The 137,214-nt window shown below is 41.3% G+C and overlaps 2 protein-coding genes across 2 annotated transcripts; one reads left to right on the forward strand and one right to left on the reverse strand.

Annotated features, from left to right (window-relative positions):
• Positions 1-25,468: 25,468 nt before the first annotated feature.
• Positions 25,469-46,130, reverse strand: LOC117429812 (secretory carrier-associated membrane protein 5-like). The gene is made up of 7 exons (XM_058998439.1): positions 45,872-46,130; positions 44,064-44,132; positions 39,795-39,920; positions 31,439-31,595; positions 28,142-28,243; positions 26,158-26,275; positions 25,469-25,776 (listed from the first exon to the last, which is right to left on the reverse strand). The coding sequence occupies exons 2-7, from the start codon at positions 44,068-44,070 to the stop codon at positions 25,576-25,578; spliced, it is 711 nt and encodes a 236-aa protein (XP_058854422.1). The 5' UTR covers positions 44,071-44,132; positions 45,872-46,130; the 3' UTR covers positions 25,469-25,575.
• A 9,238-nt stretch (positions 46,131-55,368) lies between these two features.
• On the forward strand, positions 55,369-117,382 carry LOC117429764 (phosphopantothenoylcysteine decarboxylase-like). Its single transcript, XM_058999169.1, has 6 exons — positions 55,369-55,375; positions 55,574-55,620; positions 67,947-68,042; positions 68,782-68,910; positions 71,363-71,530; positions 116,348-117,382. Exons 1-6 carry the CDS (start codon positions 55,369-55,371, stop codon positions 116,429-116,431), a joined length of 531 nt encoding a protein of 176 aa, XP_058855152.1. The 3' UTR covers positions 116,432-117,382.
• The last annotated feature ends 19,832 nt before the right edge of the window (positions 117,383-137,214 follow it).

Below are 137,214 nucleotides of genomic sequence, written 5' to 3' on the forward strand. Positions count from 1 at the left end.
TTATTAATCCAGACACCTTTTTCACATAAGTACTGTCCAGGGGGCCATTCTTCTGTTGTTGTTAGCCAGAAAAATGATCCTGCTCATTATACAAGAAAAGTTAATTACCACTGAACTGTGTTTAATAGGCACAGGTAATGAGTAATTGTATGTCTCTCTGATGTAGTTTGCTGGGATTGTGATACACATTATGAATATCTTTAGTAGTGTGGGGAGGCATTGAGCAGTGATTAAAGTTCTGCTGGGGAAGCTCTGGTTAATATAGATGCTACAAGAAATATTGTAACTCCTAAAGGTATGCACAGGTTGGAGAATAACTGGAAACATCTCGTAATATAATTGCTAAGAACCACTCTGAGCACAAGCTTTTCCGAAATAAGTTTAAGGATATGATGAAAAATGAAAATATACAAAAAGTAAATAAGAAACTCTTTAATTACCATTACTTTAGGTGGAGGAGAGATGTATGGGACTGTCACAAAGACGGCCGGAGTGGGTGGCGTCAGACCAGAAACAGGAAATAAATAAACAGAGAGATGTGGTTTGGTATAAGCTGGGCGCGTGATCGCGCTCAGCATTTAATAAACAGAAAATAAAAGGTTTTAAACACAAAAACACGGGACACGGCACTACACGCCAAAATAAACAGGTAGACAAAACGGACAGACACTAACAAACAGGGACGAACAAACACGGTGAGTGAAAACACTTATCTTTACGCTTTTGCTTTCTTTTACTTTCTCCTTCTCTCTCTCCCGTTCTCCACTCACCGAACACCTAACTACGAGTGACTAAACGTGCATCTATTTATACTGTTTGTGCTGGGATTCAATTACTAATTAATTATTCACTTGAATCCCAGCACGTGAATTAATTCTGTGCAACCCCGTGCTCACATATTACATTTAACCAGCACGTGAAGTGATTTGTGCTCTCCTCGTGCCTAAATACAAATCTACACTTTAAACACACGTGAAACACAGACCCGTTTATATCCCGTGTACCAATCTATACACCAACATTAACATACGCACGCATATATACAACACAGAACACACAAATGCACACAGGGGCGGGGCACATTGCCACATATACCCCCCCTTGTGCGCAGCACACATGGCCTCAACGGCCACCTCCCCCCTTAAAAATCCAGCAGTCCAGGACAAAGTCTCGGGCTGGGAAGGGAGGCTTCAGTGGGCCCTTGGCTGGTAATGCTGGTAGTGGCACGGCTGACAGCCTGCTGGTCCATGCTTGCAGCGAACTTGCTGCAGGGGATGCTGGTCTCCTGACCTCACCCCCTTCCTTCGTAGCCGGTAGCTCCCCTTGGTGGGGCTCCGACCACAGTACTGCCGGCAGCGAAGAAGCTGCAGTGGGAGCAGGTCTCCGGACCTCCCCCACGATCTCTGGCAGCGAAACTGCTGCTGGGGTTGGTGGTCTCCAGACCTCCTCCCCCTTCTTTGTGGCCGACAGCTCCCCTTTCTGGGGCTCCGGCCACCGTACTCCCCGTGGTGGAAGTACGGGAAGCAGAGACAGCTCCTGCTGTTCTGCTTCTGGCGGTGGTGGAGGCAGAGGCAGCTCCTGCTCCTCTGCTCCTGGAAGTGGCAGAGGCAGCTCCTGCTCCTCTGCTCCTTCCGGTGGTGGTGGCGGAGGCAGAGGCAGCTCCTGCTCCTCTGCTCCTGGAGGTGGTGGAGGCAGAGGCAGCTCCAGCTCCTCTGCTCCTGGCGGTGGTGGAGGCAGAGGCAGCTCCAGCTCCTCTGCTCCTGGTGGAGGTGGAACCAGCAGGTATTCACCCTCTGCTGGTGGAGGTGGGAGGGGCAAGCAGTCCTCCCACTGCGGTGGAGGTGGAACCAGCAGGCATTCACCCTCTGCTGGTGGAGGTGGGACCAGCAGGTATTCACCCTCTGCTGGTGGAGGTGGGAGGGGCAAGCAGTCCTCCCACTGCGGTGGAGGTGGAACCAGCAGGGATTCTCCCTCTGCTGGCAGCTTGGGTCCTAGGGCTGTGGAAGCCCCGACTTCCCTCTCTTCGGGCTGTGGACGCACCGACTCCTCCCTTTTGGGCTGTGGACGCCCCGACTCCTCCCTGTTGGGCTGTGGACGCACCGACTCCTCCCTGTTGGGCTGTGGACGCACCGACTCCTCCCTGTTGGGCTGTGGACGCACCGACTCCTCCCTTTTGGGCTGTGGACGTTCGGGCTCCCCCCACTCAGGCGTAGGACGTTCGGGCTCCTCCCACTCAGGCGTAGGACGTTCGGGCTCCTCCCACTCAGGCGTAGGACGTTCGGGCTCCTCCCGCTTGGGCTGTGGACGCTCGGGCTCCTCCCGCTTGGGCTGTGGACGCTCAGGCTCCTCCCGCTTGGGCTGTGGAGGCAAAACCAGCAGGCATTCTTCCTCTGCTGGTGGAGACGGGGACAGCAGGCATTCTTCCTCTGCTGGTGGACCTGCTACCTGGGCTGCTGTTCCACTTATAACTGCCTCCAGGTAGCTGAGGACCAACCCCACACCTTCCTCCCAGGTGCTTACGGTCTGTTCCCTCGCATATGCCTCCCATCGCTCCCTATCCATAAATCGCAGGAACTGGACGACTACTGGGATAGACTGGGCCTCCAGCCCAGCATTTTCCAGCATCCAGTCCCGCACTTTGATGGCGTCTTCTGCCATTTTTTTTTTTTTTTTTTTTTAAATCCAAACTGCGGTTCCTGCTCTGGCCTGAGTCCTGGAGGCGCTGTCGATCCCACGCAGGACACCACGTGTCACAAAGACGGCCGGAGTGGGTGGCGTCAGACCAGAAACAGGAAATAAATAAACAGAGAGATGTGGTTTGGTATAAGCTGGGCGCGTGATCGCGCTCAGCATTTAATAAACAGAAAATAAAAGGTTTTAAACACAAAAACACGGGACACGGCACTACACGCCAAAATAAACAGGTAGACAAAACGGACAGACACTAACAAACAGGGACGAACAAACACGGTGAGTGAAAACACTTATCTTTACGCTTTTGCTTTCTTTTACTTTCTCCTTCTCTCTCTCCCGTTCTCCACTCACCGAACACCTAACCACGAGTGACTAAACGTGCATCTATTTATACTGTTTGTGCTGGGATTCAATTACTAATTAATTATTCACTTGAATCCCAGCACGTGAATTAATTCTGTGCAACCCCGTGCTCACATATTACATTTAACCAGCACGTGAAGTGATTTGTGCTCTCCTCGTGCCTAAATACAAATCTACACTTTAAACACACGTGAAACACAGACCCGTTTATATCCCGTGTACCAATCTATACACCAACATTAACATACGCACGCATATATACAACACAGAACACACAAATGCACACAGGGGCGGGGCACATTGCCACAGGGACCTTCAATAGTCTTCTCTCATCATACTGACAACTTCCGCTTTGAATAAAAATGCCCTGATAGTGAGACTGGCAGTGCATCAAATACTGTCTAAAATGATTTCCCACACATTTCACACAAAACCCATTTTACAGTCTGCTGAACTAATATGAATTACATCTGCACACAGGTAGTGTGATACTGAATTTTGTCCTGTGAACAATCATAAATATTACACTACGGCACAGTACTGTAGGAGATGACATTCTGCATAAAGTATTAATTATGTATTTGATTATAAGTTTACTTCTGTGTTATTTTCATATTTTGATATAGCTTAAAGCATGTGTAACTAGCTAAGCAAGACATTTGCAGTCTCTCGTATCTTGGCATCTGGGCAGAGAGCCAAAGTTAGCAGGTGTCTAATCTAAGATGTGTGGACACAGTGTGAAAACAGAACACCACAAACAAAGAACAGATTAGGTTAAGACAGTCTGTAAAATGCTTAAATGTGACACACTATAGAATGTTATAGATTTGGGCGAGTTCCCCCCCCCCCCTGCCAGGAGATGTTTTGAAGGTGTGTGATAGTAGGGGTGGAGCCATACTGATTGGAAGAAATGGGGGTGGAAATGCTAATATTCAAAATATTTAATGTAATGTTTTTGCTTGAATCGGCAATCACTTCCTTGAATTGGCTCCACATGGCGTCTGTGTTGTGATACAAGAGTATCCATTGGTTCATGCTGTGACCTGCACATCTTTGCTTTGTTGTATCCAATGTTTATGCGATGGTATTAACAATATTTCTTTTATGCATATAAAGTATTTTTTATCAAAAATCATTTGTTGATTCATCCTCCCTACAGTACTTAACTGGCCTCACTGAAACTGCACTGCTATATGTTGACCTGCCTTTCACTGTTTGTTAAAATATTAAACCAACTCTTGCTTTTGTTTAACATTATGGACATTTGGCCTGATTTGATCAATTTCAAAAGGAAAATATGCTTTTCTTTTTTACATCAACTTTAAGTGGACTTTAGAAACCTGGCAATTCATGCATACCACAGTTAAGCTGGACAAACGTTTAAGGTTCTAGAGTTTGCATATAGGACTGAGCCTGAAATCGAATATTTCTTTTTTTGTATTCATAATGAATATTGCCTTAGGTTTGGCCTTATTTATTATAGTTGCAGAGCTTTGTTATGTGAGATTTACTCAACAAAATGTGAAAATCAGGCCTGTGTCAGGGACAGGTTCCATCGCTGGCTTCTCAGGACTATGCATGGCACAGCAGGAGGGAGTCCGGACGCTCGGTGGGAGACAGGACGCCAGCCAGATGGTTGGACAGGGAGGCTTGGCCGGGGACTGCCTCACTGCTGCAACCCACACACCAATTAAGAAGAATAAGTGACAACAGGCTTCCTCCTTTCCAGCTGTCAAGACATGTGTCTCATTTTACCTGTTCAACCTGTGCAAAATGATTCTGAAATTGCAATATGCGGCCATTTGGTGGTACTATGTTCTATATCAGAGGTTCTCAAACTTTTTTGTTCGTGGATCACTTGAATGTTTTTTTTTTTTTAGCTCGGCGAACCACATAATAAGCAGTTTAGATCACTGAAAAAAATCACTATAATAGTAAGAATAACCGTAGACTTTCTTTGTTTTAATGCGATGGGCGGGCCTGTTTCTGTGAGCAAAGTTATTTTAAAATTGGAGTTTTAAAGAACGGTTCTAGTTTTCATTAACACAAATTTACAGAGAGGGATAAAAAAATGGACTGTTTTAAATTGATAATTACAGCAGAAATTGATTTCATGTGAATTAATAATCTGTGAAGTTACATCCATAAGGTACCAGCACAGTCGGAGCTACAAATCTCCAGCTATAAATGTTAGCTTGCGTGGTTCAGGGGGCGTGGAGCGGGGGTTCTAATCTTCTAATTTTCTAATTCTGTCAATTAGTGTTAATTAGTATCTTTTTCTATTTAAGCCCTGATCACCTGCACCCTTTCTGTCGAGTGTTTCGTTTTCCTCCTCCACCTTCATACATGCCTTCGCATCGGTAGTCTCTGGGGGGCAAGTGAGTCTCACTTCCCCGAACTCAGGGTTAGGCATCCGCCTCCCTTACCTTCAGGGGGGTTCTCACCATGTGAGTCAGAGCGGACCACCGGCCATACCCTGTCGTCGCAGCTCCTGCGCTTATCTTGCCTCACTCGAGGCTCTGTTCAATTCTGTCTTTCTTTTGGGACGTGGCCCTCGTGCTCGAGTCCCATACTAACCTCTATTCTTTGTCCTTATTTCAGGTCCCAGGCAGCGTGATGTCTCGATCAATCAGGGGTTTAACGAGCGCCTCTTACAGAAGTCTCAGATGCTGGGTACCCCTCTCTCTCATCTCCTTTCGTGTCCCGGTCATCTGGGAACAACATCCTCTCGAGGGGCGGCTCTCCGAGTCATAACCCTTGTATATGTTTTCGGTATGCTGGGTCCTCTGCCCCTGGGATGCGTCGGCATCGCCGCCCTCAGTCAGCGACCACTTTTCTATCCTGTCTCCGGTATGCTGGGCCTCAGCCCCTGGGAAGTGTCGGCATCGCCGCCCTCAGTCAGCGACCACCTTTCTATCCTGTCTTCGGTATGCTGGGTCCTCTGCCCCTGGGAAGTGTCGGCATCGCCGCCCTCAGTCAGCGACCACCTTTCTATCCTGTCTTCGATATGCTGGGTCCTCTGCCCCTGGGATGTATCGGCATCGCCGCCCTCAGTCAGCGACCATCTTTCTATCCTACTAACTGCCAAGTGTTTAACCTGTAGTACTTTGTATTTAATCACATCCTGACGTAACTATCACTATTTAATCATATCCTGATGTAACTATCACTTATCTGCTGTATTATTGAATTGTGGTTTGTCACACTTGAACAAAAGTTATTGTATTTCTTGCTCTCATTGTATTACTTGTATTGTAACACTTGAAATGTACAGTGCCTTGCGAAAGTATTCGGCCCCCTTGAACTTTGCGACCTTTTGCCACATTTCAGGCTTCAAACATAAAGATATGAAACTGTAATTTTTTGTGAAGAATCAACAACAAGTGGGACACAATCATGAAGTGGAACGAAATTTATTGGATATTTCAAACTTTTTTAACAAATAAAAAACTGAAAAATTGGGCGTGCAAAATTATTCAGCCCCTTTACTTTCAGTGCAGCAAACTCTCTCCAGAAGTTCAGTGAGGATCTCTGAATGATCCAATGTTGACCTAAATGACTAATGATGATAAATAGAATCCTCCTGTGTGTAATCAAGTCTCCGTATAAATGCACCTGCACTGTGATAGTCTCAGAGGTCCGTTTAAAGCGCAGAGAGCATCATGAAGAACAAGGAACACACCAGGCAGGTCCGAGATACTGTTGTGGAGAATTTTAAAGCCGGATTTGAATACAAAAAGATTTCCCAAGCTTTAAACATCCCAAGGAGCACTGTGCAAGCGATAATATTGAAATGGAAGGAGTATCAGACCACTGCAAATCTACCAAGACCTGGCCGTCCCTCTAAACTTTCAGCTCATACAAGGAGAAGACTGATCAGAGATGCAGCCAAGAGGCCCATGATCACTCTGGATGAACTGCAGAGATCTACAGCTGAGGTGGGAGACTCTGTCCATAGGACAACAATCAGTCGTATACTGCACAAATCTGGCCTTTATGGAAGAGTGGCAAGAAGAAAGCCATCTCTTAAAGATATCCATAAAAAGTGTCGTTTACAGTTTGCCACAAGCCACCTGGGAGACACACCAAACATGTGGAAGAAGGTGCTCTGGTCAGATGAAACCAAAATCGAACTTTTTGGCAACAATGCAAAACGTTATGTTTGGTGTAAAAGCAACACAGCTCATCACCCTGAACACACCATCCCCACTGTCAAACATGGTGGTGGCAGCATCATGGTTTGGGCCTGCTTTTCTTCAGCAGGGACAGGGAAGATGGTTAAAATTGATGGGAAGATGGATGGAGCCAAATACAGGACCATTCTGGAAGAAAACCTGATGGAGTCTGCAAAAGACCTGAGACTGGGACGGAGATTTGTCTTCCAACAAGACAATGATCCAAAACATAAAGCAAAATCTACAATGGAATGGTTCACAAATAAACATATCCAGGTGTTAGAATGGCCAAGTCAAAGTCCAGACCTGAATCCAATCGAGAATCTGTGGAAAGAACTGAAAACTGCTGTTCACAAATGCTCTCCATCCAACCTCACTGAGCTCGAGCTGTTTTGCAAGGAGGAATGGGCAAAAATTTCAGTCTCTCGATGTGCAAAACTGATAGAGACATACCCCAAGCGACTTACAGCTGTAATCGCAGCAAAAGGTGGCGCTACAAAGTATTAACTTAAGGGGGCTGAATAATTTTGCACGCCCAATTTTTCAGTTTTTTATTTGTTAAAAAAGTTTGAAATATCCAATAAATTTCGTTCCACTTCATGATTGTGTCCCACTTGTTGTTGATTCTTCACAAAAAATTACAGTTTCATATCTTTATGTTTGAAGCCTGAAATGTGGCAAAAGGTCGCAAAGTTCAAGGGGGCCGAATACTTTCGCAAGGCACTGTATTTGCTTACGATTGTAAGTCGCCCTGGATAAGGGCGTCTGCTAAGAAATAAATAATAATAATAATAATAATACAGGCATCGAGTTGCTGTAGCTGAAAAGGCACTGCAGATATAAGGCCACGAATAGACTTACATTTTCAGGGGCATATTTGCTGGTATTTCTGTGACATTCGCTAGTTTTTATAATATCATCAATGTGCTTTTAAATATAACAGTATATTATTAATCATTTGCATAATATAGTGTATTGTATCTATTTTCTCAACTCACTGCCGTGTTTTACACAATAAAAACTCACTCAATCACTCGGGTCCCAACGCACTCCACACACACAAAGCCAGGTTCAGTGTGTGTAAATACACGCATCACTAGCTTGATTTCAAGAAAACAAGCAGCACAATAACTGATACAAAATAGTTTGGGCAAAGACTGAAACAGGGGGTAAACTTTCACACACTTTTAAACAAATATTCTGCTAAGAACAACTGATTTGTGTCCATATGTGTTCCTAAAGCGGAGCAATGACTATACAAGTCCAAATACTGTAACTCCCCGTGATGCGGATGAAGACCTGCCGTGGCTCCGATCTCTGAAGAATGTGTTGATTCACTGACACTGTTTAGGGTGTGTCCCTGATGCCACCAGCCAAATTAACCTATTGACTAACACTGCTATTATCACTGATATATAGAGGTAGAGCACCCGATACGCATGCCATCGTCAGTGACACACTGTCGCTGGAAGTGAAAAGCGCTCACTGCCTACTGGCGCTGGTGTATAACACCTGTAACATGTTAAACCAGCGCTCAGTGCCGCACCGCCACGGACCAGCAGCCCATTGCAAGCCAATATAGAAAGTGTCACATGACAATTATTCATGTGGTGTTTTAGCTTGCTGAAATCATTTTATTTAGAAACTTTATTTTTATTTTTGATGGTGCACATTGTAAGTGATATTCTGGAAAACGAGACTCCCTTTTCAAAGCGCGTAGAAACAAGCAATCAGCAGCGGCAGTGCTTCCCGGCAGCTTTTGTCGAAATTCTCTTTTTATATGTATTTTCTGTTAACACTAGTTTATGGATAATCTGGTTTGCTTTTAAACCAATTAAATTGTTACAAAAAGACTATTCTATAGTGCATTCATTTTAATGCCGTACATGGTCTTGTTTATGGTCTTCTTGTTGCTCAAATATACACTCCCTTTTTTTCAAAATGCTCCGTGCGTGTCTGTACAGTTTGAAATTTGAATGTGCCGCCCCTGCTACCTCTGCGACGCTCAGCCAATATAGGCAGGGACGGGACGTTGAAAAGAATTGTGGGAAATGTCGTTTTAAGACCTTGAAATATCCCTTTGTTTCTATTGTTGAGGATAGTGGTTAATAAAACATAATAATAATAATAATAATAATAATAATAATAATAATAATAATAATAATAATAATAATAATAATAATAACAACAACAACACACATAAATATAATAATAATAATCAGAGTTGAAACTCAGCTGGTACGCCCCGGAACTGCGTACCGGCAAAACATCTTGTCAAGGTACTTCAGTATTTCATCTTATCACAATGATAGGCTGCATCATTTTTTCTTTGTATTTTCCGTCCTTTTCGATTCTTCTTCTTCGTTGTTTGGTTATTATTGATGTTTAAGCAAAATAACTCGACGTCACGCAGGTTCCGGTCATGTGACTTATGATGTCAGAGTTTGCTGACTGCCAAAGGGAGGTATGACACAAGCCCGGTTTTTGGGATGGAACCGCATAACAGTCTCGCGTTTTGATTGGTCCATGTCTGTCACATGAATATGTCGTCACACAAGTGGAAAATGCACAGACGAGTGGTCTGTGCATGTAGGGGTTGCATGGTGGTGTGTGCGTGCAGGGGTTGCATGTTGGTGTGCATGCAGGTGTTGCATATTGGTGTGTGCATGCAGGGGTTGCATATTGGTGTGTGCATGCAGGGGTTGCATGGCGGTGTGTGCGTGCAGGGGTTGCATGGTGGTGTGTGCGTGCAGGTGTTGCATGGTGGGTGTATGCGTGCAGGGGTTGCATGGTGGGTGTATGTGCGCAGGGGTTGCATGGTGGGTGTATGTGCGCAGGGGTTGCATGGCGGTGTGTGCGTGCAGGGGTTGCATGGTGGTGTGTGCGTGCAGGTGTTGCATGGTGGGTGTATGCGTGCAGGGGTTGCATGGTGGGTGTATGCGTGCAGGGGTTGCATGGTGGTGTGTGCGTGTCGGGGTTGCATGGTGGTACACGTGTGTGGAGGGGAATTGGAGTTCAGGTTTTGCGCAAAAGAGGGGCGGGGAAAAGACTGGGTAAGGTAGGGTAAAAGAAAAATTACTACAATCATTTAGTTTTTTGGGATGGACCAGCTCATGCCCCGTGAATCTTTATTTATAAAAGGGAATATTTGGATGCTGCACGCTGATTGGCTGTTGGTGATTCTTTACAGTGCAGTATAGTATAATGCACGGCAGAATTATTTTTTGCCGAAGCAGTTCAATTAATAAATTATCAATACACAAGACATAAAACTCACTATAAATATATACATTGTTGTGAGAGGTGTTTTGAAGTTTTTAAAAATGAGTGACTTCCTTTCGTCACATTTGCTCTTTTTGGAGGCATTTCAGTGTACAAGTGCAGAGAATTACAAGAAGCAAAACCTCTGTTGGGAAAAAAGCAAGAGACAAAGATTTAACAAGCCAGCAACTTAATGAAATCGAAGAAAACAAAAATGCTTGTGCAAGTGGAGTTTTTATTGATTTGATGAAACATAAAGACATGGTAATTGACTTAGTTTGTCTTGAAAATCTAAACGGTCTGCTACGATAATGCTGTGCTTCAGTAAGTAATTCTGTTGCTCAAGCGTAGCCTACTCAATTTTGTTATGTTAAGTCCGTCCTGGTCTCAATCGCTCCTGAAACAGTGCTGACATAAACCGCAATGATAGCCTGTTCGTGACCAAGCCAATAATGTATTTTTATATTAGCTTCTCCAGGTCAGCAGTAGTAATGCGTGGATAGTGAACTTTGTCTTTGCCTCCTTTTCTGTATCTTTTCATTATCAACAAAAATACATGATTTAGAATTTTTAAATGCTTGGTCACTAACAAGGATAACATTGCAGGTTATGTCAGCTCTGTTTATGGATTAATTCATTTGAATTACAATAAATGGACACGTTGAAAAGTTCCAGTTTAATGTTTTCAACAAATAATGGGATATATCATTGTTATTGTATCCGTTTTATAAGCGGGATAACACTCCAGGGCTTGTGCGTTGTGTTGCATTAACATACAGCTGTATGTTAATGCAACACAATGCACGCCCTGTTGTGTGTTATCCCTTACTTTACAAGCTGTTGTGCTGAATGCACGTGAGTGCAATACACGAAAACTCCCCAGTAACGAATACATCTTAAACACTCCAAAACAATATATGATGGAGAGTTTAGACATTTTTTAACTTGGAGATATTCTCCATGTATGCATTGTCTTCCTGCATCTGTAGCTGAGTTTTTAAGGTCTCACATTTTGGGTTTGCAATGGGATCTATGCTGCCACTTCCTTTCCATAATAATTATGTAACCTTTCCACGGACCACCTGAAAGGAGATGGCGGCCCACCAGTGGTCTACAGATCACAGATTGAGAACCACGGTTTTATATTAAATACCCATTTATTAAAAACACATTTTATAACCTTGTTTATAATACCAAGTCACCCTGGCAGAAACCCAATGTCCCAATCTAATATGTCTTAGTAAAAAAATGGATACAGTTTGGAGTACCACTGTACTTGTGGAACCTTTATAAGAGAGTGTATGTTAAAAGAAGATTTAGGCAGTTATCGTGTTCACCATGCAGAGTGTGACAGATGGACAGACATGACCAGCTCCTGCTTACTCTTTAAATGGTCATGACATAGGGAGTGTGCCTCTCAGGGTCTGCTTGCAATCTCATTGATATTGAAATCTCTGGATGAGAAAGAGTTCGACTTTTCTTTAAAACAGAAGTAGTTTAGGATGCTCATCTCCCAGCTTCTTTTGTTTAATGTTTGTCCGTAGAGGGGTTCTTGCATACGATTAAGATATAATTAACCTAATGTCTGCTGCTCATAAAAGTTACTATTCTCTGCAATGAATACTAATAGGGAGGCTCTGTAGGGAGTTCAAATAAAGTGAATGACATGCTTTGGAAATGGAACTAAACACCTACAGCAATGGTAATGAAAGAGTTTCTTATTTATGTGTTGTATATGATATTTTAAAGAGCTATACAAGAGAGTTGATTGAAGTCCTGCACAGACCTCTCTCTCTCTCTCTCTCTCTCTCTCTCTCTCTCTCTCTCTCTCTCACTGGTTGAAGTCCTGCACAGACCTCTCTCTCTCTCACACTGATTGAAGTCCTGCACAGAATATCTCTCACTGACTGATGCGCCGTGTGCTGAAAATGGCTCACCCAGCAAGCCCACTCAGTTGAAAGCATGATAATGTGTGCCCAGGGAGTTTCCATCTGTACTATTTTGAAAATCCCAGAAACTTCACCGAAGTTGTAGGAACTTCTCATTTCTCTTGTACTTCTCATTCCGGTGTAACATCCTGTAACGGGGTGGGGGGGGGGGGGGGGGATCTGTGCTGACTATCTGGCGCATCCGTGGTTCTGCAGGAAGGGGGCAGCAGCCTCGCAAGATCTGCCTGTCAATCATTGCAATGACATGGAGAGGTTGGGTGTTGGCTTTCCCTCTCTCTGAGTGGTTGAGAGGCGGGCCTTGGGGGGGTTGAGAGGCCCATAAGAACTGCGCTTGGTTGTGCATTCGGGTGTCTATGACCGGGGGAAACCCAGTGACGCTAGCTGAGGAAGCGAGCGTAAACAAACACCAGACAGGAACACCAGTGGTAGGAGCGAGAGAATAAAATCAGGCAGGCACGGCTGAGGAAGACAGCCAGCCTTAAATAAACTATTTATTTAAATATATGGTTACGTACCCGAGGGGAAGTGTGTAGTGATAGGGGAACCTTGGTCACCCCAGTGTATAGTGCACAGCGAAGCATAGGACGAGACTCGACCTGACCGGCATAGTGGCAGTGGGAGCACTGCGTAAGCAGCACTTCTGTTTCCTAGTTTTATTACTGTGTTTTATTTTCCCTTTTCTTTATTTATTATTTCAGAGCACCTGTGAGTGCGTCAGCATTTAACTATTTACCAGTATTGGTATTTCTGTGGTCCTGTTTACTGTTGCAGGTATTCAGGCCACAGACAACAGCGCCCTCTGCGGGCTAAAAGAATATATATATAATAATAAAACTGGGCACCAGTGCAGTGTTTTCAAGTAAACCTTCAGTCTCCTGTGTGTGTCAGTGAATTGCCCACCACCCTTCCACACATCCCTTGACCCATCAGTGAAGTATAACACAGACTGGATGGTAAATTAGATGAATGACATAGAGCACTGTAATATTATAACACTGGTGGCCTCATTCAGATACATTGTCTTTTCACAGCAGTTCAAAGCACTGTCCCAGGTCTGGCTTTTCAGAGCAGTTCAAAGCACTGTCCCTGGTCGTACAGCAACACATCAATAGAAAGAACGACTGCAAACATCATAAAACTGTTAATATGACTTTAAAGCTCCTCGCTAATTAATAAAGTTAGCACTGCTTCAAAATCCACTTCTTACCTCTCATATGAACTACCAACAGTATAACATTGTTGTGACAGGATGGTGCAAGGGATGAGGCCCAGACAGACTGCAGTTCAAACCAAAATACTTTTATTAAATAAAAAAAACTAAATAAACAGGCACAAGTGCCAAACAAAAGGTTTCTAAAACACAGACAATAAACACAAATTAAACTTACAAAAATAAGGCTTCCAGGCTGAGCATTACCTTCACTGGATTGCAAAAAATGAACAAAAACCAGCACACAAAGAAAAACACCCTTGTTTCCTCAGCTACTTCCCCCTACTGAGGCGCTGAGGCCTTTTATGTCAGGTGGCTGGGTGCTAATTGATTAATTGATTGCTCCCACCTGACGCAATAAACCTGGGCAGGGAGGAGAATTTAACCCCATCCCTGCCAATATTTACAAGGGCAGAGCAGGGCTCCTCCCCCCACATACACACCTCCCCCCACATACAAAGTACGCAGGCCGCAATCAGCCAAACTCCACCCCCCCCTTTTGAACCCAAGCCCTCCCCCCAAGAGTCCCCTTATGTCCCTTGGGTGGGCTATTTCAGCGGACGGTGGTGGGCGGGGTTGTTGTCGGATCCCCCAAGCTTTCTTCAATGGCGGGGCCACCGGACCTTCCAAGCACACGTACACTGGCAGGGAACCTTGACCCTCCAGCAGGAGCAGCGCTGGTTGCGCCTCTCGTGGCTGAGGCGGGAACGGCAGCCCGTCTCTCTCTGGTGACGGAGGCAGGAACGGCAGCCCTTCTCCCTCTGGTGGCGGAGGTGGGAACGACAGCCCATCTTCCTCTGGTGGCAGAGGCGGGAACGGCAGCCCGTCTCTCTCTGGTGACGGAGGCAGGAACGGCAGCCCTTCTCCCTCTGGTGGCGGAGGTGGGAACGACAGCCCATCTTCCTCTGGTGGCGGAGGTGGGAACGACAGCCCCTCAGGAACAGCAGGCGGAGATGGCGGGCCCTCAGGAACAGCAGGCGGACCCTCAGGAACAGCAGGCTGAGACGGCAGACCCTCGGGAACAGCAGACTGAGACGACGGACCCTCAGGAACAGCAGACAGACCATCTGGCACAGCAGGTGGAGACGGCGGACCCTCGGGAACAGCAGGTGGAGATGGTGGACCCTCAGGAACAGCAGGCGGAGATGGCGGCCACTCCGGCAACGGCAGTTCCAGCTCCTCCAGTGGCAACGGTTCCAGACACTCCGGCATTGGCGGTGGTGGCCATTCTAGCGGCCTCTGAAGTCGGGCTGGCACCTCCTGCCGTCGCAGTCGGGTGCGCATCCACTGAGCTCCTCTTAGCATCATGTGCAAGGGCTGCTGAGGGGCGTCAGCCTTCTCCCCTTCTGGCTCTTGGGTCCATGGCTCCTCCCCTTCTGGCTCTCGGGTCCCTGGCTCCTCCCCTTCTGGCTCTCGGGTCCCTGGCTCCTCCCCTTCTGGCTCTCGGGCTGGCAGCTCCACCTCTTCTGGCTCTCGGGACGGCAGCTCCACCCCCTCTGGCTCTCGGGACGGCAGCTCCACCTCTTCTGGCTCTCGGGACGGCAACTCCACCCCCTCTGGCTCTCGGGACGGCAACTCCACCCCCTCTGGCTCTCGGGACGGCAGCTCCACCCCCTCTGGCTTTCGGGACGGCAGCTCCACCCCCTCTGGCTCTCGGGACGGCAGCTCCACCCCCTCTGGCTCTCGGGACGGCAGCAGCAGGGGAACCAGCAGGCATGCTCCCTCTGCTGGTGGCGGCGATGGAGGCGAAACCAGCAGGTACTCTCCCCCTGCTGGCAGAGGTGGGAGCAACACACAGTCCTCCCACAGCGGTGGAGGCAGAACCAGCAGGAACTCTCTGCCTGGACTGTGGACGTTCGGCCTTCCCCCTCTTGGGCTCTGGACGCACCGACTCCCCCCTCTTGGGCTCTGGACGCACCGACTCCCCCCTCTTGGGCTCTGGACGCACCGACTCCCCCCTCTTGGGCTCTGGACATTTGGGCTCCTCTCACTCAGGCACAGGACGTTCAGGCTCCTCCCACTAAGGCACAGGACGTTCAGGCTCCTCCCACTCCAGGTCTGGTCCTGTAAGTCCTCCAGGCAGTGGTGCTCCTCATGTCCGTACTGCATGCATTGGGTGCACCACTCATCTTCCTCCCATGTCTTCCTTTCTCTCTGCCTCCTTCTCCTCACTTCTGTTTGGGTGGGACAGATGGCCACTGTGTGTCCAAATGCCCCACAACCAGGGCACCACTCATCTACTATGTAGATTTGGCCAATGTCCTCCAGTGGCAGCTGTTGCTGCTGCCTCTTGCAGCTCTTCCTCCTTTTTCCTCCCATCCCCTCTGGGTGTACCAACCAAATTTCCTGGGATAATGGTGAACACGGTGGCAGTGGAGGTAGAGGGGTGGACACTGGTACCTGGGGTGGCAGTTGCTCCTCTTCCTGGGTCTGGGCGTAGGATGATCCTGCTGCTCTGAACCTCCTGGCGGCGCTATATCCCACTTCTTACACCACATGTGACAGGATGGCGCAAAGGATGAGGCCCAGATAGAATGCAGTTCAAACCAAAATACTTTTATTAAATAAAAAACACAAAATAAACAGGCACAAGGGCCAAACAAAAGGTTCTAAAACCAGACAATAAACACAAAATGAAACTTACAAAAATAAGGCTTCCAGGCTGAGCGTTACCTTCACTGGATTGCAAAAAATGACCAAAACCCAGCACACAAAGAAAAACACCCTTGCTTCCTCAGCTACTTCCCCCTACTGAGGCCTCCTTTTATGTCAGGTGGCTGGGTGCTAATTGATTAACTGATTGCTCCCACCTGACACAATAAACATGGGCAGGGAGGAGAATTTAACCCCATCCCTGCCAATATTTACAAGGGCAGAGAACTGCTCTGCCACAATTGTCCTCTTTTCTTGTGCTGATGATCCATTGGTTATTTGCTGAGTTTTCTTTGGGACATTTGATCAAAGACAATATTACACATTAAAGGTTGCTTCCACTTCATAGTCACTCCCTGTGCTTCAGGTCAATTTTACTGCAGAGGGCTGGCTGCAACAATTAAAACAGTGAAGTATTGCATTCTGAAAAGAGGGACGACCTCCTGAAAAGGTGATTCAGTAAATATGTGGGTAATTACAGGAGCTCCCGCAACCTAAACAGTCTGTTATTTAGGAGTTGTTCTTTCTTTAACAACAAGTGGCATTCTTCAGTTACTGGGGTAAACTGTTCTGTTCTGCAGAGGGCCTAGTTAGGAATAAAAAGTTAGTTAGAATCACTCTCATTTATGACATTTATCACAGTTTCAGAAACAGAGGCAACAAGTACCATGGATGGGGGAGAAGCCTGAGAGCGATCGTTGGAGAATGTAAACCAATGGGATTGCCCTCCAGTTGTTCTTTCTGATACCGCTGAGGACTGAGAAATCTAAAGTATCGCAGGACAGAGTACACTGAGCATGATCCCACTCACTGCAACATGAAGTCACATGGACAGTCATGGTCCTTTGAATTGATTAGTACGTTTTTCTGCCCAGGTTAAAGGGTACTGCAGTAATGCCAATACAGTGTGGAATGGAAAGCCTAGTTCCAAAAATCCCACAGCCGCTTTTAAAGGGGAAAGGTCAGAGGGGGGGTTGAAGGCTGCATTGGAACAGAGGCTTCACTCTCAGGACCCCAGCGCTTCCGGTGTGTCAATAAGACAGCTGTGAGAATCACAAGGAAGAGGGAACACATTTATGATCAAATACACCAAACAGGGCTGTGGCTTTGGTACTGACCTGTGGATTTCCAGTTCTCCAGGACATAAAATCCTGATATTTCTATCCCACTATGTTGTGTTAATGGTCCAAATGTTTCTGCATTGCCTGATATGACTGGCACTTTGTTGATACCGCAGTTACTTTGCTGCTATTATATCCCCATTTGAATAGAATGTGGTGTGTGCTGTCAGAGTTGTACTGTGCCTGGCAGCTGTGCTGACAAGAGCAGCTCATCTCCTCAGGACTGCACTGTAAGCATAAAGACATGACAGCACATCTGCACACTTTAACTCAGGAATCTAAAGATGTATTCGTGAGTCGGCTATACTTGAACTCTCCGTCTGTTTTCTCTGAGCAGGCCTTGCTTATGTGGGCAAGGTGTGTTTATGAGTACAGTAATGATCGCTATGGCAACGCCAACAGAAGACAGGGGAAACCCAGGCAAGGCCAAGAGTTTAGAGCAACATGTCCGGGTTGTTCATTCTATGTTACAAAAAGTAAAGATAGATAGATAGATAGATAGATAGATAGATAGATAGATAGATAGATAGATAGATAGATAGATAGATAGATAGACAGACAGACAGACAGACAGACAGACAGACAGATATGTATATATTTATACGGCTCCACATCACACATGTGCAGACTGACTTAGTGCATTGTTCCATGATAAAAACCTAGCAAAGTGTACTAAAGCACAGTGGAGCATGGTATAATAAACTACAGTAAATGCATTGCATAAATTGTTCAGATTATCATGGCAAACTTTAAAACAGAACAAAAACTAAAAGGGTTATTTTTAAATCACCATTATAATCACTTCTAATATGTGTGAGAGTTCTTCTACTCATTCATACACAACTGTCTCCATGACAACGGGTCAGAAGCACAAGGCAGACAAAACAACAGGGTACCAGGGGGCTGCTTGGAAAACGGGAGGTGCTGCTGGCTCACAGGCCAGCACAGCCACTTCTGGACAGTGAAGTATTTCATGTACAGTATGTATTTCTGCACACATAACTAATGGGTATTATTTTTTTATAGGATGCCACTATTGCCTTTTCTCAATATTGTTTTATGTATTTGATTGGATTGTTTCTTGTGATTTTAGTATATTGGGTTTTATTCTAAAAACCCCAATACACATATTAGAGAGGCTGTTTAATGGTGTTTTCATTATGTTATCTACTACTAAACATGAGGCAGAGTTGCTTTAAGATAAACCCCACAGTGCCATCTAGTGGATAGCAGGAAATATGTTTGTCAACATCCCTACAACTCAATTTCAGAGTTGTCTGCCTCCTAGTGGGAATACAGCAGAATGACTCAGTAACAGCACTTATAAATGTATAACCTCCAGGCAAAACACTGACCAGGGCTCTATACTTTATGAACACCGTCCCATATAACAGTATTCAGCTTATTTATGTGTGTGTGATCTCTGTGATGAAACAAAAAAGAAAAAAAAGCATCTTCATTTTTATATTTTAATACAAGGAGGTTCAAAATAATTACTTTACAAAAAAAATCTGTCTGGACAATTCTACACATGAAGCAGATACTGGAACAATAACTAAAAGAATAAATACAAATATACAGCTACAACAGTTTCACATTTGTGTACAGAGTATCCATTTACAGATCTTTTTTTATTAATAATGCATATCCACTTTCTGAGTTTAGCACAGACCCTAAGTTAAGACCAGACTGAGTCTAAATATTTGCTACTGAAATGGATTGGATGCTCAGGGCAGGGGCTAGGGTCATTCCATGAGAAATCACTGAAGAAAACGACTTAACACCCTACCACAGTGTTTCTCAACCCTGATCCTGGGAGCCCACTGTGTCTGCTGGTTTTCATTCCAACCGAGCTCTCAATTACTTAACTAGACCCTTAATTGAACTGATCATTTGCTTAGACCTTTTTAATTGCTTTAAGCTCTTAAACAGTTGCAGATTTCAAGTTAGCTATAGCATTTTATAAGTAACTTGAACTCTGCAACTTCCAACACAGACTACATCAGTACTCATACAATATGCAGTGTATCACTGTCAATAATGCAGTTCATTTCTGTATGCATTAACTACTGTCTTTCTCTTGAGCCAGGCGCCCTATTGTGGATGTTCATAATAATTTCAAAAGATTAGAGATTACAGAGGGAAGTCATCTGTGGTCAATTGCAATGAATGTAAGAAATGTATTCAAGGGGCAGTCATTATAGAGACCGTGGTCTGAATGCGGAGCGCCAAGCCTTATGCCAATCTGTGTTTTTACTTGCATTCACTTTGGAAATGCTGTGAACTTTTGAGAAAACATAGTTCTTATAAGAGTGTGGTAAGGAAGGGTACAGTAGGGTTAGGGTTAGGGTTAGTTCTTATAAGAGTGTGGTATGGAAGGGTACAGTAGGGTTAGGGTTAGGGTTAGTTCTTATAAGAGTGTGGTACGGAAGGGTACAGTAGGGTTAGGGTTAGGGTTAGTTCTTATAAGAGTGTGGTACGGAAGGGTACAGTAGGTGTCGCTTTGATAGTAAGCAGCAGTGTGAAATGTGTTTGCGCATAAGGAGATAGGAGTCAGTGTGAAATGTGTTTGTGGATATGGGGATAGGAGTCAGTGTGAAATGTGTTTGTGGATATGGGGATAGGAGTCAGTGTGAAATGTGTTTGTGGATATGGGGATAGGAGTCAGTGTGAAATGTGTTTGCACATAAGGAGATAGGAGTCAGTGTGAAATGTGTTTGTGGATATGGGGATAGGAGTCAGTGTGAAATGTGTTTGTGGATATGGAGATAGGAGTCAGTGTGAAATGTGTTTGCACATAAGGAGATAGGAGTCAGTGTGAAATGTGTTTGCACATAAGGAGATAGGAGTCAGTGTGAAATGTGTTTGTGGATATGGGGATAGGAGTCAGTGTGAAATGTGTTTGCGCATAAGGAGATAGGAGTCAGTGTGAAATGTGTTTGCACATAAGGAGATAGGAGTCAGTGTGAAATGTGTTTGTGGATATGGGGATAGGAGTCAGTGTGAAATGTGTTTGCACATAAGGAGATAGGAGTCAGTGTGAAATGTGTTTGTGGATATGGGGATAGGAGTCAGTGTGAAATGTGTTTGTGGATATGGAGATAGGAGTCAGTGTGAAATGTGTTTGCACATAAGGAGATAGGAGTCAGTGTGAAATGTGTTTGCACATAAGGAGATAGGAGTCAGTGTGAAATGTGTTTGCACATAAGGAGATAGGAGTCAGTGTGAAATGTGTTTGTGGATATGGGGATAGGAGTCAGTGTGAAATGTGTTTGTGGATATGGAGATAGGAGTCAGTGTGAAATGTGTTTGCACATAAGGAGATAGGAGTCAGTGTGAAATGTGTTTGTGGATATGGGGATAGGAGTCAGTGTGAAATGTGTTTGTGGATATGGAGATAGGAGTCAGTGTGAAATGTGTGTGCACATAAGGAGATAGGAGTCAGTGTGAAATGTGTTTGTGGATATGGAGATAGGAGTCAGTGTGAAATGTGTTTGCACATAAGGAGATAGGAGTCAGTGTGAAATGTGTTTGCACATAAGGAGATAGGAGTCAGTGTGAAATGTGTTTGTGGATATGGGGATAGGAGTCAGTGTGAAATGTGTTTGTGGATATGGGGATAGGAGTCAGTGTGAAATGTGTTTGTGGATATGGGGATAGGAGTCAGTGTGAAATGTGTTTGTGGATATGGGGATAGGAGTCAGTGTGAAAATGTTCTTCTGGGCCTTGACCATGCTGCAACCAAGAATGTTAGACCTTCACATAAAATAATGGACTACCCCTGATTTAGCCCTTAGTTCTGTACTAAGTTGAATACTAGCTAGTATTATCTTGGTACCAATTGCAATGAAAGAACACAGGGAACAAAGTTTTTGATCAGTTGATCCCCAACTTTAGTACAGAGGAGAGTAAGAGGAGTGGAGGAAGGGACAGGAGAGTAAGGAGTGGGGGAAGGGACAGGAGAGTAAGAGGAGTGGAGGAAGGGACAGGAGAGTAAGAGGAGTGGAGGGAGGGACAGGAGAGTAAGGGGAGGACTGTGTTCTTGTACTGCATAGTTCAACTATAACTTTGAAACTATTATTTTAGCCGTTATTAAATGTCTCTTTATTCTATATTTGTTTATAATTATAATAGTACAACATGTGGAAATTAATAGGTACATTTTAGAGTACATTTTCAAATAAAACATTTTAAAAGATATATGTACGTTTCTATTTACACGTTCAGAATTCTGTTAACTCAACACTTAATTAAAAAAAATATCGCTTTGTTTAATACTTTGAAAATACACATCAAATGGTTCTATTCATGACTAAAACATTAGTACAGCTCTTGGTCTAAATAATCAATGGACTAACTTGTTTTACAGTCCTCTAGGTGAAGATGACTGATACATTGTGTTTGTTGCAATTGAGAACATCCTAAAACCTATCTGAGTCTATCTGGAAGCACTTGATTCATTGCAACTGAAACTATCTGCAGACTATCATTAATACTGTCCTCTTTACTAACCACAGGATCAGCTACAGTTAATAGGCTACTTTCAGTTTGTTGCAATTCACCCACAATGTCTGACTGGCTGTACAACACGCGGAAATTAGTGGGAGCAACATTTTTCAGGTAAGGAGTGTCTGATTTAGTGGGATGAATGCCTGCAGTGGGATTGTGAGTGTATGGGTAAGAGCAATGGCTTTGACACCCAGGTTAAGTAAAATGGGTATTGAAATGACTGTATGTAATTGAATATGAGATAGCTTGGGATTGGAGTAGAGGTAAAATCATCACACTTCTGCCAAGGCCCTGTGTCACCGAGCAACTCAGAGATAGAGCAGAGCACAGTTTCACATACACACTAACAACACACCACATCTTCAACAGAGGCACAGACACGCTAACAATGCACATCTTCAAAGGGGGCAAATATTTCTTACCTTTTAATAGGACAGAAAGGACCTCCCTGGGACAGGAAGGAGATGCTGCTCTGAGCCGCCTGACACCTCATTGACATGCAATGAATTCCAGGTACTGTATGGGGCTCTCTCTCGCTCTCTCTCTCTCTCTCTCTCTCTCTCTCTCTAACACGCAATATTGCAGTTGCTTCTTTGGGGTTTTTTTGTGCGCTCCAACAAGATTTAATGCTACCTCCAATTAGCAAAACAACCTTCTCGTAAGTCCCTTGTCAATTTCCTGTTTTCCAGGCTTTATTCTCCTTGGTGAAATCCATTAACTCTGCCACCACACTATAGAGTCTGTGCAGCAGATATTAGAACCTCACACTCACTTTGATATGTATGGGGTTAGGGTGGCATCAGGAGGGATCCTAATACGCGCTGCACAGGAAGCTAGTCTATGGTGTGGTGGCTGGATAAACTTGGTAAATAGACTTGAGAAAGTTGTTGTGCTTAAGGTTTTGAAAGCCTTGGTTATCAGTACATGGAATATAACTGAACAGCGATCACTGCAAGCAAGATGCTTACGGAAGCTTACGGTTGGTAGATTATAAAAAAAAAAAGAAGTCAGTTTTGTAATAGAAGTGAAACACCCTCCATTAAACTTTAATGGCAATTAAAAACATAAAGTTAAACAGCAAGTAGCTTCAAATGTCATTTTCATTTTACATTTCTCTAACAGTTTTATGGCTTTTGCAATCATTCAGAGAGTTCTGGGTTCTGTTCTGTTGCTCCAACATTGATTTCTGATAATTTTTCTTTATATCTGCCTTGACCTGGCTTTGCTCTTGGGGGGGAGGGAGGAGGGGGTTGGGAGGGGGGGGGGGGGGGGGCTTGTAGTTAAGATAAAAGATCACAATGTCTCCTGTTTGGATGGAGTGAGGACAACTGTTCCAAACCAGCAGATTTAGAGAATGGTTATAATACTCGGAATAATTACAAACGCCATAAAACCATAAAACAGTAAAGAAGCAATTCAAATATAAAGCAGCTCTTTAAAATGCAGCCCATGAGAGGCTAGCAGGCGGTTTTTCCTTCCTGCCCCAGTGACAGCACTCTCAAATACTCAGGTAGTGCATCTATACTGTATACACAGAAATGTAGGTACACTGTTCTCCAGCGACACCTCATAAAACCGCAGTATCCCCTCCTGCATGGAAGGATTTAGGCCACAGCAGAAGGAAACAGAGAGTTCACCCTCTTCTAGACCCTGCAGAAAGAGTGTATGAACAATACCCTACAGGAATGTCTAATACTGGTTGAGACCTGCATATGTCAAACATGTTATCTCCTGAAATTCAGTTAAGGTTGAGTTTATATTATAAACCATTTAGTACAATATACAGTAATATAATGCATTGAGTGCTATATATTTTTAAGGATTAAATAAAGTTTGTTCATGATTCTAGCCTCAGAGTGTACGTGTGCAAGTATTTATCACTGTTGTAAAAACTACAGTATATACAAAGCTGTGTGCAATTTTTGAGTTTGGTCACCAGAGGGCCTCCTGGTAATGGATACAGCTCAGTACAGAAGGGGAATGACATCATGGAACAATTAATTAACCGCTCCACTTCGGACCTACCCAAGGGATCAACCATTCTCCACCTTTCTAGGGGGATACTGCTGACTATACATTAAAAAACAACAGAAAGGTAAAGTAAACCTTACATTTACAGCAACATTAAGTTTGCCACCTATATGAACAAAGATCTCACTATCACCAAACTGTCCAAACGACTGAGAGCTATTCTGTTTTTTTTTATATATATAGTTTGTTTGGTTTGTTTATACATAATTCCTGATTGTTTTTAACATAATGGAAATGTAGGTGTCTTCAACAAACAGAGTTTACAAGTCTACTGTATATAACAGATTAATTAGGGGTGCTACTGCAAATATGTTCCCATATAGGTAATTATTGAAAAAGTAACTGCCTTGAACTCAAAGTGCAACATCTTTAACACAGATTAATAAAAGTGGTGATTTTTTTGCGTTTTAACGCCCACCCTGTGGCTTCTTTATTACAGTCGGTTCACAGAGTAAAATACCACTTTTCCTGAGGATTAAAATAAAATGAAAAAGCTGCCTCAAATTCTCATTAAAAGGGCAGAAGATTCCTTTTCCAGGACAGGAATAAGCTCACACTCTTTCTATACATCTACATGTTTATATCACATCTTACTATTACATAATAGTTTACATACATCATAGTAACAGAATTAAAAAAGGACAAGCCCAGTTTTCACAAACACCTTGCACAAGAACACAAACTCAGTCCCGGCGGGACATGGTCCTACGGCCGCAGTCACTGCTGCACATCACAACCTGGAGAGGATTTGATTTGAAAATTAAAATATCAAAAAGTAAACAAAATAAATAAAATCAAATAATAATTCCAGTATGGGTTTCCAATCAGATAATTCAAAACAGCAGGACAAACAGCGAGTTGGGAGACAAAGATCTGAACCTACCAAAAACCAGCAAATCACAAAGCAGACACTGCCCAATACATGGAAGCATGCTGATATATTGAATTGAATTCTAGAAACTGCTGGCCAGCATTTCCTTTTAGAGGCATGTTCTCTTTTAATAGCTTTTAGCTGCTGCAGCTGAAAGGCCATGGTGTACAGGATTCAGGTTCCTGTTATGCTGGAACTGCTGAACACGGTCATGGTCTCTGTGACAGTACCCCATGGTGGACAGCATCTTTCAAATCGTTCAGAACCAAGGGGCCAACTGACTTAAAACACCAGCACTAGCCCTGCTTCAGAAATTGTTTTAATGACAAAGGGCTAGATCTCTTTTCAATCTTCAGCTTGTTTAATAAACTGCCCCCCCCCCCCCCCCCACGCAGACACTAGTCGAAACATTTGTCATTTCACTTAACTATCTTTTAGTTTTTTTTTTAATTCTGCGCACTTACATGGCCATTTAAACAATATTCCTAAATGGTGGTAGTTCTGCGAACCAGGACTAGATGCCACCTGGGATACTGATACTAGCCTAAACCAGGAGAAGGCGCAGGTGAGAAGCCGCTGCTCCCGCCCGGCCCCTCCCGCCCGGCCCCTCCCACCAGGCAGTGCGGCACGAAATTAAATTGTTAGTTGTGGGTAGGTTCTGGACTCTGTCTAGACTCTGTACAAGCTTGCCCTGTGCTGTGCTTTCTCACCCCTCCCTCCCTCCCTCCCTCTTCAGAGCCTACATCTGGTTCTCGTAGGAGTAGTTGGGGGTGGAGGAGTACTGAGCCTCCCCGGGTGGTGGTACCATGGCTCCCTGTGCCGCCCCCATGGCTGCGTTCTGTGCTGCCTGCTGCACGTGTGGGTTCTTCCAGGCCCCCGTGGTCCACTCATCCTGGGCCTTGCTCATGCTGCCCCCGGAGCCGCGGTAGAAGTTGTGCACCTGGGGGAAGGACAAGGAGGAGGAGGAGGAGGAAGGCAGGAATGCGTCACAGACCATCAGTAGTGTTAAAGTCATTCCATACATCCATTCACTATATAAGCCTCAAAGGTAGCGTCTTTAGATTACAATAAGCAGGCCAGTTGTTTACAGTACAGATTACATTTGCTCTGATAAATGTAAACAATAAGCAGATGTGTTTTTTGCATGTAAAAAGCCAAATGTGTTATCGCCACATGATCTGCTTCAATTTATTTGTATAATTCCTGTGTGCTGAACTGAAAAAAAGTAAGGCATTTAAATACACATTTCTCAAGAATATACAGTTGGATTCACTCAGGTACGAAACACATACATTTGTGAAGGAAACGTTTGGTTCCTTACCTTAGTGAGAGCTATAAAAGAGATGACAGCAACAGCTGTGAACATTATAGTTGGGATCAACATGAACACTGCAGAGACAGCATTAGTGCCGAAAAATGAGATTGTCGCTATCCATCCGCTACAGAGGAAACAAGACAACAAGGATCAGACCAGGGCAAGAACTCTTTAAAGGGAAAGTTACTATTTAAAATCCAGCAGCTTTAGTATCATCATCACTGCCACCCTCATTATCATTTAGTTCAACTCTTCACTGGAACTGTGAAACACTCAGCTTCAGTACTTGCGTGTGTCAGGTCTGTGTATTGTCCCTGCGACGAGAGGGAGGTGGGAAGCAGAGCTTTACAAATCGTTTGTCTTTTTTATCATGAAAGAAAGATACGTAGAGAACACCAGGTCTTCCATGCATGGTGGGAGCTTGTTTTTGTTTAAACTGAGGTATGCCCCAATGCCTTGTATCTCCATGTCGGGGCAGTGCCAATGGAACCACAAGGTTCACTCTGAGTGAATGGCAATATACCAAAATATGAAGAAAAAAAAACATTAAACTAGAGTCAGTGCTAGTCCTTTCTACCAGAACACTCAAATAAGGAGGTGCCAAGCCTTTAAAAACCTTAAACACAAAACAATGCCAATGAAAAAGCGGTTCATAAGGGAGAGCCAGCCTAGTTTGAAGTACTATAGAGGCTTAAAGGTGGAAATAACGCCATCAGCTCTTATTGCTTGTGTTCAATCTTCTAGGTAATCATTGAACCAATCCACAGCCCTCTCACTTAATCCCTTTTTACACAGAACTATATGATACACAGAATCAAAGGCTTTGGATAAATCCGGTAATAAAGCACCAACACATTTACCAGCATCCAGAGCAGGTGATATTCATCACCTTCAGGACTACAGGTTGAGTGCTACGTTTTAAACAAAATCCAGACTGATGATCTGCTAGGATACGGTTCTGTTCTAAGAAGCTCTTCAGTTGTTCATTTACTAAACTCTCAAATACTTTGGCAATAGCTATATAGGTCTGTAGTTGTTCAGGTTTGAATGACCACCTCCTTTAAATTATAGGGACAACATATGCAAATTGCCAAACTAAATTTGAAATAAGAGAGAGATATTAACTAGATTGGCTGGTCGTTGAGTAATAATCAGTGCAGCTGCCTTGGTGAGCAAATCCATCACTTCATACGGGACATGTTGCCTCCTCAAGCGCCGCAGCTCAAAATGAAATGAAAGCTCCTTCGGTCATACAACCAATCACTTCATACGGGACATGTTGCCTCCTCAAGCGCTGCAGCTCAAAATTAAATGAAAGCTCCTTCGGTCATACAACCAATCACTTCATACGGGACATGTTGCCTCCTCAAGCGCTGCAGCTCAAAATTAAATGAAAGCTCCTTCGGTCATACAACCAATCACTTCATACGGGACATGTTGCCTCCTCAAGCGCCGCAGCTCAAAATGAAATGAAAGCTCCTTCAGTCATACAACCAATCACTTCATACAGGACATGTTGCCTCCTCAAGCGCCACAGCTCAAAATGAAATGAAAGCTCCTTCGGTCATACAACCATTAGTAATACACTGACGTACCAAGACTGCTGAAGGATACAATATAGTCCCAATTTAAACTGAAGAAATAACCACAAAAAAGGAAAATAAGAAATACATAAAGAAACTCAATAGAAGCATTGTACAAATCTACTAATAGTATACCATGGCACAAATGAAAATATCGAATGCATTTGTACTTGTTACTCTGACCTCTTTGACCTCAGGTGAAGAGGCCAAGGCTAACGCATAAAATAAATTTGATAGAATGGTATAATTATGATGAAATTATTAATAAATCTGTAATACATGAATCCCATAAATGGATCTTAAATATTGCACTCAAGTAGTTCATGCAGGCCAGGTCTTGTTGTCCATTGTTGGGCGCCCCCCTTCCCAAGGCAGTGCAATGGTTTGATCATGAAGAGTGCTCTTACCAGACCCCCCAGCCCGGGATACCAACAGCCTGGATGATGCTGATTACCGTCTGAGCCATGAAAACGAAGAAAAAGGCCATGAAATTAAAGGAACTGTCTGACCTAGAAAGAGAGAGAAATACAAATCATTTGACTTCCTGGTAGGGGTAAACCAATGCCAGCATGTATCCCTGAATTGTGATACACTGTATTATATCAGGATTGAGGTGTGTATCATGATACACTACATTATATCAGGATTGAGGTGTGTATCGTGATACACTGTATTATATCAGGATTGAGGTGTGTATCGCGTTATACGTTGTATTATATCACGATTGAGGTGTGTATCATGATACACTTTATTATATCAATATTGAGGTGTGTATCGTGACACACTGTCTTATATCAGGATTGAGGTGTGTATCGTGACACATTGTATTACATCAGGATTAAGGTGTATATCGTGACACACTGTATTATATCACGATTGAGGTGTGTATAATGATACACTTTATTATATCAATATTGAGGTGTGTATCGTGACACACTGTCTTATATCAGGATTGAGGTGTGTATCGTGACACATTGTATTACATCAGGATTAAGGTGTATATCGTGACACACTGTATTATATCAGGATTGAGGTGTGTATCGTGACACATGTCCACATGCACTACACAGCTACATGCAGGCCACTGAATGTGTCAAGATAGGCGGGGGTCGCAATCCTGAAACTTGTATTGTTACTTCATTCTTTTATTTAAAGAAGAGTCACTCTTGAGTTGTACAGGTATGCATAAAGCAGGGAATCCTGTAGTCGTTTTGTATACATTAACATTTAAATAAATACTAAGATTATTTCAAATGTTTATTTTTCAGAATGTAAAGTTTCTATTGGATCTCTTGTATATTTGTAAAATCTAGCAGTCTCACTAATCACAGCCAGTTGGGACCGATCCCTGTTCAGATTAGTGACTGATTGGAGTCTGTACTATATTAATATGTACTGTACCATGTGACTGGTCTAGTTTTTGTTTTATGTTTCATCAGTAATAAACATTGAATAAAAAATATAGACACTGCTCATGGAGATTTAAATTTGAAGTTTGGTTTCCACAGCTGTTATCAGCGTGCATTTCATTATAATGGCATGGTTCACATTATAGGTCTGTTTGAATCTGTGGGGCTTGGATTATAATTGTTGAAATTTCAATCAGTATGGTAATTAATTATTATTATTATTTTGTGGTTAAAAGTTGGGTAAATATAACAGACTGATGAAGCTTCTACAAGCTTGCAGATAAGCTCTATAGTTATGTTTTGTACACTGATTTTATGAAGTGAAATGAAGCCACACCTCCGTGAATGTAGAGCTGTAGACTTAAACCAAAAACTGTGAGCTAAAAAAAACATTTTTCTTTTTAAACTGGGAATAGATGCAGTACTACAAATATGGTGTGATATGTGCATTTTCAGATTTTCTCGACAGTATACATGCTTCCCATATGCAATCTCATCTTTGCCTCTCAATAAAATAAAACCTCATTAATTATTATTTTATCTTACTGCATGCCATTCAAAGTGATCCATCAGGAGCATCCTTTGTGTCATTTATTGATATGTATTTATTATACACCACTCAAAAAATGAAAGGACCAAACCTAAAAAATATGGCAACAAGATACAGTAAAAATGTTGTGAAAGCATCAGCCAGGCAGACCTTCTCGTGTTCTTCAATAAACTGTGACAGCTGTTGAGATGCATCCTGTACCGAAAGCAGGTACCCCATTTACACTTCATATCTGATTGTTAGTCGAGTGGTGCTCAGGTGATAACATTGTTTGTGGTTGTTGGTTTAGGAATCAAGGCTTCTAATGATTACAGGAGATTTTGATTTTGACTGAAATCCAGACTGGCAGAGCTGTTCAAATGCTGGAATCTGTGGATATGTAGCTGGTGAATTTGGTGTGACCTCTTCTGTTGCAGCTCTGTCATTGGGCACCTGTTCCATTCACTGAATAATCAAGATTGAATCTGTCCACTGATGATCGACGTGTTTGAGTATAAAGAGCCCAAGCAGAACGATTTGCTCAATTCAATATCACTGAATATGATCGTTTTGGAGGAGACTCACTTACACCGTGGGGAGGCATCTGCATTGGAGGTCGCACAGATATTACTGTGCTTCCCAGTGGTGAATTTACAGCTCTGCGGTACATAGACACAGTCTTGGACCCTGTAGAAAGACCATTTGCTGGTGCGATTGGCCCCGATTTGTTCTGATGTAAGACAATGCCCATTGTCACACTGTCAGGATTCTCATGGATTACCTTGAGCAGGAGACTACAGAGGTTATGGACTGGCCAGAAAGAAGTCTGGGCCTTTCCGATCTTCTAGAGTGTTGCGTTTGTTAACGTTGTAACCATCCACGTGACATCAGAGCTTGTTGCACTGACTGAAGAATGGGGCTGAATCCTCCCAGACGTCACCCGTCACCTAATTAGAATCATGCAGCGTCAATGCAGAGATTGCATCAATGCCAGAGGAGCCTGTACTCCATACTGTTTTTAAAATGTCTGAAAACTGATATCCGAAAACCAAGCCTCTAGGCATTTCCATGGGACTTGTGTTCAGATAAGTGTCATTGGTGCTACACATTCAACACAATTCATTTCCATGGGTCTTGTGTTCAGTAAGTGTCACTGATGCTATGCACATGAAACAATTCATTTCTCTGATAATTCCAGTTTGTAATGAGTGGCCCATGAAATACTTTCTTTTTTCTGAGTTGTGTATAAGTATTACATCATAGTATAGAACAGGCTACGGGGAACACAATGATAAAACAAAAAACCATGACACATTTGGGGCAGACTGGTCTCATTTTATTGCAGTAAGACCTATATAGCAACATGAATAAAAAAGTGGAGGCCAAGTTGGGTCTTGTTAAATGCAGCCAATTTAACATTATATCTTCACAGGGCTGATAGATAAAAATGTTATACGGCTGTTCTCCATTTTTTTTTTTTTTTTTTTAATAGTTTTTAGGTGTATTTATGAACAGATACCACTTTTTGTTTCAACCACATTGCTGTAGACCTCTAGCCATGCTGACTTTTCACATTTCTGTTTTATTTTATTCCAAACTTGAGTCACATACTTGGATCTGGTGGTCACAGGAGATCATTAAATATGACAATTTAATTAAAACACATGCAATGAAATCCACCACCATTCAAATCTTTCAGAAGTAAATGAAAATGCTTTTAGAGCAGTTTCTTTATTTTTGAGATGCATTAGTGGTGTCCTACTTACTTGAAGGCTTTGTAAATAGGCCTAAACCAGCACACATAGGAGCAGGGAGTGAAGAGGATGAGCCACAGAATAGCCATTCCGAAATTGACAGCTCCTCCTCCGCCACACATCCATGCCAGGCAGCCAATCAGATTCATTGCCAGAGTGATGCTGTTCACTGCAAACACACGGAGAACACATGCAGTAGCACACACAAAGACAGCCAGACAGGCAGGCAGGCAGACAAGAGGCAGGAAGGCCCAGGCCAACCCACACAGACTGTCAGAACACCAGTGGTAATTCTTTCAGCACAGAGAGAACTGAGTCTGCTCAAAATGTCTACTTCTTGTATTACAAATGATTTCTCTAAATGTAGAGCAGAGAGAAAAGCATATTTTTCAAGTTGGAATTATGTTTTTTTTTTTAGAATTTAGATACATTTTCAAATATTCTTTCATTTTCTAATCAGCTAAAAAAAAAATTAAAACAGCCCCACACCCTTATAGCGCCCTCTGGTGGCCCTGAAACAAATCCTTGCAAGCCCATTTAGCTCTATGTCAAATACAATCTTCATTAAAAAGTTATGGCCAGTTATGCTCGTAAGTGGAATTGTTGTCCCAGCGTAACTAGAAAAATGCATTGGCTAAATGTTCCTGTCCAATAACACTGCTCTCTCTCATGCTCAGACAGCAACTTGTCAGGAAGTTTAGTCAAAGACTATTTTTGTAAAGCAATCCAATGGACCCAGATTCAAAGATGATTGTCCCAACCTGTGTTATAAAGAATGCCAGCTGGTTGTTAGTGAGTAGGTTAGTCTCAGCAAAACCAATCTTAACATTACATCAGCTAAAACCAAATGGATGGTTTAGCATTTTCCAAATGGAGTTTTTTCTTGTGGACAGCTGAAAGAAACAAGTGGTGAAAGTTCTCCTGTTAATATACCAATATAATCTGCAGCCTCATACTTTTACATTATATGTCTAAACACAAGTTTGCACCCCATATCAGTGAAGGTATTGAAGAATAAGGGGGTTATTTAATGCAATACTGTAGTATAGAAGAACAGTAGGGGCCAGATATTAAACTCTCTTATTCCAGCAGTCTGCTTATAGGAGTTGTGCTATCTGTCTTACTCGTACCGCTCCTGCAGGCCTGGCATTATTCCCCATGTTTAAAGCTCTATGTTTCATGGAGTTTTACTGTTTCTGCTGCTTGTTATTCTGGTAAAATATATATAATGGATGAAAATGAACTGAATGATGGTAAATATATATATATATATATATATATATATATATATATATACAGACGTGCTCAAATTTGTTGGTACCCCTCCACAAAAAACGAAGAATGCACAATTTTCTCTGAAATAACTTGAAACTGACAAAAGTAATTGGCATCCACCATTGTTTATTCCATATTTAATAGAAATCAGACTTTGCTTTTGATTTATTATTTACAATATTATGTTGAAAAAAAATAAATAATGAAAATGGCATGGACAAAAATGATGAGACCGCTAACCTAATATTTTGTTGCACAACCTTTAGAGGCAATCACTGCAATCAAACGTTTTCTGTAGCTCTCAATGAGACTTCTGCACCTGTTAACAGGTAGTTTGGCCCACTCTTCCTGAGCAAACTGCTCCAGCTGTCTCAGGTTTTATGGGTGCCTTCTCCAGATTGCAAGTTTCAGCTCTTTCCATAGATGTTCGATAGGATTCAGATCTGGACTCATAGAAGGCCACTTCAGAATAGTCCAATGTTTTGTTCTTATCCATTCTTGGGTGCTTTTAGCTCTGTGTTTTGGGTTATTATCCTGTTGGAGGACCCATGACCTGCGACTGAGACATAGCTTTATGACACTGGGCAGTACGTTTTGCTCCAGAATGCCTTGATAGTCTTGAAGTTTCATTGTGCCCTGCACAGATTCAAGGCACCCTGTGCCAGGCGCAGCAAAGCAGCCCCAAAACATAACCGAGCCTCCTCCATGTTTCACTGTAGGTATGGTGTTCTTTTCTTTGAAAGCTTCATTTTTTCGTCTGTGAACATAGAGCTGATGTGACTTGCCAAAAAGCTCCAGTTTTGACTCATCTGTCCAAAGGACATTCTCCCAGAAGGATTGTGGCTTGTCAATATGCATTTTAGCAAATTCCAGTCTGGCTTTTTTATGTTTTTCTTTCAAATGTGGAGTCCTCCTGGGTCTTCTTCCATGGAGCCCACTTTCGCTCAAAAAGCGACGGATGGTGCAATCAGAAACTGACGTACCTTCACCTTGGAGTTCAGCTTGTATCTCTTTGGCAGTTATCCTTGGTTCTTGTTCTACCATTCGCACTATCCTTCTGTTCAATCTGGGGTCGATTTTCCTCTTGCGGCCGCGCCCAGGGAGGTTGGCTACAGTTCCATGGACCTTAAACTTCTTAATAATATTTGCAACTCTTGTCACAGGAACATCAAGCTGCTTGGAGATGGTCTTGTAGCCTTTACCTTTACCATGCTTGTCTATTATTTTCTTTCTGATCTCCTCAGACAACTCTCTCCTTTGCTTTCTCTGGTCCATGTTCAGTGTGGTGCACACAATGATACCAAACAGCACAGTGACTACTTTTCTCCATTTAAATAGGCTGAATGACTGATTACAAGATTGGAGACATGTGTGATACTAATTAAAGAAACTAATTAGTTTGAAATATCACTATAATCCAATTATTTATTATCTTTTCTAAGGGGTACCAACAAATGTGTCCAGGCCATTTTAGAATATCTTTGTAGAATAAGCAATAATTCATCTCTTTTCACAGCTTCTTTGCTTTATTCTATGACATACCAAAGGCATGCAAGTATACATGATAAAATACCTTTTAATTTCATCACTTTTCAGGAGGAATGAAGCATTATTTCAATGAGCTGTAAGGGTACCAACAAATTTGAGCACGTCTGTATATATACAGACCCCTTAGAAAAGATAATAAATAATTGGATTATAGTGATATTTCAAACTAAGTAGTTTCTTTAATTAGTATCACACATGTCTCCAATCTTGTAATCAGTCATTCAGCCTATTTAAAAGGAGAAAAGTAGTCACTGTGCTGTTTGGTATCATTGTGTGCACCACACTGAACATGGACCAGAGAAAGCAAAGGAGAGAGTTGTCTGAGGAGATCAGAAAGAAAATAATAGACAAGCATGGTAAAGGTAAAGGCTACAAGACCATCTCCAAGCAGCTTGATGACCCCAGATTGAACAGAAGGATAGTGCGAAAGGTAGAAAAAGAACCAAGGATAACTGCCAAAGAGATACAAGCTGAACTCCAAGGTGAAGGTACGTCAGTTTCTGATCGCACCATCCGTCACTTTTTGAGAAAAAGTGGGCTCCATGGAAGAAGACCAAGGAGGACTCCACTTTTGACAGAAAAACATAAAAAAGCCAGACTGGAATTTGCTAAAATGCATATTGACAAGCCTCAATCCTTCTGGGAGAATGTCCTTTGGACAGATGAGTCAAAACTGGAGCTTTTTGGCAAGTCACATCAGCTCTATGTTCACAGACGAAAAAATGAAGCTTTCAAAGAAAAGAACACCATACCTACAGTGAAACATGGAGGAGGCTCGGTTATGTTTTGGGGCTGCTTTGCTGCGCCTGGCATAGGGTGCCTTGAATTTGTGCAGGGCACAATGAAATTTCAAGACTATCAAGGCGTTCTGGAGTGAAACGTACTGCCCAGTGTCAGATAGCTCTGTCTCAGTCGCAGGTCATGGGTCCTCCAACAGGATAATGACCCAAAACACACAGCTAAAAGCACCCAAGAATGGATAAGAACAAAACATTGGACTATTCTGAAGTGGCCTTCTATGAGTCCTGATCTGAATCCTATCGAACATCTATGGAAAGAGCTGAAACTTGCAGTCTGGAGAAGGCACCCATCAAACCTGAGACAGCTGGAGCAGTTTGCTCAGGAAGAGTGGGCCAAACTACCTGTTAACAGGTGCAGAAGTCTCAATAAGAGCTACAGAAAATGTTTGATTGCAGTGATTGCCTCTAAAGGTTGTGCAACAAAATATTAGGTTAGCGGTCTCATCATTTTTGTCCATGCCATTTTCATTTGTTTTCTTATTTACAATATTATGTTGAATAAAAAATCAAAAGCAAAGTCTGATTTCTATTAAATATGAAATAAACAATGGTGGACGCCAATTACTTTTGTCAGTTTCAAGTTATTTCAGAGAAAATTGTGCATTCTTCGTTTTTTGTGGAGGGGTACCAACAAATTTGAGCACGTCTGTATATATATATATATATATATATATATATATATATATATAAATTTTATTTTTAAGAATGAAACCGTTTATAACAAAGGTTCATTCTAAGCAACATTATTGCTGCAACCCTTTCTTGTTCAGGGCAATTCACTGGGTTATTTCACTTATTTAACTGCATCAACAGAATGTTTCTCTTGTACCTAAGTCTGTTTTCAGCATTACTATTCATTCGAAGGCACATCTTGCTATTCACCCCCTGTACATCCTGTCATTGTTAATGGTCTCACACAGGCAAACACTTCAGAGGAAAGTAAAGAGTGAGAATGCGCACTGAGTGATCCCCAGCCAGTAACAGCCAGGCTCCAGGTCAGACTCTTCTGAAAAGATGCTAACTCACAAGAAAACAGAACTAATCTCAAACTAAAATGGGATACTAATACAACTTCGTACCACTACCACGTTTTAAAATAAAATGGCTTTTATACACATGTGGAAATGCACTAGGATCCAAACAAGCATTCATTTAAGAGGAGAGAAACTGATTGTTTGTCCTAAATGTATAAACTATTCAACTCAGTTTACACCCATTATCTACAGGATTGGGCAGAAGTCACAAACATAATGAATCACAAACACTTTTCTTTTTGATTAAAATATAAAGAGTAAGTGGCTTTTTCCTTGGCCTGCGACCATTAAGACCTTCACCATGCAATACTCGACCTATGGTTGAAATGGAAACTCCAGTCCTACTTGCAGCCAATTCACTTTGAATGTCTTTGGCAGTAAATCTCGGATTGTTATTAACCTTCCTCACAATTCTTCTACTTGTTCTTGGTGAAAGAACCTTCTTTCTTCCAGAGCGAGGGAGCATTGTGACAGAACTATGAGTCTTGTACTTCTTGATAATAGAAACAATAGTTGAAATTGGGATACTCAAATGCTTGGAAATCTTCTTGTATCCTTCTCCAGCTTTATCACTATGTAACACAATTTTTGTTCCTGGGTAGTAAGTGTTATTTCCTAATTGCTTATGCCTCAAAAGTATAGAAAATGGCTATTATTCCCCACAAACTTTGCTTTTGTGACCAGGACAGTGATATTTTGAAATTGACCTATTTCCAATGAGAAAACGGGCGAATTTGTGTCTTTTCGTTCACATAAAGTCACAAAAAAACAACATATGAATCCAAATTAACATGTATTTATACTAAAGTAATGTAAAAATGACTACAAAAGATTTAGAAGTGAGTAGTTTTTCGAGATTTGCGATTATACTGTAAATCACTTTCACGAATCAGCCCCCAAATGTAGTCTCCCATCATGTTCTCATTATACTGTCCTTGGTAGCGGCGTTCAAAGTCCAGTATATCCTGGTGGAAGCGCTCGCCTTGCTCCTCCGAGTACGCTCCCATGTTCTCCTTGAATTTATCAAGATGAGCATCAAGGATATGGACTTTGAGGGACATCCTACAGCCCATTGTGCCGTAGTTCTTCACCAGAGTCTCAACCAGCTCCACATAGTTTTCGGCCTTGTGATTGCCCAGGAAGCCCCGAACCACTGCGACAAAGCTGTTCCAAGCCGCTTTCTCCTTACTAGTGAGCTTCTTGGGGAATTCATTGCACTCCAGGATCTTCTTTATCTGTGGTCCGACGAAGACACCGGCTTTGACCTTTGCCTCAGACAGCTTAGGGAAGAAGTCTTGAAGGTACTTGAAGGCTGCCGACTCCTTATCTAGAGCTCTGACAAATTGTTTCATAAGGCCCAATTTGATGTGCAGAGGTGGCATCAGCACCTTCCGGGGGTCCACCAGTGGCTCCCACTTGACGTTGTTCCTCCCCACAGAGAACTCGGTCCGTTGTGGCCAGTCCCGCCTGTGGTAGTGCGCCTTGGTGTCCCTGCTGTCCCAAAGGCAAAGATAGCATGGAAACTTGGTAAAACCGCCTTGGAGACCCATCAGGAATGCCACCATTTTGAAGTCTCCTATGACCTCCCAGCCGTACTCATCATACTTCAAGGCGTCCAGCAAGGTCTTGATGCTGTTGTAATCCTCTTTGAGGTGCACCGAGTGAGCCAGGGGAAGAGACGGGTACTTGTTACCATTATGGAGCAGCAAGGCTTTGAGGCTCCTGGATGAGCTGTCAATGAAGAGGCGCCACTCATTCTGGTTACAGGCGATTCCGATTGCCTCGAACAGACTGGTCACATTGTGGCAGAAGCAGAGCCCATCTTGACGGGTGAAGAAGCTGGAAAAAGGTTGGTGACGCGTCCTCTGATCTGCGACTTGCACACTTTCATCCAACAAGTTCCACTGCTTGAGCCTAGACGTCAAAAGCTCGGCATTGGACTTGGTGAGACCAAGATCTCTAATCAAGTCGTTGAGGTCTTTTTGGTTGGGGTAGTATGGGTTTCTCTCCTCAGCTCCACCTCTGAAATTGTCATCTGGATCTACAACGTCTTCCTCGCTCTCTGACTTGCTGCTCTCTTCTAAAGACGGCTGCTCTCTCTTCGGAGGAGTGGGTACGGGGAGCTCATGGCAGTGTGGCACCGGGGTGATGGATGAAGGAAGGTCCGGATACGTGATAGCAGATGCATTCTTGCCAGTCCGACGTTTGGAAGGGTCCACCATGCAGAAGTAGCAGGTGCTTGAGTGGTCAGTGGGTTCCCGCCAAATTCTTGGGATAGCGAACTTCATGGCTCTCTTTTCCCCTCTGTACCAGCCTACAAAAATACATTTATTTCACCCATGACTAATGTGTAAGAGATTCTCGCAACATTTTTCATATATGATATATTTTTTCAATAACATTGAAAATTGTAAAACATTTTAAAATTAAAAACTTTTACAATTTAAAAAATTTGAACAAATTTTATAACATAAAATTCCGAGCAACAATTGTCCATCTTACCTTCCAGAGTTTTTTTGCAGTGCTCGCAGATGAAATGAGGTGCCCAGGGTTTGTCTTGATCCTCGACAGGCATGCCGAAATATGCCTTGTAGGCCTCACACATCTTAGCAGATGCTTCCACGGAGTACTTTTTCGCTCTTGTCTTGATAAATTGGCTGCAGACATAGCAAAATGCGTCTGCCGGATGATTGCAGCCTCTTGATGCCATCTCAGAAAAATGCAGATATGTATCCACTTAGGCAGCTGGAACTAAACTGAATTGGTGGGCTTAAGGCCCCTGTATTTATACTACTATTTATATTACTGGAAAGTTCTAGAAAGTTCTAGAAGTTACTCCAAGTTCACTCAGCACTGAATCTATCTGGAATGTTCTGGAAAATAGGTAAATTTCAAAATATCACTGTCCTGGTCACAAAAGCAAAGTTTGTGGGGAATAATAGCCATTTTCTATACTTTTGAGGCATAAGGAATTAGGAAATAACACTTACTACCCAGGAACCAAAAAAAAAAAAATGTGTTACACGGTGTAATAAATACATTTCTGCCTAAGGTCTTCAGATAGCTCTTTACTTTTTCCCATATTGACTTATTGGTAATGTCAGCAATCATCCTATGCCTAACCTTTTTATACTCTCTAAAAATGTTCACCTACAATCCAGCATTCTCTAGACTTTTCTAGAATTAGGTTCTACATTATCATATTGAAATGTCTAGCACTTTGTAGACAATACTATCATACTAGTATTTAAGGGTATGAATACTTTTGAATTAGCATTTTTGGAGTTTTGCAAAAAAAAAATTGCTGAAATAAATAATTGTTTAAATAATCTATTTCTTCTAACTTTTTTTTCCTCATCCACAAAAGCAAAACTTTTGCTACAAAAGATTTTTCGTAAAATTCGTGGGGCTAGCAGAGTTCAAGAGCCACTGTGCCACATGTGTAAACAACAGAAACTGGTACATGTACAACTATGGAAATTGATAGTTACAGTTGCATCCATAACCATTTAAACTCTCAATAGTAAGATATATACCACATACAGACTAGAAGTGTTTATCTAGGTCTCCTATAGCTGTGTATCCCCCACACTATTGTTAATCCTGTACAGGGACCTGCTTTAGATAGCAGTCCGCCCTGCCTGTCTTGCTGTTGGAGGTGCTGTGATGCTGGGGATCCCTGCTTCTTTCTGCAGCAGGATCAGTACTTACACATCCAGAGGTGATACAGGCGCTTGGCCATGGTGCGGTGCTGCTCAGGAATCTCGTTGAAGTCTTGGTAGAAGCATGGCTTCAGGGGAATGAACCCAGGCAGAGGGGGGAAATTGTCGATTTTCTCTGGGTGGGGAAAAAAAATAAATCAGGTAGAAGATTTTAAGTCCTGCATCGTTTGTACTAACCAAGTTTCATCACAATTGGATACTAAGTGGTTCTCCTGATGTAAAACTCTGACACAGAATAATAGAAATCTACAATAAGATGAAGGGAAATGGGAAAACAGAATGTGACTAAATCATAATAGCTTGTGGAGAAGACTATCATTCAATAATCAATCCCAGTTTCAAGGCTTCGTTAGTAAAGAGGGTCATAGCTTCAATTAAAACGAGATTGCAGGCAGAAATGAGAATGTACTGCATTTACCTTCTAGCTCTTCCTGTACCACATTTTAATGCAGAATAATAACTGTAATATTTCAGGGGCCACAGCCCAATCTAATTGAGTGGCGTAGGCCTATATCTGTAAATGAAATCTAGAAATAAAACTAGGACAACCGCAACAGAAAGAACTAAAGGGAAGTGGCAGATATGATCAGCTCTAATGTTTTGTCAGCAAACTAACTTTGCAGGAAGACAAATCTTCACAACACAGCGACTAACTACATTGGAAACAAGTCAGTTCAAAGCCAAACTGGCAGCTTCAGCATTTCATTTGCAGGTGTTGGAAATAACTTTGAAATGCTACTATATCTCAAATGAGTATTTTAGGATTTCATACCAAAAAAAAACCCCAAAGAAATCTGAATCAAACATGCTTGTTAATATATCATCTTGCTCAAGCATTGATTTGCGCCATTAACCAAGCAATATTTCAGAAGTTATTTCTGGTTTTTTTTTATTATTATTTTTTTTTATTATTTATAAGGACATTTGTGACATAAAGCATTACACTTTTTAAATTGTGTTTCTGGAAATACAATTCTGACACCAATCATGTCAACAAGTCAGGCACTTTACAATTAAAACAAGCTAACGGCAGCAGTGAATGAAATCAAACTGCACACAAGTCTGACGCTCAAACAAATAGATACTGTATACAGTCTGGATTAGGGAGTCTTTTTATGATATACTGCAATAACCATGTAGATAAGATTATAGCCTACTTTATGTGTATTGTGTACAGCATGTATATTTATTTGCAATAAATACCCTTGCACTGCACACCTCCTGCTGTAGAAACACAACAGCTAACCTCTATATTTGACATGCATACCTGACACGGTTAAATGCTGAAGAGGAATTCTAAACGTTTCACACTTAAACATTTAAACTAAAAACAATTAACATCCTTAGATGGAATAGTGCTGGTAATATTTTTTTTAAATAGTCTCACATATAATCACAGACAAAAGTATTGGCACCCTGCACTTAATGTTAGATAATACAAGAAAGCATGTCAAATGCAAGCATTTTGTGAACATTAGCTACCAATTAATATGACAAAGACCAAAATACACAATTGCTTGTACTTTAACAAACAATCTTTACAAAAAATAAAAAATAAAAGCACTGAAGCAAGTTCAAAATGTGTTCATGACAAAAGTATTGGCGCCTTTACGTTAAGTCTGTAAAAATGTAACTAATTAAAAAATATATTCATTGATTGAAAACCTTTCCACAATAACTAAGCCTCATTATAAAGTCAATAGCCAGAAAAATTGGTCATTATTTCCAACATTGATAAAAAAAAAGTTTTGCCAACAAAGAGTTGGATCTACGTTTGAGAAATGCAGTCGTAGCAAATGGTAAATGGCCTTCATGAGCCCCAGGAAAGGATTGGTATGTGTGCTGCCACCCCACCCCCCCACCCCCATCTCCCGTCTCCCGTCTCCCATCTCCTAAGCATACACGGCACAACATCAATCCGACTTTGCAGCATTCTCATCAGCCAATTAGGGAAGAGCATTGTGGTATGTATATTGCAGTCACCTGATGATCAACAAAATGGCAGCTTCAAAAAGACAATAGATGAACAGTTAAAGCACAACAAATTGCAGTATTTAAGTTTTTACAATTACATATCATCTTGCAGTGCGTTTATACTGCTGTAGCCTAGTAGCCTATTGTTTTGAAATTAAATTACGGCTGGATTATGTGTACATATGGGACGGAAATATAATGAGTTCTGGTTGTAAATCTCCCTCTCAACCTGTGAGGGTACTAAGTATAGAAAGGGAAAGGCTTTGGACAGTTTGGCCTGACAGTTCATTCCCTGGGACGGGAAGTCAGTCAGCCTGGAAAAATGCGAGATTCCGGTGCAGGAACATATTGACCTGGAAGGTAAACGAGGTAGCAGCTGCAGGCAATAGAGTCAGCTGCAATTGTTTACCAAGGGGTCATGCATAATTGCAAAAAAGGGGCCGGAGAATTGTAAATCTTTTCCTTCACTTGGGTTTCAGAGATACGAGGAGACTGGAAGGACCGGGAGATATCCCCAAAATAAAATAAAGAGTTTGTGAGTGTTTTGTTGGTATTTTCTGTTTAGTAACTGTCTGTGTTTGTTTTGTTAAATAGCACTAGACGGCTAAACACAAATGAGGAGCTGTCGCCAGGGGCCAATACAAAGCGGGATCATCACAGCATTTGTTTTTCACCAATAGCACATAATATATTGTACTTCATCACAAGCACTGAGAGCACTCACTTTAGACCTGTGATCGTGTGTGTCTAATTGTGTGTGTTTTGTACCGTGTTTATTGTTTGCGGGACTGCAACCCTTTTTTCATTACTGTGCAATACACATTGCTGTGTGTATTGCCAGCTCATTGTTGTTTTCTGGCTGGTCATCAGACAATTGGATTTATAATCATTAAAACCCTCATTTCACCCGTTCTTTGTTGTGTTTATTGGAACTACTGCATCCGCACTGCACCTGGTATACACCTGCTACCAATCTATCACTTTGCCACAACATATTATAAGGTTCTGTAGCAGTAGTCACAGTCCACACTGGTATCATTTTTAAAAACAATGTTGAAAGGCCTAAGCAGTGTATAATCCTGAACCTGTGAAAGCAGCATATTGATGGAGGTACTTACATTAACAAACAAAGGTGCTTGGTTAGCTTATACAAGCTTGGTATTACACAGCTTCATCAAGCAGGTTTAAGCCGTACTGATGTAGCTGGGATACCAATTCAGTAAAAATATGCCCTTCAGTGGTCAAATGAGTTGGTTCAATTCAAATGAGTTGGTTCAATTCAACCCCGATAAGTCCAAATAATACACACAACTCACCCTACTTTCCAGGGTTCAAGCTTCACTACAGTACAGCAGAAACAGTAAAACTAACCAGGCAACTTATTCAACAAATCAACACTTCCAAATAAAAACTACTATAAAATGCTTTCATAGAGCAAGACTGAGGCGCTATACGTTTCTCACTATATATTTCAAACACAGAATTTCAAATAAATAGTATTCTGACAGCACTTGCACTGCTGTGTACATTAGACTAGCACAGAACCACATCGGTTCAGTGTACAGCCCAGCAGAGTAGAGTCTGTAGTGTAGCGTAGTGCAATCTACCCAGATCTTTTAATGTGGTGGTGGGCGTGAACGGAAATGGTCCTGAGCAGGGCTGAGAGCTGGCGCTGTTACTTGTCCTTTATTTTTTATTTTGAAAAGTTTGGTATTTATTTTTTCTCCAGGGACCCCAGGGAAATTGCACACCCCTGAATTCTACAATAACCACTCCATTAACTTTGCACAGTGCACATGAGAATATGAGCACTTGAATTACATCCGCATTGCATCCAAACTGTAGTCACACAAAATACCAACGAGAGGGTTTATTGATTGATTAGACTCTATATATCACTATCACAAGGCTTTATTTTTTTATGCACCCCCGTTATTTGGCACCCTAAGCAGCTGCCCATGCCGCTTATCCACAATGTTGGGTCTGCATGTGTGGGATTAGTTTATTAGCTACAATCACTTTAAGAGACACTGGTCACATAAACACTGGTGGTACTAAAGTTAGAGCTACTAGCCTTCTCTAAATGGAAGTGCTTTAGACATTCGAAACTATTTTAATCCAAGCAACACTGGCCTAAGCCCACTAGAGGCCTGGAAGAATACATTTAAATATGCTGTCATGAAGCAGAGTTCTGGGGACTGAGTGAAACAGTGATAACAGAGATTGTCTGCACATTTAAACTGACTGAACAGTCAGCTAGGCACACAGAGGGAGAGCATCTTACCCGCCATGACTGTAGCCGCTGGGTTTACTGCCGTTTATAAAGTTCAGTGTAGACCGCTGCCTTCCTTCTCTGCAGAACAGAAAGAAAAGTGAATGTACATTTAAATTAGAACAATACTACAGATAGTTCATTTGATTTGAATTACAGCATGATACAAAGTATTACTGACAGAGGGTTGTAGCAGTGTTTTGTTTTTGCATACTCGATATACTGCTGCAATTTGTATAATTTGTTTGTTTGTTACAGTTGGGTGGTTTGAATGCTGCAGTGTTGTACAGTATGCATGATCCTGCAACCTCACCAAACCTGTGAAACTTGTGTCTAGGGGAATGCCCAGGAGATGCTGTTGTAGGTTATTCTGTGCAACATAAAACCCAAACTCAACCTCGCTAAAATTGACAAAAGAAAGAAGATAAAACCACTGAACAGTCACAAGTGGTTTCAACCAACAGTGACATTTTCGGATAGGTGACAATTTCTACAGCCTTAACAGCCCACGATGCAGTACATAGCTTCCAGCCCACTGTCTGAGTGGAAACAGACCAGGTCTTTGACGACAAAAGTCTTTTTCAATGTCAGATTTTTTTTTTAATTGAATTGATTTTGTTTTTTTAATATATTTCTTGATCTTCTCATTTTACTTGCAGGTCATTCTGGGACACATCAAGACACCATCAGCACAGTACCAGTTCAGATTCTTTAAAACGTAATCTCAGGATTCATTTTTACTAAAATAATAATAATAATAATAATAATAATAATAATAAATTACATTAAAATCGGATTTTGAAGCAAAAGTGAATAACCTTTACCGACAACCGATATACCTGAAAAAAAGTGAAGAACTTATTCTCTGTGGACTAGAACTGTAGATCATGTGCTACAGTTCACATTTCAGGAATGTCTGGTTTAAGGCTGTTAACCCAGTGCTTACAGTAACACAACCTTCCCTTGCCCTTTCCTGGCTCCATTGCTTTGTGTACACAATAGATAGTGCCTCTGGGGCCCACAGTATTCAGCTGCAGAATAGGGTGATTATTTATTGTGCATAACTGATAATCTGAAGCGAAGAATCACTGGTTTGCCCATAAAGAGATGGGGGGGGTATTCAGTGCCATGGAAAAACTGAGCAGTGAAAAAGCAAGAGTTCTGTATTTAAGGGCAGATTCAACAGGAATTCTTCACTGTTCCAGTATGAAGGCAAAGACAAGTGCATTGGACAAGAACAGAACACGAATTGAGTGTCTTGTTTTCAAATGAAAATACATAACACTACCAATAGCAAATTCGGCAATATTAGTTTTGAATGCACAGTCTGTGACAAGTGTGTGGGACAAAGCCCAACCAATCTCCTGCAGAGCATGCATATTGATGACAGGTGTACCTTTCACAATTTCAGAACCCGTCGCTGACCATCGGTACGGAAAACTGCAACGACTAAACCGAGACTCGTTCTCCATAGATCATAACAAATGTCAACAGAAGCCTTTCTGCACTGTACCCAGCACGAGTCCATGAAAACCCGAAAATACACCCGAGCTGCAATGTATGTATATGTATGCACCTCTTGTTTTGTAGCTGGAGGAAATTTCCTGGTCAGATTAAAAGACAAATAGACGAAATCACAATGTCTTGATTTAAACGTCAACATCCCCTGTAAGAATTATTTTAAATAAACACCTATCTATAAAAGTGCACATACATGCCTATATCCAATCCCAAATGCCCTAAGGAATTCGGGCCTAAATAAGCAGAATGCACATCGTCTTCCTCTGCTTCCAGCTTCCATTGGAAAATAACCTCCTTACCTTCTCGTGTGTCCAACAGCACTGAGCGGTACCGGGAATCAATGTGTGTCGCTTATTACTGCATGCTGTCTCGACATGGAAATCGCTAAACTGTGTTATGTGTGGACGAAATTGTTTTGAACGACAGCTTGCAATGTATTTTCGTGGGTGTAAGAAGCAGCGTAAGAAGGTCGTGGGTGTAAGAAGCAGCACTGTTCGCTGGCTAATCCCTTTCCTCCCCTTGACTCTGCCCCAATCTTCAGCGGAGATGCTAGGCTGAGTTCTCGCGGCAATACAACCGCCTATAGGCGCCTTCTCGCGAGATATCTCGCCGGAGTTGAAGGGGGGGTTGGTGCTCTCCGTGGTGCTGAAGGACTGCAGTCTCTTCTCACCTTGACAGAAGCGGTACATTTGGCAGTTAGAACCTGCTCTTCTGTTCTATTTGACTAGACATCTGTGCCATGCAGGGCTGGATTAACGCAGGGGCTTTAGTGGCTGCGCCCAGAGCCTCCGATTTTGAGGGGCCTCAAATAATAGATATAATTTAAAATACAATATCTAAAAAATGAATAAGAAGCGTGTGACTGTATGGATCAGAACAACACGTATGTTTTACCAAGCCGTATTGCGTTGCAGGAGAAGGACCAGCGATCAAGTCACGTGACACTTTTATGAGGTGTGCAGCGGCGCTAATGTGACGCATATCAGAACCTGTCAATGTCTGACAAAGCAGCACTTAGGAAGTATGAGAGCGATGCTGAAAAGCAGAAACACAAGTAGTACAGCGCGAGGAAGATATGTTAAACAAAACACCAACGCTGACCTGCTATTTTAATACAATACCAACAAATGTATGTTAAGGTACCAGTACTTCAGAAAATACAGTGGAGAGAAATCAACAGGAGGAAACGACCTAGGTTTCTATGGATTACAGTGGAGCAATCTCCATGGAAAAATAAAAATAAGTTTCACCTTTTTCTCAATCTGTTTTTGCATTAGTTTTGGGTTGTGTGTGTGTTTCCATGTAGTTTTCTTTTAGACTGAGCAATTCTCGTTCCAAATGTAAATAAACTAATTCATATTAAAATACGGGAGGCTATGTTTGTGCCTGAGTTCCAATTTGGCCTTGCCTTGACTTACTGATATCGTACAGCTTTCTTAACCAGGTTTCCATTATGTTTTTAGGTTGTCTTAAAACACAGCCTGCTTCATTTGGTCGTATCCCCCCCCCCCCCCCCCCCCCCCAACTCACACACACACACACACACACACACACACACACACACACAAACAAACAAACAAATAAATAAACAGATAGTTCCTATGTGTGCAGCTCTGAACAGCATCAATGAACTATTAACTCTCCACAGCAAATGCCTTTCTCTTTCCCTTCCCATAGAAGGTACTTGTAGAATCGCATCCTAGGAATTTGTGGAGTCCAGTATAGGAGGTGCATACATAAAGGCCTAGAGCTGAAGTGACTTTCTGCAAATCAATAATACCACTTTGATTCCCAACACCAGTGAAGAAATACAAATTGACTGGCAGTTGTGGTTCAGACTGATGGCTATGACTGAAACATCTGTACCTGGGCTCCTAATTATCACATTCTGGCAGTCCTTGGCAGCATGTTTCACAAGAAGAAATATATGCATGTCACATTCTTTATGGTCACATCTTAATTCATCAACAGCGCAGACTGTCACTGAACCCTCCTGCACAGCCAGGCAGTGACGCTCCTCTCCATGAGCAATGCAGAGAGTGATGCCCTTGCCTACAGCTTGCAAATCTGGATCCCTCCACACAGTGTACAATCATTTCTGGTGCTTCCTCATTGTTGCCATCAGAAAGAAACTTTTTCCACTGGTTGGGGGTTTTCTGCCCCCTTCTGTAGATTTGTATAATTTGTGAGCCACCAGCTGTTTGGTGGGACCATTCCACATTTATACTCACACAGGGGTACTGATCTGTGCCAAAGTCCAAACGAGCAAATGACAGCCATTCCATCAGAGATTATTACTCCATTCTCTGGAACATGGTCAACAAGGCAGTCTCCACCTTTGGACTGCACAAGATCTAGCAGAGCTGATTTGTTGGTTTTTGCTATACTGTCAGCACTAGCAAGAGGGTAGGAAACTGCTCCCAAAGAGTAGGACAAGATTTATTTGACCTCCATTTTCCTACTTTGACCTAAGTCTGTCACAAGGCATGGCCTTGTGAGTGGCATGCGTGGTGACATCACAGACCAGGAAGCAATGTTAAGGAAACAGAGGTATGGGGCTGAAACTGCATGGCAGCGCAGTATATTTATTTAACTACGAAAAATGAACACAAACAAAATACCTTTAAACACAGAAAACAAATGGCACGTGGGCCAAAGTAAAACACAACAAAACAAGTAATCTTTAAACTAGAACGAGTACCTAAAGGTCTCACAGTTGGTAGCAATCGACTTTCTCATACTCACAGTATTGTTTTACACTCCACCTCTCTCCCCAGATAAAGGATTTCTCCTGACTTGTATAGTTTGTGGCTGGAGCCCAATTAATCAATAATTAGCAATTACTCAATTAAGGCTCCAGCTACATTCTCACATGTATTTTAGCAGGGAGGAATTTAACCCCCTCCCTGCCGATCCAAAAAACACAAATGCAAAATCATATTAATAATAAAAGGAACAAATACATATATACATAAAAACAGTAATAGATCATAACAGCACAAAAAGCCAGCTGCTGTTGCTTTTGTTTTTGGTTTACCTTTATCACTGAATGTTTTCAGTTTCTGGCTGTTGAGGGGATAATAAATGTCCTGAGTAGCAGAAAGCAGTTGCTGGTTCAAGGAGTTCTTCAGTGCAATTTCACCTTTCTCTTGAGCAGTTAGCAAGCCATTTGTAATCTCACTGGCAGCAACAATACCCAAACTTAAACACACTAGTCCATCTTGAGGAGCATCAAAAGGATTGATCATGCATTCAGTAGTAAACAGAATGCTCATTTTGACTGTCTCATCATTCCGCTTGCATACCTGTGGAGTCAAGCCTGCCATCACTTCCACACTGTCTCGTTATAGCAGCTCTCTCATGTTGTGACAAGATCCAGCAATAACATGCTGCATTTTTTTTTTTTTGTCAATCCAATCAAACCACCTTTTGTTTTTTATCTTTATTGTAGGTTTGTTCAATTGCATGGCCACATGTGATTGAAGAGAATACATGTCCACTTTGACGCTGGACTGTCCACTGTCCTCGAGGGCTGAGTTCTGTTTAATATGCTGGGTGTGTGATGGGCAGGGTCACCATTTAAGAGACAAGATTGACGTCAGGAAAAAGCTCCTCTTACAGAGACCTAAGTAATGTCACTTCATGAAAATCTACATGGTTGACAATGTAACTGCTGTGCTTGCAATATCCCATGAATATTACATGTAGTTGCTTGGGACAAGCACTTTTTATTGTGTTCCTACCCTGTCTTCTTTTTGTTTGAAATGATCATCAAAACATCCATGTAAGATGCTGCCACTAAGGAAAATATGCTACTTGCCATGAAAACACACACTACTATGAATATTTCGAAAGAAATTAATTTAAAATATCATGCATTTATAAATAGAGACATGGCTGTTTGTTGCACATTATCTGTTGACATGATCACTGAGGAACATGTTGGTGTGTAATACTCACTAGACAGGAAACAAGTCTGGGCTCTATAAACAATTTTCAAAGATTATTAAAAAATAAAATGCAAGGATGATGTTCATTTCCACCACATAGATCCCTATGTGTCATGTATAAATAGATGATGCTTTCACGAATCATTTCAATCGATGTTCTGATATGTTTCAATCATTTTGAGCCATCTTGGGCCCAGATTGGGCAAACATTGTTGAAATTATAGCCACAAATTGTTCAATTGATATAATGTCAAAATTGGTCCACCCAGTAACTTCGGATGTGCCGTGATAGAAAACTGCAGGGTTTCATGCTGAGGACTTTTAACACAAGGTCTGTCAGGTAATTGGCTACATAACATTGCATAGAATAAGTAGTGCCCCTCTTGCTGGAACAAATTGACACAGTAATGTCTTATTGACTTAAATAACTTTTAATCAACTGACATAGAGCCATTTCAACAAAAGCACATTTATTTACCAATCAAGAATATGCAGCTTGCTTGAGTTTAAAGCAGTCAAAAAAAACATAACAAACAAACAAACAAAAGAAAACATTAGCAAATGTTAATTTACTTATGTAAATACAATTACTCAGTATGTTACCAGATTTCATTGACTTATCTGACCCAACTTAGAAAAGTGTTTCTTCACACACCCAAGAAAGAAAAATACTAAGAAATATGTGTCAAACAATCATCTAAATAATGCCCAATTTGGTCTTAATAATCTGTAGACTACTAAATGAAACTGTCAGAGTAAAAATAAATATATTTCAAAAAAATGAAATACCATATTCCTTCGAATTTATGATACACTTTTTGAACCATTTTTTGCCTCTCAAAAATAGCCTATGTCTTAAATTCGAGTACAGTATAATGATGCATGTATTAAAATCAGCAGCAAAAGACGTGGTTCCCCAAGTACACAAACAGCAACGTGACTGACTGCTGAGAAAAGACGAACCAAAATGTTACTGACCGATCTCGAATCATCCATGACATACAGGCAGCCATTTTCAAAGAAGCGCCATTAGCTTCCTGAGGAATTCAAAGAGAAGGTTTTTCAGTGTTTCTAATAAACAGTACCAGCTTAGACAGATCAGAAATGCTGATCAGACCCTCGTATTTTCGACATGCCAAGCAATACCACAGTTCACAAAACAGGTGTGTGTAATCACGACTGGAAATGAGAAGCAGCACTGTGGCAGGGCAGATCCCTGCCTGAAAGAAATGTGTTGGGGGTTGGCAGGGATAGGGTTAATGTATGTCCCTGCCAGATAAATGTGGGGGTAATTACAGGAGTAATTATTTAGTTAATTCATTTAATTTGTGCCACCTGCCTGGGATTAGCAGGCAGGTATTTAAACAGGGCCAAAAGTTTGTCTGCAGTCTGTGAGAAGGAAAGAGGCTGCGTGCGTGCGTGCGTGCGTGCGTGCGTGCGTGCGTGCGTGCGTGCGTGCGTGCGTGCGTGCTAGTTCTTTTTAATCGTAAACAACTTAGCCGTCCTATTTTAGATAGATTCTGGAAAACCAGTTTAGTTTAGTACTCCATGTGGGAGTTTTTTTATTTTTTGTAATTAATAAAAGTGCACAAAAGTGCTTTAAAAGTACTGTTTTTGTGCCTGGGTCTGCTTAAAAAGTGCTATCGAACCTTTACAAATAGTGAAATCTTTCAAACACATAACTGTAATGCTCTGTGTGATAGCAGACGGCAGCAAACTTGTATCTTTGTAAATGCTTATTTATTTGATGTTTTATTTTTCACTCATATTGGGGGTCTTAAATTTGAGGGTGTCTTAAATTCAAAGGAATATGGTATGCCTTGTTTAGCCTTATACAAATCATATTTTGAAACAACTTGGCAGACAAAATCCCATGATGTATGTGTGCATCCAGGAGGTGCTAATCAATGAGAAACTGTTAACCCTCCAGAGCAATTACAAATCTTAAAAGGTGTTGACAAAGTTAACACCAGCTAATTATTTTAGCGCAGAACGGGTGGAGACAGACTTAGTAGGAGACGCTTCTTTACACAGATAGTGGTGAGGGAATAGTTTCCTAGCCATGTTGTTAATGCTGAATCACTGGGATCCTTTAAGACCCAACTTGACAAAGTTTCGTGATCAATCAGATACTAGGAACCGGGCAAGCATAGATGTGCCGAATGGCCTCCTCTCGTTCTTAAACGTTCCCATTTTATTTTCATTTTTATTTCATCATACTTGCATAATATTAATATGCATGTTTAGATTTTTAAACTGTTTATGTTAACTTTATGGGGAACAAGAAGTATGCAAAGATTTGGAAAACAAGACTTTCTCTGTCAATCAAAATTAGCTTGAAAAGAGATGGCAGTGAGAAGGAACCTGGAAAGGCACTATTCTGAGTAGTATTGATAGATATCTTAAACAACATATTTTATCATCATTTTAAAATCCATGTAATATAAAAAAAAATAATGAGAAAATATTTCATCTCAGGGTTCTGCACCATTTCATAAACCACTCAAGCTTCACTCATGGTTTATGATGTCACATAACCCCTCGATTAAATATTTTCTATAAGCTACATAGCTCCAAAAAATGGCAATGATGGGACAGTCCCAGAACATATGCATACTGGTGCCAGGTGTGCCAAGTTTACAGATGTTACATGCAGGTCAGAGATCATTTTCATTTGGAAATGACTGCTCTGGGTTGCATATGCTGTGAATAAGTACAAATGTATTAGTTCATGGGCAAGGTTTTTAAAAGCCACAAATGTATTTAGCTATACAGTTTCCCAATTAGTACCTAGACTCCTCAACTCCTGCTACCAAATTTTTGTGACAGCTAGGGGTTTATAAGATTTCATTACCAGATACCGTAGATACCATCCCCCAAGAAGAACTGGTAAGATTGATCCAACCTGCCAAAGGATGGACGGCAGAGTTGTATCCCACTGCACACCATAGGCCAGCATTGCTGATCTGAGCCTCAAGTACATACAATAAGAGCTAGGAAGGGAGCAGGTCTCCTTGAGGTCCTGGAACATATGAAGGCCTCTATCATCACAGATGTCATGAAAAGTAAAAATGCCCCTGGATAACCAGGCTGGATAAACAAAGGGCTGGTGTCCTGTTAAACAGTGCCAGTCCAAATTGAAAATTATCTATGAAAGTTACAAGGGCCACCCGTGTGTTTCTCAATGCTATCCCTCATCCTCAATGAGTTGGCTATAATAGGACCACATATTAAGTAAATATTTAGAACTGAAGCCAGTGCAAGGGAGGCAGCACCAAAGCCTCCTCCACATGCAGCCAAGGAACCTGCGAATCATGATTCGGTCAAGTTCTTAGTGCTTGGCTTGGAAATCATAGAATGGGCTTCATCAAAATATTTAGGAGGGGGTGCTAGGGGCAACATGAAGAACACAAAATGGAAGCGTGGTAATACATTCATTCTAACCGTTCCTCTCCTACCTTACAAAGAGGATTGCACAGAGGACCATCTTTAGAGACCAGCCTTGATCTTTTGCAGAAGAAGTTGCTACAAATCTGGTGTAGAGAAGAATAAACCATTATGACTAGGTAAGTAACATTTCTTTATAAAGGCACAACAGGGGCTAACACAGTGACCCTAGCAGTAGTGTTCATGGGCATCAAAATCAATTTAGTCCAGTTGACTTTGTAACCTGACATCCTTCCAAATGTATCAAATAGGGTCAAGACATGGGGGATAGATTTGTATGTAGGAGGCTGTGTGGTCCAGTGGTTAAAGAAAAGGGCTTGTAACCAGGAGGTTCCCGGTTCAAATCCCACCTCAGCCACTGACTCATTGTGTGACCCTGAGCAAATCACTTAACCTCCTTGTGCTCCGCCTTGCGGGTGAGACGTAATTGTAAGTGACTCTGCAGTGGATGCATAGTTCGCACACCCTAGTCTCTGTAAGCTGCCTTGGATAAAGGCGTCTGCTAAATAAACAAATAATGTTAGATATAGTGTATATAAAAGAATAGCATAGGCATAGAGAGAAATGCCGTGTTTTTAGCCTTTCATTTCAATTGGAGTGATAACTGTACTGTGCCTAATAGCCTGTGCCAAGGGCTCCAAACACAGAGCAAATAATAAGGGTAACAGCAGAGGATCAACAAAACAACACTGCTTTCATTTACAATTAACCTTTGCAGTTTATCTACTTGGCTTCTTAAAGTGTCATCTTTATTTCACTGGGTAACTGGTCCTGCATGTTTAACTTTTTTGGAATTTATATTTACTGAACACTAGATGGCGTTTGATCACCTGTTGGGTTTTCCTCTAATGCTAAATGCCCCGCAGTCGGCGCTTGATGTTAGAGACGGTCGTTTTGGATGCTACACATTTAATAACCTGGAATTTGTGTTCGATAGTGGTCGTGAAGTATTAACACTTTATATGAAACGCTTCCATATTAGTACAGTCAGAAACAAGTGTAAATATGGACACAGTAAAACAAAACAAACAAACAAAACAAACAAACAAACAAAAAAAGCCCATTAAAAAAAACACAGCCTGTTATTTCATAGGAAATGAACTACAACTCCCACAATGCCCCGCAAACTGTGACGGTAACTGTTATTTTAGGACAAGGTTCGGCTATTTTCGTCACTTTAGTAAGACATTTGGTGTTATGCTGCAGTTTGTATTTAGAAATTATTAATCTATTTCATGAAAAAAAAACTTTTGACAATACAATGTGTTTCTGTTGATTTTGAAATGGAAAAAGCTGGACTCAGCTAAGCAAATATTTATCAGTGACCCATATTTTTTGTTTTAGTTCTGATAATATTTCCGATCATATAAACTAACCTACGAATCGATTATGCAGCACTACGATAATACCCGGACAGCAATGCATACATAATTTACGAACTCCCCGGCTGTGTGTGTTAATTCACTCCACCTTTGGTTTAAACCAACTGTCAGCCAGAGGGGAGCTGTGGTATATCTGTAGACATAGTAAACATTAGTCTGCATTTTGTGAATAGTATTGATAATGCTATATATCCCGTAGTACGTATTGCATTTTACCAATTTTAGTAATGCGTTACTGATAGTAAAATATGTATTATTTTTAAACTGACCTACATAATATCACCCTCGCTTCTAGTCACAGAGTAGGCGTTCCCAACGTGCGGAAGAGCCGCAGTGTTGACAAGAAAAAAAACTGCAGACATGCAGGTAGCGGCTTGTAGCGCAGAGAAAGATAGTGTAGGTACAAGTGACTTGTCAAGCAATAGTATCGTGTCCTTGTCGGGGTAACTGGCACGTTTACATGAGCATAAGAATTCCGATAGTTTTCGGAAAACTAAGTTTTCCGAAAACTAATTCCGATATCAAAAGTCATGTAAACACAGTTTTCGGAAAATGTATCGGAATATTCCTTAGGTCAGTTTTCGGAAAACAACACCTAGAAATGTCCGATTCAATTCCGAAAACGAACCAAATGTATATCATGAAACGCACTTTTCAGAAAACCTATTCTGATAGCGTACTGCACATGTGCAAACTGACCTTCATTCTTGCACGTGGTTTTAGAAAACAGAAAATAATAATATGTAGTCAGTCTGCATCGATCCATTTCTGCTCCGTTGAATCGTATTTTGTCATATACTTGTACTTGCTAGAACCGAAGTCATTGTATTTTGTCTTGCTCAATTGTATTAATACTTGTACTATGATTGTAAGTCGTCCTGGATAAGGGCGTCTGCTAATAAATAAATTAATAATAATAATAAGAAGAAGAAGTTAGGGATAAAGTAATATCTTTGAATTTCAGGCCTGACACTTCGATAAAGCACTTGTTGGATTGGTCTCCTTTCTATCACAGAAATGTCCGGTCTGTTCAAATCGTACTTAGGGTACTACAGTACTTTGCATGCGAAAATATCCTGCGTTTTCCGAAAACTTCAATCCATGTATACAGTTGAATTCTAATTAGACTTTCTATCGTTAATCATGTAAACACAGAAAAGTGACGTTTTAAGAAAATCAGTCATTTTCGGAAAACACTTTGTCATGTAAACGATTGTGACAGCCCTAAAATTGCTCCTACTGGTCAGCAAACTTCTTGAAATACCTGGGGTGAGTACTAGAGAGGCCGAAGTGAAGTTCTGTACTTTTGGCCTTCGCTTGTGTTCTTAGTTCCTTTACATTGCATCCAGCCGTGCCTTTAAATTGATATGCTATTGTTCTTTATTCCATATATTGTCTGGCGGATAAAATATTATTATTATTATTTATCCTACTCTTCTTGAAAGTGCAATGTCCCCCATACCCAATAAAGCAGCTTTTCAATGATAATACATGTTGCTAACTTTGAATTATACAGCTCTGAAAAGCATTCCTCACTACCATGCTGTTTCGTAGATATTGGAGTGCCCTAATAATGTACTTTTTTGCATTCATTACCTGCCCCACAGTTATGAAAGCTGTGATGAGATCGGAGCGTCCTCCGATCTCACAAGCCTAAACCAGAGTTGCTTTTAAGCCGAGCAATTCAGAGCAGAGGTGGACGGACTACCGATCCCGGAGGACAGAGACCAGCCCTGCCTCTTACCCACTGGTTATTCCAACCAGCTCCTAAATTAGTGAATTGCCTCTTAGCAGCTTCAATTAACTACATTAGAACCTGCTTGGAGTAAAAACCTGGACTGGACTGGATCTTGAGGGCCAGAGTTGAGTACCACTGCCCTAGAGTCTAGAGGGCAGCAGCATTTACTTTGGGTTGGTTTCAGTTGAGACACATTTTAAATACGCAGCTGGGGACTATCTGGAGCTGCTTGGTTCATTGCAATTGGTATTAACTTGCGTACTAGTTTAGTGTCATCCTCCGTACTAACCACGGGATCATCCCCAGTTAGTACCATCCTTTCAGTTTGCTGTAATTGACCCCTTGTTTACTTGTTTCAGCTCTTAAACAGTTGCAGATTTCAAATTAGCTGTAACAGGTACCTTGAAATCTGCAACTTTTAGGTGCCAAGAACAATTAAAAATGTCTAATTAAGCAATTAGTTCAGTTAAGGGTCTAGTTAAGTAATTGAGAGCTCAGTTGGAAAGAAAACCAGAAGACACATGGGGTCCCCAGGACCAGGGTTGGGAACCACTGCTCTCTGACCTCTGAGACCTTCTAGGTTAGACTGTGCAGTACACCCATGAGTAGACATGCTTTTTGAGTCTGCTAAAATGTTGTTTCTGATTATAAAGACAGCTGAATTGAGGTTATTTTAGGGGGGGTACAAATGTAAATATTCTGTCCAATATACAGCTGACCTTGAGTCAGGAATTGAAAAAGAGGGGACACAAATGTGCCACACTCCGCTAGTGGTCATTTTAGTAGTGACAGTATATAGAGGACAGCACACCATACTGAGCTTGATAAGGGAAATGTGCATTTCCATATTAATCTCAGGGTGTACAATTGTGTTTATTCTTGTGTGATAATAATTAACACCGAATTCTCTGAGGAACGGACCTAACGCGCCACAAAAACAGCTGGACACATAACGGTGATAAGGACTGCATTGTGATAATGTGATAATGATAGTGTTAATGTGATAATGATAGTGATAATGACACATTGTGATAATGACAATGATAGTGATAATGATAATGACGCATTGTGATAATGATAGTGATAATGGCTGCATTGTGATAATGTGATAATGACAGTGATAATGACAGTGATAATGACGCATTGTGATAATTATATTGATAATGACTGCATTGTGATAATGATAGTGATAATGACTGCATTGTGATAATGATAGTGACAGTGATAATGACTGCATTGTGATAGTGTGATAATGACCGTGATAATGACTGCATTGTCACCCGATACGCATGCCAGCGTCAGTGATGCACTGTCGCTGGAGGTGAAAAGCGCTCAGTGCCTCCTGGCGCTGGTGTATAACACCTGTAACATGTTAAACCAGCGTTCAGAGCCGCACCGCCACTGACCAGCAACCAATTGCAAGCTAGCAAGCCAATACAGAAAGTGTCGCATGACAATTGTTCGTGTGGTGTTTTAGCTTGCTGAAATCATCTTCTTTAGAAACTTTATTTTTATTTTTGATGGCGCACATTGTAAGTGATATTCTGGAAGACGAGACTCCCTTTTCAAAGCGTGTAGAAACAAGCAATCAGCAGCGACAGTGCTTCCCGGCAGCTTTTGTCGAAATTTTATTTTTATATATATTTTCTGTTAACATTAGTTTATGGATAATCTTGTTTAAATTGTTCCAAAAAAGACTATTCTATAGTCCATTCATTTTAATTCCGTACATGGTCTTGTTGTACTAGTGCTCAAATACACACTCCCTTTTTTCTTTATATATTTACCCGAAACCTCGCTTAATATAATTTTAGGAAATGATATGTCAGCACTGTGCTTGTATCTAGAGCATGTGTGCCAATGAAAATAAAAATACGGCTAAAAACAGTATTCGGTTCAACAGAGACAGTCAGTAGCTTAAAAACAAATAAGCAAAATGCTCCGTGTCTGTCTGTACAGTTTGAAATTTGAATGCGCCGCCCCTGCTAGCTCTGCGATGCTCAGCCAATAGGCAGGGACGGGACGTTGAAAAGAATTGTGGGAAACGTGGGATTAGGCATAGAAGCAAAGGTATATTTCAAGGTCTTAAAACGACATTTCCCACAATTCTTTTCAACGTTATTTTTTCACATACAATGTAATGCATTGCCACTTTGATTACCTGTCTTAAAAAGGAACCGTTACAGTAACACGTTACTGAAAAATGGGATCAGATTAGATTATAGTAACACTAATATAATACACTACTTCCTAACATTGTAGACTTTCTCAAGGTGTTGGTGTACCAAAAAATACAATACATGATTCCACATCCTCGAGTTATTTAATCCTCTGCATGCAGTCTGGTTTGCATGTGCAAATGGTGCATGGTAAAATGCAAATGAATGGGTGGGGTCCTGATGAAGTGGTCATTGTGGCAACCCAATGGGTGTACAGTACAGGGTTAGTGCCGTGTTTGAGGAGCGAGGAATAGTCCCAGAGACCTGCAGTAGTTTTCCTGTTGCTTGAGCAATCCAGTTACATGTCTGCACCGTATCTTCAGTTTGCACTCTCTCTGTGCACATTCAGAAAACACACTGGTTTGGTTAGTGGCTCTTTGTTCCCTTAGTTGAATCTGCAGGCACCTATGTGCAGTTGATATGCAAAAAAAGACAAGCCAGTGACATCAGACAGTATTTGAATTCTGATGTGTGTCTGCCCTAATCTGCTAGTTAATCATATTTGAAAAACAGACTTTGTTTTTAGGTGGGGAGCGGGTATTAATTGCAAATGGGTAATTATTATTGTTGGCATTGGATTATTTTTTATTTAGAAACACATGCATTGATATAAGGAATAAACAACACCAAAGTGCATAATATCGAGGGCTTCTGGTGGCAAGATTGACAAGTCTGAATGTTTTTCTTTTACTTGTTATAATTAGTTGTAGCCTTTTACAATGGAATGTAGTAGCACAAAAAGTAGCACATATGACCATTTCCCTTCCCTTCCCTTGTTTTTTAAAATGGTTTTGTTTTGCATCTAAACTTTCTTTTGTTTTTGCGTCTCTTTAAATACCTGTCTGTGCTCCCCTGTATACCGCGGAGGGTTTGCGGCTCAAATTCTTCTCTGTTTTGACGCACCACTGACAGGATACATTTCACCAGTATGTTGTCGAGTAGCTGTACTGGTATTTGATTCATTTTCCTGTTTTCATATTTGCTGAAAACATGTTAAAATTGAGCTTATTCTTCAGCACGCTTTTTATGAAACAAGCATTTATCAAGATCACTAGAGGGAGTACTACAGCAAGAAGTGGATGCGATTCTCATTCCCAGTTTCTTTTTCAGTAATAGATGCTGCTGAGATGGTATTTATTTGCCACAAAGTAACACAACCTGCTTTACAGTTTTCTTTCCTGATTCATACACAAGGGTTGCAGTAGTATACCGGTAGGCTTGAAACAGGAAATAGGGTTATTTATTGTGACTTGTCTGAATAAGCCTTTACAGTGAACACTTGTTCCTCTCACCTGCTACTAAAAGGTAAATACCCCAATACACTGCCAGTTTAATCCCAAGACCCTCACAACAACTGATACATTGCTCATTGCATGGCAGGGTTCTCAGCATTTTTCACTGTACTGTAGTTTTACCTCTAATACAAACCCAACAGTTTTGAAGCAAATAAAATTTACATAAAAATGGCATGATGTTGTATGGAAATATGTTCTGCCTGTGTGACTCCCTGAAAGAGACACGTTTGCTGTTTGGTTTGTGCTACAGTCCAAAGGTCATCCCCTTAACCCTTTCAGTGCGTTCAAACAGAACACACTTTACTCTCTTTTCTGATATTCCTATTACCAGAGGTCTTGATATAAATGTACTGTTCTGGCATGATTACATTAGGGAAGAATATTGTCTCACTCGCTGTGTATCTCACTGTGACAGGATGGCGTGTGTGGTGACGTCAGACCCGGAAGAACAGACTCCAAAACAAGTAAAGTGACAGTGAATACTGAGGCGCTATGGCTGCGCTCAGTGTTTTATTAAATAATAAACAAAATAAACAGTTTTTACGTAACAAAAAAAAACACTTCTACAAACAAAAGGGCACGTTGGCCAAACAAATAGACACAAAACCACGGATACGAGTACCTTCAGGGTTCACAGTAAGGAGCAATCGTTCCTTCTATTTTTAGTCAGACTTACGTCTCTCCTCTAACACTCCCCTCCTAATGAACCTGGAGAGCGTCTTTTATATCCTGTGGCTGGAACCTAAGTTGATACAATAATTACCTTAAGGCTCCAGCCACATTCCCACGAGGGTATTTAGGGAAGGGGTTTTAACCCGATCCCCACCGACTAAACAATATAAAAGACCGTCTTTTCGCCGGTCTCAAAACAGTACATGAAACGGACGGCGCTTCGCCGTCCTAAAACACAATAAATAAACACACAAACAAACAAACACAAAATAACATGGGCGGAGGGGGACCCTGTTTTAAAATAAAACAAACAAATACTGTACAGGGCTGCTCGCCCTGTTACACTCACACACAGTGTAGAAAGTTTGCGTTTGAAACCTGGTTGAATGGGTGGCGCTGCATATGCCACTGCTGTTGTCATTGCTGCTGCTGTTGCTGAATAAAGAGTAAGGTATATTTAATATTGCAGAGAGGATACATTCACACTCATTTGCGGATCCTGGGGCAGTATCATTATCGAATTTCTAAACATTCCCAACAAAGCAACAGACCACTCAATTATCACCTGTATACCTGACTGGGCATTGCACTGGTGTGGGCATGTTTCATTGGTGTACCCTGGCGATCTAACACTTCGCACCAATTAGGTGAAATATTAGACAGGATCGATTTACCATCCTTCAAGCACCTTCTAACACCTTGTGGAGTCTATTCCGCTCAAAAATTGAAAATCAATGTTTATTTTTATTTTCTGTAATAATCCAATACTCCAAGATAATGGTAAAAGAAAAATACACAGCTAATGAATACGAGAGCAAGGCTTATGTGATTTAATTTAATATCACAGAAAATCATTTTTGTTATTTTGCTTGATATAAATAAGGAAGATTTATTTGGGTCAAAATAAAGAGTGCTTGAAAGTAGTTAGGGTTTGTTTTAAGAGCATGTGCTTCTATTTCAAACCAGATATTAATGCAGTTCAGTGTCACTTTGTTATAACCTCTGGCTGTATCAATGATACAGACCCCTCTCTTACTGTGGGGTTGTTTCAGTTGATCCCAACAGTGGCACGTCTAAATACAGTACCACTGTTCCTGAAGTCTGTGGCAAACAACTGTATGATATTATTTTCTCAATTGCTGTAAGTTCTATTAGATGTAGTGTCCAGTCGAAATTATTTTACTGCCACATTGTTTTAATCTCTGGACATACAGTATCAATGATATAGATATTTTTTACACATCCATTCACAAAATTGTTTGTCCTATTGCCCATTATTCCGCCAGCCTGATTGAGAGCCTGTATTTAATGAACTAAAGCTATTCTATTGTTTTGAACACTGCTCTTCTGGGGAAGTTATGCATTAACTTAAACAAACTGAACAAGAAGCTAATTTATAGTACAACTGAGACCCCACAGTCAGTACATGTTTCGGCGATATGTGATCAAAACATGTGTGGTTCTGTTTGGATCTCATTGGGAAGTTGTAATTGTGAGACAGGGATCCACTTAATTGGAGGTGTAATTATAATACAGTCGCAGAGGGGATCAGCGAGGAATGATCTGAAGTATATTCTATCATTCTCTTGTTTGATTACAGGTCCATGTGACTTTGGTTTCTTGATAAGAGACCAGCAGCTTAAAGAGTTTGCTTCACATTTGACACACAACAGAATTGTTTATTTTATTACTTTATTATTCTAGTGTCTGAACCCTGTCTTCCAAGCTTGTATGGTGGTGTGCACTATATAGAAGCACATGCGCAGTAAATATACAGTGCCTTGCGAAAGTATTCGGCCCCCTTGAACTTTGCGACCTTTTGCCACATTTCAGGCTTCAAACATAAAGATATGAAACTGTAATTTTTTGTGAAGAATCAACAACAAGTGGGACACAATCATGAAGTGGAACGAAATTTATTGGATATTTCAAACTTTTTTAACAAATAAAAAACTGAAAAATTGGGCGTGCAAAATTATTCAGCCCCTTTACTTTCAGTGCAGCAAACTCTCTCCAGAAGTTCAGTGAGGATCTCTGAATGATCCAATGTTGACCTAAATGACTAATGATGATAAATAGAATCCACCTGTGTGTAATCAAGTCTCCGTATAAATGCACCTGCACTGTGATAGTCTCAGAGGTCTGTTTAAAGCGCAGAGAGCATCATGAAGAACAAGGAACACACCAGGCAGGTCCGAGATACTGTTGTGGAGAAGTTTAAAGCCGGATTTGGATACAAAAAGATTTCCCAAGCTTTAAACATCCCAAGGAGCACTGTGCAAGCGATAATATTGAAATGGAAGGAGTATCAGACCACTGCAAATCTACCAAGACCTGGCCGTCCCTCTAAACTTTCAGCTCATACAAGGAGAAGACTGATCAGAGATGCAGCCAAGAGGCCCATGATCACTCTGGATGAACTGCAGAGATCTACAGCTGAGGTGGGAGACTCTGTCCATAGGACAACAATCAGTCGTATACTGCACAAATCTGGCCTTTATGGAAGAGTGGCAAGAAGAAAGCCATTTCTTAAAGATATCCATAAAAAGTGTCGTTTACAGTTTGCCACAAGCCACCTGGGAGACACACCAAACATGTGGAAGAAGGTGCTCTGGTCAGATGAAACCAAAATCGAACTTTTTGGCAACAATGCAAAACGTTATGTTTGGCGTAAAAGCAACACAGCTCATCACCCTGAACACACCATCCCCACTGTCAAACATGGTGGTGGCAGCATCATGGTTTGGGCCTGCTTTTCTTCAGCAGGGACAGGGAAGATGGTTAAAATTGATGGGAAGATGGATGGAGCCAAATACAGGACCATTCTGGAAGAAAACCTGATGGAGTCTGCAAAAGACCTGAGACTGGGACGGAGATTTGTCTTCCAACACGACAATGATCCAAAACATAAAGCAAAATCTACAATGGAATGGTTCACAAATAAACATATCCAGGTGTTAGAATGGCCAAGTCAAAGTCCAGACCTGAATCCAATCGAGAATCTGTGGAAAGAACTGAAAACTGCTGTTCACAAATGCTCTCCATCCAACCTCACTGAGCTCGAGCTGTTTTGCAAGGAGGAATGGGCAAAAATTTCAGTCTCTCGATGTGCAAAACTGATAGAGACATACCCCAAGCGACTTACAGCTGTAATCGCAGCAAAAGGTGGCGCTACAAAGTATTAACTTAAGGGGGCTGAATAATTTTGCACGCCCAATTTTTCAGTTTTTTATTTGTTAAAAAAGTTTGAAATATCCAATAAATTTCGTTCCACTTCATGATTGTGTCCCACTTGTTGTTGATTCTTCACAAAAAATTACAGTTTCATATCTTTATGTTTGAAGCCTGAAATGTGGCAAAAGGTCGCAAAGTTCAAGGGGGCCAAATACTTTCGCAAGGCACTGTATATCATGTGTCTATGGCTGGATATATAGTTGGTAGATGAACAGCTCAAATAATGACAGGATACTAAATAATAATGTGTCCATGAACTTGCTTTGATTATATTTTGCTTGCGATGTGCAAAGTACTCTTTTTCTGGAGTATGACATGACAAACTAAATAAGATTTCCATATATGAAAAAGAAAGCATCGTGTACAATTTGCAATATGGAAAACATTCTACCTTTTTCATAAAAGATAGTGCTGAAACAAATATTCTCTGGGGAGTGGAAGTTCAGAGTTACCAACACCCTGGGAATGGAGGCTGTTCGTAAGTCTGAAATATCTATAACTCTGAAAATCAGTTTTCAATGATTAATACATGTGCACACCTGCTATCTACACCCTTAATCTGCAATGCACATATTGTTATCAGGGCTCTACGTTTAGATGGGCCACTGAGTGTTTTAATATTCTTTCACGATGGTTTTTAATTTCCATATCGAAGAGAGCTCACGTCTCTCCATGTCAACCGCATACTTATCTCTCGTGTGACCTCCGCAAAATGCAAGGCAACACACAGGCAAGAAATGTGTTCCTCTTGTTGCCATCAATAGAAGTCGCCCGTGTGACCAGGCCTTTAAGCCAAAGACTTGGTTGTTCTGTTAGATTCAGCTTTATCCCTGATAAAGCTGCCATGTTTAAATGTGTTTGTAAACATGTTAACTACCTCCTCTAAACTAAAGGGCAATGTTTTTTGTTCAATTAAAAAAATGAAACTTTACAATTTGGGAATAAACAGTACTTAACAGTTACTAAACAGTACATATTACACTGTTCCAGTAAGGTAGAAATAATAAATAGGTTATTTAAAGAAAGGTTATTTGCACACAGGTGTTTCTGCTATGGCGTTCATGCATTCGGAAAACCATATGACTCATTTGCGTAGAACAGTATGGAGCACAAATCAAATGGTACTTATGTATTTATTTAACCAGGAGATTTACGCATTGAGACAGTGGGTCCTGTAAATGAGGCTTCGGTCCCAATGGATAGATGTTTAAAAATCAATCCAGCCAACTGTTGCTTGGCATTTGAAAACCCAAAGCAATGGATTATGGGGATTGTTTTGTTTTCAGTTGTATAGAGGTATGTTATGTATCTATTTCATTAAATAAATAAACTATATGCTGTTATTTATCACCTTTTCCGTAGAATCTGTTCCCAAAATAAAAATAAACAATTCCTTTAAAATGCTGATTGCATCATTTAAAAGAAGCACAATTCCATGTAAGAGTCTCACATTATTATTCTGGGATGTCTGTTACATTGACAAGTGGAAGACCTTTTGATCTTCCAGCCACCGCCCTATACAAAAAACACTCTACACCGGCCTCCTGACCAAAACTTGTGCATGTGTTTAGTTTGTGAAAAACAGACGTATTACTGTATTTGATTGGATAGTGGAGAGATCTTTCAGGGACAAAATTCTGATATACTTACAAACACCTGGCTATTGTATTCATCCATTATTATATTAAAGAATATTTATTTATTGCTACATTTTTGCTATATTTATTTACTGCTATATTTTGATCCAGCGGTTACAGTGAGTTTTACTGGGGTCCCCCTAAGAGGCTGGGGCACCTGGGCCTGGCTGTGCGTTAATCCGCCCCTGCTTCCAGCCCCAGTGTATTTGAATAGACCTGCCAGTTTATTGTACCTGCGACACAGCTAACTTCCTTTGGTGACAGGGTCTGTTGCATTCCATGGAGCTTTAAACTCGTTCTTTTAAAGAATTGACATCCTGTTAGGTCACAGCTCATTACTTTATTGTTTGACTGACATACAGTATCTTTTAACTGCCTCTTGTGAACATCTTTATTGTTTAGCTGGCTGGTTTTCTCATTAAAAGTCACTATGTAACTTTATAACCTATTAAAGGAATGTCCTATGAAAGACGTGCCATATATATATATATTTATATTATATATATATATATATATATATATATATGTGTGTGTGTGTGTGTGTGTGTGTGTGTGTGTGCTGGGATGAACACAGGATTTTCATATTCGGATATTCGCTCATAATTTAAATATTCATTCAGATATGTGTTCGTTTTCAGAAAGTAATAAAACCATTATGTTGAACGCAGGCAGAGACAGCATAGCTGGGAGGCGTGGCCCCTGTGTGTGTGCCTTTATTTACAGCAAGACGTTACAATATGCAACACGTTAATATAAATGAATATCCCAGGAGTAAGGAATACGTTGTGTAGGCCTTACTTTACCCCAGTGAATTAACTACAAAACAAAGTATGCCAAATAGCAGTTCAAGTTAAGCGTTGTTTTGTTTATTCCCAAAATAAATAGTACATAAAGTTGATTCCAGATTTTATTTATTTTTTTACTTTTTTTTCATTCCTTGCCATTGCTGTTTCTTAACAGTAAACATAGACACGTTTTCATAAAGTAATAACATGAGGTTTACTTGTGCCTTTTTGTAGCTGAACAAGCAAACTGAAACTGAAATTTAAACTTTAAACACTTCAAATAAAACAAACGTGGAAATGGCGTTATAAAATGAAGGGGAAAAAACTCACTGTTTTGGTTTTTGTTTGTTACATTCCACGTAACAAAAGTCGCAACAAAAAATATACAATATATACAATCCATATAAAAATCACTACACATCATTTCCAGCAAGTTGGGCACTGTTTAAGCGAGGCAGTTCAGAATGACGTGCTTGCCTTTTTTTTTCATCCCATGAGATTCTGACGCTCTAAAGTAGCACAACGCCTTTTTGAACCAGATGGCCTTCCATAGAGATCACTATGTGTGCGCACGCATAATCTGGTTTGTTTACTTTTTGTTGTCTCAAACTTTTAATAGAGGCTCAAGAGCTGCTGTGTTGAGCCTGTGTTTTTGTTTTGTTTTGTTTTGTTTTGTTTTAATATATTAAATCTCAGATATCACACAATATTTTGTTTGAATATTCGGATATCTGTCCCAGCACTAATATATATATTACACATACATATACATACATACACAGCATGGCCAAATGTTTTGCATCGCCTAGACTTTTAGGATTGAGACATCATTTAAAAATAAATAAATATGTGAACAGAATTTAGATCTTTTATTTAACATTGTGTAATCAAACTACACAATTATATTGCATAAGTCTACCTAAAACCACAATAGTAACAGTATTTCATGTTTTTCAGTTAGGTATATAGAAAACTACAAAGCGATATGTAATTTAATATAATGTAACATTATTCAGCAGATTTCATTTGACTTTATGAAGCATTAGTTAATTCTATAGGGTAAAGCAAAACTTTGACCATAGCTATATCTATCAATAACACAGACACAGTCCATAAACAGGAATCAAGCCTTTGGGCAATCCAAAGTGATTTCTTTTTTATTTTTATTAAAAGGCACATTAAAGGTTTAAAAATGTAATCTGGGCATTCAAATCAACAGCCCCCAAATTAGAATTATTATGAAGATTCCAAAACCCAGCAGACCCTGTCAATCATCAGTCTGTGAACTTTGGTGTGCCCGTGGCTGTACACGTTACATAGTGCAGTGTAAGTGAAGGAAATAAAACAATAAAACAATGTTTTAATGTTTTGTTGCTGACAGTGACACTGATAATGTCTTCATTGTGGGGCCTGAGGCCAACTTTACAAGAGGTAACACAGTAGTTAGATTAAACCCACAGGGTGAACTACCTTTTCAATAACTTTTTGAATCAGTGGTGCTGAAGGTTGGGTTACAAAGTGTAGTCTTTTAAAAGCAAAACAGGGGAAGGTGTGTGTCTGATTGTTTGGAATGTCAAGATGTATTTGATTATTTGATTCTCTCTTGTTTGTATGTTTTTAATTATTGATTTAATTGCATTTTTTGACTGAGTATAATAAAGTAAATTTTAAAAGTAAAGCAAATAATAATCATTCTGATACCGTTTCAAAGAAACACATTGAATAACATTGAATAGTACTGCTGTGAAAGGAAAGCACCGATTAGCAAATGTGGCAAGTTGCAGTGTTTTTGTCTTCATTCTGAGATATTGTGAAATATTGGGTATACCTTCCAGTAAGTACCCTGAGCCATTTTTGAAGATTGGTTTTCACCGTCTTTTGATGCCGCATGCAGGTAGACAAGATTAATTGATTAAATATTTTTAACCGATCAAAGCCCACAGGTGTGATTAATCATTTAAAACCTTGTATACATCGAGAGAGAGCGATATATAATATATTACTTTTCTTTTCAGGTTGAAGTGAGAGTCGTTACCACTGATCATGGCAAACATTTTTACAACCCGGCAGAGATTCAGGTCCCTATCTACAGTGACAAGGACGAGTGGGAGGTACTGTATAAACTAAAGAGCCTGCTGGTGAAACTGTTATTCCATTGTTATCTACACATACCTTCACATATACAAAGCGTGGACAACACCTGCAGTATGTATCACACAGTTGAGGCTGCCCCCTGCATGACTGTTGTATTTGTAAATGTAAATGAAGAAGTAGTCCGCCTCCTTGTATAGAACAGAGAGGTTCTGCATTCCATCAGAACCATTTAAACAGCTTGCATCTATTGCTGTCCTGGCTGCTGACAGTGGTCCTTCCTCCTGCCTTCTTTTGACAGGGTGGCTCATTTTCTGTTCAAGCCCTTTGTGTACAGGTTAGGAATGTGAGATTCAGTTTAATTTCCAAAACATTTTAAATGTAGGATTAACCAATGAACTGTAGGATTGTAACCAATGAAAACCTGTCATGAGAAGCTGTTGGGTTTTTATGATGCACTGTTATATTAATGTGGATGAGAAAAATGCTGTGCATCTAAACCTGTTACCATTCCATGCAAAACTTATGAAAGTTTAAACCCCAAAATGTTGTATTTATCTATTTATTTATTTATTTATGCATTTATTTATTTCAGTGAGGTTAAATATTGCTGGAATTAATAGTCTCGTTTAAAATAATTTTTCTGATGTTTTATTATACAGTAACAATACAGCAGTAAAATTCTACTCTGTAGTATTCTCCCAAATGTAGCGCTACCGCCCTTGACCCTGCTTGTTTCCTGGATCTATTCCTGTGTAGTTGTGGAAACAGCGTTCAGACCCTGTCCTGCACATTGAGCTGAGACGCTGGGCCAGCCTCCTGGTTATTGCACCTCTGGATGCCAACACTCTGGGCAAGCTGGCGAATGGGATCTGTGACAACCTCCTGGTAATGTGACACACTCCTGAGACACATGCATCCTGCAGCACAAATAACAAGCATACATGCACTGCTAGAAAGAGGAAAGAAGAGTGTGCAGCATTCTGATACATCCTTTAACACAAATAACAAGCATACATGCACTGCTAGAAAGAGGCAAGAAGAGTGTGCAGCATTCTGATACATCCTTTAACACAAATAACAAGCATACATGCACTGCTAGAAAGAGGAAAGAAGAGTGTGCAGCATTCTGATACATCCTTTAACACAATTAACAAGCATACATGCACTGCTAGAAAGAGGCAAGAAGAGTGTGCAGCATTCTGATACATCCTTTAACACAAATAACAAGCATACATGCACTGCTAGAAAGAGGCAAGAATAACGTGCTGTATTCAGGGGTGCCAGTTCAGATTTCAGTAGGGCAACCTTAATAATATAAAAGGTTAAATGTTCAACTTTTATATAATAGGAGGCAGTGTGGTTCAGTGGTTAAAGTCCAAGGTTTGTAACCAGAAGGTCACCATTTCAAATCCCACCTCTGCTACTGACTCACTGTGTGACCCTGAGCAAGTCACTTAACCTCCTTGTGCTCCATCCTGTGGATGAGATGTTAAATCAATGTCCGATTGTAAGTGACTCTGCCTATAATGCGCAGTTCACAGCCTACCTCTGTAAAGCGCTTTGTGATGGTGGTCCACTATGAAAAGCACTATATAAAAATAAATAAATAAATATATTATTATTATTATTATTATTATTATTATTATTATTATTATTATTATTATTATTATTATTATTATTATTATTATTATTATAGTATCTAGCATTAATCCTACCACTTCAGCATGCACAAAAAGCCATTTGGGAGTAGAAATTGAAAATCAATCAACAAATAAAATGCATTACATGCACCTTGGGCAATATTAAAAAGATTACACACAAAGCGAAACAATTTCAATTACTGCTAGCTTACAAACATACTTGGTTACTTATTTTAATGAAGCCAATAACATCTAGAATTTAATCAATTCCCAAAAGGAACCTAACAGAATATTCTTTATTTATTATTGTTCCAAGCATCAAGCCTGCCGCAATGTTTTCAGGCAATACACTGTGATTGACAACTGCTACGAACCTTCCACCAACTGCAGAACCGCTCCATTAAAACGTTATCATTCGGCTAAAACAATGCGATTTCCTACAGACATTCTGGTTAATTACGAGGTGTAAAGGATAATTAAAAAAAAAAAAAAAAAAAAAAAAAAAAAATGGCTTACCTTACTTTATGATTTCCTGTCTCTTTTTGGAGCAAACTTGACGATTACGTTGTTCTAAGGGAAACTCCTTTGGTTTCTGCAGATTCTTGTCTCTGCAGAGCCTGTAGGCATTGGCAGCTTGCCTATAAGCCTATCGCAGCTATCTTTATTGTGGCAACGTGGCCAATACTATGCAGAGCTTTAATTTGAAGGCACTGGTTGTTTCCATATGCAGAAGTGGCGCTTTAAACTTTAGATGCAATCGTTTCATGCTTTATTATACGCCTCGCTTCACCTGCTGAGGTGCCACACATATTTTAATCAGTAAAAAAGTATTTTTTTTTCTTTTGCCAAACAGCGAAGTCAACTTTATTTCCATCTGTGACTTTTTGAAAATCAAAGATTAACTTTTATATTCAACGTGGTACCTTAGAAATCAAAACCTGACGCAACCACCGTCAATAAACTTTGGCATACTGTCGGTGAAACATTTATTAACAAATTAGCTAAACTTTTCGGGCTGATTCTGTTCCCAAAACGTCGCCGGAGTTAAATAATTTGCCAATGACATATAGTTTTTAAAAGTTACTTTTTAGATTTTAGCAGGAAAATCCAGTGCCAGCAACTGTCAGTTGTTCGTCCTGGGAACTGTTCTCCTTAGGGAACGCTTCCTGGAGCACGACCTTATTCTCGTCGCTAATAGGTGGAAGCTTGAGTTGGTGGATTGTAGGATTAGTAGCACAGGCTTGGAAAATCATAAAATAGGAGCAGGAACACAAACTATACAATTTAGATATATGTATTGTTCCTAAGAGTAACAAGTGATATGAAATTGCGCCCCTGGGTACATTGTCACTGAGCATTGCCATGTGTACACAGCAGGCAAAGTTAAACATAAATCACAGTAGTAATACTGCATGCAGTGTTACAAAACATTTAAAAATCATGCTCCAGACAAAAATAAAAAGGGGACCCTTAATCGCTAATCATGTCTGTCCATCTGTTTGTCATACACATGGTGAAGATGATAACTGTCTTGATTCTGTACCCATCTTCACCAAACGTGTTATCATATATTGCTAACCTCCTTTAGACTGTGCTGCATTTTGCTATAATCCGATTACATTATTATGAGTGCCCTGTATGTATTTGCACTGGCCCCGTGCATTGCTAATGCTGTGATTATGGCTTGTTTCTTACAGACGTGTGTGGTGCGAGCCTGGGATCTCAAGCGACCCCTCCTCTTTTGTCCAGCAATGAACACTGCAATGTGGGAACACCCGCTCACAGGCATGCAGATAGACATACTGAAAGGGTTTGGATACCGTGAGGTTCCCTGCATCGCAAAGAGCTTGTCTGTGGGGATGAAGGTATGTTTTAAATCTCAATTGTCTCGACCAATCAGGTTCTGCGTAGAATATTGAAACTCATTTTAAATGGAAACAAGCAGCCTCAGCAATCAAGTCCAAAATGTTGAAAATGTCTTCTCACACAAAAACATATACAGTGAAACCTGCTAACGGCCAGAATATAATGGGGTCAATGAAAACAAGCTCCTGATAATATCGCTTTGGTTATTGTCACACTCTGCTTAATATCAGTCAAATTTATGAGCCACGTAGCTGATTGCACCACACTTACTATCATTTCAAACTGTGTATACCGCATGCTGCATGATAACTAGAGCCCCTTTTTTTCGCAAATACCAAATAGCATGTAATAAAACAAAATGCAACATATAAAATGACATAAAACAAAAAATCATTATAAAGCAAACATAGAATGACATTTTTAAATTGGGAGGTTTATACAAAAATACTTTAAATACTTGCAATCGTAGTTGTCAAGACTCAGCCGTTACCATAGACACGGTCTGAAGGGAAACGGAAGCTCTGACTAGCACTTGTGCAGATGTGTAATTTGGAGCGAGTCATTTGGGAATTCAAATTGGGGTGGAAGAGAAGAGACGTTTGTGAGAAATTATGGTAACTAAATTTTTTCTGTGCAAGATCTGTTTGTCAAAATGTTTTAAAAAAAATGTGATAATGTTTAATAAAAATATGTATGTAGTTAAAACATGATGTATACTATACTATTATTGATATGCATCTATTTGAGTTGTTTTATTAATGTGTATCTGTAGTAAAGCAACATTTATGAAAAATAAGAAGAATTTCACAGGGCTCTAAAGATAACCTTCTTTATATACAGCGTCTCTTCTAGCTTCGGAGTTTCGTTTTTGTAAGCATTCAAATTCAAGTGGAAAAGCCTCGGGAAACAGAAAGATTTAGACATAACCACAAAGGCTCCCTCAGACAAAACAAACCTGTTACTGACAAATGTACTTTGCTCTGGGAAATAACCAGTGTTTTTAGGTCCTACCTGTAAATAAGTTTGTGTTGTGGATTTTTTACTAATAAAAATCTGTCCCTTTGGGAATAAAGCATGAAGATTGAGCAGTTTACTTAAAGTTTCAGGGCTGTTATTGCCTTTGCTTTGTTTTAGTTTAGCAAAGTTACTCTGTTCAAAGAGAAAATCCTTTTGAGAAATAAGGAAGCAAGATATGAAAGTTTGTATGCAAGTCCAGAAAGTACTGAAAGTTGCAATTTTACAAGCGTTATGAAACACAGAGATGTGTATGTACAGTAAAGCAGAGGGTGCCAAATAAGATAGCATAGTTTGCTGAGTTTAACCACAGTAAAAAAAATAGCATAGTAATGGTGGTATGTTGGTGTTTTTTTATAATCATTGGTACCCAGGAATGCCTTTTTGCCAGGTAATTAGTGAGCTGCTCCTGATAATGTAAACTGCACAGTGTCACCATCTCTGCCCAGTCCCTTTGCAGTGATATTAAGTGGTGCTGTGTTCGGATATCCCTTCAGGATTCAGACAAATATTGGAATATTCGTTCAATTGCAAAACGTTACCAAAGCCATTATATTTAACACTGTATTAAAGTATAAAACTATCCCTAGAGTAAGAACAGGTCGTGAAGGTCTTACTTTACCCAAGTGAATTAACTACAAATCAGAGCTACAGTATATAGTAGTTACGGGTAAAAGGAAATGCATCAAATCTTGTGGATATAAAGTAGACAACGCTTTTTCATTATAAGCTCTGCTATTATTGTGTCTTCACAATAAACAAAGTGGCCACAGACATATTTTCATAAAGTAATAACATTACTTTTTAACTTAATACTTCAATTAAAATAAATGTGAAAAAGGGGACATTGTACAAATGAAAAAACAACAATATTGACTCATTGTTTTATTTCTCGTTTATTATATTCTACATAAACAAAAACTAGGATTGCAAGATCAAAGAAAAACAAAACATTAATCACTGTACAAGACATTTCTTTTGCAAGTTGGGCCAGTGTTGGAAAAGGTGAGGCATTTTGGATTGACGTACCTGATCCATATCATATGGCAGACAGAACTGGACCCGACTGACTTTCTTCCCACATCTAAAGCACTTCACACAGCTTGGCACTGCCCTGACTACAGGGTTTGCAACCCTTTTATGCAGGGTTTCATTACCTTCAATGGGAGCCAGGTGTACCTCCTCCTGGCTCACTCCTGTGGCATTCTGATCTATCTATCATGACTCAGACCCGAGTCACGGCCGCAAAAGACTTGGACCCGACCCAGACTCGACCTTGTGTGACTCGGACTTGAACATTTGGGCTCCGTGACTCGGCGATATTAACAGAGTCCTTTTTTTATTTTCTATTACACAAATAACAGTTACTAGGAAATCTGTGCACAATAAAAACCCACCTAACAAAACATTATCCAGTCATTGGTTAGCCCTGTTGTCTTTGCAGCCAATCATAGTACGAAAAAGAAATTGGAAGCGAGGTAGGTTGCAGCATCCACACACCCCCACTCAAATCCAACTGGCTGTAAAACACACCCTGACAAAAAAACATCTTTTGCATTAAGTTCTATAAAGAATAAATTATGTCAGCATAGTAAACAATTAAGTACTTATTTCTCTTTACTACTTTAAACTGTGTTCTAAGTTTTTTAAGCACTGTAGGAATACATTTCTAAAACTGCGTTCTTAAAAAATACATAATTTAATTGAGTTTACTGAAAACAAAAACAAATCATAATCATATAAGTTATAATCATACTTTTAGAGCTTCTTAATTCATATCAGAAAGTCGCTGTGTGATTAAGTATTCTGTGTTTTGCTTCTATTCTCCACACGTTCCCAGCACACACCATCACTGTTTGCAAGTAGCGTCAATGAATTCACCTGGCAAATTCAGTCGAAAAGTTCCTACCGTCAAACAGGCAGATATATCAGACTGATACTAGGACAGAAGGACTGATTGATAGCAACAAAAAAAAGAACGACAGAATAACTTAATACCACTTAATTTACCAAAATGAAAATGATTTATGGATGCATGAAAAACACATTAACAATATGCTGTGCAGCGTCAACCTAGAAATCAGTCTTGTCATATTTTTGTTCCATTATGAACCTACACAAACAGGAAATACCAGTGGCGGCCGGGTTAACAGTGTTCGCTTGCTCGCTGAACCCCCAGTCTCTTATTAATGAAATGCGCTTCCCTTCTGGGTGATGTGTGTTTCATTTCCCCCCCTCTCACGTGACACTGGCACATCAACAATGCCGTTCATACCATCTGATTAATGGGCTGATTAATGGGAACAAGCTACAATACTACTGCAACACCTTGAGTACATTTTCACAGAACAACCTGGAATGTATTAGAAAGTCACTTGCAACCAAGGCCCGGAACACTAGTGGGTCATATTGCCCATAAAAACACACTTCTGGTGCGCATCTGTTAGCAGCAGCTAACTCTAGTTGTCTATGATGCATCAATAGTTTTCACAGCATTGGCTCCTCTTGTGTAATGGTGGCTTGTGCTGGCTTTATTAAATCCCTGCTCTGTTCATTGAGAGTGCCTGCGGGGAGAGAGACAACCACCTCTGCAATGGTCATGGCTAGAATCCCTGGATTGCCTCATGCCTTAACAATCGCATTCTGTTTTGGAAAACGTTCCGAAATTTCCATGACAAAGTTGCTGGGTCCATTGCGCAATTTGCATGGCCTTTACATATATTTGCATGTTTTTTTTTTGTTTGTTTTTTTGCCCCTTTGCTTGTAAAATCTGGACCAGTCAGAACTTGCTTATTATTTTTCTATGCAAAGCAAGCAAAGATAGAGCACACTGACGCTATTCCCAACCTGCATACAGCAAGCACAAGGAAATGAATTGTCTACTTTGTTTAAAACTGATAGAGAACACTGTATGTTCTCTAATAAAACCACATTTTTTTTCAATTAAGGAATATATCTGGCTGTATTCTATCAAACACTAAAAACAAACACAACCAGCTGCCATTTCTATCACTAAAATTCAGCCTAACAGTGGAAATCCGCCCAATCAAAATCACGCGTGTGTATAAATAGGTGATTGATCATTCTGAAACTATGAAATATGTATGCACAGTGGTTTAGAGATAATAAATAATACTGTTGTAAAATCTATCAAATCTATTATTTTCTTTTACTTTAATTTTTATTTTCGCATTTCTGAGTCATCTTGCATACCCCCTGACATTTAGAAGTACCCTCAGGGGTAGGGTACTCCCGGTTGAAAACCCTTGCTGTAGATGGTGTATCATTACAAAGGCTTTGAGAACAGCGTTTTCCTAATTACCTTGGATACCTGGCTAATTGAGCTGAGGTTGCAACCAGAGATCATCTGATTCTGTCCCTGGAGTGTTTGTGCGTGATTCTGGACAATTGTGGAGCTGTCTGAGCAAGGCCTGTCGGTAGCCATGGTCATCCACAGTTGGTCATGGATATCCCAAACCAATATGTACCCAGCCTGTATAGTTAAAATTCCCCTGTCAAGTGGCTGTTTCTATGAGCCTCTAGTGCAGTGATACACCACCCCTGCCTCTGAGAGCCATTCCAGGCCTTTATTCCATGGGGATTGCACCATTGCATTGTTAAAAGATGCTCCAATGCTCCTCGGAATTCTGCTTGCAGTATTCTGCAAACCTGAGAGGTGTAAACCAATTCCACAAAGGCATGAAGTTGAAGTCCATCCCCATAAAGTAAACCACGTGTTTCTGCCATTTAATGGCCTGAATGCCAGAATGTAAGCTTTGGTATTGAAGGGCTAAAATGGACATTCATGTTGGTTTTGTGTAAAAGAGTAAAAGGGAGAACATATAGGAAAGTATGGGTGTGATCATCTACACACACTGGACTGTGTAAGAGACTGTCTTTGTACAGTGAACCAACTTAAAATAAGTTACAAAAACTCAGAGCAAAGCATGCTGTAAGCAAACTTTTCTGAATCTAGAGACGTGGCAGAAACTGGTATATTCTGTGTGAAATATCACTGAGATAAAATTAGAACGCCCTGTTAGAGTCCTGCGCGGGTCCGATTTTTACGACCTGCTACTACAGGGAGACTCTGACCTGCTACTACAGGGCCCGACCCGAACCCGCAACCCGCTGCAACACCATCTTCTTACCCGCGATCCGACCCAACCCGCTTTAATAAGACCTGCAACCCGACCCAAATCCGCAAGTGTTTGTCCTTTACCTGGTGCCTGCGTCAACTGACTCTCGCACGCTCTCACATTCACACACAGATATCTCTACCATTCTCTACAGATTGAGTTTACACAATAGGCTATACAGCGTGGTAGCTTTCTCTAGTGGTGCATATATTTTAACATTGTAACATATTAACTATCGCTTCTTAAAAATACCTGTCTCTTCCTTTTGTGCCACCAGTTGAAAGGGAGCTACACCTGTGCTTTCACAGAGATGATGTTCCAGTTTTGTGGCTGTCGTTTACAAAAACATAATGACAGGTTTTACAAGCAACGAATCCAGTCACATGTTCATTATTTACATTTGCTATGATTCCAAAATAATCCCACACTTCTGATTTACCTCTCAAACTATTACACCGTGTAACAATTTTTTTTTTTTTTTGGTTCCTGGGTAGTAAGTGTTATTTCCTAATTGCTTATGCCTCAAAAGTATAGAAAATGGCTATTACCACAAACTTTGCTTTTGTGACCAGGACAGTGATATTTTGAAATTTACCTATTTCCAATGAGAAAACGGGCGAATTTGTGTCTTTTCGTTCACATAAAGTCAGAAAAAAACAACATATGAATCCAAATTAACATGTATTTATACTAAAGTAATACAAAAATGACTACAAAAGATTTAGAAGTGAGTAGTTTTTCGAGATTTACGATTATACTGTAAATCACTTTCACGAATCAGCCCCCAAATGTAGTCTCCCATCATGTTCTCGTTATACTGTCCTTGGTAGCGGCGTTCAAAGTCCAGTATATCCTGGTGGAAGCGCTCGCCTTGCTCCTCCGAGTACGCTCCCATGCTCTTCTTGAATTTATCAAGATGAGCATCAAGGATATGGACTTTGAGGGACATCCTACAGCCCATTGTGCCGTAGTTCTTCATCAGAGTCTCAACCAGCTCCACATAGTTTTCGGCCTTGTGATTGCCCAGGAAGCCCCAAACCACTGCGACAAAGCTGTTCCAAGCCGCTTTCTCCTTACTAGTGAGATTCTTGGGGAATTCATTGCACTCCAGGATCTTCTTTATCTGTGGTCTTTGACCTTTGCCTCAGCTTAGGGAAGAAGTCTTGAAGGTACTTGAAGGCTGCCGACTCCTTATCTAGAGCTCTGACAAATTGTTTCATAAGGCCAAATTTGATGTGCAGTGGTGGCATCAGCACCTTCCGGGGGTCCCAGTCGTACTCATCATACTTCAAGGCGTCCAGCAAGGTCTTGATGCTGTTGTAATCCTCTTTGAGGTGCACTGAGTGAGCCAGGGGAAGAGACGCATTATGGAGCAGCACGGCTTTGAGGCTCCTGGATGAGCTGTCAATGAAGGACAGTATAACGAGAACATGATGGGAGACTACATTTGGGGCCTGATTCGTGAAAGTGATTTACAGTATAATCGTAAATCTCGAAAAACTACTCACTTCTAAATCTTTTGTAGTCATTTTTGTATTACTTTAGTATAAATACATGTTAATTTGGATTCATATGTTGTTTTTTTCTGACTTTATGTGAACGAAAAGACACAAATTCGCCCGTTTTCTCATTGGAAATAGGTAAATTTCAAAATATCACTGTCCTGGTCACAAAAGCAAAGTTTGTGGGGAATAATAGCCATTTTCTATACTTTTGAGGCATAAGCAATTAGGAAATAACACTTACTACCCAGGAACCAAAAAAAAAATAATAATTGTTACATGGTGTAATAGTTTGAGAGATAAATCAGAAGTGTGGGATTATTTTGGAATCATAGCAAATGAAAATAATGAACATGTGACTGGATTCGTTGCTTGTAAAACCTGTCATTATGTTTTTGTAAACGACAGCCACAAAACTGGAACATCATCTCTGTGAAAGCACAGGTGTAGCTCCCTTTCAACTGGTGGCACAAAAGGAAGAGACAGGTATTTTTAAGAAGCGATAGTTAATATGTTACAATGTTAAAATATATGCACCACTAGAGAAAGCTACCACGCTGTATAGCCTATTGTGTAAACTCAATCTGTGGAGAATGGTAGAGATATCTGTGTGTGAATGTGAGAGCGTGCGAGAGTCAGTTGACGCAGGTACCATTTTCTATACTTTTGAGGCATAAGCAATTAGGAAATAACACTTACTACCCAGGAACAAAAATTGTGTTACATAGTGTTATCCACTTCATGATATAAATCCTGCGCTATCATTTGTTTCACATCGTTCACAAACAGTTTTAATATCACCAAGCAGATGTGATAAAAAGATCTTGCGACATATCAAACAAGCGAGAACAACACTGCGTAGTCAGCTGACTCCTCCCTAATCGCCTCCTGCTTCAGTGCAGGACATACCGGTACATTTACCTTCTAATACGTTATTTGGGAAAGGGTTACAGACAAGTACACTGAAAGGACAGAAAACATTTTTGGTGATTCAAATTCAGACCCGAAAATAATATTTTATTGACCTGCACCCGAACTGCAAACCGAGAAAGTTCACCCGCGGGTACCAGACCCGATGCAGGACTCTATGCCCTGTTAGCAGAATGTTGTATTCTTTTATTTTTATTAAATAGAAAAATTGTATTGAATTACACAAGAAAAAAATCTGTATTTTATTTTTAAATCCTGCCTTCAGTAAATACATTACAGAGAACCTGAGATGGCAAAGCTTGCTTCGTTGGGTGTACGTTAAGCCACCCTCCCCCACCCCTTCCACCCCCTCCAGTTACTTGCTGCCAGATAGACACAGCTGGTATGGTGTTTGTTTTATACTGTAAGGGTATATACAGTTTCACAGGAAACTACAAAACCACAGGCAGCTTGAAACATATAGCAAATCCACATATCCGGCAGTCTGTGGTCACTGTCACTGATCGAGAGGGCTGGGGGAAGCTGGGGGACAATGGCACTGACTCTACAGGATGAAACCATGAGAGTACCTCAGTCCCTGCAGCTTGTGCTAATGTTCACTGCGGGCTATGCTGAAACCACTTGTGACCCGAGGAGCTATTTTAGACTCCAGAATAAGCCCCTTTAAGAAGCAGGATGGTTCTAGCTGATAAACTAAATGATTGATTAAATGCAGTATTGTTGGTCTAAAGCAGTGGTAAGCAATAATTGGATCTCCTGTAGATTGAAAGAGATTTTTGGCAAATCTAAAGATATTATTTTTTTTCTTAATATCCGTAAGCCTAAACTTGTTTTGAATAGGACTGATTACACATTTCACAGTGATTCAAATAAATGGTCCACAAAAAAAAAGAAATTGTACCTTACAGTACCCCATAGCAAGCCAGCATGACATCCTATGACCTAAGACACTACCTGAATGAACAAATAATACAAACATATTAACATTGCAGCAGTTTAATGGAAGCACAGTAATTCACTGTTGACATGGTTGTATTGGTTCTGCCTTTGCTCACCCCGCTGTCATGTGTTTGGTTTATGTGTACGACATCAAAACCATTCAGATGTTAACCTCAGCCCTGCTGTTGTGTGATTTTATTGTTTATTATGAATAAGTATTGTTATTATTTGTTTTAAGATATAGTAATAATACATTGTCAATAATGTTTACTTTCACTTTCTTGCTTAACGAATTGGACACCATTTTAAAAGGGAAAATAATTGGACTGTTAAGTTTAAGACCCCTCACTTGCACCCAGTCTGCATGGGAGATGTTTCTTGCAGTGTGCCATGACTTGCAGATTGTGCTTTATCCCTTGTGTGAGTATGAAACCGTTTCGCTGTTGCCTGAGGTTACATCATGTAAACAAGATGGGTTCATCTCAGATGATCTTGTTTTGATCCCTGGAGGAACAGTTTTTAATAAACCTCTGAATATATCGAGGGCTTCAGTATTTATTGTGAAGCTCGCCTTTCATTGGCAGTGTGCTGATCCCTGTGCCTGCAGGCCTTCCTCTGCTCCAGGGGCCAGATGTGCAGCTTGCGTCTCCAAGGGCTGCCAGTCTCTGATATAAAGATAGGGTTTGGACAAACAATCTGCCATATGTAGTATTACTGATTCGCTGTGTTTTACCCCAACTTTTCTACTGTCCTTTAAAAAATCATCTGATAACTGTTAAGCCATTCATGTATCTCAATCACAACTGAGAAATGTGTTAATAGTAAAATTGTTTTTTTTTTGTTATTGTTTTTTTTATTCTTTTTTTCTGTGAAACAACGGAATGGGCTTTTAAATTGAAAGTCTTACTTTATAATTTAAAAGCAGAAGTGACTTTATTCATGTAAATACAGTTACGCATAACAATTGTAATAAAGTGTGTCCAGCATTAAATACTTTATTTTTCATTATAGCTTGAATAAACATGTTGCAATCTCATTTGTACGCTCTGCTTGTAAATTAAAAATTTAAGGCTTGGCCAATTTAAAAACCCATTTAGTTTCACAGAAAAAAAAGTGCCAAAAATGAAAGATTTCCTTTAATTACGTTACTATCACTGTGCTTTCATTGTGTAAAACGAATGGGTTATTGTGACAGGGCAGAGGCCCTGCACAATGGGAAGTGTGTGTTCTGTGGCTGACAGCCTAGTAAGTATTTAATTGGTCATTGTCATTGAAGTCAGTTACCCCTGACCACATCCTATAAAAAGAACAAAGGAAATGTTTGTGGAGGAAGATGGTTCAGTGAAGGCACTTTACCAAGCCTGAACAGGGAGTGTGTCTCAAAGAAAAGCTAAAGGTATTTTATGGGTTTTTTATGTTGGGGAAAGAAGATTAGCCTCATAGGAGGCTGTGTGGTCCAGTGGTTAAAGAAAAAGGCTTGTAACCAGGAGGTTCCTGGTTCAAATCCCACCTCAGCCACTAACTCATTGTGTGATCCTGAGCAAGTCACTTAACCTCCTTGTGCTCCGTCTTTCGGGTGAGATGTAATTGTAAGTGACTCTGCAGCTGATGCATAGTTCACACACCCTAGTCTCTGTAAGTCGCTTTGGATAAAGGCGTCTGCTAAATAAACTAATAATAATTAGCTCCCCTCATTTAGTTAGACAGTAAATTAGTTAGATACTTTTGAGTTTGTTTTTATTATTATTATTTATTTCTTAGCAGACACCCTTATCCAGGGCGACTTACAATTGTTACAACATATCACATTATACATTATTTCACATTATACAGATATCAAATTATTTTTACATACAATTACCCATTTATACAGTTGGGTTTTTACTGGAGCAATTTAGGTAAAGTACCTTGCTCAAGGGTACAACAGCAGTGTCCCCCACTGGGGATTGAACCCACAACCCTCTGGTCAAGAGTCCAGAGCCCTAACCACTACTCCACACTGCTGCCCTTGTTTTGGCTGTCAGGCCAGTGTTCTTTTGTTCCTTTGTTTGTTTTATTTGTTTATATATAATAAAGTGCGTTCAGTTCTGAATCTGGGTTCTACTTCATGGGTGCAGACCAGCCTTGATCCAGGGGGGCTTTACCACAGTTATGATACAAATTCACATGTACCTCGGGTTCCATATGAGATGTGCTTGTATGGATTGCTCCTGCTTCTAGGTCTGCCCACACTCAATGGATTGCTCCTATCTCTGGGGCATTGGTTTCACAGACTTTAAACACTGCAGGAATTTGTTGGGTTCACTGCTGGAAGTGTACTGCATTTGGTGCCAAAGAGGGCGTATTACCATATTCCTTTGAATTTGATGCACTTTTTGAATACTTTTTTGCTTCTCAAAAATAGCCTGCATCTTAAATTCGAGTACAGTGTAGTGATGCGTGTATTAAAATCGTCAACAAAAGACACGACTACCCGAGTAAACAAACAGCAACGTGACTGACTGCCGAGAAAAGACGAACAAAAACGTCACTGCCAGAATACACAAGCAGCAACATGACTTACTCCTGAGAAAAGACGAACCAAAACGTCACCCATGACATACAGGCAGCCATTTTCAAAGAAGCTTCATTAACTTCCTGAGGAATTCAACGAGAAGCTTTTACAATTTCAGCGTTTCTGACAAACAGGACCAGCTTGGACAGATCGGAAATGCTGATCAGATTCCTGCTTTTTTCGACATGCCAAGCAATACCAGAGTTCACAAAGTGGGAGAAAAACAGGTGTGAGTAATCACGACTGGAAATGAAACACAGCACATAACTGCAATGCTCTGTGCGATAGCAGACAGCCGCAAACTGCCTCCATATGCTTAATTGAGGTTGTATCTTTGTAAATGCATATTTATTTGATGTTTTATTTTTCCTCAAGCAATCGACTCAAAACGAAACCTAAACTGTAAACTCTGTCACATAATGAGAGGCTTCCCTTCAGGCGATCGTAGCTCCAGCTAGGAGTACCGCTTACAAACACTGATACGTCATTCGAAAGAGCCGGGGCTGTACTAAACAAGCCCAAAGTAGGTGGCTTTACGGTGCCTGAGTAATATGCATGTAAAGTTCGGTACGCCGGCACACCAAAATGAATGAGGCTGAGTTTAGAGTTAAATCACCCATGCTACATAACCCAAACCATACAAACTAAACAAAATCCACACAGTGGCGGGGGTGGTTACCCCATCACAGGTATGAATTATACTTTTGTTTTCTAGCCAATTCAAAACCAAAGAATATTTTGAATATTCATTTACATTGAAAGAATATTCACTATTTGCCCCTGACCTCCTGTACAGTGGTTCTCAAATAAACACTTACTGATGGCTGCACTGCAAATTTGTCCTAAAAATACAAAGTATATCATCTGAAAAATATAGGCATATGCACTTCTATTTTTTTCACTTATTTTCTACAATAAGCCAGTGTTTCTCATTAAAAATAGAAACACAGTAGCCCCTCTCAACTCTACTGAATTTTAATTCCCAGGCCCTTCTAATAATAAACTGGAGACAAAAATGTGGTGTTTTGCTAGATTTGTATTATTGTTAGTAGTATTATTGTATTGCTTTGACAACAGTAATAGGTTAATCAATCATATAAATTGATATAAATTAATACAATACCTAACTTAAAGTAGATTACTAACATATTGTACTTTCCTGTTCCAATCACATGCTGCACAATTCCCAGCTAAATCTAGCAAAAGTATTTACGATTTGCAATGCTTTTTTTTAACCAAAAAATAAATATTCCAGAATAATAGGTTGTGAAGGCCTAACTTTGCCCCACTGAATTAACAATAAAGCAGAGGATGTCACACAGTAGTTAGTTATACATTTTTACAGTACAAAAGTAGACATAACATTTTTTTTTCTTTTTTCTTTTGTTTAAATCCCTGCCATTGTAGATTCTTCACAATAAACAAAGTGGCAAAAGACACATTTTCATAAAATGATAACATTACTGAGGTTTGCATTTGCCCTTTTTAGCTGTGCACGCAAATGAAAACTGTCAAATATGACAAATAAACTGGGCCAGTGTAGCATTTCTGAGTGACATACCAGCATCTCTATCCCCTGATTGTGACATTTCGAATCAGAAGCAGCACTTTGTTGATCCTGTTTTTTTATGTTTATTATACACATCCCTTGCCATTTTAGTAACTGTCATGCAAATTCTGGCAAGGTAATAAATCGGTGCAAGGCAAAACACTTTGTGATATATATTTCTAATATCTATCAACTGTCATTTATGGCGGACACAGAGATTGTTCCCTTCAAATTCAAGTATTCGAGTATTCAGATTTTCACGTCGCGCTGCTAAAAACTTCTCTCATTGATCAACCGATGAGTGTCAAAGAGAAATGGGAGGAGATTTGTGACACATGCCAAAATTAAATCTGACCATAATGAAAGCTCAGCCAATCAAAATGCAGTGATTATACTGACGTCAGTGCTGGCCAGTAGCAGATAACAGAAACAGAAGCAGTACAAAGAATTAGAATGCAAGCAGCATGGACTGTGCTGAATGAAAGCTGGATAGCGGCACCAATTTAAAGAGTAAGTAGCGGGCCAACCGGCAGCAACCTACCTCAGTCAGGACACACTTGAACCCGGGTCGAGCGAGACTAAATGCATGATGGTCGTTCGTAAGCGGACAAAGTAATAAACAGCCATGCCTGCGTGAAGGTGTCACTTCCGCAAGGAACATTTCTGTTTAGCCCTATTTCTGTTGACTGAGACACACCATGAGCCAGATTGCAGCAGGGATGAAGAAACATTTACTCTAATTAACATGTTGGCTGATGATTCATCTTGAAAGCCTGGACATGTGAAAGGATGGTCATTTAAATGTTGCTGCTTCCAGGGCTTTGCGTGCGCACATTGTGTACTTGCTTCTGTCATCCAGGTCAACTGCCTTTTCAAAAAGCAGTGTGAAATCGCGTAGCCGACCTGCATGGCAATGGGTCGCGACCCGGGTAGAGCATGCCAGTGTGAAAGAGGCTTTAGAGAGGAGTTACTGGGGGGCCACATTTGTGAAACGTTAATATACTGTAGTGGGTTTTGGTCATGGTAGCAATATCTGAATGGCAGGGGCGCTGGAACTAGGGGTGCTGGGGGTGCAGCAGCACCCCTGGCTTTGCATGGCTTCCATCATATACAGGGGTTAGAGTTTTGTTCAATGGCTTTCAGCACCCCCACTATAAAAATTGTTCCAGTGCCACTGCTCAACAGTTGAATGGATTTCCGTCTAAATGTAGGAGGTATTGTAAGTACACTTCAGATAAGTGTGCTGATTAGATTCAGGGACTGTCTGAGGTTCTTCAGGAATCATTCTGTGTAACTGGTACTATTTCCGGTAATGAAAGGCTTTTGGAAGTGGGAAATTAATTAGTCCCTTGCCTGTTGCTAGATTAAGATGCAATATGTTTTACAGGAAACAATCCCAAAGACACTTGAAATAAATCAGTTATAATATAGTATGAATATGGAGGCTGTTTGCAGGATATTATGTCCATCTTTGGACTTTTTTTGATAAATATTGTTTATAATAGTCTGAAATCCCAAATATTTGCACTATTGAAGTTCTTCAATAATAATTAAAAAAAGCAACACTTGTGTAAAAGGTCAAGCATCTTACTGGCTGCATAGCTTGTCAGTCATGAGGGGAAGCAGATAAGGCCCCCAGATCTGAAAGCAAGGCCTGCATACAGAGATTGTTTTTAACCTAGCAGAGATCCGTCAGTTCTGTAATGCTTTGTAATATGGCAGATTTTGTCATCTCATTAGCATTGGCATACACCCTCTCTTAATCTCTCATGTCACAAGGTGACAATCAGTTAATGTGGATTTGTTGATTGGTTTCTGTAAATTAGTTTTCATTTGAAATGGATAGATAATTGATCAAAAGATTGAAGGATAATGTCATAGAAGTGTTTTAAATATCTTTAAAGTAAGTTTTGATGTGTAAAAGATGTCATGAATATTAGAAAATGTTAATTAAATATACCACAGTGTTGTGATTATTCCTGTGCTTTAAAGTACCAGCAGATCCAAACATTGTTTCGGGGTGCAATTTGCAAAGCTCACAAGAAGGGAAGTTTAAGCACAGTGGGGATGTGAAACCGCTGTGTTGAGTTACGTTTTGTTTGTTAATAATAATGTGGGTATGTTAATCAACCTCAAACTTAGTCTGACTTGAGGAACAACGGTTGTTCTCTACAAAGACAGTGAAGTGAAACTTGCTGTACTATGGAAAATGTTTCATGTTTTCTTCCTGTGACCTTGACAAGTGGTCACAATCTACTTTAATATGGTATGGGTAGCAAAACTAAAGCAACTGAACTTTTATTATTGAGATATTCTGGGTTTTGTACATTTAATGGGTTTTATTTTAGTTTCAGTTTCAATGGCACATGGCATTATCAACTCCTCAGCGATTTTCTGTGCCACTGTGTACGATGACACTACAAGCTTTTTATCTGTGGTAGTTCCTTGGTCTTTCCCTCAAAAAATGAATGTTGCCTGTTTTTATTTATTTCGTGCTTGGTAATTAAATGTCTCTGTAATTTGGATGGTTTCAGACATTCATTACACACTGTGGTTGAGGCATATCTCCACTTCTAGTGAAAATAAAACCAAAATTTAAGTAGCTGTCTTTGTATTTCCTTACATAACCTGAGAGAGCTTTCATTTCTGCGCATGCTTATGACATGCTGAAGCTAACAGGTTTCAGTGTGCCATAAGCATGCAAGGAAAATAACACATTCTCTGGTATAATTTTGGAGGATCCCTTGAAACCTCCTCAAGGACCCCTAGGGGGCCACGGACCCTCAGTTGAGAACCCCTGATAAGGTATATTGAGTTTTCAGTGTCTCAGCACCACCCACCTCTATCCCCCACCAAACCCAGCCCAGTTTACTTACCTTAGCCATCCGTTAATTTTCATTGGTGGAGTTTTCATGCATGTTTTTTTTTGTAATCTAGGCATTTGCTTGAGAAAAATATCTTGTGCAAAATGCTTTTTCGGGTTTCCATTCACTCTGTTTATTTTACGTCATGCAAATGAAGGGGAAAGGCAGGTGTTGATATGTAAATTAGCTATGCATAAAGTTCTTGTGCTGTTTTTGCAGATAGCTCGTGAAAATGTTGTTTCCATCTGCACACAGAGAACTGGTACACGAGAGAATCTAAGCTGCGATTTCTAAATACCTAGTGCCTGGTTGTTTAATAATATGTTTTACTGCTCTTGCCCAGATTGTTTTTCAAATGTAATTAGTGGGGTGTCATGTCGTTAATAGTGAATACTGTTTCAACTAATTTATCTTAGGACTCATTTATCTTAGGATTAATTTAAAATGAACTTGGTGGTATAAAATAAAACTGACCAACAGGTATTACAGATCATCATGGCTGAAAACCGGCAGAGACGTTATATATATTTCCCTTTCATTCAGGCAATACAGCATATAGGGGATCAGGTGATGCTGTGTATACTACCCTGGCTTGGAAACACTACCCGTCCGGATGGCTGACAGCTGTTGAGGAAGCATTCAACACCACGCTTGGGCAAATACGGGTAGTGGGCACTTGAAAGGGAGGTGGCAGATACTGATGAAACAGACTGAAGTGCAGCATGAATTTGTTCCCAAAATTGCCACTGCCTGCTGTATCCTTGTGGCGGAGTGTCCCACCCCTATATGTATTTGTATTATTATTTGTATTTTTGTTTGCGGCGCAGTCCAAAGCGCCGCGTATTTGTTGTTTGTTTTTATAAATTAAAAACCTCGTGAGGATGCGTGGCTGATCAGCTACTGATTATTTAACTAGTTAACAGTCACGTATCCTTACTAAACTCATGCAGACTGTGGCCGAGGGGTAATAAGATAATTAACAGCTAGTTAACCCCTCGGCGAGAGTATAAGAACCTGCAGCTGTCCGTGCTGCAGGGAGAGTGTACAGCGGAGAGTACGGGGAGCGTAGAGAGCGAGGAGAGAGAAATTACATTTAAAAAAACAACTGTTAAGTATCGTGCTGGTGCTAAAACCAGCACGCTTATTTGTTTGATTATTTGTTTGGCCAACGTGCCCTTTTGTTTTGTGCGAGTGGTTTTGTTTTGTTTAAACTGTTTCTTTATTATTTTAATAAATACGCTGAGCACAGTTGCGTTCAGCTTCACCCGCCCATCCATTGTTTTGTTTCTGGTACTTCCTGATCTTCCTGAACTCAAATGTATCCCAAAGGAGCTTGTGTGACACTGCACCATATGCATTAGCTAAGTCCAGAACTGTTACATGGAGCTCCTTCTTCTTTTCAGCAAACTGAATTTGTTACCACATCATACTGACATGTTCCTTATCAAGCATCCTTACCTGGAATTTCTGTTTCTGTGTAGAGGAGCTGATCATGTGGTTCTCCACAATGCTGAAGAATATCTTATCAGAATATCGGAAAATTGGATGGAATTGGCCGACGCTGGTAGATTCCTGTACTAAGCCTTGCCCACGGGACTACCTGTTTTATCAACCTATATAAGACTCTTAGAACCCCAGGTGCACTCTTGTATTGTACACCATTGGGCCAAGGCGATGATGTTGCTCAACCTCCTTCCACTTAGGAGCAGAGTCCTCCATGTGGTATTCTGGTGGACTAATAGGTGGAATATCAGAGGGAATCGACATAGGCTCCCCTCTTCATGGATCATCTCTTCAAGATATCTCTCGAACTCGTGCTTAGTTGCTGTAAGTATCCCATTATTTTCCCTGGTGAATAAGTTCTTTAGAAACTTGAACGGATATTTATAAAAGCTGGTTCTTTACGCTTTTGCTGAACTTTCGTAGGCCTTGCGCAATTTCACAAGCTTCTGTTTTAGATCATTTTGCAGAAGACTGAGAGCCTTTTTCTCACTTTCTTCAGCCCTCCTCCACTGCTTCTTCAGTTGCCTCCTTTCTCTAACCAGACATTCAGTCTCCAGCTGCCGTCTAGACTTTCCTGGAATCTTAGTTATTCATCACCCTTTATCTTCTACTCCAAACCAACGTAAATGATATCCCAAAACTCCTCCAACTTCCTTTCTACTTCCACTTAAGTAGGCTCTTGGCTACTTAGGCCTCGGTTCCCTTTCAAGTAATAAATGTAACCATTACCGTATTGGTATTTACCACCCTGAAACCCGTACCTGTACCGACCCGGTGCTAAAGTCACAGAACCGGTTACCAACCTGGTCCTACACGGTGCAAAGCCAGCAAACTGGTACCGAACTGGCCTGGTGTCAACCAGGTTCCAAACCAGTACCACACCAGTCCTGAACCAGTACTGACCCGGTGTTAAATACACCAAACTGGTACCGAACCGACCTGGTACCAAAGCGGTCACACTCGGGTCTTGACCCACCCAATCAATATCTATAAGCAGATTGAGGCAGCACCTGTACAACTGTATCTTTACACTGCATTGCTTGCTCCCTGCATCATGCCCGGGTTCTATCCCTGTGAGACATGCAAAGCCAGTCTGCCTATTGAGGACAAGCACGACAGGTGCTCTTCCTGCTTGGGACCAGACCATGCCCACGAGGCACTGGCTAATCGCAGCTTCTGCAACTTTTGTGCCTCTTTTTCCAAGTGCACACTTGAGAAGCGGCTATCCCGCAGCTCTAAGCAGCGCTCTGCCCCTTACTTCTGCTCCACGCTCTTCACCATCACCCTCTTGTAGAGAGGTGGCTGCGTCCTCACCCATTGACTCTGCACAGTAGGGGAAACAAGGGAGTCGATTTTCAACAACGTGCCTACCACCTCTCCAATATCCCCCAGAGAACCAGGATTATGATATTAATGTTCATGCCCATTAAGGTTCCTCTCTCTTAAGCTATTTCATCTGACTAGGCTCACCAGGACCATTGGTTTCATCACTAGCTGTGCTCCTATTGGAACTACTCTGCAGGGGTGCTGATACTGTGGTGTGAATCCTGTGGCTGGATTTCACTTGTCTGACTTGACTGGCATCGTAAGAAGTACTGATCAATGCAAGGCCCCTGCCCCTTTTCTCACGAGCATCTCTTTTTCCTCGAGGATTCTTCAGACCCCTGATCGTTGTCCCCTTGGTCCAGTCACAGGTACACACCTGGAGTGCCTCATCTTGTACCAGACTAGAGCTTACAAATGCAAAAACATGTACAATATTTGAATAAATGGAAAGCAGTATTGTTCGACAGATGTTTGTAGTGAAACATTTCATTTGAATTTCTTTCTTTTGTTGTTTGGCCACCAAAATAATGGAATTGCTGACCAGATTAGAGTTGGTGGTGGTCACATGACCACCAAGCTGGTAAGGGATTTCTGCCACACTGACTGACATACACCCTCCAGAAAAAAGGAGATCATCTCTGCAATTCTTTTTTTTTTGTACAGATCTTAGAACTGACTTCTCAAATGTCTTAAATCAAAACTATATTAACACATTTTTTTTCAAAGAAAGAAAAACCTACCAAATAATGACACTGAATCATAAGTAAACTAATTTAGTGTCTTGTCTTGTAACCGGAAGACTGTGCTCTCCACCGGACCTTGATAAGTTGCAATGAGAAGCTCTTTTGCCTATAAATGAGCTTATAACAAGATATGAGAGTAGAATATATCCTTTTACGACTTCAAAAGTGCTACCCAAACTTGCCACCACAATTACTTACAGTATGTGTTTTAACCCAGTTGTACCAAAGATCCTTAACTTGGGAATAGTTCACCTCATCACACTTTGGTGAACCTTACTGGTCAGGCTCCAGGCCGAGGCTTACAAGGCTGGACTCTCGGGTTTGGTAGCTTAGTACCATTCTTTTCTAAAGTTCGGTGGCTGAAAAGACGAGATTGGCTTGACTGCAGGACTAGAGGTTGACACATTGATCTTAAGCCTTCCTGATCTGTAAGGGTGTTGCATTGATAAGGCAACATGATTCTAATTGGGCATTTTAAACTGGGTAAAAAAATGGTCACATTGAAAGAAATAACAATTAATCCTGGCCCCTCCCACTAAAAAACGGAATTATTGTGCAAGTATAACTTAGAGTCAGTACAGGCATTTTCCTCTACTGAATTCTTCTCACATGCATGCTAATTAAAATAAACAGCGTGGCATTTCTTCTCCTCTTTGGGAACTTCTAAGGAGGACCCTGACATGGGTGGACAGAACATCCGCTTTCTGTTCACGAGGAAGTTATCTGCATGCTCAATGTTGCAATCTTCCTTCCTGCCAGACACAAAGACACAGCTGTGATGGTGCTGCAGGCAGGGGGGCTGATATTTTCACCTTCCACAGAGAGGATACCATCTTCAAATAGCAGAAATGATCAAATCAGGATAATCACAGATAGCTGATCTAGCATGCCACTGCCAGGTGTAAACATGCTAGGGAGATAAATGTGTTGATTTGTTGTTCTCAAAGGCTTTAACCCCCACTCCCCTTAGTTTGCACTAGAAAGGTGCAGACACGATGGATAACCTATGTTAGCAGGGTGAGTGGAAAGCAGAGCACGAAAACGAATTCCTGGTGCAGAGTGTAGATCTTCTGGATGAGGAATCTGCAGTGCCACCATTCCCTTGAACTGCAGTTTTTAAGAAGATGTGTTGAAGGCGTGTAGATTAATTTCACAAAATAGGAAGCCCTAACAGTATATTGTGATCTCAACTATCTACAGTGAACTGCTCCTCGGTACCTCCTCTGTTGAGTTTCTGAACTAAAACACTAATGTACAGTAGTTTTCATTTCAAAGTCTTGTGTTGGTCTACCCCTTTTAAATACAGTAGATGATGTGACTCCATTGCCTGTGATGTCAGGATCCTATTGAGAGTGCTGTAGATGATGTGACTCCATTGCCTGTGATGTCAGGATCCTATTGAGGGTGCTGTAGATGATGTGACTCCATTGCCTATGATGTCAGGTTCCTATTGAGAGTGCTGTAGATGATGTGACTCCATTGCCTATGATGTCAGGATCCTATTGAGAGTGCTGTAGATGATGTGACTCCATTGCCTGTGATGTCAGGATCCTATTGAGAGTGCTGTAGATGATGTGACTCCATTGCCTATGATGTCAGGGTCCTATTGAGAGTGCTGTAGATGATGTGACTCCATTGCCTATGATGTCAGGATCCTATTGAGAGTGCTGTAGATGATGTGACTCTATTGCCTATGATGTAAGGATCCTATTGAGAGTGCTGTAGATGTGACTCCATTGCCTATGTATTAACCCCATGGTATTAATGGACTCCATTGCCATGATATAAGAGTTCTATTGGGAGTGCTATAGATGGTATTAATATTTGTTTGGTATTTGCATCAAAATGTTGTCCATTAAGCACAAAAGTGTTATCAGTAACACTTTTTTTTTAAAAACATGAGTGAATAGCTTTATTTTCTTATTTGTACTAAGTAATGTTAAACTAAAAGTAGGGCACCATGTGGGCAGGTGTTAAGTGTTCATTGCTGTGATGTCTCGTCCACTGATTCAATGTAAATAATAGATAAGAACACTTTTACAAGCTTAGCTACAAGTATAAAATGAACACTACTCAAAATCAGTCCCATAGCTGAATGGACAGTGGTACTGCAGAAATACACCAGCAGGTTTCTGTTGAACACAGCTGGGGCTTCACTTTATCACAGATAGAGGCTGCTGATTCTGAATGCACTGACGTTCAACCTGACTTCCCTTTCCTTCATGTTAAAAATATCCATATACAGTCAATTCTCATTTCCTAAAATATCTCAGTCATGATACCATCTCTGATGCCTATGGTCTCAATACTATAAAGAATATGTTCTATTTGAGCATTAGGATCTTATTGTTGTATAGTGGCTGTAAAATACCCCTCCTGTCCTCTGAGGAGGGAGTTCACAACCACAAAGGCGCCAGTCTGAAATTAACGTTTATTTCAAATTTTATTACAATGTGCCCCAGCTACAGAAACTGTCGCCCCCACAGTTTTGAAACCAAAGTAACAACACTGACAATAATACAGGCCTATGAATAGCAAACTGTGGGTGCGAGTCGTCAGCATTTCCGATTTGTTCAATAATGTTGAGGACGCCTTGCTTTTGTAGTTTAAAAATGCCTTTAACCAGAATGGGACATGCAGGTTTCAAGTGCAGTTAATTTGCAATATATAAAGTTCACTTACAGCTGTATTTTCAGTAAAATGTACAGTACTTGTAAATGTATAATACTTTTTACTTTTACTATAACTTCAATAAAAACTGTCAGTATGGATTTGGCTTAGACTCCTAATAATACAAATTAGTGCTGGTCCCTTGAAATTTGTATTGATGAGAGTTAATATGAATGTATTCTTCTGTGCTACCTCTTCTGCATACTGTAACCACTACTGTCTCCCAGGCATTACCAGCTGGAGCAGCAGAGGTGCTTCTGTGTAACTTTCAAGGCTAGAGAGGAGACAGTCACTCACTGAGGCATACAGTTGAAAACTGGTATACAAAGGATACGCGATGTATATAGTAGAAGCAGGAATCATGAAAAGAGTAGCAGTTATCAAATCTCTTCTGAACTCTGAGAAGAAAAAAAGGAATGAGAAGTTTGAGAACCCTCCAGTGAGGGGAGTAACTCCTGAGGAGAGAGACAGAGAGATGTAGAAGAGATCAAGGAAAGGAGCTGTCCAGGATAGTGTACCATACATGAGAGGGGAGGAGAGAAGACAGGAGAGGATCAGCCTAGGAGAGGGAAGCAGATATTCAGCCATGAAAACACAAAGGAGGAACAGCCATGTAAAGGGAGGCGGGGTGAGTGTAAGGGAGAAGAAAGGGGTAGTAAGCCCAGGAGAGGGGAACACACAACTACTCATAGAGAGGGAAATGCAGCCTTGACAGGGAAGGAGAAGACCAACTTTGGAAATAGAGAGAAGAGCCGGTCTGGAAAGAGAATACAGTGGGATTGGACCAGCCCTGGAGATTAAAGCAATTTTTAACAAACTGCCCTTTAATATATATATATATAAGGCAGTTTGTTGTGTGAGACAGCAGGGAGGGGGTTAAAACCTCCCTGAAGGAAAAAATGGCACCTGTTTGTATTTAATTGTTTTGCTTTTTAGTTAATTAGTTTTGTTAATTGTTTTATTAGTAATGATCCCCTGCACCTGGCTATTGTAAATTAGAGCCAGGTGCAGGGTATTTAAGAGGTGCAGTCAGCCTGCTCAAGGCTGCTGAGTAGAGGGAGGCAGAAAGAGGTGCTCTGCTTCACAGCAGTCATAAAAGAAGTAAGTGCTGTGTTAAACCTGTGTGGTTTGTGATAGAGGGTGATGCCAGGTAAACGGCTTAGCCGTCCTGCAAGTTATTCAAGGAAATTACCTGTATAGTTAGCGCTCCAAATCGGAGTTAGGTGTTTGTTTGTATTTTGTTTTGTTTTGTGTTTGATTAAAAGTAGCGCAACCGCGCTGTAAAACTCAATTTCTGTTGTGCTGGGTCGTAATTTAAAGGGGCACGAACCCGTGAGAGGTGAAATCGTTCATAATATATATATATATATATATATATATATATATATATATATATATATATATATATTGTAAGGTAGTGTAGTCCTGGGGGAATGGGACTACATCTCCCAGAGGAAAAAACCTTAGTGGTTAATTGTTTTATTTAATTGGTTTATTGTTAATGATCCCCTGCACCTGGTAGTGATTGTAAATTAGGACCAGGTGCAGGGTATATAAGAGGTGCAGTCAGTCTGCTCAGGGCTGCTGTATAGAAGGAGACAGGTAGAGTGTTCTGTGTCCAAGCAGCCACGGGAAAAAGTAAGGGTTTTGTAAAAATACTGTGTGTATTTGTTTATTTTTTTGTTTATTAAACATAGCGCACCAGCGCTTAAAAAATCAATTTCTCTCGTGTCTGGGTCAATCTGTAAAGGGGCAACGAACCTAAGTGGGGGCAATTTATTGCAACGTGGTGTCAGGAAGTGTGGGCGCCCCTATGACCCTAAGAATGGAAACCATTGAGGAGTTGGTTGCCAGGATCAACAAGAATACCGCTGCTCAAAAAGAACAGACAGAAAGGTGGAGACTGGAGCTGGGACTGCCGGATCCGGAGCCAAACAGGCTGGTGCTGCTGCTCCAAAAGTGGGAGCAGACAAGAGAGGCACCGCTGGCTGCAGCCCTAGAGGGGGTGGAGCTACCATCCCGAGAGCCAGAGGGGGTGGAGCTGTCACAGGAACCACCGGATGCAGTCAAGGGGGAGGAGGTGAGCAACCCACCTCCAACAGAGCCTCGGCAACAGGCCGAGGGAGACACTCCGCCACTTTCAAGTGCGGTCCCGTGCTCCAGCTACATGGTCACCAGTCCGGAATGCCCCGACCTCCCTCCACTCAACCTTATGCCCAGGTCGCAGCACTGCCAGGCACAATTGGGTGCACGGTCCCCAGCTCCGCTCCTCCCGGAACCTGAGACGTCACACCGTGGGCGTCAGACGTCGCGTGCGCTCCCCCTTCCTTCCACTTTGTTCCCCTCAGGGTCCCAGACGTCGCTGCGCCGGTCCCGAGCGACCCACTTCTGCCTGTCACAGCTCACTCCCGGTCAAAGGCCTGCGTTTCGGTCACCCAAGACAAGCCGTCCTGGTCCCTTCAGGCTGGTGCGTGGTCCCTTCCTGAGTGTGCCGGAGGAAGGACCGACCCACCCTCAAGCACGCCTGTGGAAGAGGGTGAAAACCAAAGACTTGGGACTTGAGGGTGGGTGGGCTTTTAAGGGTGGGGGGGGAGATGGCCGTTAAATGGCCGGTGTCTTGTAAAGACAAGGGGGAGGAAGTGTAAGGTAGTGTAGTCCTGGGGGAATGGGACTACATCTCCCAGAGGAAAAAACCTTAGTGGTTAATTGTTTTATTTAATTGGTTTATTGTTAATGATCCCCTGCACCTGGTAGTGATTGTAAATTAGGACCAGGTGCAGGGTATATAAGAGGTGCAGTCAGTCTGCACAGGGCTGCTGTATAGAAGGAGACAGGTAGAGTGTTCTGTGTCCAAGCAGCCACGGGAAAAAGTAAGGGTTTTGTAAAAATACTGTGTGTATTTGTTTTGTGTTGTGGGGAAACGGCTTAGCCGTCCCACTTTATAGTCAGGGTGTTCCTGAGGTTTAGTTAGCGCTCCGAAGGAGCTAGGTGTTGTTTTGTGTTTGTTTATTTTGTTGTGTGAATTAAAAATAGCGCGTCAGCGCATAAAAACCCAATTTCTTGTGTGCTGGGTCAATTTGTAAAGGGGCTAGAACCGAGTGACGTGCAGCTATATTACAATATATATATATATATATATATATATATATATATATATATATATATATATATATATATTGTAACGTAGAGGGTTGTGAGAGACAGCAGGGAGGGGGTTAAAACCTCCCTGCGAGAGAATGTACCTGTGTTTTGGTTGTTTGCTTTATTGTTTTGTTTAATTGTTTAATTGTTTTATTATTAATTATCATCCGCACCTGGGCGTTATTGGAAATTAGGCCCAGGTGCGGGGTTTAAAAAGGAGAGCACGCAGTCTGCTCGAGGCTGCTGAATGGAAGGAGGCAGAAAGGAGTGCTCTGCTTCCCGGCAGTCCCGAGAGAAAGGTACAGTGCAAACCTGTATGGTTAAGTTTTGTGGAACAGGGAAACGGCTTAGCCGTCCTGTGATAGTTAGGTTCCTGCGTGTGTAGTTAGTGCTCAGAAAGAGCTAGGTGTTTATTTTGTGTGTTTGTTACTTTTGTGTGTTATTAAAAAAATTGCGCAACCGCGCTGAAAATCCAATTTGAGTGTCCTGGGTCGTGTTTTTAAAGGGGCAACGAACCCGAGTGGGTGAGTTCCTTTTACAATATATATACAGTGCCGTGAAAAAGTATTTGCCCCTGTCTGATTTTTGCATATTTTTGACACTGAATGTTATCAGATCTTCAACCAAAACCTAATATTAGATAAAAGGGACCCTGAGTGAACAAATAACACAAATGTTTTATACATATTTCATTTATTTATTAAAGAAAGTTATGCAACACCCAATGCCCCCGTGTAAAAAAGTAATCGCCCCCTTAGACTCAGTAACTGGTTACGCCACCTTTAGCAGCAATAACTGCAACCAAACACTTCCTGTAGTTATTGAGTAGTCTCTCACAGCGCCGTGGAGGAATTTTGGCCCACTCCTCCATGGAGAACTGCTTCAACTTAGTGACATTTGTGGGTTTTCGAGCATGAACTGCTCGTTTCAGGTCCTGCCACAACATCTCAATGGGGTTTAGGTTTGGACTTTGACTAGGCCATTCCAAAACTTTAAATTTCTTGTTCTTCAACCATTCTGATGTAGACTTGCTTATGTGTTTCGGATCATTGTCTTGCTGCATGACCCAGCTGCGCTTCTGCTTCAGCTCACGGATGGATGGCCTGACATTCTCCTGTAGAATTCTCTGATACAGAGCAGATTTCATGGTTCCTTCAATGATGGCAAGGCGTCCAGGTCCTGATGCAGCAAAGCATCCCCAAACCATGACACTACACCATGCTTGACCGTTGGTATGAGGTTCTTACTGTGGAATGCAGTGTTTGGTTTTCGCCAGACATAACGGTGCCCATGTCGGCCAAAAAGTTCCACTTTTGACTCATCTGTCCATAGAACATTGTTCCAGAACTCTTGAGGATCATCCAGGTGCTTTTTGGCAAACTTGAGACGAGCATTCATGTTCTTCTTAGTGAGCAATGGTTTCCGCCTTGCTACTCTGCCATGAATCCTATTTTTGCCCTGTGTCTTTCTGGTGGTGGAGTCATGAACACTGACCTTAGCCGAGGCGAGAAAGGTCTGCAGATCCCTGGATGTTGTTCTAGGGTTCTTTGTGACTTCCGGGACGATTTTACGGCTTGCTCTTGGAGATTTTGGCAGGACAGCCACTCCTGGGAAGATTCACTACTGTCCCAAACTTTCTCCATTTGGACAATATGGCTCTGACTGTGGTTCGGTGGAGCCCCAGAGCCTTAGAAATGGCTTTGTAACCCTTTCCAGACTGATAGGCATCAACAACTTTTTTCCGGAGGTCTTCAGGAATTTCTTTTGTTCGTGGCATGATGCGCCTCTAGAACCTGTGTGCTGACAACTTCACTCTGATGGTAAGGGCCAAAGTTAGTCAGATTTATATTGGGCAGGGCTGGCCCAAATCAGGCCTGGTTGTTAACCAAAGTACTTAAACAGCTGACCCTAATTATCCCTTTAATTGGGTTGAGTTAACCAGGGGGGCAATAACTTTTTCACACCTGAAGATTGCATGTTTGATTACCTTGCACACCAAACAAATGAAAGAAGCACCAAACTTTGGTGTCATTTTTTCTCTCAGACTCCCTCTATATACTACTACAACCCACAAAAAAATCTATATATATATAAAACATCGCACCATTATACTAATAAAAAAGTGACCTGGTGTTTAAATGGAAATCATAATGGGTCTCAGTGATATGTCAATGTTGATTACCATGTGGGTGGATTTGAAGCACAGTCACACACTGTGTGACACCTTAGTCCTGCCTGCGTTCCGTTCATGAGATTGGTTGGTCAGCTACAGCAGTGGTGTGCAAACTGGGGGGCGCGCCCCCCTGGGGGGCCGTGGAGAGTCACTAAGGGGGGTGCGACTAAGGGGCAGTTTTGTAAAAAAAAAAAAAAAAGCTAAATACATAAATGTTAACAAACACATTCTTAAAAGTCGGAGTGTAAGCGCAGCTCTGCAACATACAATGCCAAATCAAACGCGTCAATGGGCGTGGGCTTGCATGTACAGGAAGAAATGGCTTCTACAGCACATATATATGCAGTCCTTGTAGAGGAAATGAATGTGCAGGTAAACAATATATGCAAATAGATCTTGCTGTAAATGTAAAGGTTGTTATTTGCATTGATGTTTATTGTTTTCAATGCAAGAGGTTTGGGATGAATTCATCACCATAAGATGCAAATGATGTAGACATATTGCATACACAATGTTAGTATCTAAACCGAAGCTTGAATTGAATGCAAGACTGCACATACTTCTGCAGCCACGTCATGTCATTATTGTTTTGGCCCCCAGTTTGAAAAGCTTAGTATAGTTTGGTATGAGAGGTGAAAAAGAACCTGCCCACAGAACAGACATATTGAGTGTACCTCTGAGGCTTTTGGCAGAACTTCCTTCCTAATTGTATCTTTCATGTTACAGTTGCTTTCAGGAATGTTGTTTGGATTAATTCTTATGCCTCTAAGGTTTTTGTTTTAGGGTCAGTATCATTTGCATCACAGAAGAATGTACTCAGTGGAGTTCTGTTTCTGCATGCAGTGTGTCCGAGGGTCGCCATTCATTTATTTATTGCTTCTAGTGTTTCACTTAAGTTTTGTTTTTACTGTATTTATCTCTTTTTTTCCACGTGGTTTCAAACATTGTAAAACCACATGAAACGTTTTGATTTTCAGTTAGGGTAAGTTTCCATTTCCAGTTTCCTACCACGGCATTTCAAAACCTGCGTCTCTGAAAAGTGTGGTTTGTTCTGTTGGTCATTTCATCGCAACGGTATAACACAGCACATTTAAAGAACAATTTAAAGAACTAGTGTCATATAATCTAACCGTTGCAATGCTATCATTTAAACTGTCAAGTGTTTTTTTTCCATATGGAAAGAATATTTGTAATGCACATGCTAGTTACCATACTCTTTACATGACTATTTCACTTACTTCCTATATATATATATATATATATATATATATATATATATATATATATATATATACAGTGCCTATAGAAAGTCTACACCCACCTTTTGTTGCCTTATAGCCTGGAATTAAAATGCATTAAAATACTTTTTTTTTCATTTATCTACAAATCCTACCCCACAACTTCCAAGTGAAAAAAATATTCTAGAAATGTGTAGAAAATTAATTAAAAATAAAAACTGAAATAGCTTGGTTGGGTAAGTGCCACCCCCCCTTGTAATAGCAATCCTAAATTAGCTCAGGTGTAACGAATCGCCTTCAAAATCACACACCAAGTTAAGTGGCCTCCACCTGTGGTAAATTGTAGTGATTCACATGATTTCAGGACAAATTCAGCAGTTCCTGTAGGTTCCCTCTGCTGGGTAGTGCATTTCAAAGCAAAGACTCAACCATGAGCACCAAGGCGCTTTCAAAAGAACTCTGGGACAAAGTTGTTGAAAGGCACAGATCAGGGGATGGGTATAAAAAAATATCAAAGGTCTTGAATATCCCTTGGAGCATGGTCAAGACGATTATTAAGAAGTGGAAGGTGTATGGCACCACCAAGACCCTGTCTATATCAGGCCGTCCCTCCAAACTGGATGACTGAGCAAGAAGGAGACTGATTAGAGAGGCTACCAAGAGGCCAATGGCAACTTTGTAAGAGCTACAGGCTTTTATGGCCAAGACTGGTGAAAGTGTGCATGTGACAACAATATCCCAAGCACTCCACAAATCTGGCCTGTATGGTAGGGTGGCAAGAATGAAGCCATTACGCAAGAAAGCCCACCTTGAATGCCGTTTGAAGCAAAAAAAAACACTCAGGAGATTCTGTAGCCATGTGGCAAAAAGTTTTGTGGTCTGACGAAACTAAAATGGAATTTTTTGGCCTAAATGCAAAGCGTTATGTTTGGCGCAAACCCAACACCGCGCATCACCCAAAGAACACCATCCCTACTGTGAAGCATGGTGGTGGCAGCATCATGTTATGGGGATGTTTCTCATGGGCAGGGACTGGGGCACTTGTCAGGATAAAAGGGAAAATGAATGGAATACAAGGAAAACCTGCTGCCCTCTGCAAGTAACCTTTCAGCATGACAACGACCAAAAGCACACAGCCAAAGCTACACTGGAGTGGCTAAGGAACTAAAAGGTAAATGTCCAATTTAGAGGTCGAAAATTTGTGACATGACATGAAGATTGCTGTCCATCAACACTCCCCAAGTAATTTGACAGAGCTTGAACAGTTTTATAAAGAAGAATGGTCAAATATTGCCAAATCTAGGTGTGCAAAGTTGGTAGAGATCTATCCCAACAGACTCACAGCTGTAATTGCTGCCAAAGGTGCTTCCACCAAGTATTAACTCAGGGGGGTGGAGACTTATCCAATTATGATCTTTCAGTTTTGTATTTTTGATATATAATTTTTTTCTCAATAAAAACTTTTTTCCCCCTTAACAGTGTGGAGTATGGTGTGTAGATAAGTGGAAAAAAATCCTCATTTAAATGCATGAAACTCTGAGACAACAGAATGTGAAAAAAGTTCAAGGGGGTGTAGACTTTCTATAGGCACTGTATATATATATTGTAACAAATACACTCTGCTGTACTATATTTTTATTCTGTTCCCCCTCCTCTTCCAGATCAATAGTAACCACAAGACTGTCAGTTTGGTTTAACAGGGCGGTGCCTGTTCTTTTATTGGACAATCCAAAGCCTTAGGTGATAATCCATACAGAGGTCAAACACAGTTCAGGTTCTCATACAGTCCAGGTTAATCCGCCAGAAGGGTGGTCAAAACAGTCCAAGTCATACACAGAATTATTTTTCTTCCTTTTAGTTTTAAAGCAATAATTCTTACCAGCACTTTTCTTTCTTTCTCTCTCTCTCTCTCTCTCTCTCTCTCTCTCTCTCTCTCTCTCTCTCTCTCTCTCTCTCTCTCTCTCACTTAACCACCTTGTACTTCTCCTCCCCCGTGCTGTGCCCCAGCCCTTTTATAGGTGGACGATTATGTCTAATTTAGGGCAGGTGTGGCTACCACACCCTGGGCACCTTGCATTGTGGGAATTGTAGTGTGCTGTGGGTGGCCATTTTGTGACATGTAGTCCTTTACCTGCTGCCATTTTGTGATGGTAGAAAGTGCTGTCAAAACCTCAGCCCTGACGTATTTACCATCTACAACCACACCCTTTACTTTATCACACATCCTCCCCCCCAGCTCTGACTCCAGGGAAGGAGCGAGGGAAGCAAAGAACGCATGAACCCGAGAAAGTCCATCTGCGATCCTCATATCCTTACCGGCTCTGTGTGTTAAAGTAAAGTGAAAAGGCTGGAAGCTGAGGAACCATCGCATCACCCGGGCATTTTTCTCTTTTGCCCGATGCATCCAGGTGAGTGGGGCATGATCACTCACCAGGGTGAAAGACCTACCCAACAAATAATATTTCAAAGATTCGAGTGCCCACTTTATCGCAAGGCACTCTTTCTCAACAATTGCATAATTCTTTTCTCTGTCTTCCAGCTTCCTGATCAAAAACAAAACCGGGTGTTGTGACAAAACTGCCCCTAGCCCAACCTCGGAAGCATCCGTTTGCACTATAAATTCCTTACTGAAATCTGGGACCACTAGAACAGGGTCACTACACAGCATCCCTTGTAAGGTTGTGAAAGCGGCCTCAGCACTTTCAGTCCACCTCACCATATTCGGCCCTCTACCCTTGGTCATGTCTGTCAGAGGAGCAGCTATCGTGGCAAAACCAGGGATAAATCTGCGATAGTACCCCGTAATACCCAGAAAGGCCCTGACTTGTTTTTTATTAACTGGTTTTGGCCTGTTTCTGATAGCTTCTACCTTGGAGATCTGGGGTTTTGCCAATCCTCTCCCTATATTGTACCCCAAGTATTTTGCCTCTTCCAAACCCACACTACATTTGGCCCGATTGGCCGTTAACCCTGCTTCCCTGATACTATTGAGGACTGCCTGAACTCTCGGTAGATGCGTTTCCCAATCAGGGCTATGGATCACCACATCATCCAGATATGCTGCTGCATACCTTTGGTGGGGTCTCAGGATCTTGTCCATTAGTCTTTGGAATGTGGCTGGGGCACCATGGAGACCGAAAGGTAGCACTGTATATTGGAACAAACCATTGGGAGTTGAGAAGGCAGTCCTCTCCCGGGCTCTAGGGGTAAGGGGTATCTGCCAGTAACCCTTTGTTAGGTCTAGGGTGGTTATATACCTGGCCTTTCCTATTTTCTCTAAAAGTTCATCTACCCTGGGCATAGGGTAGGCATCAAATTTTGACACTTCATTTAACTTTCGAAAGTCGTTGCAAAATCTCCACGACCCATCAGGTTTCGGCACTAAAACTATGGGGCTGGACCACTCACTTGAGGACTCTTCTATGACCCCTAGTCTCAACATCTTCTCAACCTCTTCCTTAATGGCTGTCCTACGTGCCTCGGGAACCCCATACGGTCTCATGTTTACCCTCTTTCCTGGTGCTGTGACAATGTCATGTGTTATCATCTGTGTCCTACCCGGTATACCTGAAAATACCTTCTTATTCTTCTGTACAAACTCGGTCACTTTGTGTTTTTGTGTGGGTGACAGTGTGTCTGGGATATGCACCTCTGGAGCCCCTATTGGAGAAGTAGGGTAGGTTTCAATGGACACTAAGGCTTCTCTATCTCGCCATGCTTTCAGTAAATTGACATGATATATTTGTTCCAACCTTCTGCGACCTGGTTGCCTTATTCTGTAATTTACTTCACCAACCCTTTCTATTACCTCATACGGGCTTTTCCACGTAGCTAGTAGTTTACATTCCACCGTGGGTACTAACACCAACACCCTATCGCCTGGCTGGAAGATTCGTAGAGTGGCTGACCTGTTATAAGTGAACCTTTGGTGTTCTTGTGCCTTCCTTAGGTGCTCCGTCACTATGGGAATTACTGCCGCTATCCTATCATGCATCTGTGTGATATGTTCAATTACGCTTTTGAAGGGGGTGGCTTCATGTTCCCAGGATTCCCGTGCAATGTCAAGGATTCCCCGAGGGTGCCTACCATACAGTAACTCAAAAGGTGAAAACCCAAGTGATGTCTGTGGTACCTCACGTATGGCAAACATTAAATAAGGTAGCATAAAGTCCCAGTTTTTCCCATCTTTGTCGATGGCTTTCCTGAGCATAGATTTGAGCGTCTTGTTGAACCTCTCAACAAGATCGTCCGTCTGAGGGTGGTATACAGAGGTTCGTAAATGTTTTATTTTCAAAAGGCGACATAAGTCTGCCGTTACCCTGGACATAAAAGGGGTTCCCTGGTCTGTGAGTATTTCCTTTGGGAAGCCAACCCGGCTAAACATAAGCATAAGTTCCTTTGCAATCACCTTAGATGCCATGGTCCGTAGCAGAACGGCTTCAGGATATCTCGTGGCATAATCAAGCACTACTAAAATGTATTGATGCCCCCTCGCAGACTTAGGTAGGGGTCCCACTAAATCCATCGCAATCCTTTCAAAAGGAGTTTCTATTATAGGTAGGGGAACTAGGGGATTTCGAAAGGCTGGTTTGGGGGCAGCGTGTTGGCATTCAGGACATGAATTACAATGGTTAGTAATATCAGCATATACGCCTGGCCAGTAAAACCTCCGTAACACCCTCTCCCGAGTCTTTTCCATGCCTAGATGGCCCCCTAAAATATGACCGTGAGCCAACCAAGCTGTCTGCAGTAAGTGCTTCATTCTGGCCTACCCAGCGTCAGACTTCTCGGGGTAGACTGCGTTGGAAGTGGTCCAGTACTACTGTCTCCTGCAGCGGTGTTGGTCTCTGGTTGTAGCCACTTCCGGGCGAGGTGGATCAGATCGAACATCTGGGTCCGGGGTGGTAATCCAGGTTGGTACATCCAGTTGTGGAAGCGATGAGCCCTCACGGCTGGAGTAACACCGAGTCTGGTCAGAATCTCATTTTTCAATTTATCATAGTCATTGGATTCGATCAACTCTAGATCAAAATAGGCTTTCTGAGCGTCGCCCGTCAAGTATGGTGCGAGCAACCCAGCCCATTGTGCTCTCGGCCATTTTTCCCTTTCTGCGGTTCTTTCAAAGGTTGTCAAATATGCTTCCACGTCATCTTGTTTATTCATCTTCTGCAAATAATGGTTTGTTCGGATGGCGTTGGTCTCTGCAGGACGGGCTGTTCCCATGTTCTCAGCGAGGGTTCTCAGACTCTCCCTCACTTCTTTTTCAAGCTTCTCCTGATTTCCTCTCAGTAGCTGGTTGGTCTCTTGTTGAGCCTGCAGTGTCTCCTGGTGCATGCGCACTGTCTCTTGGTGTGCCACCTGCTGCGTCCTAGTTGCTTCAACAAGAGCTTGCATGAGAGCCTCCATTTTGTTCTTTCTTTAGCTTTCTTTATACTGGGGCTGCGGTTATCCAAATGCCAGCATTCTCCACCACATGTAACAAATACACTCTGCTGTACTATATTTTTATTCTGTTCCCCCTCCTCTTCCAGATCAATAGTAACCACAAGATTGTCAGTTTGGTTTAATAGGGCGGTGCCTTTTCTTTTATTGGACAATCCAAAGCCTTAGGTGATAATCCATACAGAGGTCAAACACAGTTCAGGTTCTCATACAGTCCAGGTTAATCCGCCAGAAGGGTGGTCAAAACAGTCCAAGTCATACACAGAATTATTTTTCTTCCTTTTAGTTTTAAAGCAATAATTCTTACCAGCACTTTTCTTTCTTTCTCTCTCTCTCTCTCTCTCTCTCTCTCTCTCTCTCTCTCTCTCTCTCTCTCTCTCTCACTTAACCACCTTGTACTTCTCCTCCCCCGTGCTGTGCCCCAGCCCTTTTATAGGTGGACGATTATGTCTAATTTAGGGCAGGTGTGGCTACCACACCCTGGGCACCTTGCATTGTGGGAATTGTAGTGTGCTGTGGGTGGCCATTTTGTGACATGTAGTCCTTTACCTGCTGCCATTTTGTGATGGTAGAAAGTGCTGTCAAAACCTCAGCCCTGACGTATTTACCATCTACAACCACACCCTTTACTTTATCACACATCCTCCCCCCCAGCTCTGACTCCAGGGAAGGAGCGAGGGAAGCAAAGAACGCATGAACCCGAGAAAGTCCATCTGCGATCCTCATATCCTTACCGGCTCTGTGTGTTAAAGTAAAGTGAAAAGGCTGGAAGCTGAGGAACCATCGCATCACCCGGGCATTTTTCTCTTTTGCCCGATGCATCCAGGTGAGTGGGGCATGATCACTCACCAGGGTGAAAGACCTACCCAACAAATAATATTTCAAAGATTCGAGTGCCCACTTTATCGCAAGGCACTCTTTCTCAACAATTGCATAATTCTTTTCTCTGTCTTCCAGCTTCCTGATCAAAAACAAAACCGGGTGTTGTGACAAAACTGCCCCTAGCCCAACCTCGGAAGCATCCGTTTGCACTATAAATTCCTTACTGAAATCTGGGACCACTAGAACAGGGTCACTACACAGCATCCCTTGTAAGGTTGTGAAAGCGGCCTCAGCACTTTCAGTCCACCTCACCATATTCGGCCCTCTACCCTTGGTCATGTCTGTCAGAGGAGCAGCTATCGTGGCAAAACCAGGGATAAATCTGCGATAGTACCCCGTAATACCCAGAAAGGCCCTGACTTGTTTTTTATTAACTGGTTTTGGCCTGTTTCTGATAGCTTCTACCTTGGAGATCTGGGGTTTTGCCAATCCTCTCCCTATATTGTACCCCAAGTATTTTGCCTCTTCCAAACCCACACTACATTTGGCCCGATTGGCCGTTAACCCTGCTTCCCTGATACTATTGAGGACTGCCTGAACTCTCGGTAGATGCGTTTCCCAATCAGGGCTATGGATCACCACATCATCCAGATATGCTGCTGCATACCTTTGGTGGGGTCTCAGGATCTTGTCCATTAGTCTTTGGAATGTGGCTGGGGCACCATGGAGACCGAAAGGTAGCACTGTATATTGGAACAAACCATTGGGAGTTGAGAAGGCAGTCCTCTCCCGGGCTCTAGGGGTAAGGGGTATCTGCCAGTAACCCTTTGTTAGGTCTAGGGTGGTTATATACCTGGCCTTTCCTATTTTCTCTAAAAGTTCATCTACCCTGGGCATAGGGTAGGCATCAAATTTTGACACTTCATTTAACTTTCGAAAGTCGTTGCAAAATCTCCACGACCCATCAGGTTTCGGCACTAAAACTATGGGGCTGGACCACTCACTTGAGGACTCTTCTATGACCCCTAGTCTCAACATCTTCTCAACCTCTTCCTTAATGGCTGTCCTACGTGCCTCGGGAACCCCATACGGTCTCATGTTTACCCTCTTTCCTGGTGCTGTGACAATGTCATGTGTTATCATCTGTGTCCTACCCGGTATACCTGAAAATACCTTCTTATTCTTCTGTACAAACTCGGTCACTTTGTGTTTTTGTGTGGGTGACAGTGTGTCTGGGATATGCACCTCTGGAGCCCCTATTGGAGAAGTAGGGTAGGTTTCAATGGACACTAAGGCTTCTCTATCTCGCCATGCTTTCAGTAAATTGACATGATATATTTGTTCCAACCTTCTGCGACCTGGTTGCCTTATTCTGTAATTTACTTCACCAACCCTTTCTATTACCTCATACGGGCTTTTCCACGTAGCTAGTAGTTTACATTCCACCGTGGGTACTAACACCAACACCCTATCGCCTGGCTGGAAGATTCGTAGAGTGGCTGACCTGTTATAAGTGAACCTTTGGTGTTCTTGTGCCTTCCTTAGGTGCTCCGTCACTATGGGAATTACTGCCGCTATCCTATCATGCATCTGTGTGATATGTTCAATTACGCTTTTGAAGGGGGTGGCTTCATGTTCCCAGGATTCCCGTGCAATGTCAAGGATTCCCCGAGGGTGCCTACCATACAGTAACTCAAAAGGTGAAAACCCAAGTGATGTCTGTGGTACCTCACGTATGGCAAACATTAAATAAGGTAGCATAAAGTCCCAGTTTTTCCCATCTTTGTCGATGGCTTTCCTGAGCATAGATTTGAGCGTCTTGTTGAACCTCTCAACAAGATCGTCCGTCTGAGGGTGGTATACAGAGGTTCGTAAATGTTTTATTTTCAAAAGGCGACATAAGTCTGCCGTTACCCTGGACATAAAAGGGGTTCCCTGGTCTGTGAGTATTTCCTTTGGGAAGCCAACCCGGCTAAACATAAGCATAAGTTCCTTTGCAATCACCTTAGATGCCATGGTCCGTAGCAGAACGGCTTCAGGATATCTCGTGGCATAATCAAGCACTACTAAAATGTATTGATGCCCCCTCGCAGACTTAGGTAGGGGTCCCACTAAATCCATCGCAATCCTTTCAAAAGGAGTTTCTATTATAGGTAGGGGAACTAGGGGATTTCGAAAGGCTGGTTTGGGGGCAGCGTGTTGGCATTCAGGACATGAATTACAATGGTTTGTAATATCAGCATATACGCCTGGCCAGTAAAACCTCCGTAACACCCTCTCCCGAGTCTTTTCCATGCCTAGATGGCCCCCTAAAATATGACCGTGAGCCAAGTCCAATACTGTCCGTTTAAAACTGGTGGGCACCAACAACTGCTCTATCACGTCTACCCCCAACTTATCAACCCGATACAGTAAATCATTTTTCATCATGAAGTAGGGAAAACCTACTGGCATGTTATCACTCTGAACAGGGTTCCCATTAATCATTTTTACGCTTTCTCGTGCGTGATACAATGTGGGGTCTTGGACTTGTGCCGTTCCGAAATTAGTGGGGAAAACCTCTAAATTAGGCAAGTCTAACTCTGGGTTTACAGACTCAGCTGGTTCAACCCATTCGGTACTAGTACTAGGTCTGGGTTCCTCACTGGTTATACCGTTTTCTAACTCTGGCCCTTGACTGACACTGGGTTGGGGATTCCCCCTCACCACTTCCATTTGTAGTTCATTATCCTCACCCAGTAAAACCTTCAGAAGTGATTCACCAATAACCCCACCCTCTTTTACACCTGATGATGAGACTGAGGCAGCACACTCTTCACTTTGAGGGACGACTCCTCCCTCTATTGTTTGAATGGGGGGTTCCAAACTACCCAATTTTGCACCTAACTTCGAGAAATTAGGGAAGTACCGGCCCAATATTACATCATATGGTAACGTTGACACAACAGCAACTTGGTAATTAAGTGTTCCTGCTTCTGTATGTATGTTTACCATAGCTGTTGGGTACTGACGTGTGTCCCCGTGGATGCACGTAATATTGATTCCCGGAGACTCATCCAACTTGGAGGTTGGCACTAATTTCGCAGCAACCAGAGTGATCATGCTACCCGAATCAAGTAAAGCCATTACCTCAGTCCCATCAATCTTTACTTTACACATATGTTTGTTTACTGGAGTCTCCCCCACTGAAAAAGCAGTTATTACAGGACAGGAATACAGAACAGCATCGTCAGTATCAACCTTCCCCACATTGCATTGCATAGGCTCTTCTTTGAGCGGACAGTGGGCAGCAATATGTCCCGGTTTATCACAGTTATAACAAATGACTGGTCGGGGGGGGAGAGGTATATCTCTGCCATTGTCCCGGACTTTCTGCTGCTGTCTTTTTGTCAAATCCCCAGTCTCTTGATGTTTTTACAGCCCTAGGCTGCTCAACTACCCCAATATGCTTAGGAACAGTCTTACCCTGTCCGCTGGTTCGCCAAGCCCTGGGGAACTGGGGTCTTTCGCCTTGTAGTCGATCACCTGATTCCGCTGTGAAGTATCGCTCCACAAGGCCAACCAAGCTGTCTGCAGTAAGTGCTTCATTCTGGCCTACCCAGCGTCAGACTTCTCGGGGTAGACTGCGTTGGAAGTGGTCCAGTACTACTGTCTCCTGCAGCGGTGTTGGTCTCTGGTTGTAGCCACTTCCGGGCGAGGTGGATCAGATCGAACATCTGGGTCCGGGGTGGTAATCCAGGTTGGTACATCCAGTTGTGGAAGCGATGAGCCCTCACGGCTGGAGTAACACCGAGTCTGGTCAGAATCTCATTTTTCAATTTATCATAGTCATTGGATTCGATCAACTCTAGATCAAAATAGGCTTTCTGAGCGTCGCCCGTCAAGTATGGTGCGAGCAACCCAGCCCATTGTGCTCTCGGCCATTTTTCCCTTTCTGCGGTTCTTTCAAAGGTTGTCAAATATGCTTCCACGTCATCTTGTTTATTCATCTTCTGCAAATAATGGTTTGTTCGGATGGCGTTGGTCTCTGCAGGACGGGCTGTTCCCATGTTCTCAGCGAGGGTTCTCAGACTCTCCCTCACTTCTTTTTCAAGCTTCTCCTGATTTCCTCTCAGTAGCTGGTTGGTCTCTTGTTGAGCCTGCAGTGTCTCCTGGTGCATGCGCACTGTCTCTTGGTGTGCCACCTGCTGCGTCCTAGTTGCTTCAACAAGAGCTTGCATGAGAGCCTCCATTTTGTTCTTTCTTTAGCTTTCTTTATACTGGGGCTGCGGTTATCCAAATGCCAGCATTCTCCACCACATGTAACAAATACACTCTGCTGTACTATATTTTTATTCTGTTCCCCCTCCTCTTCCAGATCAATAGTAACCACAAGATTGTCAGTTTGGTTTAATAGGGCGGTGCCTTTTCTTTTATTGGACAATCCAAAGCCTTAGGTGATAATCCATACAGAGGTCAAACACAGTTCAGGTTCTCATACAGTCCAGGTTAATCCGCCAGAAGGGTGGTCAAAACAGTCCAAGTCATACACAGAATTATTTTTCTTCCTTTTAGTTTTAAAGCAATAATTCTTACCAGCACTTTTCTTTCTTTCTCTCTCTCTCTCTCTCTCTCTCTCTCTCTCTCTCTCTCTCTCTCTCTCTCTCTCTCTCTCTCTCTCTCTCTCTCTCTCTCTCACTTAACCACCTTGTACTTCTCCTCCCCCGTGCTGTGCCCCAGCCCTTTTATAGGTGGACGATTATGTCTAATTTAGGGCAGGTGTGGCTACCACACCCTGGGCACCTTGCATTGTGGGAATTGTAGTGTGCTGTGGGTGGCCATTTTGTGACATGTAGTCCTTTACCTGCTGCCATTTTGTGATGGTAGAAAGTGCTGTCAAAACCTCAGCCCTGACGTATTTACCATCTACAACCACACCCTTTACTTTATCACACATCCTCCCCCCCAGCTCTGACTCCAGGGAAGGAGCGAGGGAAGCAAAGAACGCATGAACCCGAGAAAGTCCATCTGCGATCCTCATATCCTTACCGGCTCTGTGTGTTAAAGTAAAGTGAAAAGGCTGGAAGCTGAGGAACCATCGCATCACCCGGGCATTTTTCTCTTTTGCCCGATGCATCCAGGTGAGTGGGGCATGATCACTCACCAGGGTGAAAGACCTACCCAACAAATAATATTTCAAAGATTCGAGTGCCCACTTTATCGCAAGGCACTCTTTCTCAACAATTGCATAATTCTTTTCTCTGTCTTCCAGCTTCCTGCTCAAAAACAAAACCGGGTGTTGTGACAAAACTGCCCCTAGCCCAACCTCGGAAGCATCCGTTTGCACTATAAATTCCTTACTGAAATCTGGGACCACTAGAACAGGGTCACTACACAGCATCCCTTGTAAGGTTGTGAAAGCGGCCTCAGCACTTTCAGTCCACCTCACCATATTCGGCCCTCTACCCTTGGTCATGTCTGTCAGAGGAGCAGCTATCGTGGCAAAACCAGGGATAAATCTGCGATAGTACCCCGTAATACCCAGAAAGGCCCTGACTTGTTTTTTATTAACTGGTTTTGGCCTGTTTCTGATAGCTTCTACCTTGGAGATCTGGGGTTTTACCAATCCTCTCCCTATATTGTACCCCAAGTATTTTGCCTCTTCCAAACCCACACTACATTTGGCCCGATTGGCCGTTAACCCTGCTTCCCTGATACTATTGAGGACTGCCTGAACTCTCGGTAGATGCGTTTCCCAATCAGGGCTATGGATCACCACATCATCCAGATATGCTGCTGCATACCTTTGGTGGGGTCTCAGGATCTTGTCCATTAGTCTTTGGAATGTGGCTGGGGCACCATGGAGACCGAAAGGTAGCACTGTATATTGGAACAAACCATTGGGAGTTGAGAAGGCAGTCCTCTCCCGGGCTCTAGGGGTAAGGGGTATCTGCCAGTAACCCTTTGTTAGGTCTAGGGTGGTTATATACCTGGCCTTTCCTATTTTCTCTAAAAGTTCATCTACCCTGGGCATAGGGTAGGCATCAAATTTTGACACTTCATTTAACTTTCGAAAGTCGTTGCAAAATCTCCACGACCCATCAGGTTTCGGCACTAAAACTATGGGGCTGGACCACTCACTTGAGGACTCTTCTATGACCCCTAGTCTCAACATCTTCTCAACCTCTTCCTTAATGGCTGTCCTACGTGCCTCGGGAACCCCATACGGTCTCATGTTTACCCTCTTTCCTGGTGCTGTGACAATGTCATGTGTTATCATCTGTGTCCTACCCGGTATACCTGAAAATACCTTCTTATTCTTCTGTACAAACTCGGTCACTTTGTGTTTTTGTGTGGGTGACAGTGTGTCTGGGATATGCACCTCTGGAGCCCCTATTGGAGAAGTAGGGTAGGTTTCAATGGACACTAAGGCTTCTCTATCTCGCCATGCTTTCAGTAAATTGACATGATATATTTGTTCCAACCTTCTGCGACCTGGTTGCCTTATTCTGTAATTTACTTCACCAACCCTTTCTATTACCTCATACGGGCCTTTCCACGTAGCTAGTAGTTTACATTCCACCGTGGGTACTAACACCAACACCCTATCGCCTGGCTGGAAGATTCGTAGAGTGGCTGACCTGTTATAAGTGAACCTTTGGTGTTCTTGTGCCTTCCTTAGGTGCTCCGTCACTATGGGAATTACTGCCGCTATCCTATCATGCATCTGTGTGATATGTTCAATTACGCTTTTGAAGGGGGTGGCTTCATGTTCCCAGGATTCCCGTGCAATGTCAAGGATTCCCCGAGGGTGCCTACCATACAGTAACTCAAAAGGTGAAAACCCAAGTGATGTCTGTGGTACCTCACGTATGGCAAACATTAAATAAGGTAGCATAAAGTCCCAGTTTTTCCCATCTTTGTCGATGGCTTTCCTGAGCATAGATTTGAGCGTCTTGTTGAACCTCTCAACAAGATCGTCCGTCTGAGGGTGGTATACAGAGGTTCGTAAATGTTTTATTTTCAAAAGGCGACATAAGTCTGCCGTTACCCTGGACATAAAAGGGGTTCCCTGGTCTGTGAGTATTTCCTTTGGGAAGCCAACCCGGCTAAACATAAGCATAAGTTCCTTTGCAATCACCTTAGATGCCATGGTCCGTAGCAGAACGGCTTCAGGATATCTCGTGGCATAATCAAGCACTACTAAAATGTATTGATGCCCCCTCGCAGACTTAGGTAGGGGTCCCACTAAATCCATTGCAATCCTTTCAAAAGGAGTTTCTATTATAGGTAGGGGAACTAGGGGATTTCGAAAGGCTGGTTTGGGGGCAGCGTGTTGGCATTCAGGACATGAATTACAATGGTTAGTAATATCAGCATATACGCCTGGCCAGTAAAACCTCCGTAACACCCTCTCCCGAGTCTTTTCCATGCCTAGATGGCCCCCTAAAATATGACCGTGAGCCAAGTCCAATACTGTCCGTTTAAAACTGGTGGGCACCAACAACTGCTCTATCACGTCTACCCCCAACTTATCAACCCGATACAGTAAATCATTTTTCATCATGAAGTAGGGAAAACCTACTGGCATGTTATCACTCTGAACAGGGTTCCCATTAATCATTTTTACGCTTTCTCGTGCGTGATACAATGTGGGGTCTTGGACTTGTGCCGTTCCGAAATTAGTGGGGAAAACCTCTAAATTAGGCAAGTCTAACTCTGGGTTTACAGACTCAGCTGGTTCAACCCATTCGGTACTAGTACTAGGTCTGGGTTCCTCACTGGTTATACCGTTTTCTAACTCTGGCCCTTGACTGACACTGGGTTGGGGATTCCCCCTCACCACTTCCATTTGTAGTTCATTATCCTCACCCAGTAAAACCTTCAGAAGTGATTCACCAATAACCCCACCCTCTTTTACACCTGATGATGAGACTGAGGCAGCACACTCTTCACTTTGAGGGACGACTCCTCCCTCTATTGTTTGAATGGGGGGTTCCAAACTACCCAATTTTGCACCTAACTTCGAGAAATTAGGGAAGTACCGGCCCAATATTACATCATATGGTAACGTTGACACAACAGCAACTTGGTAATTAAGTGTTCCTGCTTCTGTATGTATGTTTACCATAGCTGTTGGGTACTGACGTGTGTCCCCGTGGATGCACGTAATATTGATTCCCGGAGACTCATCCAACTTGGAGGTTGGCACTAATTTCGCAGCAACCAGAGTGATCATGCTACCCGAATCAAGTAAAGCCATTACCTCAGTCCCATCAATCTTTACTTTACACATATGTTTGTTTACTGGAGTCTCCCCCACTGAAAAAGCAGTTATTACAGGACAGGAATACAGAACAGCATCGTCAGTATCAACCTTCCCCACATTGCATTGCATAGGCTCTTCTTTGAGCGGACAGTGGGCAGCAATATGTCCCGGTTTATCACAGTTATAACAAATGACTGGTCGGGGGGGGAGAGGTATATCTCTGCCATTGTCCCGGACTTTCTGCTGCTGTCTTTTTGTCAAATCCCCAGTCTCTTGATGTTTTTACAGCCCTAGGCTGCTCAACTACCCCAATATGCTTAGGAACAGTCTTACCCTGTCCGCTGGTTCGCCAAGCCCTGGGGAACTGGGGTCTTTCGCCTTGTAGTCGATCACCTGATTCCGCTGTGAAGTATCGCTCCACAAGGCCAACCAAGCTGTCTGCAGTAAGTGCTTCATTCTGGCCTACCCAGCGTCAGACTTCTCGGGGTAGACTGCGTTGGAAGTGGTCCAGTACTACTGTCTCCTGCAGCGGTGTTGGTCTCTGGTTGTAGCCACTTCCGGGCGAGGTGGATCAGATCGAACATCTGGGTCCGGGGTGGTAATCCAGGTTGGTACATCCAGTTGTGGAAGCGATGAGCCCTCACGGCTGGAGTAACACCGAGTCTGGTCAGAATCTCATTTTTCAATTTATCATAGTCATTGGATTCGATCAACTCTAGATCAAAATAGGCTTTCTGAGCGTCGCCCGTCAAGTATGGTGCGAGCAACCCAGCCCATTGTGCTCTCGGCCATTTTTCCCTTTCTGCGGTTCTTTCAAAGGTTGTCAAATATGCTTCCACGTCATCTTGTTTATTCATCTTCTGCAAATAATGGTTTGTTCGGATGGCGTTGGTCTCTGCAGGACGGGCTGTTCCCATGTTCTCAGCGAGGGTTCTCAGACTCTCCCTCACTTCTTTTTCAAGCTTCTCCTGATTTCCTCTCAGTAGCTGGTTGGTCTCTTGTTGAGCCTGCAGTGTCTCCTGGTGCATGCGCACTGTCTCTTGGTGTGCCACCTGCTGCGTCCTAGTTGCTTCAACAAGAGCTTGCATGAGAGCCTCCATTTTGTTCTTTCTTTAGCTTTCTTTATACTGGGGCTGCGGTTATCCAAATGCCAGCATTCTCCACCACATGTAACAAATACACTCTGCTGTACTATATTTTTATTCTGTTCCCCCTCCTCTTCCAGATCAATAGTAACCACAAGATTGTCAGTTTGGTTTAATAGGGCGGTGCCTTTTCTTTTATTGGACAATCCAAAGCCTTAGGTGATAATCCATACAGAGGTCAAACACAGTTCAGGTTCTCATACAGTCCAGGTTAATCCGCCAGAAGGGTGGTCAAAACAGTCCAAGTCATACACAGAATTATTTTTCTTCCTTTTAGTTTTAAAGCAATAATTCTTACCAGCACTTTTCTCTCTCTCTCTCTCTCTCTCTCTCTCTCTCTCTCTCTCTCTCTCTCTCTCTCTCTCTCTCTCTCTCTCTCTCTCTCTCTCTCTCTCTTTCACTTAACCACCTTGTACTCCTCCTCCCCCATGCTGTGCCCCAGCCCTTTTATAGGTGGACGATTATGTCTAATTTAGGGCAGGTGTGGCTACCACACCCTGGGCACCTTGCATTGTGGGAATTGTAGTGTGCTGTGGGTGGCCATTTTGTGACATGTAGTCCTTTACCTGCTGCCATTTTGTGATGGTAGAAAGTGCTGTCAAAACCTCAGCCCTGACGTATTTACCATCTACAACCACACCCTTTACTTTATCACAATATATATATATATATATATATATATATATATATATATATATATATATATATATATATATATATATATATATTGTGAACTGGTATAGTCCACATAAGTATGAGATGTGCAAGTAGTGCCTGTTTTGGTGCAGAAGAACGTGACAGAGACCCAGGTCCAAGGAGATTTCTGTTTTAATGATTTTCCTTTTCCTCTTATATTCCAAAAATGAACACACAGAAGTTCCAGTTATCAAGACAAATAATAAACAAACTCAAAAAACACAGTCCAGGACTTTCTTTGTGGAGTGAGACCCTCAGGTAAGTAGTTGCTTGTTGTATCCCAGTTCCTTTGGTGTTGGCTTGGTATTGTGGTTTCTTTCTCTTTTCCAGGTTGTCACGGACATCCACCAGATGGCGCTGTGGAGTTGTGATCGTCCCCGTCCTACTCACAGGTTTGTACTCCCGACTGCCCCGGAGGTCTGTTTGCGGTAGAGTCGGGCCCCAACACCCAGCCAACCTTTCGTAAAGGTAAGTAATAACACTGCTGTGTAGATTAGAATTAATACAGGTGATAAACAGTGAGCAATGAGCGTTCTCTAACTCTCGCCTCTCTTTTGTTGCAGGTTCCACTGTTCCCCAGACATAAAATAAAGTTGTGTTTCGTTTAAATCACCCTTTTTGTGTCCCTGCGTATTTTTACACCGTTCCACACTTCCAGATGGACACAGTTCTCCTGGGTTAATCACTTGCCCTGTTCGTGGGCTTTTGATACAGTCTTTAAGCACTCTGTCTGAATACACACAAGTCCCGTACTTCAGTAGCTCCCAGCATATCAAAGGTAAAACACAGCGTACTCACTCTACAGCAATCCGTGTTCTCTGCATTGCTCCGATGCAGGGAAGCTTGTAGTCTGCCGTGTTGTTTCAAGGTAGAGCCACCGTGCACTGTCCCGCTGTAGAAACAGTTGTTGTCTCCGACTGGTGACAATGGTAGTCCGCAAGGTTGCTTCAATGCAATGCCCCAATACACTGTACCGTTTTTAGGAACAAGTGCTAAAATTGTATTCCTCTGGTTTACCACTGGTTAATATCCCAATCTCGCTCCCCATGCAGCTGCCCACTTTCGTCTTGGTTAGGTACTCTCCCGTCCCACGGCTCATGTGTGCACCTGTTCTCACCCTCCCCTCTATCTGATTCCAGCAGCTTTTTAAAGCTACCGCTGTTACCCGTCATGCAATGTGCGTTTTCCCCGTTGTTGGGAAATGTAGTTCCTGGTCGTTCTGTGTCTCTAACCCCTTCGAAACTCTTAATCTCACTATATATATATATATATATATATATATATATATATATATATATATATATATATATATATATATATATATATATATATATATATATATATTTATATATATATATATATATATATACAGTGCCTTGCAAATGTATTCAGACCCCTGACCAATTATCTCATATTACTGAATTACAAATGGTACATTGAAATTTCGTTCTGTTTGATATTTTATTTTAAAACACTGTAACTCAAAATCAATTATTGTATGGTGACATTGGTTTTAATTTGGGAAATATTTTTAAGAAAAATAAAAAACTGAAATATCTTGCTTGCATAAGTAATCAACCCCCACACATTAATATTTGGTAGAGCCACCTTTCGCTGCAATAACAGCTTTAAGTCTTTTGGGGTAAGTATGTACCAGCTTTGCACACAGTGTCGGAATGATTTTGGCCCATTCTTCTTGGCAGATTTGCTCCAGGTTGTTCAGGTTGGTTGGACGACGCTTGTGGACCGCAATTTTCAAATAGTGCCACAGATTCTCAATGGGATTGAGATCAGGACTTTGACAGGGCCACTGTAGGACATTCACCTTTTTGTTCTTGAGCCACTCCAATGTTGCTTTGGCCTTGTGCTTGGGATCATTGTCCTGCTGAATGGTGAATTTCCTCCCAAGCTTCAGTTTTTTAGCAGACTGAAGCAGGTTCTCTTGCAGAATTTCCCTGTATTTTGTTCCATCCATTCTTCCTTCAATTTTAACAAGATGCCCAGTCCCTGCTGATGAGAAGCATCCCGACAGCATGATGCTGCCACCACCATACTTCACTGTAGGGATGGTGTGTCTTGAGGCATGGGCAGTGTTAGGTTTGCGCCACACATAGTGCTTTGAGTTTTGGCCAAAAAGCTCTATCTTGGTCTCATCTGACCACAAAACCTTTTCCCACATCGCAGCTGGGTCACTCTCATGCTTTCTGGCAAACTCCAGATGTGCTTTCAGATGGTACTTTTTGAGTAACGGCTTCTTTCTTGCCATCCTCCCATACAGGCCAGTGTTATGCAGAGCTCTTTATATGGTTGACTGGTGCACCATTACTCCACTCCCAGCCACTGAACTCTGTAGCTCCTTGTGGCAATGCGCCCCGCCCCTGTGTGCATTTGTGTGTTATGTGTTGTATGTTGCGTGCGTGTGTTAATGTTGGTGTATAGATTGGTACACGGGATATAAACGGGTCTGTGTTTCACGTGTATTTAAAAAGTGTAGATTTGTATTTAGGCACGAGGAGAGCACAAATCACTTCACGTGCTGATTAAATGTAATATGTGAGCACGGGGTTGCACAGAATTAATTCACGTGCTGGGATTCAAGTGAATAATTAATTAGTAATTGAATCCCAGCACAACAGTATATATAGATGCACGTTTCATTCAGTCGGGGTTGGGTGTTCAGGGCGAAAGAACGGGAGAGAGAGAGGAGGTAAAAATAATAACAACAAGAATAATAAGTAGTGTTTCTCACCGTGTTTGTTCGTCCCTGTTTGTTAGTGTCTGTCCGTTTTGTTTGTCTCTTTATTTTGGCTACCAGTGCCGTGCCCTGTGTTTTGTCTGTTGAAACCTTTTATTTTCAGTTCTGTTGATTAAATCCTGAGCGCGATCACGCGCCCAGCTTCACCAAACCACCTCTCTGTCTGTTTATTTCCTGGCTCTGGTCTGACACCACCCACTCCGGCCGTCTTTGTGACACTCCTTCAAAGTGATTATTGGCCTCTCTGTGGCTTCTCTCACAAGTCTCCTTGTTTGAGCGCTGAGTTTTGAGGGACAGCCTTTTCTTGGCAGTGCCTGGGTGGTGTGATGCAGCTTCCACTTCCTGATTATTGATCCAACTGTGCTTACTGGGATATCCAAACACTTGGATATTATTTTGTACCCTTTCCCTAATCTATACATTTATTACTTTATCTCTAACTTCTGTAGAATGCTCTTTGGTCTTCATTTTCCTTCAGATTCACAGCCTGACCAATGATCCTTCAACAGTGGGGTTTTTTATCCAGAAAATGTGACAGCAACTTTAATGGTTCACAGGTGGAGGCCAATGATGAGGTAATTGTGTCCTCGTTAGGGCGATTTCTTTCATGGGTGTAAACTGGGAGCTTCCACAGCACAGGGGTTGAATACTTATGCAAGCAAGATATTTCAGTTTTTTATTTTTTTTTAAAATATTTCCCAACATAAAACCAATGTCACCTTACACTAATTGATTTTGAGTTTCAGTGTTTTAAAATAAAATATCAAACAGAATGAAATTTCAATGTACCATTTGTAATTCAGTAATATGAGAGAATTGGTCAGGGGTCTGAATGCTTTTGCAAGGCACTGTATATATATATATATATATATATATATATATATATATATATATATATATATCATTTACCAATAAATCATTGTTAATTAAGGATTTATAACAATTTAAACCAATTGAATCGTCATATAACATAAACAACTGATTTACCCTGTTGAAAATAAAATGCGTTCACTTTGGAAATGCATTCTTTAAAAATACTTTTGTGACTTCTAAACAGTGTTCCAATATGCAGTACAGTAGTCTCTGGCTAAGAGAACACCCCTCAGGAAGCAAGCAAAGTGTTCTCTTAGTCAAAGTGTTCTCTAAGACAGAGTTGATCACTAGACACAATATGTCAAGGTGTTCTTTTAAGCGAATATCCTGTTTCTTTAGGCGGAGCATTTATAATGGGACAATTCTGTTTCACCACAAGGTTGTTCCCTAAACCGAAGTGTTAATTTAGGAGGTGTTCCTATCCGCGAAGACTACTGTACTGGTTTTAATCATTAGATGGGATTTGCAGATGAAATCTTTGGGATTGGAGCCCTCATATGAACTCTACACCAGCTTCAGGAAAGATTTGAGGCACACTAAGCTTCACAGTGATCCTACTGTACTACTGTAAAAGGGAGTAGGTATCCGCTGATAGTGAGAGGGAGAGACAGAGGGTTGCACACGTCGGCACAGGGGCCCAGGTTTTAGTTATTTCCAACACAAACACAGTAATGCAGTTGCAAGAACTTGCAATATCATGGGCCACCATTGAGACCCCAGCAGTGGCATCACTCAGGATCCAATGGTTTTTAGCAGGATTGTGGTTTCTACCAACAATGGGAAACAAGCACTGACAATTGTCAGATTGTGCAAATTTAAAAATAAAAACATAATACTGTTCAAAACCAAGCTTTAAAAAAGGCAGCTGTGCTAGGCTGCTATACCGTGAGATACCAGGAATACTATTCAGTGTTCTGATTACAAGTTTATTGCGGTGGTTGTATTGAGTCAGTAAGGGAGGGGCGTGTCCTACCCTGTGAGAGCTATTCAAAAGCAGCACCCATCGATGTGATTGGTCAGTTTACGGTGGGTGGAAAGGGTGGGGGGTTTAAAAGGGCTATAAAAAGAAAATGGGTGTTAATTCTGTCGGGATTATCCATCACAAGATTCATATTTGTTCTTTTTGTTTGCGATTGTCAGCTGCCCTCGTCAGTCAGCCTCATGCTGTCAAAAGGAGTGATCATGTTGTGAAGCATGTAGTGAAACAGCTGTACAGCAGGTCTGGAGGCATAAAGTAATCTGGTGGAAATAATATACACACAATAACTGGAACCTCCCCTTCCACATCTTCCACACCTCTGCCCTACTCCTAATTCACTTTGTCTCTTGTAAGCTGTACCTCAAAAACTTGAGTGAGTGTTTTTAAGTTATAAAGACAATGGTGTCATGAGGTGAAGCTGAAACTGAATTTGTCCATTTGCCTGTTGGCTACAAATGTAAAGAGGCACAGCCTGTTTAAACTCTTTTTCAGTTTCAGTAACTGGGTGTAGTACCACCTGTAATTCTTGTTTTTCTGTTATTGTGTTACTTCTACTTTGACATACCGTAACTGAACGACTGTTTTGTGAATCTAAAATTGAGTTGAATGATCTTTTTTTGTATTCACTGCCATATGTTCTTCTATTGTCTTCATTGTTATAAATATGCTTGCTCCTCTACAATGTTCACTAAATACCGTAATAAATGTAGAATTTTAGGTAATGTATTTCATTTTGTCAATCTGTTTGGTTGAAATGTTTTGTTTCTATTGAAACATCATGAAACCTGTTCATTGTGCAATGGGTAGCAGAGGCTTTGCTATTTGTGATCATTGTTAATGTATTCTTTGCTTTTGACCAGCACCTGACCAAATGTGTCCAAATCATAGACAAAACGACTGTCAATCACACCTGACACTTTCCTATGATGGACTTTGGATGCCAGTGTCTCTGCACTGCCACGCCGTGTTGGCTGCTTTGGATGCCAGTGTCTCTGCACCGCCACGCCGTGTTGGCTGCTTTGGATGCCAGTGTCTCTGCACCGCCACGCCGTGTTGGCTGCTTTGGATGCCAGTGTCTCTGCACCGCCACGCCGTGTTGGCTGCTTTGGATGCCAGTGTCTCTGCACTGCCACGCCGTGTTGGCTGCTTTGGATGCCAGTGTCTCTGCACCGCCACGCCGTGTTGGCTGCTTTGGATGCCAGTGTCTCTGCACCGCCACGCCGTGTTGGCTGCTTTGGATGCCAGTGTCTCCGCACCGCCACGCCGTGTTGGCTGCTTAGATGGTCAGAAATTAATCATGAACTGAAAGTGTCAACCTATTTTAAAACCGTTAGAAGTGAGAATAAATGACTCTACAGAACAGGGTAATAACACAGGTAAAGTAGTTGTTATTGGCTCTCCCATCATGTACTGTATATGTAAGCAATACAACACAATAGAGGGTGTACATTCGTTTTACATTCGGGTGTGTTGTGAGTCACAAGACAAGGCAAGGCAGAGGGCCTTCAACCACCCAGCAAGTGAGGTAACTGTGTAACTACTGCACACCCTACTGCACACCCTGGAGTGTTATTGCACTTATTAAATGATGTATGTTAACTATAAAAAGAAAACAGAAACACACAAGATTTTAAACTTGAAATTATTTTTTAATGAAAATATCCTTCCACCAGTGCAAAATAGTCCCAGTACCTTGGCTGTAGAAAATCCAAATTGACTTGAAGAACTTAATACTGCTGAATGAATTGTTTGTTTATTTTTGTAGATATGCAGATGTATTTACTTATTTATTGTTATACTGCAAGTGGAATGTATTATTTTTCCTGTAAAGTAAAACTACAAAAATGTAACAATAAAACTGCTTACCTACTTGTTTTATATGCCTGGTGTGTTGGTCTGATGTTTAAAATGACTGTTTCCCTCCAGTAAGTTTAAGCGCCCAGCCTTCATTTATTCTCACCACCAGTCCTCCAGATTCAGCACAGAGCATCAGCGGATCTCAGAAGGGCAGACAGGCAGGCAGGCTGGCTTGCTGGGTGTCACTCATAGTCAACACAAACAAAACAGTTTACTGCATTTTAATATAGTTACAGTGACTTTAAAACCTTAACCTAATCGTTTTTTGTTAGTTTCTTTCATACGCAATCTCTTCATTGTTGAGGTCCAACGCAGCCACACTCTGCCCCGGCTATAGAAACTGTTGATCGGCTGTATTCGGTAATAAAGATCGGGGCACACAAAGGCATTCTCATCATAACCGTCTAGATCAAGCTTTTGAAATTATTATAATAATAATGAAGAAATTGATTAACACTTTAAATGTATCATATTGCATCAATTTTCTGACACTGTTAATAGACTAATGTATTTTGTGGCGATTTCGGTTAATGCAGGCAATCCACACACAGGCGGAGGGCAGGCGTGAACCCAGGACCTCCGCATCAAAGCATAACACCGATACCGCTGTACAGAAGAGACGGCTTCTTCGCAAGGAGCATATATCAGCCTTATGTCTTTGTGTGAGATTATGTAACCTACCAGTCCTGCTGCTGCCTTCCCCCGTGCACGCTACAGTATAATTATAGTGCTTATAGTTGTTAATCACCAGTATTGACAGCGAAATCCACTTTAATAAGCTGTTGGCCCAAACGCACCTTGATCTTTATGCATTTAAGTAAAGTTTTAGGATTGTGATGAGGCAAAAAAAGGTCTAACCCCTGCGGCAGTGGTCATGTGATTACGAACATCCACTCACTCCCAAAAGCACTCGTCTATGTGTATTTCTTGGCTTTTATGGCTTCAAGCTGCACCATTGAAGTTCATTTGTCATGTTTGCTTAATAAGTATCTAGTTTTTTAACAGAGTTTTTTGTAATGAATACTACTGACATCAGCATAGGACACACACTTGCCTCTCGACTACAGAGCTTTCTCTTTGGTTGAATGGTAAGCCAATTGTCTTTGAACTATGCAGTTTGTGTTTCAAGTCCAGCCCTTGCCTTTCCATTCAGTTCAATGGCCTGTGATGCTAATTCAATACAACATTCTCAAGAATCAATACAACAATCTTTCACAAGGCAGAAGTTTCACAAATGTTTCAAGAAGCCAACATCCATACCAGAAAAAGGATGACTGTTGTGAAATAGTACATCTGGGTGGAGATACTAACATTTAGCATGTTTCTACAGGGGTGGATTGTAAAACCAACCAGATTTTCTGGCATGCAGATGATTTAAATTGTATTTGGATTGACTACCATCCATTGTGTTAAAGTATCTAATATATTTTAAAATAAATCACTTAAAATACATTCTACTTCACATTTGTCAAGTTTCTGCCTTTCTTCCTCTCTACCTGTTGGGTCCTGGGAATTTTCCCAACAACGGTTATTTGCATGTAATCCAAATAAAAGATGTTCTATGAAGTTTGCCTGTATCCCAAGTGTGGGTGGAAACATTGTGAAACACACCCCTTTTTACATCTTTTTCAGAGAAATATACAGGAAGGAGGAAATGTTTTTCTTCATGTTGGGATTTCTCTTGTCTTACAGACATTTCACAAGCTCCAATGTTTAATTTTTTTTGTATACATCATATTTTTATACTGCTGACCCACTTTAAAAAGAATAATCAGAATTTGACACACTTCTGTTTTTACATCTACATGCAGACTATGGTGATATTTCTCAATTGATTGCTCTCAGAGGGGATTATAGCCACTATATTTTATTGTATTTGGTTCCTGATGAACGGATCCACACCCCAAACATGGCAGCTGCACTTGTCATTGGCCTTGTGACAGGGGGGATCTGTGCTGGCTAATGGGGGCACGCGTGATCCTCCAGGGGGGAGGTCGGAAGCCGGACAATCATGGCGATGATACAGAGAGGCAAGGTGAGAGTGTGTTGCGTGGATCTCTCTGAGTGGTCGGCAGGCGGGTCTTGGGGGACGGTCGATCCAATAAAAATGACGTTCTATTATTCCTTCAGTCTTGCCATTCTAGGATACAACCCAGCGAGAGCTGCTCCGAGAACTGGAGTAAACAGAGAAAGACAGTTAGGCTGGTGTTCTGACACAGCAACAAGCAGAAGTGAGGAAAAGGGCAAGCAGGATGGCTGAAGAAGACAGCCGCAGTATTGTGTTTCACGTACCCATACTGGTGAAGTACAGTCCCTGTACTCCCTAGTGCTCCCTAACAGCTGTGCTGTTATGCTTGTCCCAGAACACCGCCTCTCTACAACCTACACTGTTTGCCTTTTCTGCCCCTGTCTTCACTGCTCCCTGCCTCTGCTATCTTCTAACTGCTAGTTTGTCCACTCTATCCACTATAACTTTCCCTCCTATTCCAGTCACTCCTCTCGCTCTCGCAGAATCTCTCACCAGCACTTCTCTAACCCATCCAACCTGATTTCTCAACCTCTGTCCCATCTCTCTGGTGCCTACAGCGACTGACTTCATCTCGGCATACGCCTCTCATCTCTCTCTGAACTTTCTGGCCCTTCTCGATCCCCTCCTGCTCTATCCTCCCTCTCTGTCAACACCTTTGAGTTTCACGCCATCGAACTGCACTCTCCCTGTCATCTGCTTCTTATTGTTCTCTATTGCTCCCCCCCCGGTCCCCCTGTTCACTTTCCTGGCGAGTTCGACTTCTTTTCTGTTACCACCTCTATTCCTATCATTCTTTTAGGAGATTTTAACATTCATCTCATTCTGATGGCTCCTCGATTCTTTCTCTCTTCAACTCTCTCCCTCGCCCACTTACAAAGCTGGACGCCAACTGGACCTGATTTTCTCAATTAACTGCTCTCCTCCTTCCCCTATTATCACCCCCTCCCTTCTTGGACCACTTTCATCTCCTTTTCTCATCTTCTACTCTCTCTCCCATCCACTTCTAATCTCTTCTCACCGCAATCTCACTCACTTACACCACCACCTTTACTTCCTATCTCTCCCTTCTTCCCCTATTGACTCATTCACACAGCTCCAACAAAGGTTTACACTACCTTTTCCTTTCCATACACTTGTGCACACTGTCAGAATAGACTGGCTGCTTTCTTTAAATATGCTGCACCTGGCTCCAATTTTTCAATGATAGCCAGGTGCAGGGGATAATTACTAATCAAACAATTATAATTAAACAATTAAATTCAATCAATGTGCATTTGCACATGGTTTTCATGCAGGGAGGATATTGACCCCCTCCCTGCTATCTTACATGTGTTATGTAATTCATTTTCTGTTTAATCACAGAATCAGTGTTCAGCAATTTTCTCTTGTTGTGAGTGCAGGGGCATCCCTTTGAAAAGGGGCTGGACTGACAGTGATGTGAACCAATCACAAGACATATGGATACTATTGCCCGGTGGTGTAGGAATGTCAGAGCAATAGTTCAATCTACTTTTGCTCTAGTGATGAGGTTTTAACCAATCACAGGCCACTGCTATATATATATACAGTATATATATATATATATATATATATATATATATATATATATATATATATATATACTGTATATACAGTCCTTTGCATAATGCAAGAACCAACAATATATTTGCACAGTTGCACTTACTGGTAAGACTATCTTTTTAATCATGGAAATTAGTTTCCAGGGAATCCAGGCTGATATTTGCTTTTTAACTGGCAGGGGCTGGTGGACACCCAATTTAACAATGACTGACTGTTTAGTTGTTAGTTGTCTGTGTTTCTGTTTCCCAAGTGGAGATAGACTTCAATGAGACAGGATGGGAACCATTTCTACAGAATATTGTACCCTGGTCTGTATCAGGTGAGTAGCAGATTGCTGGGAAGATCAAATGTCTGGTGCTGCTTATCTGTGTCATTATATAAATGAGTAGCAAAGCAGAGAGTACTGGATACTTCACTGTTTTATTAAGATGCTACACAGGATAGAGCATAACCCTTAAAGGGTTGAATAAAGTAAAGGATACAATCCTTATTATCCCCTGGGGTCGTTTTTTCAAAACTTGTAATCTAGATAAAATGATCTGGATTTTGTAATTCTGTATTTTGTAATCGAGATTACTTTTTTCTGGATTATTCTGATCTATTCTTTCAGAAAATGTCACTTCTGGATTACATTTATCCAGATTACAAATAATCACGACCATGAAATGCGCTTCCTGAAGTACTTCTAATAGTTTATAGCCAATTTTGTTTTTAAATAGGCCATTATTTATGATTAACCTAATTTAAAAAAGAAATAAGGCCGGAGATAATTATGAGTATTAATACACAGGTTTATTTATTTATTATGTTTTACATTAAAAAAAAAACTCAGACAATTTACTTTGAATGTTAGTGTTTTAATTTGTGTGTCTGAATTACCTGCATATGGAACTGCTACGAGCACAACATAATTCTAGCCTACATGGATTTGCACATTATGGTTGTCAATCGCAATGTACCTGCCACTGAAGGTGAGGATTTGAGTGTCGACCTGCCGCAGCCTCAGGCAGGACACCATGATGCCCCTTTACAGAACAGTGAGGGATGCCATTATAAAGAACTACAATGACACACGTTGTTCCTCACGTAGATCCTCTCTGACCCCAGATTGATCAGGAACTTTTATTCTCTAAACTCTCTAAACTCCTGAGTCAAGCTCTGAATGGAAACACTGAATATATCTTTAAAGCCTGCAGTAGATATTTTGAAAACCTTGGCGCTTTTGGAATTGTTCCAGCTACAGATTCAATTTGACTAATTCAGCCGTGATTGCTATTCTTTCTTAATTACACAAAAAGAATGTGAAAAAGAAATGCACACAGTTTGTAAATGTTCAGTTCCTAAATTTCAAAACACTAAGAAAACACGAAACATTGGCAAATGATGCTCCTGACTGAATATTGATTTGCATATATTTCATGTTTTACACATTTGTGTGGGATTCTCAGTATTATTCCAACTACCCCAAACCAGTTACAAACTTTATACCATACATGTCTTATAATATTGTACATTTCCAGCAATTTTAATTAAAACCAAGCGTCTTTTGTTATCACTTCCTGTAGTTAGAATGTATTTTATTGGAGGTTGTTGAGAAATAGATGTCTGTTTTGGATTATTATTATTTGTTTATTTAGCAGAAGCATTTATCCAAGGTGATTTACAGAGACTAGGGTGTGTGAAACATGCATCAGCTTCAGAGTCACTTACAACAACATCTCACCTGAAAGACGGAACACAAGGAGGTTAAGTGACTTGCTCAGGCTCACAGATTGAGTCATTGAGTTAGCTGAGATTTGAACCAGGGACCTCCTGGTTACAAGCCCTTTTCTTTAACCACTGTACCAAGTAACATTAGGTAGTCCAAGATTGTGCTAATCAGGGTCTGTGAAACAAGCCAACAGTGCTTACAACATACTGTCTGCTACACATTCTGTACTGTATCTACGAAAAAGATGAACAGTTCTAAAGTCTATAACAGTGCAAGCTTTGAAAAATAAAATGAGATTCTGACCCACAATGTATTCACATGAAGACCTGATGCACACCCGATCTCAACCAAAAATCTCAAAACTGATTATGATCAAGCATACGTGAAGAAAAATATCAAACAATCATCACTGTGTTGAAAGCAATGCATCTAACCCATTCAGCAGCAGGGGTAATCAGTTGTGTTGTAAACTCTTAGCCATTTCCTTGTTACTTTCTCGAGATTTTTTGTTTGACATTATCTAGCTTCTATCAATATGTCTTGTGTAGTACACTACCATTTTAGCTCTCAATAAATGATGTGTACATTACTAACTACCTGGAGGCTTAATCTAGTCCACAGCAGCCCTCCCCACAAACGTTGGAATTGCAGGTAGAGGAAAGGCACCTGGAGCCTCTACTATTCTCTGCTATCCCAGACAGGACCTTCAGAGTGCTTCTGAGAGAAACAGGACTGTTTGGTTTCAATAGTTAGAGCTCAGCTGGCAGCTTCTCCATTAACTTCAAAAGTTAAACATTTCCCTTGCAAATGCCACACTTTGCCTGCCATATCCATCATGCTCAAACAGAAATAAAAAATGCTAATTCATGTGCATACAGGAATGGTTGATTAATTAGGCAGGTGAACATTCTGAGTTTGTCTGTATGCATACTGTCTGTAGTGTGTGCAGCATCAGGGCCAGCTCACGAGACTTCGGAGGTGAAAAATTAAAGTAACGTTTTTTTAACTTTACCTTAGCTGAATCTTCTATGGCTCTTAATTGAATTAAAAACCTTGTGAAATACATTAAGAGCTCATTTACTTAACCCCACGTTTTAAATCTAAAAGATGTTTTAATTTACCGAATCACTGTCACACAGATGATCAAAAGTGAGTACGATTCTCTATACGTGCAGGCCTCAGCACTCCTGACATTTCTAGTTTATGATTTCAGAAGGAGAGCTTCACAAAATGTTCATCAATAGCAGGTGATTTTTGGACGTTTGATTTTTCATCCACTGTGGAACTCTTGATGTGTATATTTGCTTTATAATACTCTATATTCTTAACACAAGTCATGAGAAATCCACTGCATCATTTGTCAAGTTTACCACCATATATCTGCATTGTCATTAGTAGTTTTCCCATGTGTTGCCCATGGTTATACAATGAATTTATCATAGTTTACCATGGATTGCCATTTTTGTTAATATGCTTTACCCTACCTTTCTGTGCTTTACAATGCTTACTTATGCTTTACCATGCTTTCATTATGCTCTATTGCACTTTGCTATGCTTTTACTATGGTCAGCTTTTAAAAGGGTACATCCGAGAGGGGTATGTGAGAAAAACAAGATCAATGAAAACCTTCCCAGCCCAGGATCACCCAACCCCCCACCCACCCCTGGTGCGCCCATAGCTGGCATGAGGCCATGCAGCCAGAGTGTTTCATCAGCTCATTAAGAGCCTCTGCAGTCCTGCTGCTGCTCAAAAAGGAAACTCATCAGCAGCTTCTTCCAGCCACCTGGGACTCTCACACTCATTTCCAACACCCTGCTCATCTCATCTCATTATTAAAGGGGTATTCCTATTCCAGAGGGCTGGCCACTACTGGTTCATTACAGGCCCATCCAGTATTTTATGGTGGTATAAAAGCTAATGAAATTCAACATCCCTCATACATCAACTATGGGTTATACCCACGTTTTACATTCTACACATTCCCATAACCATTATTATATGTATTTATTTATTATGTTATAATTAGTAGTAAACTTAGTAACTGTTTTCATCAGTAGAAACTAGAGGAGTTTACAGCCTTATTATTTCCAGTTGTCGCACAACCCCTGACGCTGTGCCTCCTGTAGTTAATAAACTCAAACGTCTTTACTGACTCAGAACAGCTGTTCAAAAAAACTTCCACATTTTATACTATTTTGATTTATGCGGAGGAAGGTCAAATGTAATCAAATTGAATGAAATGCTGCAACAATGGAAAAACGTTGAGTCATGCATAAGAAACCTGATACATTGTTTACAGCTAATTATAACAAATAAACTCCACCCTACTGGGCATATGAATAGTAATACGATAACCAGGTTCTGCTAACCTGAGTGAGCGTGCTCGTAGTGTATACATCAACAAGGAAATTAAAGCATTATTATGTACAGTTGGGTGAACTTTATTACTATTATTATTATTATTATTATTTATTTCTTAGCAGACGCCCTTATCCAGGGCGACTTACAATCGTAAGCAAAAACATTTCAAGCGTTACAATACAAGTTACAATATATTACTTATATAAACATGTATTTATCCATTAAGTCAAGATTACAATCTCTTTTACAAGGGAGATTATTATTATTATTTGTTTATTTAGCAGACGCCTTTATCCAAGGCGACTTACAGAGACTAGGGTGTGTGAACTATGCATCAGCTGCAGAGTCACTTACAATTACGTCTCACCCGAAAGACGGAGCACAAGGAGGTTAAGTGACTTGCTCAGGGTCCCACAATGAATCAGTGGCTGAGGTGGGATTTGAACCGGGGACCTCCTGGTTACAAGCCCTTTTCCTGTAGCCAAGAAGGCTACAGGTCCAAAATCCATCCACAACAAAGAGAACAAAGACAGCCATCAGAATGCTTTGTTCAACAGATCCTTTTGGAAAAACATCAAACTTGATCTTCATAAATTAATGTTTTAAATCAATGCAAACCCCCTTTTTAAAACATATGCTCTATATGAATTAGGAGGCTGTGTGGTCCAGTGGTTAAAGAAAAGGGCTTGTAACCAAGAGATCCCCGGTTCAAATCCCACCTCAGCCACTAACACATTGTGTGACCCTGAGCAAGTCACTTAACCTCCTTGTGCTCCGTCTTTCGGGTGAGGCGTTGTTGTAAGTGACTCTGCAGCTGATGCATAGTTCACACACCCTAGTCTCTATAAGTCGCCTTGGATAAAGGCGTCTGCTAAATAAACAAAAATAATAATAATGAATTGAAACACATCTCAGTGAATTGCTGTCACTGATGATGTGTTCAGAAGGTCATACATTTTCGAAGTTGAATTAGACGTGTATCACTGTGGAATGCAATGTTTGTATATGTGATTTTTTTGTAGTTTTTCATTTCTATGACATAAATCAATATTGAATTAAGTTAATTCAACACAACTTTTACCAGCTTGCACGCACTACTGAAATCATTAAGCAAGACAAAAAAGAATGCTTCAGTCAATGCATGGATGAAGATGCACACCAGGCTGAATTGTGTAAACTATGGGAAGAGAAAACTGAGTTTGTGGATCACTATTAATCTTTTTATCATGACCCGTAATCAATAAATGACTGTAGAAACCAACCTTACATCCTTTGCATTGAAAAACAGAATTGGAGATGTATTTTCAAGATCAGATTAACTTCTAGCCAGCATCTACCACCAAGTATCTCATTGCTATGCCTATAGAAGATGCTGTCTTACATTCTGCTGTATCACATGCTGGTTTTACAATGACAGCCCAGAGCACTTTGTTTAGAGGAGGTAAAGCAGACGTCAAGCTGCTTCTTGTACTGTACTGTCCTGCTAAACCAACAGAATCCAAATAAGGAAAAAACTCCAGACAACACTATGGAAACTGAAAGTAAAGAAAACTAAGACAAACTGAGATAAATAGAAGGTGTACTACAGTGATGCCATTTGTGGCACACAATCGTTTTTCTCTTATATGCCCTATGTCTTTGTTGTTATAGGCAATTAAGGAATTATAGCAATCCTTGAGGAATGGTATGCCTCCAGAACACCTTGCAGTCTGGCTGTCATGTTGAATCAGGGCAATCCTAGCTGTGTATGTTAGCCATACACTGTATTGACAGTCTGAAGGGAGATGTTTCTAATATTTTTTGTCGAAACCCTGTATGTTTGTTAAAATCCTCAGCCTGAAGGTTCCCCAGAACCATACATGAATGATTAATGTGAGATGCTGTAAAGAGTACAGATCTATGTTGGCAATTGGGCCAAAAACCTGCCACAATGAAATACAGCAGAGTCCTTTTATTTGTGTTTTAAAAGCCCAGATCCCCTCCATGCTCTGTCACAGGGCAGGAATGTGTGAGGAGTACTCGTTGAGCACCATTAATCACACACATATCAAAGGCATGCTGTGGTCCTAGGGACGAGACTCCCTTTACTATCATCCTGGACAAAAACTGAATAAATCATTACCACATTCAGTCTACACACCCTTTGAACATTCACACAAAAGTGAAACGTACACATTTCACTTTACTTTTAAAAATACTAGAATAAACCAATTGTACCTCCTATCATATTCCACAGGTCAGTGACTACACTTGTGGTGTTTGCTCTGCAATGCCAGACTCTGAGTGCTTCATCTGTAGAGATTTCACGTCTCCTCTTCACTATATCTGATGTGACAGTCACTGCACTGATAATGACGTTGGTCCGGCTTGGAATGCTTTTGTTTTACATTGCAGTTATTCAGCACTATTCCGCACTGTTAAAAGAAGCATTCCAGCCTGAAGCAAATGACTTGCTGCATTAAAGAACTGTTTTAACAATACAGGAGTCCCTCGCTAATACAGGGACTGTTATGCCGTACATTCAGATATGCCGGACACAAAGTATGTTCTTTTTATATCTTACTGTTGTTCTGTCTTCCATGAGTTTTATCTTACCCCTCCAAGACTGCTGTGAGGGTTTTCACTTTTATCTGTCCTCAGCATGTGCTTTATTCTTCTTCTTACTTTCTCTGACCTTTGTTTAGCAAACAAGTTAATCATCCTCTGGGCAAACACTTGTTAGGGTTGCCCAAGACTGATGTTGATCATTGGTTTCCTTTTACCTTCATTATATGTCAGTGTATTTTGATTTTAAATTCGTGGTTGTGTTTTCATTATTTTTACAGGAATAAACAAGTTTGAATTGGGACTTGGATCCAGTTTGGATTGCAGAATTTCAGAATGCAGTGACTTTGATGGAGGAAGGACCCCTAATGAGCTTCCAGAGGAAACCACTTGTCAGCAATGTTCAAAAACTGGTGCATGTCAGCAATACGACTCTTTAAATGACTCCTGAACTTTGTGAATAAGACCCTATTATTACTTGCCCTTGGGGATGAAATCCCCTGCAAACAGGATATAGCCGAGGTAGTCAAAGGCATGTGTGTTGATATGTACATATGTCAAACTTCACACATTTTTGCATATATCAGGTGTTGATTTATGCCATGGTCATCCACTTTTTCATCACACTGATAGCTCTAATTATGAAGTTGCAGCTGTGGCAGGAGTATGTGTTACTGACATATTTAAAGAATGTTTTCTAGTCTATTTTAATGAGTTAAAAAAACATTTTCCTATCCTAGCGTCTCCACCTTTAAAATAGAGGTTTGAGATGTTATCCTTGCATTTGGAGTATTCAGGTTCCTGTACCAGGACCAGGGCTGAGTGTGCTGGCTGATGTAGGAAGTGTTAGAGGTGTGTTAGAGGTGCGTTAGGAATCAAGGAAAGCAGTTCTATCCTTGTATCTGTGTGCACTGCTGATAATGAGCGCTCACCTGGATTAACCCTTTGGAACCCATTTACCTTACGCAAGCCTATTCAAGCCCTTGTTATCCCATGCAGGAGATGAAATCCATACGTACGTGTGCAACCATATATCTGGAAAATCACTTATCTAATTGTGATGAAACTTGATATTTACAAGTTACTGGGTGTTTAAGGTTTGGGGATATACTGTATGGAGGTGCCACCCATCTGTGTATCACACGTTGTATTGAGAACACTAGAAGTTATTACATGTATTTTAAATTATTCATTTTAATACATTTTACCATGAAACTCGTTTACTTACATAATAACATCTGGTCTTAAATACCATTTACCCAATTTACATTAAACCATTCATTGGCATTTTGTATTTCTATGCGTCATAGTTATCAGCTTTCTTGTCATACTTACAGTATATATATATATGTTTTCAGAGCACTGGCAGGACTGTTTGTTAAAACTGTGCACTGGTAGATCTGAACGCAAGACAGTCTGGTTGTTGCAGGGATTTGTGTTTCCTTCTGGGACCCCTCTGAATTTAATGAGCCTCTCCTCCCCCTGAGACTTGACATTTCACTGCAATTGCCTCATCCAGGTGTGCAGTCAAAACTCTTCTAATTAGCGGTGGATTGCTACAGTAACCTTCAAGTCTATCCGATTACAATATAACATCATACTATTGTAGTTAATCTTTCATTCATAAGCACAAAACACTCAACAGTGCAAAATCTGGACAGAGTCGCTGTATAATAATAGAAATAGAACTAGAAATATCAAATCCGTTTTTTTTTTTCTAAATGACTTATACACAAGTCATTTTAAATATCATTTTATATCATGCTTCAAACATGCTCATTAGCACACCTGAATCATTTCAGACATGCTGACTAACAGACATTTCAGACAGTTCAAACATTTGTACAGTTAGGCTTGGAGTAATTTACACGTGAACAACTGTAGGCTGTGCAATTCCTATCACACTCAAGATACATTTATTTTGAATATGGAGAAAATAAGTAACAAAACATTACTAGTGTTTTATCTGGCAGTGTGGCATACAGTATGTCATCAGTAATCAAGACAATGATGGTGGACAGATGAGCAGATCAGATTGCTGCTATGCAGGGAGGAACCAGCACAACACAAGCTGTTTCCAGGGATTAACTGCAGCTGAGTAAAAGCAACACATCCATGCTGTGCACTGGACTGGTGAGAATGGACCCCTCCTCCTTGATTGTTTTTCTGCAGACTTGAGGTCGAGGTGAAAGATCTTTGTTAATGAGCAGTGCACTGACTAGACACGAAGACCAGGTTGAAGGACACTGGTGTCATTCCAACTTGTCTCTTAGTTGCTTGTGGAAGCTGAATAGAATTATAATAGGTATATGAATCATCAATGCTAAGTAGACCATCAAAGCTCCAAGCTGATTGATTTCTGTTTAGGCTCATTCTTTTTTAAGGGGTCTGTTCAATTGATCTAAATGCTGCTGATGTTATGTTTGGAGAAATATTATAAATCAGGTATGAGAAATATGTTGTGTAGAGATGCCATCCCATGGGCAGAACATAGGAATACTCAATTTATGTTTAATAGCAGTTCCTAAGGACAGTCTTTGTTTTTGTGATTTATAGTAAATAAGTATGCTGTGTGCATTAATAGTCTTATTATACCAGAAATCATTTTGCACATTTCGTGCAGCCAGAACCAAACGATTTACTGGAGGAGATCTTACAACACCCTACACACAACTACATTTAGTTGTAAAATCACAGCAAGAGAGGCTTCTTAATTACCGTAGAAAGATTCATTTGCTCATTAAAAATGACCAAGATCTGAAGCTCTCTATTATGTCCATGTCATTTCTGTGAATTCACATGGCTTTCTCAACTCCAGATCGATGTTGCATCAGTCCTTTGCCCTCTGTAATTGCTGTAACTAGATTCTTCATCCCTGTTTGAATGCTAAAATACAGCAGCTGTTCAGATAATTAAAATATGCCCTTCTGTGAACCAAGGTTCATCTCTGGACTTGTTTACAGGGATTGAAAATATTTAAAATACAAATAGAATATAATTTGCCAGTAATTCATTTTAAATAACAAGTAGTAAAGGCTATTTTGTAAATAGTATTATTTTTTTTTACTGTTTGTAATTTAAACCAGATGTGTATTTTATTTTCTCATAATAATGCACTGAAAATGTCAGTACTGGCTCAATCATGTCAAGCATATTAGTAACATCACAGCCATGGTGAGGATGTAATTGAAAATTAGAGCAATCAGTATAAAAGTTGATGACCACGACAAAACCAATTAAATCTTTACTCAATATTCTCCAAATATAATCAGAAATGTTAATATTACATACAGACAGATGGAAGAACAGAGCCAGACACCTCCATATATATCCAGAATCAGATACGCTCAGTAACATATACTAAATAATATTAATACCAAGTTTCATGACAATTGGATTCTCCAGATATGTGCAAAAATGTAAGTTTGACATATCTGCTTGCAAACACACACACAGCCATGCTTCCATGCATCCATATAAACACACACACACAGCTGCGCCGCAATTGAGCATCTGCATTCATGGTTATCGAGTGTTTAACTTCACCGACAGGGGACAGAATCCGTAACGGCAGTGTATAACACAGCACTGCCCGCTACAATCCTCCCCCACTTTAACCTTGGCCACTCTGTGAGATACATTATTAGCAGGTCACCTTGCACACCAGAAGCTAACATCTTAACCACTATTCAAAAGAGGCAGGCTCATCTGCATTCATGGTTATAGAGCGCTTATCTTCACTTCATCTTACGTAACGGAAGTGCATCACACAACACTGCCTGTTTCACTTCCATCCAAACCTCACAAACACACACCCATGCACCCATACAAATACCCATTTATATGTTATTGTGTCTCATGGGATAGCGTTGTTCTCATTTCAGATAAGTGGTGCGCACCACACTTCTCAGTGAAGACGTTGTGCCGGTTTGGTATTTGATCATTGCAGGTAATGTCTGAGCTGGTGTAATGAAATGGCACTGGGTGGCTTCTTGCTCTGCAGATTCACCCCAAGGACCTCCATAATGGACTCCCTTGTTTCAATAATGATGCAAACTCCAACACCTGCACAAGATTACTGACTAATGGGGTAGGTGGGGGTGCTTTTCTGTTAACAACTTAAAAAGGAACAATGTATTTACACATATATTATTTTGTATTCATGTTGAAATTTCTCACACTTCCCAAAGCTTCACTTGCACGATTTTGTCAGAAATTTTATTTACAGTCTGAAGTTGTTTGGAATTGTAATTTTGAGAATCGTGCCTTGCATGTTGGTGAAGATCTAGAAATCTACAGTGCAAATTACACAAGTTAAAGCGGTTCCCGGGGTATTTTTCACAGAACACAGTGGA

Source organism: Acipenser ruthenus, chromosome 24 (genome assembly GCF_902713425.1).
Source record: "Acipenser ruthenus chromosome 24, fAciRut3.2 maternal haplotype, whole genome shotgun sequence".
In the NCBI taxonomy this organism is placed as follows: domain Eukaryota; kingdom Metazoa; phylum Chordata; class Actinopteri; order Acipenseriformes; family Acipenseridae; genus Acipenser; species Acipenser ruthenus.

Bases quoted from the DNA above. Each gene is read 5' to 3' on its own strand.
- LOC117429812 (XM_058998439.1), bottom strand. The intron at 31,596-39,794 runs GTAAGTACTGAT...GTGTGTTTGCAG, and splicing joins CCTGTATCACCTCTGGATGT to TGAACAGCATCACTCTGGCA. The intron at 25,777-26,157 runs GTAAGGAACCAA...TCCTTCCCCCAG, and splicing joins CTTTTATAGCTCTCACTAAG to GTGCACAACTTCTACCGCGG.
- LOC117429764 (XM_058999169.1), top strand. The intron at 68,911-71,362 runs GTAATGTGACAC...TGTTTCTTACAG, and splicing joins GGATCTGTGACAACCTCCTG to ACGTGTGTGGTGCGAGCCTG. The intron at 71,531-116,347 runs GTATGTTTTAAA...ATGAACACACAG, and splicing joins GCTTGTCTGTGGGGATGAAG to AAGTTCCAGTTATCAAGACA.